General features: G+C 36.4%; 2 protein-coding genes across 2 annotated transcripts; one reads left to right on the forward strand and one right to left on the reverse strand.

The window, feature by feature from the left end:
• Positions 1-4,869: 4,869 nt before the first annotated feature.
• On the reverse strand, positions 4,870-68,348 carry LOC124644978. Its single transcript, XM_047184678.1, has 10 exons — positions 68,051-68,348; positions 21,142-21,314; positions 15,913-16,070; positions 14,673-14,860; positions 12,475-12,643; positions 9,918-10,149; positions 8,183-8,571; positions 6,923-7,964; positions 6,784-6,848; positions 4,870-5,502 (listed from the first exon to the last, which is right to left on the reverse strand). Exons 1-10 carry the CDS (start codon positions 68,272-68,274, stop codon positions 5,416-5,418), a joined length of 2,727 nt encoding a protein of 908 aa, XP_047040634.1. The 5' UTR covers positions 68,275-68,348; the 3' UTR covers positions 4,870-5,415.
• A 25,404-nt stretch (positions 68,349-93,752) lies between these two features.
• LOC124645478 lies at positions 93,753-95,916 on the forward strand. Its single transcript, XM_047185293.1, has 3 exons — positions 93,753-94,113; positions 94,591-94,714; positions 95,732-95,916. Exons 1-3 carry the CDS (start codon positions 93,753-93,755, stop codon positions 95,910-95,912), a joined length of 666 nt encoding a protein of 221 aa, XP_047041249.1. The 3' UTR covers positions 95,913-95,916.
• The last annotated feature ends 48,263 nt before the right edge of the window (positions 95,917-144,179 follow it).

The following is a 144,179-nucleotide window of genomic DNA, read 5'->3' on the forward strand; positions in this document are numbered from 1 at the left end:
TAGCATACCCCAGTATTGGTTTACCTAGGTATATTTTTTTTACTGGTAACAACTAGATTTCGGGGCTTCGTGTAGCTGGAGGTAAGAGGTTGCAGGAGAGGATAGTGGCATGATCTCGGTGTTACGCCGGCTGGTGATTGGAGTGCAAGTGCGTAAACGTCCGTGGGGTAGGTCACACCCCGCCACATAGTTCGCGTATTGTTTTCATATTTTGTATACGTATGTATTTTTCCATGTATACTTATATTTTTTATACCTTTTGAATAAAAAAGGGACTGGAGGCAGATGGAAAACGTATAAGAAGCATTATTGATGAAGTTTTAGCCGAATCTTTAGATGAATCAAGTTCTACCGAAGAATTTGATCATTGCAGTGAGCATGAGCTTGAATCTAACACGCAAGCAGTGTGTGATGACCTTGAAGCGATTAGCAGCGAGTGGGAATGGGATGACGAGGATGTGCGGATTGTCCTCGGAAAAAAGATCGGAAAACAAAACATGTCTGTGCAAGCTGCAGAAAATCACTGTGCCAAGAACATGCAATATTTTCTTGCAAAAATTGTGCTGACGGCGAGGCCTCCTACTAAGATATTCCATTTGATTCCATTAGTTTCTTTAATTTTTAATTGAAAAAAGATCTATTTTTTTTGTTAATTTAGAAGTTTTTATTTTGTTTTAATCATTATGGTTGATTATATGAATATTTTAATAGAGCAAATAATTTTTTGTCACCAAAAAGTTCTCAAATTTTTCAACTGCTAAGTAAGTAATAAAAGTTTAAAAAATATGTATTTAATTGGTTATTTTTTTATTATAGGGATTCCCATTCATAATATTTAGTAATAATTTTGTACAATTTTGGAGAAATACTTGGTTAAAAAACCTTTTGTTCCGTGGGGTATGTTACACCCCACCACATACTCTATGTAATCTTTGCGCACCACACTCCCGCCGGGTTAATGACTACTTACTACTGACGATACGACACCGTGAAGAAACATCGATATATTTCTATATGTTATATAATTAGTCCTTTTTACACCACTACTCACTGATCTCTATCAATCGTTTGAAGTTGATAGACGATAGACGGCAATATTTTTTCGTGGAAGTCGTGTATAGTGGGGAGTGGTGTAACCTGGCATTAAATCGCAACACTACGCAATTTATATTGTAACTTTGTATCACTTAAATATAACTAATTTTGTGTTATTCTATGGTGGAGAAATTCGAAAACCATTACAGATATGAAAATCCCTAGCGGAGTTCTTATAGGCTTCTGTACACTACATTACTTGATCAAGGCCTGATCATTATGTCTTTAGTTGCCGATGGTAGGTCTAGGTATGTCTTAGATTCACAATTACCTTAAATCAGCCAACCAGCGGGACAATTATCGGCCGACAGTTTATTCTGCAGTGTTTAAGTTGCAATATCTGAGTGTAAACAGAAACAGCTTGCATCGAAGTACTACAACTCAAAACAAATGACTACTTAAAATTAGTAGTCCAGCGAATTGAATACAATAGAAGCAATTGTGTTAATCGGTCACTCAATAAAAAAAACATTTACTTTATCCGACCAGGTACTTACTGTAGTGTGCAGAAGCCCGAATGTCAATTTATGGACGCGTGGAAATAAGCCGTCTTAATTATATTCAATATGGTAAATCTACCGATATTTAAAAATATCTAAAATTACCATTACGTATATATGTAGTAGAGATTATTTAAAATGTAAGTTTAGCTTATTCCGTTTATTTCTTGGATATGAAAAATGTATTAAATCCCGGGTAGTTTTTATGATTTTCACTAGGTAAATTATGCTTTGTACCTATAGATTAATCATCAAAAGTATACACAGATACAGAAATTGTTTATTTCAGTAAGAATCATTTGCGGAAAAGTACATACGTTTTGTAAGTAATATTTTATTATAAAAGGGTACATTGACTTCAAATACTTTTAACTACGGGACATTTGGCATACATACGTACTTAAATCCTAAAATACGCCACTTTTACACTAAGCAGCTCATTTTGAATTTTAAATAGCGACAAAAAAATTCAGGCCTTATTTTTAATATAAATATAACATCAAGTTTTATAGTGTAACTACAAGACTAGTTTCAATATTACTACCACTATAATAAGTAATGTAAAAAACGGTACAACGATTAATGAGTTCCTAAAAATGGATAAATAAGTATAATATGATATAATTTTGTGATATTTGGTCGGATGAATAGGTTTCTGAAATAACAAAATGATTGGCACTCAGAATTGAAGCAAACGTTATAGATTTCATAATATCAGAATATAAAGACCATGTGGGTAAGTTCCTCAATTGCATTATTTTAAATACTCCTACTAATAACGTAAACGTAGTCTAAACATCAATATTATAATCTAATGATATAAAAAACACGCTGTTGATAGACATAGCTCCTCAGTGCATATGTGTACTAACATGCGAGTATGAGATCTATTTCTGCGAAAACCAACATTTAACTACAAAGAAGAATTTAACTCTCCCAGAAAGTTTGCAAAATTGGTAGCATATCCATACTTTTTTTATATTAACTTTTTAAACCAGCATACTCATATGGGCCCTGAAATTCTTATGGGCAAAAAAAACAACAGGTTTTACAAGAATAACAAAATAATATATAACGCTCATGAAGTAACACTAAATTATACTTACGTATTGAGTGTACAGGCAAAATCGACAAAATATTAAAAATAAATGTCTTAATAGGCGTCACTGGATTTTTTGATTGATAATTTGTAACAATTAATTAATTTAAAGTACCCACACACGGCAGATTTTTTAATCTGCAGTATGCGGGAACCGTGACTGCTTCTGAAACTTTCAACATAGCGTAGCTTGATAAGTAAATATATAATCTATGGCAACACAATGTCACTGAGTCCAGTGATGCTTAAATAGACGTAGATAAACCTAACAAAATATGGCTCCCTAAATAAGGGTCATATTAATAAACTACAAAAATAAAAAAATCAACTACAAAATGCTGAAATGTAAATCTAAGTAAATCACTTAAACATATTTTGAAAAAAAAAAACAACAATTAAAAATACTCAGTCTTACGATACGTCAAAAATAATTACTCGCTTCTAAGTTTTGTTTTACGCAAAAGACATGGATTAGTTCAGGTTATTCTTTTATCATCGTATAAAAAAGTTACTGGTTGACGTGACTAGTTTTCATTTTTTAACCTCTTGTTTATACAAGAGGTTTATACAAGGCTTTGGCAATATAGGTCCCTTATTAAAGACAATTTTCTAAATGAAAATATGGTATTTAATGCATTGGGCCATTTGGGTGTACTATGCCAAATTGAATAACAAATAATCGAATATCAATTGATCGACCACTGAAATTCTAAATACTCGAACATTCATAATATCGAATGGTTATTAAATCGAACATTCAATACATCGCGCAGACTAAACATCGAGTGTTCAAAATATCGAATGTTCGTTTGATCGAGCGTTAAATGCAAAACATATTCATCCTATCGAAAAATCCTTATTTTTTTATGAATACAAGAAAAACTCAAAATTTACTAATAAATCACATTTTAATCTTTAATTCTTATCTTTTAAAGGTACATTTTAAAATTTTGTGTGAATTGAAAAGGCAAACGCGGAATTGGGAAGACCTACTTTACAAAAAAGAGGCAAAAGGGATGATAATGCGATAGAAAAAATGTTAAATAATAATAAAAACTACATTAAAATATGATTTATTCATAAATTTTGAGTTTTTCTTGTATTCATAAAAAATATCGATTTTTCGATAGGATGAATAGACGATGCATTTAACGCTCGATCAAACGAACATTCGATATTTTGAACACTCGATGTATTGACTGCGCGATGTATTGAATATTCGATTTAAAAACCATTCGATATTATGAATGTTCGAGTATTTAGAATTTCGATTTATAGTGGTCCATCAATTGGCATTCGATTATTTGTCATTCGATTTGGCATAGTACACCCATTAAATGTGTAGGTTTAAATTGTCCTAACAAGGGTGTCAACGTCAAATTATTGAAGGAGAAGACGTTATATTTTTAATGAATATTTAGTGATAATATGTAATAGTCCAGTCGCTGGAGGGAGCTGAGTAAGCAAAATCTAGTAAATGAACTGAACACGTGCTTTGTGTATCATAACGATAGATCAAGTAGGATTTAACAAGCATACAGTAAAAAAATAATAGAAAAATGAAAAAATCAAAGGAGCATGGGCACTTTTGTATGAACAATGTACATTGTTGATACAAAACATCAGAAGAAAGCTCTTGACGAGCACTTAATTTCATCACGATTTTAAACCATGAACTAAATGCCAATGATGAAAATTTGCTTAGTAACTACCTATTACAACATAACAGTGACTACAAGGACCCGTAATTTTAACGTCTACGTCAGGATCACTATCAACTTTAGATGCTGAATATTATTAAAACCTCGAGGGTATCAATTGGCAGCAACTAAAGGTAGCTGGTTGAACGGGTGTACTATGCCAAATCGAATGACAAATAATCGAATGCCAATTGATGGATTGATTTATAAATTTTAATGTAGTTTTTATTATTTAACATTTTTTCAATCGCGTTATCATCCCTTTTGCCTCTTTTTTGTAAAGTAGGTCTTCCTAATCCCGCGTTTGCCTTTTCAATCCACACAAAATTTTAAAATTTACCTTTAAAAGATAAGAATTAAAGATTAAAATGTGATTTATTAGTAATTTTTGAGTTTTTCTTGTATTCATAAAAAATATAGATTTTTCGATAGGATGAATATGCGATGCATTTAACGCTCGATCAAACGAACATTCGATATTTTGAACACTCGATGTATTGACTGCGCGATGTATTGAATGTTCCATTTAAAAACCATTCGATATTATGAATGTTCGAGTATTTAGAATTTCGATTTATAGTGGTCGATCATTCACACACACAGTGGTGGCATTCGATTATTTGTCATTCGATTTGGCATAGTACACCCGGTTCAGCGATCCTGACATTTGAACAGCTTGAAATTAAGGGTGAATGACACTAAATCCGATACTACACAAGTACCTATTAACTAAATATATCTTATCGTCTACCACGACACTGAATTAATAACAAAAACCGAGATCTTTTCGACTTGACTTTGACTCCAAGTACATTTTGATGACTATGCGTTACGCATAGGTCTCAGAAAATATCGTAGTGAACAGATGCATATGTTACAAAAATATAAACACAAAAGAAATATTTCTAAAAACACAGCTGCAGCTGCGCTTAAAAGTAGAAAGAGAAAAAAAAGTTTGATCGAACTACCATATTGGTAGTTTTGTTCCAAAAAAACTACCAGCATGTGAATAACGGGCTGCTTATTCTTCTCCCGGATTGTCGAGAATTCGTTGCATCCGTCGTAACGTATCTACCTGACTCAGCAAGTCCTCCACTTCGTCCGGTTCCTGGAAATATTTATGCACATTAAGTACCTATATTTTTGCAGGTGCATTTAGTGGCTAAAGTCTGTTGTACTATTTTATATCTCCATCAGACACTATAAAACTGTCAATCAAATAGATTAAATACTGTAAATTAAAAAAAATGCTTTAAAACAATATTGTATCTTATTCAATAATATTGTATTTGCAAGAAATTATTAAATAATGGCAACTATATTTTTTGTCACCAAAATTTATATTTGTCATCAAGTTGTATCAGCTAATAAATAGATCTATCGCCACGAAATATTTTCGTTCTCAGATAAACAAAGAGTGTTCCCAGGTATGAATTACCAAATTATTGTTAATATAATGTGTAAAATATGAGATGGATTACCAATAAAATTGTAGTGCATTACATGAATATAAACTTCGTTCTTATAATAATAGTTTTATTACTTAAATAATAGCTTGGTGCTCAAAATGGTAGATCTGTCACCAAATAAATCGATTAATCGATCCCTGACTGCGACTCCTTTTTATTTGTTATTTTGTCACCAATACAGTAGTTACATTTTATTTCGTTCAGTTATTAAAATAATGTATTCGTTACCAATTTAATATATCAGTTTATAATTTTAATGAAAATATGTTCAAAGGGAAGAGGAAGGGAAGGGGAAGGGAAGGATTATTCAGTGATTGTTATTTTTAGCAATAAATATTGATTATTTTGACTTTAATTAAGTGTTTTATTTACTATTCAGCTAGAAATTTAATTTAAATATATTTATACTACCTGTGGAAATTAAGACCCTTGGGGGAGGCACATGGCCAGTTAAGTAGTAGACTCTTTTGGTTGAAAGGATGATGACGACCACCCTACACTTTTAGACCATCATGAAATTTTTTAGTGATATAATTATATGATTTATTGGTGATCTCTTTAAATTAGTTTGCTTAAATACTATTAGGACAAACCTATTATAGTACATACAAAACCATGTATTTGGTACTTGACCCCATATTTCCATGATTTTCGGTAATTTATTATGGGTGATTTTATATTGTTTGGTGACTACATTTTGGTGACAAATCTACTATTTTGAGGGCAAACCCTATTATTTAAGAAACACAAAATGAATTAAATTGGTGACAGCTTAAATCATACCCTTAAATAATTGAACCTCTGCAATAACTTAAGGATATACATATTTAGGTTGATATGCCTTTTAAACTGTGAAAATTAAGCACAACATAAACGAATCTTTATTTATTGATTTAACGGTAAAACCATGAAGAACTCACCAAGTCGGGAAATTCGTCTGGCGTCAATGATGCGATTAGAGCATTAATTTCCTCTAAGTTGATAACTGCAAATTGAAGAACAGTTAGTCAAGTACATTTTGTTATAAGGAATGACTAGATTCCAAAGAGAAATACTAACGAGATAACAAATGGTCGAGCGTGGCAAGCGCATCTTCTGGTGTGCTTCCATCTTCTGGTATGCTTCCATCTTCTGTTATGCTTCCATCTTCTGGTATGCTTCCATCTTCTGGTATGCTTCCATCTTCTGTTGGTTCATGTTCCCTTACTAATTGTTCTTCAGTTGTCGTTTTCTTGTAAACCGGACCGAAGTCTTCAAACTCGTTTGAAGCCGGGCGCTTAGTTCCGCGTTTGACACAGCTAGAGGCCGGCTGCGGCACCATTGGCAAGGCGCTGGCTGCCTCCTCGAAACCAGCCATCGTTGCACTCATTGCCAGTTCTGTGGCACAATATGCATTCTCATCTGTGCTGTTGCATTGCTCCTTCAAAAACTCTTCCAGTAAAATATCCACATCAGGGTATGGGCTTGGCGTTTCATTATCATCTGTGCAGTTGAGTTGCTCATTCAAATAGTCTTCCCCACTTTTGTTATTGTTCGGGTACATAAACTCCAAATTAGAGAATGAGCTTGTCGAAGCCCCATAGTTCACATAGTCTGTTGGAGGCACGTGGTTTACCATGGACTTTCCAGAATCGTTCATGGGCTGAGCAGTAGGAATCTCTGGTATTGTAGAAGTCACGTTCTGAGCAGCTGGTGCTGGCTGTGCCACAGGCATACTGCTGACTACAGGTACGTTTATATTTGCAGTTTTAATTCGGTTGGAACGTTTATTACGGTTAGATTTATTTTGTTTACGCTTACGTACTCCATTACCATGGCGGGTTCTGTTCTCAAAAGTAACATTTTGTCGGCGTCTTGAACCTTTTTGGAAATATTTGACAACGCTGTAGATCTTCTCGATTGCACTTACAATCCTTTCTCTGTTAGGTGGAATTATAGTGAGTCGGTGTGGCGACATGCTCTTTTCGGATGAGGCACCTGAACAGCCATCATCATCGCTGTCATTTGAAGAAGGCGACGGCAAGTTGGTCACCAGATGTAAAATGACTTGTTCCAAACGCCGTGGATCCTCAACTGGTGCATCTTGGTCTTCATCAGTTTGCTGAAATAGAACACACAGTATTGATTAGGTACGTACATAAAATCACAGTAATCGATAAGAATTTTAAAACACATTAAACATCGAAATATTTTATTTAAGTTGTTTGTCACACTACAGATAACAGCGGGTCTTTTCTAATAGAATTTATTTACTGTAATAACGGGACTATCCAATTCAATGACTATTGCGAGTAAGAGAACTTTGTGCGGTATACTCACGTCTTCTTCATCGGAATCGTCTTCGTCATCATCATCGTCATCGTCATCCTCAGACTCATCCTCCTCCTCATCCTCTTCCTCTTCTTCTTCTTGTACTTCATCTTCTTTGTCATTTACTGCTGGAGGTGCTATTTCATTACTCACTGACTTTTCAGCTGGTGCAACATCTTCTTTGCTGATCACCATCATAGCAAACTTTTTCTTCATGAGTTTGATGAGCTGCTTCCCTTCTTCCTCGTTCACTACCGTGTTGGTGCAGACAAAGCTGGTGACGGCTCTTGTCTCTTTGTCTACCTCCAGGCAACCGCGGGTTCTCATGTAGATGGACTGGCCGTTCTTCGCGATTAAACGGTAGCATGACTCTCCAAATAGCCTATGCTGGTCATACACTGAAAAGAAAAACGAAGAGTTGTATTCGTCTTAATTTAAAAGGTGAGCAACGATCGCTATAGTCTTAAATAAGAATTTCGCATAGCAGCCAGGCAAGATTAGTACAAAATATAATCGCACACATAGCATTGCGTAGTTCACGTATATTTTGTTTGCTGGTAAATGGCGCTATCGTTATTTGGGACAGGTATAGAAAGAAAGAAAAGTTTGTGTTCTAAGATAGTTGAACCTACAAGTGGTATGTAATCAGGGTTTAAGTATAGATTGTCGTTGTACCGTGAGATGGAAAATTAGAAAGTGGTTATCTGAAGTAATAACAGTTTATACTATAAAATAGCGATAGATATAGCAGATGTTCAGGCGGTAAACAAGTACTACTAGATAATACAGCCGTCTGATTAGGTATATATTTCCTCGATCAAGTGACATTTTCAAATGCTGTTTACGACAAAGTATCAGTGACAAAGTATCAAAGTATCTGATACACCTTAGCAGTGTACCAGAGAATATTGCGTAATTATTTAGAATAGATTCTAAATAAACAGAATTATGTGTAAACCTAAAACAAATTGACGAAGCGCATAAAATACAAATATAAACAATAGTAAAATTTCAGAAAGTTGTTTTGCGCGCACGCAGTTCTCAAATCGATAATAAATCGTATTAGTAGCTGAACAGTCATTTTCAGTAAGCACATTTTATTCAAATGAAACACTCGATTGGTATCTAAAGATGGGTATTTCTGCCGGCTTCTTTCATTAATTTATTAAAATTATATTATTTCCGAAAATAAGCTGCACTAAGCGAATTGAAAAAAAAACCTATTTTATAACTACTCTAAGCTGTCGTAATTTTCCATCCTAACATTGAACAGTACTGAAGCTACATTATGTAAGTATAATAAGTATAGTCATTACGAGGAGTAGATAACATCTGCTCACATTGGTCACCTGCCGTCATGTAAACCGTGTCAATCTCGTGACCTAAGTTCAGAGGTCGATGTTAACATATTTCAACTAAGAAAAGAACTAACAATCACAAAACTTCTAAACAAATCTTTATCAACCTTTTATTTACATTTCGATACAGAATACATCATTTCAGATAACCTTCTTCATTTTTCAAAGTTATCTTTTATGAGGTTATTTGCTTGCAATTTTAGTTTAGTGTAGTACCTATGCGGGTGATTTCTTGTGTAACCTTTTCAAATAAATCGAATGCACTCGTGGAAAAGTGTGCACTGAAAAATTGAAAGATTGGGTGCAATAGGTATGTAGTGTTGGGCGCGCGTGCCGAAACCAACGTCGGCAGGCTTAGGGAACAATTGGTTCGCGGCAGCACTTACTCTCTCGGAGCGCGATGATGACCCAGCGGACATCGTCGCGGTGCATGAAGTTCATCGCGTTGACTCCGCTGACTTCGTGCGTCATGTAGCCCGTGACGAGAGCAATGCGCGCCTCGCACTGGATTATCTCGCCGTCGATCGAGTGCCGGGTGCGATACTCCATGCGGTATGACTCAAGAGCACTCTCGTTGATGAAAGTCTCGCTCGTGGGTCGCACAACACCTATAAACACCTACAAAAGATTTCAATTAGCTGTAGTAATTATTGATTAATCGACGAGGAAACAATTTGTCGTTGCATTTGTTAAACAATGGGCGAGAAAATTCTTAAAGTAGAGTCACGCTAGTAGTGTCCTTGAGATGTTACAGTGAGCTGTCAATGTTTTATTTAGAGTCTATGTATTATTAACGTGAGTCACAGATAGAAGACACACAGGCATCAGCCTGCTTTTGACGACTTACAATATACTCAATCAGGTATTTCAGCTTATATGAAATAAAGACACCTATTTCTTACAAGAAATGTAAAAACCATCGATGGGTAAGTCAAACTCGAGCTTGTTCGGTTTTTATAGACAACCAAGCTTGACAAAGACTTCATGACTTGTACTTCTTATGGCAAATTGCCAACTTAAGTGGTTAACTAATTTTCCTTATAAGGGGGTGCTATTTCTGTCCAAATTCTTATTTTACCTCTGATGATTAGGGTCATTTAGCTATTTTAAGTGTCAAGTTGTCAAGTTACCAAGTTTCCGAAGTGTTACCGTGGATAAGCTAATTCAGTAACATTTGGACACGGGCTGGAGTTATATTATTTTCAAAATCACGTTCCCATTTGCGGGAAAAGTATTTTTAGTTTTGTAATATTGTTGCGCAAACAAAGAAAGGGGGTTTAAGGAAAAGGAGTACAAAATATTAAGACTAATTACGGGAAACGACCAACGTTGCTTAATGTTATTTAATTAGTGGAATCGATTACGCAATTTTTGGATGAGATCGCCACGAAACATTTGTCGAAGTTTCCCGATAATATTTGAAACTATTTAGTTATTTTTTCGTGGTTTTACCCGCGTCCCGTGGGAAATACTGCCCGTACTGGAATAAAATATAGCCTACGTTACACGCAGATAATGTAGCTTTCCAATGGTAATTTTTTAAGATCGGTCAAGTAGTTTTTGAGTTGTAAAAATTGTATTTTTGTTTGTTTGTATTCATTACCTACAATATCATTACTTATAGATAAACCTTTGTGCGATTTTTATTAAAAAGGGTTCTTCTAAGGTCGTAAATAGCTACATATAAAAAAGATTTCAATTTTGCTTTAATTCAAATTACCAAGCCAAGTATTTTTAAAACCTTTCTCAATATAGTACTATTATTACCTACTTTCAAAATTGTAAGATCTTTAAATACTTTTATCTCTCTTTTAAACTCTGTGTTACAGCTTCATTGCAATTATGACTGTCTTATAAAAGTATCGACTACTACCAAAGAAGATTCACTCCTTCAAATCGATCTTGAAGCTTCGATTATATTAACCTTCAACTTAAACCTTTGAAGAATGACCGCGGAAAGACCCCAGTTCATAAAATCAGATCAGGTACCTTATAAGTGCCTTAAGCACATGACTTCACAGTATTTTCTGCTATATCGAGCAATAAGTGTCAACTCGGTGTCGATAGAATCGCCTCTCTATTACAAATTGTTGCTTATGAGAGCTGCAATCGATTTAAATGCTCGAAGTTGACACCTCACTACCTGTTGCGTCACTTCTCATGTCTTGTTTGTAAGGAGCCCTTTAAACTAATTAACGGAAAGTTACTATTTGACATATATGAGATGTAGTGAAGCCGACTACTATATACCTAGTTGGAAAGCGGCAAGGCAGATAAAGAGCTGTTTAACATGAACACAACAAAATATTACACATTAAGAAAACTTTTCAAAGATTAACTCATTGCAGTAATACTTTCAGCAGATTAACGGACTAATATTCTACTTATGGTAAATGAAAGTCGTCCTAATAGTTGTGCCAGGGGCCATTACAGATTTTTTCGAGCGACAAAATGAGTGCAAAATCCGCCAGTACGCAATGCAAAGGCTATAATGTTCTTTTCTGTGATCTAGCTGAATTCAAATTATGGCGTGTATTGAAAGATAACGTGACCTGATGTAATGACACATTGCATATTATGGCTCTGTTTTTAGGATGACAAAAGGTTCAACAATGTATTTGATAAAATGTTCACTCCATTGTCATCGGCAGTGGCAAATGGCAATACAATTAAATAAAGAAACTGAATTTAAGGTCCAGCAAGATTGAAAAACTGGATGCCGTTCTTTAGAAATAAATATGTTTCCCCGAAAGCTCTAAGAACCCTGAAAAGCTCCCAAAAAATGGCTAGAAATTAAATGGCCTGTATTTTGGTACACAGATAGACCCTGGAGGCAGAACAGGCCTTTTTTCAGAGTTTGGAAAGTATTTATAAGAGTTTGGGGAGTGTGAGAAGCTTTTGGGGTGCTGATAAAAGATAGCTAATAAAGAAACTGGTACTTACGATATCGTTTCCACTGGAGCAAGGGTTCTCAGAGCGCGCGCGAGCACGGCGCACGATCTGACAGCAGCGGTTGTAACCACGACACGCGCGGTCAGACTTCCTCAGCGAGCCCTCCACGTGGCACGTGATGTACTGGTTCGGCTCAGACCGCTGGCCTAGCTTCTTCAGCCTGCCAATTCGTAAACGATCCCATGAAAACGAATAGCGCAGCAACCACCAACATCAAAACACAATCTCATTAAAAACACTCCAATATAAAAATCTTGATCCTCGCGCGCCAGCAATTGAATAAATTCGCAAAGTGAAAAACTATTGAACCAGAGAATAAATAAATATAACGACAAAGTAAAAGTTTATAAAGCTATATAACTACTTTTAAACTGCGCCAGGAGACTGAGACTTAACAACCTTTATTACGACTTAAAAGTTTGAAACTGCGATACAAATCAATTGAAGTACATAGGTAAAGGGAAGTATAGCATTCTCTTTCATGAAATAAGTTAGTTTCCAATAAAAGATAAATATACTTCGCGTAGTCTGGATGAGCAATAAGTTCTTTACCTAATTGAAAGTTGATGCGCTTTCCTTTTTTCAATCAACTGTGAGCACTTAACTTTCATTTTGAAAGAACTCCTTAACTGAACTTAAATGACCTTGCACGGTGAAATTCCAAAGTATTATGAGAGTTATTAGCTTAACGGGCTTATGAGGTTGAAAATCACAGTCACGCGCAGTAACCGCAGATTCCAACATTCTTATATAAAAAAGTATGGCTTCAGGAAAACAACCAATCAGCGCTCAGCGATAGGAACAATTTGGGAACTGAAAAAAGAACGGAGGGCGAAGTTTTGCAACACCCTTTGTACAAGTTTCCGAAAGTGTTGAATGTTTTCGGTAAGTTTTGGTAATGGAAGGTGGACGATTGTTGATTGTAAATATTTTCATAGGTAAAATTATTATTAATTTGCTCTTCTGTCAAGTCGAGAAGAATACCTGAATTTTAGGTTAACACAACACAAACCTAAAAGGTTTACATATACAAACATATGACTTTACATATAGGTGTACATGTCAGGTTTACATAAACTATAAATTAACAGGCTGTTAAAATCAACATTATCCAGATATTATACTAATCTGAATTTGTCTAGTTGTAGCAAGTGCGGCTGCTGAGCACGAGGTCCCGGGTTCGATTCCCGAGTCGGGCCGAAATCGCTTTATGGGTTTTAGAAGACTTTCACAAAGCAGCCCGGAGCCTGGAAGTTGGTGATTGATTCACCCGTGCATCGGAGAGCACGTAAATGTCGGTCCTGCGCCTGATCTCTCTCCGGTCGTGTCGGATTGCCGTCCCATCGGGTTATCAGAGTGAAGGAATAGGGAGTGCACCTGTGTCTGCGCAAATGCTCTCCTTACATGAGAACAGCGTAGGCTAGGAGGACATCATCACCATTCAAAAGGCTTATAGTGTGCCCGAGATAAACAATCGTTATAACAGCTTTCTTAAGGATTTTAAAACCGACGATGTGACGACCAATGATAATGTGTAAACTATGTGTAATAATACAAAAATAGTAACAATAAAGAATACACTATAATAATAATACCTATACGGTGTTGCATCACTACAGTTATGAAATAAAACAAGCGAGCCCGATAAGCGTTGTCAAAAAGTTCATACTAATCGACTTTACTTCGAGAAGTCTAGAAAAAGTGAAAAATTTTCTACGTTCCTTAAGAAATGGTGATATGAAGTTACACGGTTGGTAAAGACAAGCAATGTGTATCATAAATATCAATTATTTTTTTAACGCCGGTAATAATTAACATGTTAATGTACTCATTGTGGATAAGGATAATTCTGCTCGCTACGTAGCATCTTGTAAATAAAATTCGCTTTTAAGGAAAAATGACAAATGCTAAGGCTTCATATACATTCGCAAATGTTGATAGATATCTATAAATATGTATGGTAAAACACAGCACACGTTAGCATTACGCATCAGAACCGGGGAGTACAGGCTATGGCACACCCACGTAGCTTGTTCGATGGCATTAAGCAAGCTTGACGTCTGGTAAATTATGCAAAAATAACAAAAGCTTTATTGAGGGATGAACAATTTTCTCAAAGGTTAGACTGAAAGTCTCTTAACTTTCGCCTTGCCCTGACTTACACTTACTTCTTGACGGGTTTTACCCACCTTATTATAAATTGCCTCTTCTCCTGGGCCAGAGCTTCTTCAGCTTTGCGAATGGCATCAGGTTCATCCATAATCATGAGTTCTCCATTGGGGCCAAGAGTTTGGCTCTTAGGCATCAATTGTTCTCTCAGCATAGCTCGATCATCTTCATGGGTTATGTTCATAAGGTTCTGGCCGAGCAAATCGAGCTGTTGAGAGTAAATAACATAGATTAGTTTTATTTTAAATCCTTGTGACCATTTTATACATGGGAATAATAAAGAAGACGATAACCAGGGCTATAAAACAATTACTAGGTATATACTAAGTTTGTCGTCCTATTTAATCATTAGGACTTAGAATGAGTAATTTAGATGGGTTTGGCAGGGTGTATGATGCGCAGATCAATTGGACGACCGTCGCTTTGACGGATCACATCTACGAGTTTGACATTATGACAGTTTACAAATTAGCAACACTACGCTATTTTCGGACACAAATGATAACGAGTTTTCATTCGGTGAATACAATACAAAAGCTTTTAGAAGAGGTACATAGTATTACATTGCTTGGAAAATACAATTTGTACTTTGCCCAATTAGAAGATTGGGGTACACTACAATTACAATATGCAAAATCTGTGTAAATAAAATTAGTTTGTTACCAAACAACAATATTTATTTTATCCTTAGCGATAACAGAATACGAATGACGTAGTGGAAATATTCGTTGAATATTATTAAGAACAGCTGTTGCTTCAAGACGTCACTTGCGGCTACTAGTTTTTAATAAATGTCGGGAGATACACGACACCGTTTAAAAAGATAATAATCATACACATGGAGCCTCAGTCTCAAGTAGCAGAATACAAAAGTGATTATTTCAATGCCCTCGACTTTTGCCGACAGTTTAACATTTTAGTCGGCTTATACTTGTCATTGGTCAGATAGGCAGTCGCTTCTTGTAAAGCACTGGTACTCAGCTGAATCCGGTTAGACTGGAAGCCGACCCCAACATGATTGGGAAAAAGGCTCGGAGGATGATGATACTTGTCATTGAAAGTTTAATTATGGTGATAAGTAATTGCCATTGATAAGTAAAAATAACTGAATAGTACCTAATCGTAATTGGTTTAGCTTGAGATGGCAACCAAATCTCTTGATGGTACGTTAGATAAAATAACATATGGAGACAACTTCGCCACACTGGATAAAATAGAGTGAAATAACCACAAAATATCTATGAAACAAAAGCAATTTACCTCAGTGTATCCAAGATACTGGTGCACATTTTGAGAGGCCACCACAATGATGCCCCGGTAGGTGGTGGTGATCAGGAAGCCGTTGAACATGCTCAGCACCTTCAACATGGAGTCCGGTTTGAACTCCTGAGGGGACTGACCGATGGAGTCACCGAACACTGTGGTAGAATAAAAGCTTGTCAATTTTATAGCTGCGTACCTACCTACTAGATACAATTAACTGAGTCAGTTAATAAATATGATTTTATTGAATATTAACAATTATTGATGTCGAAGTAAGTAGTAGCTTTGAAAAATTTCATCTCAAGGAAACCTGGACTATGTCGATTGACGTTCAATCCTTCTCTAAGTAAGGTAGGCCTGAGCCATTAATAAATGTAGTGTTATAACCTATTAAATAATATTTATACCTATATATAAATACTTCTTGTTGCCCTTGCTGGCTACAAACACTCTATCACAGTTTCCAGTTTTAAAATCACCTAGGTAGGTATAACGTTGCGCCAAGAATTAAAATATCGCACGAATATTATGAAGAATACCTACTCAAATAAAACCATTGTCATCGAAATGTAATAAAAACTTTAACTATTTGGTACGGTGAAAAATTTATTTTTCTAACACTGAAGCAGCAGCGACAATTTAATAGCCCGAGTTCGTATCGTACCAGCCTAACTATCAAACTAACAGCCAATTGCAAAAATAACAAATCTATCAGAATCATCCCGAAATGTCTTTCAAACCTCAACCACCGTGTTTCAATTATTTTTGTAAAAATAAACGTTGAGGCCGACAGTTCAATTTTCAACTGGAATTGAATATTGCTTTCACGGAACATGCCGATTTAAACAGACACGTGGTTAGTTATACTCTTTTTATTTTTTAATCTTTCAACAATGGAATGAACAGATTTGACAGGTTAGATAGAAATACGGGACAGAAATTGTTGCGCAAAAACCTTCGGCCATTGATATGCAACGTTTAATGAAAACAGTCTATTTGCTTATCTTAAACTACAAAAATGAATGCAGTTTTATAATCTGCCTATAAAAATGCTGAACAGGCGACAGCTTTAAATTTATGCAAGCGATTATATCAAGTGTACCTACGTCTATTAAATATCATCAAGTAGAACTATATCTATTAACAAATTAACTATAATAGCAAGACACATAACTTGCATCACAAAAAGTAAATTGTATGTCACATGTTTTCATATTCAATCATAGTTTAATAGGATCGTAAAACGATATTTCTAAATTGTGATTTAGTCATGTTGGATAAGGTTATGGCTTTATTACCGCACCGCGTAATGACTCCTTCACGCTGTCTGCGATGACATTGGAACTAAAATAACTGAATTCGCTATGCAGTGTGTTGGCGCCCTAAGCGCAGGAGCATGGCTGTGCACGTGCGTGCGCACACTCACGTTACTATACACGACCGGATTTTATATTGATAGACAAATATGTTACATTGCAACACTCCGCTAATTGTATTTAATCCTTTTAAGTGTAACAACAAAATTCTATTGGTTTTCAAAGCAATAAAAGCAAATATTTTACTGTCGGTTAAGCAGCACTAATAGTCCAACAATGGATGCTAATCGTTATCATAGCCAAAAAAATATGACGCACTTCCATACATATTGTTGTATAAGACATTTGTACCTACATATAAATGTACATTTCTTGTGATGTATAATTTATAATGCAGCACACAAATAAAATTATTGGATGCAGATAATGCAGACGTATTATTATGTAAAACGCGATTAATGAAATGCATGTTACATTTCTCGGGCAAACTAATAGTGACACGAATATGTGAGCGGGCACTATGAATAGATTTGCACTTTGCACCAGTTTATTGGCGGCGTCCAGTAACCGGCGGATCCTCAGCACGGTACATTGTAAGTCGGCAGTTCTCAAATCATCGGCTGATCGTCGTTTAATCGACAGCGATCATAAATTTATTGCGAGCCCAAATATCTGGGCGGGGGAGCTGTCACATTGTAGGCAACGACGTGCAACAATGTTGCTTAATACATATTGCAGTTTCGCGTCACAAAATCAATATACTACATGTTGGAGAAAGCATTGCTCATGTTTATACATTACATTCATCAGTATTAAGTCTTACCTTGAACCCACTTGTGAGAAGAATATACTTAAGTGACCGCAACTTTGTTGCACGATTCTTCATCATTAAACATAGCTTAGCCTATCCACTTCTGCCATTTATATGAAATTAATATTCTAATTTGGTGAGTCACAGTGTTTATACAATTCAAAAGGTATGTTTTGTACCGAGATAGGTCTTCTGCGCAATAATTGTAGGTAGATTGAAATCATAAGTATATCACAAATACACACCTACCTACATTCATTTTAACACTAAGATATATTTAGGTCAAGACTATAGAAACAACAAGGAAATGATTCAGTTTTGAGGAAAGGTTACGAAAGAAAAACTTTTGTCCTCTTTTAAAGTAGCCGTAATTCAGCCGACGTTAATGAAATTAACAAGTTATTCAAGACAATATAATACATTATCATTTATTATAACTACTCTCTAATAAGTAAGTGCTGTCTCCTTATTTCATCGAAGTTATACTCTTGTATGTGGAAAATGACATGCCATTAATAACATGATACAAAATGTGCGCACCTGCATAGTCCGTCTACTACCCTACTAAACGTAATTGGCCTTTGATGTAACGCAATCATAGTTCACACAAGCCCTCTTCAATTTGGTCGAGTATGCGTAGCGTAATTGGTATGGGTGGAGCTTGCATTCCAACATAGAACAATTACAGTGTGGAATGTGGTGAAACTAGAAAATATTTGCAAATTAAAGCGCAGTATATTGATCTAGAACTAGATCACTGTACTGCGTCACACAAGGTGAGCAATACAATCGAATTCTTACATTAGAACCGGTGGGAAACAACCACGACGCCTTGTTTCAGAAAATGAGGAAGAGGAAAAACCCTAAACAAAGCATTAAAAAAATTAAGAACTGTCCTTTACCTATAAATCATTTTAAATTAAAAGCACTTTTCAATTTATTTATTTACAAGGTACTACTATTTATTTATTTCAATTTTTTAAAATTAATGTAAAATTAATTCTTACTACAAAGTCTTGCAACTATTGTAATTGTCTTTATTTACTGAATACTCATTTATTTTCTTTCAAAGCAGCCGTACCTACCTCACTTTGCAAGCTTTTAGTACATAAAAATAATCATCTTAGGTTTATGGGAATAGATTAATTAATCATGTTTGTTTAATACAAGTGGGCATAATATTCATTGTATAAATATGCATCTAGAGTACCCTCTAGAAGCTTATATAATCGACGTTGGTACGTAGATAGAAGAATCATTTTGTTTGAATCAAGATAAACACGTGGTTGGCGAGCGATCGACACTATATTTTAATTTAACTAACAAAATAGGGGTTATATTAAAGGGGTTTCATGAATGCATGACGTCATATAAACAAATGATTTGGGCTTTCGAGTCCTTGTATCAGATGACACAGGTTATATAAAAAATATAATGACCTTTTTCTTCTGACTTCTATTTTTCACAGTCAGACGTCAAACTAACATGCACTTCCTTCTTAGTCATGTCATCTTTCATGCAATCAATCTCTCCATTCCTTTGTTAACCTCTAGATCGAACACAGAATATATTTAAACCGCATCTAATATGCCAATGACAGTAAAGAGAGGAAGTAGGTTATCTGCGGCCCAATCCACCATCAAAATTGCCTTCTATCACTTTTAGACTTATTTATTTGAACACTAGATTATTACTTATGGAAGTGGTTAGCTTTATTCTTCAATAAGTTGTTGCAAGAGGAAAGAATACCGGACGAATGGTGCAATAGTTACCTGGTGCCCATTTTTAAGAACAAGGGTGACGTGTTGGATTGCAACAACTATATGGGAATAAAGTTAATGTCACATAGTATGAAAGTCTGGGAGAAAATTATTGAAAGAAGGCTGAGAGAAGAGAGTGATATCTCACGAAACCAGTTTGGTTTTATGCCTGGTCGGGGTACAACGGACGCTACATTCTGTATTCGCCAACTGTGCGAAAAGTACAGGAGCGCACACAAAAACTTGCATATGGTGTTCGTTGACCTTGAAAAGGCATATGACCGGGTACCTCGTGAGGTTTTGTGGTGGGCCCTTAAGGAGAAAGGTATGCCAGGGAAGTATGTGCAGTTGATCCGAGCGATGTACGGCAGATGCAGTACACAAGTCCGGTCCACAGCCGGCACTACCGCCAGTTTCAGTGTAGGCGTTGGCTTACATCAGGGGTCGGCGCTCAGTCCTTACCTCTTCCTGTTGTTAATGGACGCCCTTACAGCGGACATACAGGAGGAGGTTCCCTGGTGTATGCTTTTCGCCGATGACATTGTTCTGGTGGGGGAGAGTGGACCAGAGGTCCAGAGCAGATTGGAAGCATGGCGGCTAAGACTGGAGACGGTAGGGTTAAAGGTCAGCAAGAGCAAAACTGAGTATCTGCATTGCGATTTTGGCGGTATATCAAGACCCATGGCCATAACCCTAGCCGGCATGCCCCTACCAGCCTGCTCCGACTTCCGGTACCTTGGTTCACTCGTCCAAAGTGACGGTGAGGTGGACAGGGACGTTACGCATCGGATCAATTCTGGATGGATGAAGTGGCGACAGGTAACTAGCACTATCTGTGACCCACGGATGCCTCTCAAACTGAAGGGCAAAATCTACAAAACCGTCATAAGACCTGTCGTCCTGTATGGATCAGAGTGTTGGGCATTGAAAAAGAAGGATGAGAAAAGAGTGCATGTAGCAGAGATGAGAATGTTGAGATGGATGTGTGGTGTTACCAGAATGGACAAAGTGAGGAATGAGTATATCAGAGGAAGCCTGAAAGTAGCGCCAGTGACAGAGAAAATGAGAGGTCAACGTTTGTCCTGGTATGGGCATGTGATGAGACGGTGTGAAACGCATGCTACAAAGAATGTGCTAAGTATGAATGTGGAGGGATGGAGAGGCAGAGGTAGACCGAGGAAAAGATGGATTGATTGCCTGAAAGAAGACATGAAGCAAAAAGGAGTGGATGTAAGTATGACGTCTGACAGAGAGGAATGGAAGAAAAAGACATGTTGCTCCGACCCCAAATGACTTGGGAACAGGGCAGGAAGATGATGATGACTAGATTATTACTTACCATACTGGTGGGCTCTCAAGTAATGTGCGGTGAGACGAAGCACAGTGGTCTTGTCAATCTTGCGCCTGGCAGCGACCACTGGTGGCACCATGGAGGCCAGCTCAGCGACGGATTGGTTCAGCCGGTCCCTTCTCATCTTCTCTGCACGATTCCGCATCTCACGGGGGTTTTCTCTGTGAAAGAATACCGAGATCGTCAGTTGTCTTAATATTTCACTGAAATAAACACTGTATGCTAATAAGAATATTCTGGAATATTGTAAAAAATCGTTAACTACTTCGAATATAGGTAAGGCATTCAGCACGTGTCATGAACACAGTCATATTAAAACGTGCGTCTTGGAAAAGTTCTGGTTGACCAAACTGGTCAATATCTAGTAATTATATTGACGGATATTAAAATAGGCAATTATATCACATATTATACCTACAAACTTGATATCTAATATTAAATAAACTTAAGAACGACAGTTACAACGTGGCGTCAAAATGGCGTGCTTAATTACCTTAGTATATAAAAACCAAACTGATTGAACTAATGAAACCGTTGAACTAATAATTGTATTTAAGCACTAGCTAGCTACAAATCTTAGTAAATACGTTATATTATTAGCAGCAGTATAATGTTAGGAACATGAACTAGCAACTAGAAATAACCTAATTGAAAGTTTACAAATTCATGACTTTTGTATAATCAAACATCCTGTTACGCGAACAAATTACATTGTATTATTGAGTTCGTATTAACAATTGAGTACACACTAACGGTTTCTGATGTAAAATAACTACAAAACGATACCTTTTTCAATAAATTGCACCGACGACCACGCGTTTACGGGAGGATTGAATGAGTGAGGATGAATGAGGGCTGCGAATGACTTAGTGAAGTTTTTCTGTTACAATTTTTACATTTTGTAAAATGTAGGGTAGGTACGGTAGACTGCACATCAGTGGTAACACTGGTAACTGTCATGCACCCTAACTCAATAGTAATAAGTACGATTCTCCTATAAAACTGTTACCACTGACCTGAAGTTGACTGTACAACACAGTGCACTAGCGACATATTTGCCAGAATGCTTCCATCACACAAATGTTGACGGTATGGTGACCATTGCTTCCACTAGGTCGTCGTTTACATGAGTAGGTATAATATTATTTCAAAGACTAATTTTACAGTCTGCTTCTATCCGCTTTCAAATAATTTCTAACACTGATGCACAAATTAGTGACAGCTGGATAGACTGCTGCACTTTAATTAAATAAATGCTATGTCCCTCGGCAAAACCGCAGTATGTTTGCATACTATTCATGTCTAAAGTAAGTTAGCCCACATCTTTGATTACAAGATTTGCTTCCGAAAAGCGAATGCTGTGTAATTTGATTTGCGGTATGGCATGAAATCCTTTCTAGTGTATTAATAAAGTAGGCAAGTAGGCAATGCTAACAACATAATTGCAAAATGAACTATTAATTTATGGCGGTGTTTCACATGTATGATAGTTATGAATGGATAGTATATACTAATACCTACTATATAGGATATCACTTACCTATAATAAGTAGGTACTTAATTAAATATTTGGTTGGCTTCCAATGAATCTTTTGGAGAAATACTATAGAATTGTAATTCAAAATACCTACCAAATCTTGATACATTTTATGATGATAAAATACTTCAATATCAACTTGGAACATCGTAACCTATTTTCTATAACATATATAAAAGTTAAATGAACCTTGGGTAATAAAATATACATGGGATATTCTATATTCAAGTTCTCAAATAGCAAGGGATTCATACAATATTGTGAGTTAGTTTATTTATGCAAGTGCTGGAGGAAATTTACTACTCTATATAATCAAGGTGGGATAGGATTGATTAGATACTTTTTATTTTGTTCGGATTTTTTTACGGTCTCGAACTTGGCCTGCAACGTTTTATGATGATTGATATTTTCAGGCTTCGAAGCTTGGTATTTAATGAAAAATTAAAGTTTTTTTTAGAAAATGAACATATTTGTGTGACACATTTTTGATATGTATTTTATAAATGCATATGCATATAGTTTTTTCGTTTTCTATCTGTGCTGCAAAATTTAAGTCAACCTACTATTTGCAATATAACCGATGAAAATATATTGAATTATTTATTAATGAGTTCATAGTATTAGGAACTTGGACTTTTCCGTTGCATTCATTAGTCCACCAGAGACTGATTATCATGCAAGCAGATTTATTGCTTGGCAACAAGTGGTTATCAACCGAATTGCAAGTGACTTTAATAGATAAGGTCGAATGGCACAAACTTTTTGTATTCTGAAGAGATTATAGTTCAACGTGGTTTGACTGAATAGTTAGTTTGAGTAATTTCAAGATCCTTGAAAATGGACAGTCAGCTCCAACAAAAGAACATTGATTAGACGCCTTGATAATGAACCTTTGACATTCTTAACAAAGATTTTGTGTACTTTACTGATACTTTTTTCATAATTATGTAACAAGAAAAAAAACACATGAATACAGAATGACTGTACGTTCAACATTCTATTATTACCTCTTCTGAGATTAACCTGTTCAAATGAGTACTATTTTCGACTGCAGCTACTTAAGTGTTTGAGCACTCATAGTTCCGGTGTTTAACGGCACTTAATATTGAAACGTCTGTAACACCCATACGACTAACTATTATTAATTTAGGAGCAGAAACATTAATCTGTTGTTATTGTTTTTTACGATTATAATTTTTACAACATATGCGTATGTTTATATTCTGAACAGTTTCGGAATGGAACCTTTTTGCTGAGAGGTCGTGTGAAGGCAGTTGATATATTTCATCATCAATATAAAAGAAAGTCGTGTACGTTACACTACTCAAATCTCAAGAACGGCTGAACCGTTTAAGCTGAAAATTAGAGGGGAGATAGCTTAGTCCCCGGAGGAGGACATAGAATGAAAGTTTTTGTCACTAACTGGTTACTGGAAGCCGTTATCATGGGACGCGGGAGAAACCGTGGGTGGAAGCTAGTGCATTATATAAGAAAGCATATAAACATTGAAACGCATTAATATTAAATATAACTTATGTTAAGACGTCAGAAAAGTCCTTTGGTAACGTGCCCAGAAGACTTGGTGCATTCAAATTCAAATTCAAATTCTTTAGATCACGCATATCCGAGCCACGCGAAGCAGCACCCGTGAAAAATAAAATAAAAGATGGTGTCCTCCTAGCCGATTATCAGCTACGGTAGCTGTTCTCATGTAAGGAGATTAGTCGATTGCGCAGGACATAATTATAGTGCACAAGCACTAGCGCAGACTCAGGTGCATTCACTATTCCTTCATTCTCATAGTCCGATGGGATGGCAATCAGACGCGACCGTAGATCAGGCTTAGGATCGACATTATGTGCTCTCGGAAGCACGGGTGTATCAAGTACTAACTTCCAGACACTGGGCTGCTTTGTGAAAGTTCCTAAACCCCACAAAGCGATTGAATCGAACCTGAGACCTCGTGTTCAGCAGACGCGCTAACTATAAAATAATAAAAACAATTTATTGACAAAAAAGTTTTTCAGACTTTACATTGTGCTTATATTGTAGTTCAGCCACAGTCTAAGCGCAGCTTGCAACTCTTCCAATGCAATACGTAGACTAAGTTTACAGAACTACTGAAGATTTTTTTTACTGAATTTTTCATTTTTTTTTTCATTATGTTGGAGGTTAGAAAGACTTTAAATTCCTTGGTGACTTTGGTAGTAATTTCAGAAAGAATACTTAAAAGATTTTAATTGTAGGCAAGGTATATCTCGAATACACCTTATAGTCCAAGCTGAACGAAAAGATATACGAAATATATAGAAGATTTTTCAGCACTTCTTGAGGAACACTATTGTCGTAACCAATTAATAGTAATATATAAAAAAAACATTTTTTTATATAAATTAATAAACTAAAATGTCATTAGAATCTAAATATGCAGATAGGAACTCGGTGCTCGCACTTCTTGTTGAGCATGCGCCGTAACTAAGTGTGACACCCCATCCTTCTGAATATAAACGATGCTCGCCTCGTGTATGTATCAAATGGCATTCACGTACAACCCTGATTGATATTTGTTCAAATTGTTTACTTCAAAAATAATAAAATGCTTTTAACAATGTTGCATGGAAACTGTGAAATGTGGCTCGTGGCTAAAGCAGCCGGTCCGTGGATGGGTGACCATTTTGCCATGAAGAGTCCGTTTTTTTAGAAGACACGAAGGTGGATCCCAATCGTCGATTGTAAATTTTTGGGAGTCGTTATACGATTGATAGAAGCCAAATAATCTGAGTCAAGGGATACAAGGGTACCCAAGTAAGTAATTGATTTATTTTTAGAAATGGTTCTGAAGTTATTTCCCAATGTACTTACAACATTATCCAAGTGTAATATTGGTTAACTTATCAAAGAAGTTCAAAGCGCTCATAAAGCCAAGCATCCAAGAAAGTTATTATAGTTCGGCCATTCAGAGAATGCGTTCCTGACACGTCGCGATTGAACTGACGACGTAACTTTGCAATGGCGTTGCAGTTACGATAAAAATATTTTTGCTGGTTGTTTACCGTTTTAACAATTGAGGAGCATTAAAACAACATTATTATATCAATAATCAATGAATGTAGTTACGTCGTCAGTTCAATCGCGACGTGTCAGGAACGCATTCTCTGAATGGCCGAACTATAATAACATGCATTGGTTTAGCTTATTACACGATCAATCTGAGTTTAATCGCTCATCTTTTCTTTTACAGAATTTGTTTTCAAAAAACTTGTTTCCTGAAGTTCCATTCGAGTCTAAAGCACACGGATAAATAACTAGCCTATAAAGATATCATCATCCTCCGAGCCTTTTTCCCAACTATGTTGGGGCCGGCTTCCAGTCTAACCAGATTCAGGTGAGTACCAGTGCTTTACAAGAAGCGACTGCCTATCTGACTTCCTCAACCCAGTTACCCGGGCAACCCGATACCCCTTGGTTAGACTGGTGTCAGACTTACTGACTTCTGACTACCCGTAACGACTGCCAAGGATATCCAATGACAGCCGGGATCTACAGTTTAACGTGCCATCCAAAACACAGTCATTGGTGTCTAAGATATACATACTTAGAAGGTACATACAAACTTAGAAAAGTTGCATTGGTACTTGCCTGACCTGGGGTCGAACCCGCGCCCTCATTCTTGAGAGGTTGGTCCTTTACCCACTAGGCCACCACGACTTTTTTTATAATAGCCTATAAAGATAATAAGCAAATAATTATTGCCAAGTTTCATCAAATTCATTTTGGTGCCAAAAAGTAGGAACAAACATACTCACAAACTTATTATGTAAATAAAAAATAATTTACGTAAATATCAATGTGACATTGCCCATAACTTTTTAAAGCCCCATGAATTATTAAAAAAAACCAGCCAAGTGCGTGTCGGACTCGCGCACTAAGGGTTCCGAACCATTATTTATAAAACGGACAAAAAAATCACGTTTGTTGTATGGAGGCCCCCCCAAAAATATTTATTAATTCTAGTTTTCAGTATTTGTTGTCATAGCGGTAACAAAAATACATCATCTGTGAAAATTTCAGCTCTCTAACTATCACGGCTCAAGAGATACTGCCAGGTGACATAGACGGACAGAGGAGCGAAACAATAGCGTCCCTTTGGGTACGGAACCCTAAAAACCCCCATCTACTATCTTCGAACGTCTTATTATAAAAACATTCACCTGTTCTTCAAGAAAACTTTGTTAAGTAGTCTTTGATAGCCTTTAAATACACTCCTTAGATAATTGTTTAGAAAAAGCGTCAGTTTCAGGATATTTCGCAACATTATGCTGAAGAAAACTGTGGAGTTTGTTCCTTGTTTTACGTTTTTCCATGAAGTACGGAAAGATGAGCGGAGATTTCATAATGCTGGTAGATCAGGCGCCTTCCTTTAAGGTACGGTGGTCATGACCAAAACGATCAGTAACGTTCCTCATAGCCGTATTTTGGCGCGATTTCTTTGATGTTTTGTTATGGCACCTCCATAGCAATTTTGTTCTCTAAGCTTATTTCACTAACAGTGGATAACTTTTTATGCTTGAGCACGCAATGTCAGAACAACTTATGTAAATATGGTTTAAGCAAGCAAGCAAGTGCCAATGTACTCAACTGTATTGATTTTTGTTCTATTTTAATCTACTTGTCACACTTTTAAAAAATGGTAAAAGAAGTTAAAAGTCTATTTTGGTTAATAACTTTGTAAACATTATAATGACTGATTTGGAGCCAGTAACGTGAAAAATAGAAAAAAATATATGTATATTTGATTTCTTGAAAAGATATTTTCGGTATCACATATACATTGTGTTAAGTTAAAATATCATAATATAAATATAATGTGTAATAGAACTATAAAGCAAATAAAACCTATCAGAATCATTGATATTAATTTATTTACATTGTAAGTGTAGCATAGAGATAAAACTTAGCCCACGCATGCTGAGATACCTACCTACACATAGGTAATCAAAATGAGAAAATCTATTTAATATCTACAGTAAATAAGAATTTACCATTAGAAAGAAACGAAAATAATTGTATCCAAATGGAAATTCCGAAAAATGGAATGGCAAATAATGGCAGTAATGTACTAAAACTATGTAAGTAGTAGAAACATTGGGAATCATTGGATCACGTTATGATTCTTTTAAATATAAATCTTCTTTGTATGCTCTAGGGTTTTTTTAGGGGAGCGAGAAGGAACGCAATTTATAAAAGCTCCTGATTTTTTTTTTAAATCATTTACATTGCATATATCACTGTGTATATGCACTAAAGCACAGATGTATATTACAAGATGCACTCACTTTTTTAGCAATAAAAATTTTCCTCTCAGAGTTTAACTTATAACACACAAAAATGGATCTGTAAGCGAAGCTGTCAAACTGCATGGAGGAATTGTCTGCCACCTTCACCTCGAGGATGAACACATATGAGGAAGAATGTCAGCAGCATTGAGGCAACGAATAAAAGCTTTGCGAGTGCATTCAGTGATGATACGATGCATCTACGTATCCTACGCTATGTAATTATAAAAGGTATCTGTTTCATTTATTAAGGTATTATACATATATATTTTTCTTATTAGTATATAGTTGCACATTTGCCCGACCCCATCAAATCACTCTTTCACTCTCAAGTTGGCTGTAAAAGAACCCAACACTGGCTTAAGCTCGTCATTGACCATAATTTTCTCTGTTTTCAGTGTGTCAAAATGAATGTATGTGTGCAATCAATATAAATAAAAATGAATTGTTGTTCGTTAGTCTGATTAAAACTCGAGAACGGCTGGGCCGATTGAGCTGATTTTGGTTTTAAAATGTTTGTAGAGGTCCAGGGAAGGTTTGAACGATACGAAGTTCGGATCAGCTAGTAAAGAAAAATAATGCTCTGTGCGAATTAATGAGAAACGCCAGTCTCGTAATAATTAAAAAGTCGCGTTACACACCTCAAACTCACATCGCATAATCTTAGGATGGTAAATCAGAACTTTACGAAAATAAAAGACAGCCCCAAAAACGCCCCCTTCCTGTGTTTTTGAAGAAGTGGCGCAACAAACTCCCCAGCAACAAGTGTTACCTACTATTACCTATCTACCTATTCGTACAAAATACGATGACCTAGAGCAAAGAACAATAATATAAGACATACAGTCTACGGCAACCGTTACTCACGAACCAAAACATTGTTAATAATTACATCACTTAGAAAACCTTGTACAAAACTAATCTTTAATATAATATCAATAGTCGTCGAGTATTTACATTCTCACCTGTTTGAGGCTTATCACAAAGGTTTGTCTGACAGGTGCACGGTATTGTTACAATTATAATGTACACAAGTATATAAATATATACATATAAAACTATATATATATATAATTACGTAACCGCGAAGTGCAGTCTAGTGGTGAACAGTTTATCTTGCATTTTGTACTGAAATGTGTTGCAGTCATTAGTGCAAAGTTAAAATTATATTTGTAGATAACATTATCTAGTGAAACTTTCTCAATCTTCTTCTAACGGGTATGTCTTAATCACGTTAAATTGAATACGTTAATATACTGGTTAATATACGTCGATTAGCACAAAGATAAAAATTAAATAAGCAAAAAAAAATCAAACAAAGTAAATAGAATAAAAATGTGCGGGAATTAAAGCACTATATAAGAGTCAGTGAGACAAACAACGGAGATTCTCCCTTGAAAACTGACAGCTGTCAACTGGTCAAAACATGCGATACTCCTAACTTTACATCTGCTTTACACATGATGTTGTAAGTTATGAAAACCAAAAATGACTCCTGTGGCCAAAATATCCAGGTTATTTTTTTTATAATTTGCCATAGAATATCATAAAATGTATGTGATAGGATTTAATGTGATTATGTACACACCCGACATATATAAAAGGAAGTCAAGTTAGTTACACGTTTTATAACTCTAGAATGGCTGAACGGTTTGAGTTGAAAACGAGTAACATAGGGTATACGGGTAGTAGTTTCCACGGGTGGCGGGTGAAACCGCGGGCAAATGGCTTGTTATTAAAAAACAGTTGCCTCATACAACTAATTCCGAAAAGGAATTCGTACAAAGTTCGGGAGTTGTAATACTATTTCGTCGGAAACTTGCCGTTGCGTAATATCCGAATGATTTAAATTACCTACCTACTTGTACACTTTCAGGAGGTGGTTCTGAACTTTTTTGTGTCATGAGTTTTTCATAACATTTTTACAAGAACGGAAAAGTTTTAGCACCTACATTAAAGAAAGAGATGTCGAAGTTCTTCAATCCAAAACAAATGATTAAAAACTTACTTTAGTTTCTCTCCTCCTATAACTTTTATCTCACAAATAACGTAATTCTCACGTATTTTTTTAAATAGTACTAAATAAATAGAGACCTATTTCATACCTAACTGTTAACTTTGTTTCACAGACTATCGATGTAAAACCGCAAATAAAATGATTCACCCAGCGGATGTACGGTGATCCTTCCGCCTAACAACTGCCAACTCGGTATTTATTATGTCGCACACCTACATACATCCAAAGAGGGTTAACTCGAAAAAACATATTTTTTCGGAAAATACGTAAATCTGATTTTTGATGCTACGCTAGACGAACCGAGCACGAGCGAAGCACAAGCGGAGCCTCCGGAGTTTGTCGTTCGCAGCGTCAAGTGAGGACCTACAACGAACCTACAACGATCACTGTCCTCGAATTCAGGGTGCATCTACGCGGTGCAAGTAGCTTGCGCATGTTGAGACACATGCGGGTTACATTTTAAAAACGTGCAGGTCCAGCGACTCGAGCATGTACCAAAACAAAATACCCACCATCGTGCTCTTGTCACTTGTCAGTTGCGCATGTTAACTTGCTCCAGTTACATGCACCGTTTAGACGCACCCTCAAAAAATCCCTTCATGTTCGTCAAAAAACCGACAACAGGTGGAACACAGCTGAGCACGAACGAGATGCTCGCCGCACGCTCATTCGGGGCTTGTATGTCGGTTCACGTTAGACGAATTGTGTTCGGTTCGAGCTCCCCTCTCCCAGCGTAGACGCAGTTTAACATCTGTGGGTGTAGGGTTCTGTATAGAAAATTGCTTTATGTACGCAGCTATAAAATCACTACACAGTATAAAAAAGTCGCTTTTTCTGTCCCTATATGCCTATGTCCCTCTGTGCGCTTAAATCTTCAAGACTACGCAACCGATTTTCATGCGGTTTTTGTAATAGATAAAGTGATTAAAGAGGAAGGTTTATATGTATAATAACATACATTAAATAGTGGGGAATACTGTTATCCCGTGTGAAGCCGGGGCGGGTCGCCAGTACTTTTTAAATCTGTTCGTATTTTAGGAATTCGATGGTATGAACTCATAAATATGCAATTTTAGCAATAGATTATTATGTACTAGCTTTTGCCCGCAACTTCGTTCGCGTGGAATAGTGACTACCAGCAGATTTTTGATTTGACCAATAGATGGCGCTATATGTCCGGAATAATTTTATTTTTATATTTTTTTGTAATAAAAACTATCCTATGTCCTTTCTCAAGTTTCAAACTATGTCTGTACCAAATTTCACACAAATCGGTTCAGTAGTTTAGGCGTGAAGAAAAGACAGACAGACAGACAGACAGACAGAAAGACAGACAGACAGACAGAGTTACTTTCGCATTTATAATATTAGTTTGGATTACTTCGACGCCTAATCGATGTTCTTTTATATATATTTTTTTATGTTTGAATATATTTTGTAAATAGTATTTATTTAGTTTTTTAGTTTTGTATAAAGATAAGTAATTTAAGGTTGTTTATATAGTGTGTATATTGTAAAAAAATAAATAATGTACTCAAAAACTGGATTTTTGGGTTAAACCTCTTTAGATCTAGGTGCTCGATATGTAAACTTTGAGCTTACGGCTTGTTTGATGAAAAATGTGGCGAGCAGGCTGCAACTTTCCGTACGAGGGCAAGTTCCAGTTGTCCGGGATTCTTTCTCATACATTTATTTACTTTTGCATGCATGTTTCTAGTTCATATTATTGTGTTACGGATTTTGTTGGAATTCTAGTTATTCATTTTGTTTTGTTTTGTTACACTTTTTTTAAGTGTACATACGTATTACATTTTTTTTAAGTGTACCACAATCAGTATCTGGTAGAATTAGATGGAACAGTACATATGATATCTTCAGATATATGGTTGTAACACGAAAGATGAGTATACAATGGTGAAACTCTTTTGTCACGCCAAAAAAAACAGTGTTCTTTGAAAATCCAACTTATTATCTTAACCCTTAACTATCCAGAATGCTTTTGTGACGTAACTGACCAGTAGTGTCCAACAGACACTTTATAAATGTAGGTAAGGTATGACAAAGCAACAGAAAGTTATTTTGAATTAAAAAGACAGTATAATTTATTTCAGTAATGTTTTGTTACACTTATTCATTTACAGATATTTCAATGATAATTTTTTCAGAAAGTTCAGAGCAGACATTGCGATTGCATTTATCACAACACTGTTTAGAAGCCCTTGATAATTTCGAAGGGCAAATATAACAACTCTTCTTTCTTTTCGCAGCAGGTTCAGATGATTGAGTAGCCTCCCGATTTTACCCTGCCACATCTTGCATGGCACTCGACACCATAAGATTATTATAAGTAAATGTAAATAAAAAAACAATCTACCTTCACACTCGAATCAAACAAAATATTACTGTGTCTGTTGGACACCTGTGGGTTGATGAAATACTATTTTCGTTTATTAACCAAAAATAATAAACTATTCATGTTACAAATATTTTCATTACACATTTAGATTCGTAAAACATTGGAGATAAATTAGATAAAAGGCCGATTCGTAAAAATAAATACTTTCGTTTTTATGAAAACAAACGCAAAAATGTGTCCGCGAGACACTTGTGGGTTGTTAAGGGCTAATGAGTTAAATCATCTTTATTTTATGCTCGAAAATCCTAATCCTCTTTCGTGCAAAGTCGGGTAACAGCTGTTTTATTCATATTAGACTGTGACAATATAATGGAAGTCATCCTTATCTAGTTACATAAGTGCTGCACTGCAATAAACGGTAACAGAATAATTGTCGAGTGGGTTTTTATTGTATTACGATATATTAATTTATTAAAAGGTCAATATTACTCATTTTCCTCTATGTATTTAATAAGGATTATTATATTATTGTGATTAGATTAAAGTATTATGATAAAATTAGGTCATTATAGGTACCTACTATCTCGTATAGTTATTTGTTTGCTTGAACATGCTTATCTGTCCGACAAATCATTAAGCGTTAGATAGTTCATTTATCGAGGAAGGCTGTAAGGTTTTATCCGAGTGCATAAAAGAGTTCCCATTTGACGCGGCTGAAAAGGGAACTATTTTATTCTGGGCACAAGGGTTTCCCTCAAGACGTTTAAGCAGTAGGTCACTCATAATCAAGTCATCATAGAATCTATTTCATCTTCATACAATCATACACTGGATTAGTGTGTACCGTCGGACACGTGTCTACAATCATCGGCATTGTGATCATATACCGACCAATGCAATTTAACCCAACAAACACCCATCTCATCACAGTTTGCTATTAATACTCTGGAGTGCAGCGATACCTGGATATTTGTACCATTTATACTGGTACAAATCTATGTAGGGAGCCCATTTTTTTGGTACATAAATTGGTGGTAAGTATGCTTTATGGAATCCTTGATGATTTTAAACGATTTCAAAAATGGGAGGTTCTCAGTTTTATGAAATACTAGCCGTTTTCCCGCGGTTTCACCCGCGTCCCGTGGGAGCTACTGCCTGCACCGGGATAAAATATAGCCTTGTTACTCGCAGATAATATAGCTTTCTAATGGTGAAAGAATATTTAAAATCGGTCCAGTAGTTTTTGAGTTTATCCATTACAACCAAACAAACAAAGTTTTCCTCTTTATAATATTATTATAGATTATAGATTGATATGTTATTAGGTACTAATGGGTACAAGTATATTGAGTAATTTATTGTTTTGTCAATGCACCTTTGCCACCTAATAAACTTTGTGACTCCGAAACTGTAGACTCGATTTGAAAAATATTTCACTGATGAGTGAATGATAGCCTATATTTTGTCCAGGTACGAGAGGACAATCCCCTGGTATGCGAGTGAAATTGCGTGGAAACAGTTAGTGATGTAGATATATGTACCTCTATAATCCATGTTGACACTATACATAGAAACCTAACCAAAATCAAACGCAACAGAAGCTATGCAAGCTAAAGTGCCTGCAAATTGTTGTAAATGGGTCCTTGAGTGGGATCCTAGCATGCATAGATAGATATGTAATCCCTTTGGAATATCTCGAATATCCGGTATATTAATGACCTGTGAGGGCCAAATATATGCCTATGTACTATATCAGTGTCATAACGCCACTATATGTATGTTACCTGGACTGCTTGGAATACATATTTCACTCGATTAGGAATACCGACCTTATGCCCATTTTCACCAACAATTACCTAAATTTAGGGATCCCCCAAGAGCATTAAGGGAACACTAAATTCGAATTTCCTTGTCACCAAAGTTTAAGTGTCCCTTATAACCTCTACTATTGGGGGAGCCCTTATTCTAAGGGACACGGTTAGGAAAATTTAAGACATTGTTGGTAAAAACAGGCATTAGAGTTTGGGCACAGATTACCTTAATAGTCACTTCGTTTGTTCTTCACTTCTTTATATGACAAGGCCGCTTTTCATGACAAGATTTCATAAAAATCACACACACATACACACCTACACATGGGCGTGCGAGTTCATACCACGTGGGCTTGCATAATATGTTCGCGGACAAAAGTTGGAATTGCTTGTACGCTTTGGTAATGTTCGCACTACGGAATGCAATCCCGATCCCGCGGTATCCCGATCTCGCGAGATCTCGTGTAATTTTTCGGGATCAATCCCGATGCATCATATGACGAGATCCCGTTCGAGATTGACGGGATTGGGCGGCAGTGGTCAGCGACGCAACACACACACAACCAAGTCCTTTTGCACGTATATCTACGTCCACGAGCTTAGACAAATTAGAATCTACCATTAAAAAAGAAATGGATTTGTTTGAGTGTGGAGGAACAAGGGGGCGATTTTTGCAGTTTGTATATAATTGCTTCGCCACGCTGTTGCCAACCAGCGTTGAGTCGGAGAGGGCATTCTCAGCAGCGGGGTACATTGCAACGGACATTAGATGCCGTTTAGCAGATTAAACTATTAATACCCTTTGTTTTTTAAGGAGTCGTTTTCAAAATCACTCTTTTTCCTAATTCCCTTGAAATAAGCTTATTGTTTTGATTACCTAATTTACCTACGTTAATTTCCTTACAACCTGATTATTATTTAGTTGGTTGGTTGGTTTCGAGTGATATGTTATTTTAATTAACCTCACAAACAAGCAGTTATTAGCTTTTTCAGTCATCTGAATTCAATTTTTTTTTTTAAATTAGACGTGATCCCGAATTTGCAATCTCGAGTCGGGATTGCATTCCCTAGTTCGCACCCAAATCGTTACTGTTTTCTAGAAGAAAGATAGATGTGTCAGAAGGTAGACACATTTGAGTGCGTCAGTGTTCCGCTTAGTGCCTGTAGAGAATAATTCATTTCATCATACATTTATAAAATTATGATTTTAAGTTGTTTTCAGATAAAAATATTCAATATAGTAAGGAAATGTACAACAGAGATTTTAAAACCTAATTTACTGAACATCTTTAAGTCATTAGTTATAAATAAAATGTAATTGACTATATAAATGATTTATAATGTTCTGCTGGCAAGCCGCGTAATATGTCATTAAATTCATATATTACTATACGTAGGTACTATTGTTTGTTTGTGTTTGTAGTATGTGTATATCTATGTGTATGTTTATTGTGTGTAAACATTCAATCACCGGCTGTATAATGTGCATTGGACTGGTGAATGGCTTCTAAGGATTGTCATACATTTTCAAAGATTCTCACACAAAATAAAGGTTAGTTTTACACTAAAACCTTGAATATGGCGTCAACCATTAAACTGTTCCTAAACAGTATAATCCCAGTCCAAACTTAATTATTCCAAAAAGTATTGCCCGTCTCGTTGGAAAATATCGAATTAATTTGTTTGCTATCTAACGTACAGTCAAAACAGCCCTAGGGCACAGCCCAAGCCTGCCTATTGGTGCAAAAACACAGGGCGTAACAAAATGCTCGTAAAAATGTTTGAAAGTTAGTATTTTACCACCGGGCAAAAGCCGACATGAAACTAATTTGAAAATAAACATGTATAGCTACACTACGATACCACTACTATAGTATATCAATGCCAAAATCCATACACGTATCAATAAAATGTGAAACATTGCCTAGACTAGCAGACAGCTCTATAACAAAGTATGTAAGTAGCTAGGTACTACATGACATGACGACTCACAAGGACGTTACATTTAATAGAGAAGTAATTAATAATCTTGGACTCTAAAACATGTGGGGAGAAGCTCTCGTAAATGAAGCTCGTATTAAATTATTTGCCGCTAAACATGTCTGTCTCAACAAGTATAATGATCGCGGAAATATTTCCACATTTTGGCAGACGAAGTAATAGCAACGCTGTCATCGCATGGACTGGGTGTTTCTTCAATTCTGTTCTATCCCTGTCTCTCGCGTGAACGGCATCGACTCATCGATAGTTGACACGGCTTGTCCCATTAGTGGGAATAGTAGAAACATTTGATAGTAAGAGTGCAAGTAGGTGATTACGTTAAAGCTTATGCAGAGTGCATCGCGTACGTAAGCGATGCCAAGATTTAAATATAGCGTCTTTCGCCAGTCCGTACACTGTAGCGAGACACGGCCAAGTCACATGGAAAAATAATAATCATTTTTTTTGTTTATATTTTGTAGAAACGTGCTCCGAGGTTTTGTAAGACTTCTTTTTCGGGGTTGCGCAGCCACAACGATTATTTTTTAAGTTTTTAGGACTGTCATCCACGGTTATCAGCTTTGTTAACTTAGCTACGAAAATGTAATCAGTACATCATGTGACTAGTGTAAAGTAAAACTTTGGTGTTCATTCTATTAAAAAAAGTGCTCATATTTTCAATTTCCTTGCAAACATGCAACACACAACAACAGGCTTTGGAAACGCTACAAAACCATTAATTTTAACACAAAAAATACGCGATTTCATTCAAAATATACAATTACAATTGAAGATACCTTGCAAATTATGCAACAACAATGAAATATTTCATAGTGTCCCCTTCTGTAGATACAGAAAGGTAATTATCAGATTACTTTCAATGGAAAATATTCACCCAGAATTTTGGCCGAGTAGGCAGTCAAGGCGCACTAAACATGAGTTACATGAAACAGATAAACGAACACTTCGAAGTCGTTACATTTCCGACCTAGTACAACTTAGTATTGACATTCCTACCAGGCCCTACCTACCGCTTACATTGAATTTTAATACTTTACAGACTAGATTTATACAAACCCATAATAAAGTGTCGGGAATGCTGAATAATTATAAATCGATGGAAACGTGATGCTTAGCTTGTAAAGTTAATATGATATGCACGTTAAGTCAAGTTGCAAATTCTATTGTCAAGTTGTAAATATAGCAGTTTTGGGATTTGGCTATGAAACTGTAGGAGATGAGGATTACAGAAGCGAAGAAGAAACATGTGGTTACCTATTTTAACAAATAATACTTCGGTATTATTTTGTAATATGACCTCTTAGTCAAACAGAGCCAAACGAGCAGATTCGATTATTAATTACTATGTAGTTGAGTGTGGTCGTACATGCACTGCCGTTTTTTTGTCAGGAGTAAGTTGTCTATGGTAAGCTATCATTCTACAGGCTCTCTTCCTGAAATTGGGGGATTAAGGAAATATTTTGACCTTTCAAGTATACAATGTCTAACCACGTCGAACTGTCGAGGGAGTAATAGACTAAAGTAGACTTACATTATATCATAGACACGGGCTTTGAAGATTAGCAACACTCAACTAAGGCATGTATGACGCCAACTTAGACTCGACTTTGACAACACCTGAACTTTACTGGGTTACGGATGCACAAGGATACAAAGTACTTTGAACTTTCGGTACATAATCGTAAGGTTTAATTTCGAAAAGTACGTTCGTTTAAGATACATCAGTCATGGTCATTGTCAAGAATCCCAAGTACTAACGCTAACGTCATTGGGTACCTACATTAGTTTGGTACCTGATTTGTATGCTTGATTAATTAAATAAAAAAAGTATAATATGATTTCTAAAAATACACTACCAAACACTGGATGTTTAAACTTAACAATGATATAAAGTTATTTTTAATATTATTAAAAGCAAATGAAATGCTACATAAACGGTTTGTATCTATAGTAAGTATGACTTACCTCCCCAATCAGAGACATTTAAGTCACTCCTTAGTGACGGAATGTCATACAAATCCTTCACTAAGGAATGGCTTAAGTAACCATTAAATGACTCTGAGTGGGGAGGTAAGTCATAAGTGCTTCAAAGTTTCTTTAAAAATATAACTGGACGGTTGGTAAGCAAAATAAAGCGGGATGATGCATTGAGATGGATCGGGACGGAAAAATACTAAACTATTGGAAGAACATGTGAGAATGGACGTCACTGGTAACTTGAAATAAACTTGAGGTAAACACGGAAAGGATTTTTTTAAATTTTATTTTTAAGTAAAAGAAGTTTGCTTATTTGCTTGTTTTTAGGGTTCCGTACCCAAAGGGTAAAGCGGCCCTATTGTTTTCGCTCCTCTGTCCGTCCGTCCGTCCGTCCGTCTGTCACCAGGCTGTATCTCATGAACCGTGATAGTAAGAGAGCTGACATTTTCACAGATGATATATTTTTGTATCGTTATAACAACAAATACTGAAAACTAGAATTGAATAAATATTTTGGGGGGCTCCCATACAACAAACGTGATTTTTTTGGTCCGTTTTATAAATAATGCTACGGAACCCTTCGTGCGCGAGTCCGACTCGCACTTGGCCGGCTTTTATTTTTTTGCATAAAGACCTTCAAATATTGAACAGACATGCATTTAAAACTCTTTGTATTGAATGCATATTCTTAAATGTCTATGGTATGATCATACGGTACAAAATGCACACCCTGTAAACTTCTATACAAGTTACGCTTGTCATTATTGTCATCAGAACTCAAAGCGTGTGCAAAATCTTAATCGAAGGAATTGGTTTCAATTAAGATTATTATTGATTAGCATCATCCTCCGAGCCTTCTTCCCAACTATTGTGGGGTCAGCATCCAGTCTTACCAACCAGATATAGCTGAGTACCAGCGCTTTACAAATAATATATAAGCTAGCTAATATAAGTACGTTAAAAAAATTTTGCCATCCATCAGCTTGACAATCGGCCGATTGTTTAGTCTGCAGTGAACAGGTAGTCTATATGGGAATAGGGGATATTCCATAGTCTGTGGGAAGCGATTCTGACAAAGGATCGATACGAGTACTCATTACTCAGACCACCTGACTCCGCAACCAATTTTTCTAACCACAGCAAACAGTCACTACCGTATCAAAGGACATCGTTATCAAAGTTATTTTAAACTTTAACTTGATTAATAATTTTGTAACTTAATACCTACCCAATATTTTTCAGTTTTTAGTACCTAATTAGCGTTTAGTATTTGTTTCATTTTATCTGTGGTCACAATTTTACGTATGGTAGGAAATTTTTATGTTTTATATCTTCAAATTATTTTGTTTTTTCTAGATCGAGATTAATTTAAGTACCTTAATTAGGTTCGATTTTAAATGAAATTTTTGATGAAAAATATCCTAAGATTGTAGAGAATATAATCTTATGTTTACAGGACCTAAAGTTCAATAACAACAACAATCTAAGCTCGGCTTATTTATGTATCAGCAGTGGGCAAAAACCTCCACTGTAGGTATATAAAGAGAGCACGAGTATTGATCACTACAACTAACTAAGAGGATTGAGCAATTCTCAATTATTTTTGTCCTTAAATAATTGAATAGGTACTAGCTAAGTATAAAATTGTTCTACAGCCATCCGTCTCCACATGTTATATAACTTTCTACGTTACGTGAAAAAAATATGATTGCAAAGCGTACTTTCGGCATTTACAGTCGAACTTTTGGCTACCACTTCAAATCCTTGAAAGTTAAAATATTAAAACACCAGGTTACACAGAACCACGTGTCCAACAAGGATCTTCAAGTAAACGTAAGCACCGGCTAAAGACACAATGGTGAACAAAGCCTAGGTTTATTTTGAAGCGGCGACAACGACACGACAGAACTAATTTCCACTCGTCGATCAACAACAAACGATGTCTATGACTTACTCTATACTTCTAATTAACATAGAATAGAAATAACTTTATACTATGTAAGTATTGTTATTACATTTTTTTCATAGAAATGGAAATGATCACGTTTTACAACGAGATTGTTTGTAAATGAACAAATTGCATAAATACCTCGGCGACATTTTTTTAATTATAATTATGTTTAATGGTGTACAGATATAATTGTTATTGCTGTCTGACTGTTGTTGTTAGTCGAAGTATGAGTAAGACTTGATATGATCCCAATGCGAACTAAGGCCTTTTTTACATGCATATGGTCACGACGGCATGGCAGCCCTGAAGAAATGTAGTGAAAGCCACGGCTCGGTTTCCGTCTTGTGTAAGTAGGTATATGTGAAAGGCCCTTCGATCTACCCACCTTAGCAGTAACCCATCCCTATTCTATTTATAATTAGGAACAAACTCACTCTATACTGCAGTCATTAAAGTGATTGGATGACTTCAGGTGCTTACCGTGAACTTTTCAAAGGTTCCAATTTAATTTGACATTTTTATATAATGCATTGGCTGAGTAATGTCTAAATGCCATATCATGTTGCCAGTGAAATTATGGCAAGTTGATGCCTTGATTTGCCGTCAATCCAATAACAAGTTAATTCTTAATATTTTTCCAATTTACTTATATACTTATTACTAGCCGTCTTCCCGCGGTTTAATTAGCATCCCGTGGGAACTACTGCCAGTATTGGATAAACTAGTTATGTTACTCGGGAAGAGTTTAGCTTTTCAAAAGTGAAAGAAGTCAAAAATCCAGAAGGGCTTTTGGTCTGTACCTCCTAGTAAAAGATAATTTTTATCACTAATTACCTTCCCAGGAAAATAAAAATAATGAATTACCTACTACTTGATGAAAGGGTTGCTCAGATATATTACACATACGGCTTATTTTGTTCATCGTATCCAATAACAGCAATCACATTAGCATTATCTGTTTTGTTACTATGTTGGTGAGTGGTAATCCTCATTCAACCATTAATTATTACACTATTCCGCATCAAATAATAATGAATTAGTTACATACATAGTTATTTACCTCTCTGTTGGTTAGACTTTTACTAAATTACTCATAATCTTATTGGAGGCTTTGATTTTTCCAGCTATCCTCTGTTAAATGTACCTCTGCCGGGAAACATACCAACAGTGGTGACATTACCACTTCAAGGTGACGTCTATGACTTCATGAACCCCGATTGCACTCAAAACAGATGTGGTCAAGGTAAGTAGACAATATCAAAAGATGGAACAAAGTACTTAAGTATATAGAGTCTTTAGTTAACCTTGATGCAAATCATTCTCATATTAATTATGTAAACTTTTCACAGACAGGTCGTCATACTTGGACATCCTGTATAATGAGACGCAGAAACTTCCTTATATTTGGGCAAAGGACAAACCTCTTCTATATGTGCAACAGATCATTATGAAAATTGGTAATTAATTAATAATATATTTTATATTTGATTGATGTTAATTAATTATAGCAATAAAAATCATAATAAAAAATGAGAATAATTGACACACCAATATTATAAAAGTGAAAGTTTCTATTTTTGTTATGTTGTAATGCATAAAGTAAAAAAATATTCTGATGATACCTTACTGGACATAATACGGTTTTACATAAGAATAAAAACATAAAATAATAATTCCATAATTCACTAGTTAAAAGCGTGAGAGGAAATATTTTGAAATTAATAGAATTTATAAACGCCACACCAATATGATGTACAAATATGGTGATAAAAAAAATGTTCAAATGATCATTCAGAACTTAATATTATTTGCTGTAATCTACAGTACATATTACCAGACTTAAAGTCAGATCTTGGACAGTGACTTGCCAAATATAATCTCTTTGACTAATACAAAGAAAAAAGACCAAAGAATAAGTTTATAATATGATTTAAATTCAATTGTTATGAAATATTGAAAAAAATATGATGATGATGATTTGTCATTTATGTGCCTTATTTTTCTTAAATTTCATTTATAAAACGTCCATTATTTATTTAGTAATTTTAATCCTAATTCTTACTTAACTATCCAAATCCATCCTCCTTATAAAATTGGCTTGGTGCAATTAACGGCTTACTTTAGACCACCAAAAGTCGATCACGTGTTCATTTCATATGGAAATAAATAAATTAAAAGCAAGCTTGACACTGCACCGGAATCTGTTCAGCGTATGCCGTTCAACCATAACGTGTACGGTGTACCTACCATATCGCGTATTGACTTTAAAATAATGAGGTAATAAATTCATTTGAGGAAAATCAGCGAAATGAGGAGTCAACAGAGGAAGGAAACATAGTGGAGATGCGATTAGGAAGGTAGGTCAGCGCCTTCTTGTAGGCCAAAGAAACTTAGGTGCTGTAGGCGTGATCAGTTACTAAAACTATATAACGAGACCAAAACTTGGTCTCGATTGATTGGTGATGTCATTTTGAAAATCAATGGGCGGGTTCCATAGAAGGCGTGTAAGGACGAAGCTAGTAACGTTACTCCAAACACCCGCATATTGTCCCGCTACTTTCTTAGGAGATTTTACGTTACATCTCCACTAGTCATTTTGTACCGAACGAACAATATTATTAAAGAACTTTCTGAAAAGCTGTATACTATTACGATGTGTAAAAAATGGTTACAGATTGCAGCGTAATGTTAATCAGTGTAATTTTTTGTTTGTAATTGTCTATAGATTCTTTATTTGTTTGACTTTTTAATTGTATTTTTTTTTATATTTCTTTTATTGTAATTTGGATAGGTATGTTTATTTGTGTAAATTCCGAAACAAAGATTTATTATTATTTACTTGTATGTCTCTACCAGACCTCGGGACTATAGAGTCCCGGATTTTTGGGAGGCAAACGTGGGGCCGAAGCCAACACGCTGAAGCCCTTTTGAGACAACTTTAATGAAATGGCGACACAAAACCGACGATTATCCCCGTATACACTATAGAAATGTACCCAGGGACAATCCCCGGTTCTGTGCTAAACTATTGCTAACTATGGAGGAAAACTACTTGGGCTATTGCGATGGGATGTTAGTGGACTAGGAATGGGAAGACTATGGGAACTATGGCACCTGCCGATAACAATGTTTGCACGCGTAAAAATGGCAGGTGGAGACTCGCCAACTCACTTACTGGGCCCCCGGGAATCAGTCACTGAATAGCAACAAGAGGGCAACAGGTACATGAGCGGCAGAAGGGTGAGGATACCTCGGCGGACTTTAAACGCAAATCACGCGCTCCCTGTGGGTCCAGCATCACCGGCCCACTCGCCACTTACCACGAGGCACCTACCCTCCGAGCGGGCTGCTAACCCTACTCTAGCGACTCCACTCTGACCGGCCGATGAAGGCAAGCCAAGAGGCGGGAGACCTATCCCCCGTCATGCTTCACTCCGGCAAGCCGGAGATGGGGGACAGTATCTTCTCCCTGGAGCACTCGGATATATAGCCCCGCGGGGTCGCTACTCCCCGTCATCCACCTCAGATGCCCTGCGGGGCTTATTATTATTATTATAAAACAGCTCAATGTGCCACTACATAACTCTGATTTTCATTAAAATTCTTCCGATGACACCAAGTTTTACCTTTTTGTGTTAACGAAGCTTCTTTGTTCTTGATCTGTCATGTAATTTGAGGCAATCAGCTAAATTGAGTCTTTCACGGCATTATTTCACACTATTAGTTGCAGTAAGCGTGCCTATTTATTATTTTTACTTTAATTGCTGTCTGAGACCCAATTCAAGAGATCAAGGGCCTAATAGTCCGGTGGGACATATTTTAAATTATAATTATGTTTAATTACTTATTAATTGTGTATAGTTATCATTAGTCAAAGTCAAAGAAAGGAAGATGAAGAAACTACATCAACACACAACAATAAATATTATAATATCTATACAATGTAAAGATACTGCATTAAAAACAGACCCTGTATGCCAATACAAACGAAATACAAATAAAGAGTTAACCTTTCTAAGACATTGAAATAAGAAAAATGCATACGACTGAGCTTTTAGTAAAGCAGGTAATAAGGGTACCACAAAGACGTAACAAGTTCAGTAGGATAATTCTCTATACGATATTTGTTTCAAAAAGCATTCAATAATATCTTTAGCTTTTAAATTCAAAAGCATTTTCTAGGCTTTGTAAAGTTGCTGGCTCAAAGACAGATGCAGATTACAAAATGTACCTATGTTTTTTCGAGTTAATTTCTCTCAGGTGTGTAAAGAATATAATATAAAAGGTAGAGTTATTAAAGCGTCTCATACAAACCAAATTGCATTAAAAGTCGTAGACATAATTTGCTTCAAAGAAACCTAAAAGATTTCAAGATTGATGTGCTTCAGAACTTTCCTAGTTGGCTGAAGAAGACTCCGAGTTATCTAGGAACTTAATTCTAAACTAAAGAAAGTTCATAATATGAGGTTTAAAAGTCAATCTTCATTTGTCTGTGATATTTTTAGAACTATTGTACACGACACGTTTTTACCATGAAGCCGTATGGTACGTTTACCGTATGAAGACACGGCGCGGCGCCCGCCGGTCAATTTTGTGTTACTATAAAAACGCGCATTTCCTGTGCCGTGAAAACTGGTTGACAAGAGTTCTAAAAAACTTATAGTGTATAAAAGGCCTTATTGCTTAAATTTTTAATATCAGCCTACTACTACCTTTCTATGTAGCTTTGGTTTCGTTTTGAGGCCGATTATTTTTTTTAAAGATTCAGCAATGACATAGGTAAAACTGCATTTTTCAAAAAAGGTTAGAGAATAATGTTCCCTAGAATCTATTCGGTTCATTACCTATACTTATTCACACGTGATTATCACCTACTAGTAAGTAACTCACGATGATTATAATAATTATTTGCATCCAAAGTCAATAAATTTCAAAGTAGTGCTATTTATTTTATTACCTATTAAGTTAATCGGATTGCAGCAATTAACCCCACGGCATTATTAATATATCATTAATTGGTATTGGATGACAACACTACTAAGTGCAAGTTATTTCTCCGGTAAAATACAAAGTAAAGTAAAGAAAAACATATGACCACGCCATTGAGATAGGCGTAGCTAGACTGAAAAGAAAAATATTGGCCGACTTAATTTTATTAAATGAAATGCTGTCTAATTAATATTTCATGATTCATTGTTACTCAATAGGTAATTGTTTTGTAAATTCTAGCAAACTGTGCTTTACACAAAGGAAATACCCAAAAGTCTGTTACATTTCTACACGGTCCGACGATTTCGGTAAATTCCTCAAAGTTAAAAGAACGGTATGCTTTGGAAAACTGTTTTGTACAGGGATTTAAACTAGATAGTTAAAACAATTACATTTTCACGTGTCTTTTCTGATAAAACATTGAGAAACTAAAGCATAATTATCTCGTAGTTTGAATGGTAAGTATTTCATAACAAGTTTGTTCTTGTTTCGGACAACACGTTAAATTCGTGTAATTCATGTTGTAATTTAAACAATTCTGGCACGTGTTTCAAAATTATTTTTTGTTTGTCGTAAACTGTTCTAAAGTGTATTCGATATGTTCTGATAGATTTCATCTCGAGTTCTCGTATTTTCAGCGTGAATAATCGATGTCAAATTCCATTGTTGATCGATTGTACTTACAACATTATTTAGGAAGCTTTGCTGTAGGGCAGCATGGTATGGTCAATCGTTATACGAGTACATACATCCTTAATGGACAATTATCACTTTTAATAATTCAAAGTTCAAAATTGCTTTGTCTACAAGTAACAAAGAACGACAAATAGTGACATGATTGAAAAGGACAGTCCACGTACAAAAAATGGTAATTAATTCCATTGTCCCTGAGATTGGAATGCAACGTAATAAATTTCAATTTTGAAAATTGGATTGCTAATACGTTTGTGTTTGTAGAAACATGCTTTGTGAAGGCTGATATTAGAGGGGCAATGATTGGACAAAGCGAGCGCAGGATCACCAACTAATTAGTGAATGGACGTGGATTATTAAGGATTCCTCGCAATATGTAATTATGTACTGTTGGACATAGTGCATTGTATTCTTTGTAAAACATCTTTAACGGCTGCATAAAGCAAGATATGGATGCATAAAATGAAATGGCTTTCCGTGAAGCTACGTGTAATTTATTTCAAAAAGATTGCTGTTTGCACAGGGAGAAAAGACTGCAGTTGGTAATTTAATTAATGAACTCATTTCATAAATGAATATTTTCATTTTTAAATAAAACTGTAGAAAAGTCCAACAAATCTTTAATCAACTTCAATAAACGCTAAAAAGCTGCTAAAATAAGTTTAGAACGCAAAAATGCTTTGTCGGTTACCTCGAGAAATAAATCCAGGTGCACACTGCATCTGACCTCAAAAACATTCAAATCACGGACATATTCGGAGCTCTCACGAAAATTCTCTGAACCTATCACTGTTAATGAAAAATTCTTTGAAAGCGAAATTCGATAACGTTTGTCCAAAAAGCTTACGATGCAAACAATATGTTTCTGCCCGCATAGTGTCACACATTGTCAGGAATGGTAACAAAATGTTACATGACAGTTTTCGTTACTTTTCATTGAGCTCATTGTTAACGTATTTTCGAATGTTGATTTAACTTTTGAGTAGGTATGCATAAATGTAACTGTTTTGGGACTCGCTCTTATGGTCATCATCATCATCATCATCAGCCTATGGCAGTCCACTGCTGGACATAGGCCTCTCCAAGTGCACGCCACTGAGATCGATTTTCGGCTGCTCGCATCCAGCTCCTGCCAGCCGTCTTGCGCAAGTCATCACTCCACCGTGCCTGAGGACGTCCTACACTACGTTTGCCGAGGCGTGGTCTCCACTCTAGAACTCGTTTACCTAAACGGTTATCGGTTCTTCGGCTAATATGGCCAGCCCACTGCCACTTCAGCTTGCTGATTCGGTGGGCTATGTCGATGACTTTGGTTCTCTGACAGATTACCTCATTTCTGATGCGATCCCTCAGAGAAATGCCAAGCATAGCTCTTTCCATAGCCCGCTGAGCGACTTTAAACTTGTGGACCAGCCGTACCGACAGTGTCCACGTTTCGGCTCCGTAAGTCATGTCAGGTAGGACGCACTGATTGAAGACTTTTGTCTTTAGGCACAGTGGGATCGACGATGTTAGGACTCGACGTAGCTTCCCAAATGCAGCCCATCCCAACTGAATTCTCCTATTCACCTCGTCCTCAAAGTTGTTTCTACCTAACTGCAATGTCTGCCCGAGGTATACATATTTCCGAAGAACTTCGAGAACGGCGCCGTGTATCGCAATCGGTTCCGGTAGAACATGTTCATTGAATATGACCTTGGTTTTGTCCAAGTTCATCCGTAGGCCGATGCGTAGAGAAGATTCAGCCAGGTCGTTCAGCATCTGTTGTAGGTCCTGCAGCGTTTCCGCCATGATGACGATATCGTCAGCAAATCGCAAGTGAGAGATGTGTTCGCCATTGATGTTGATGCCGCGTCCTTTCCAGTTCAGCGTCTTGAACATATCCTCCATTGCATTAGTGAACAGTTTCGGGGAAATATCATCCCCTTGTCTCACTCCTCGATGCAACGGTATGGGCCTTGTTTGCTGATTCTGTACTTGGACCGACATTGTAGCGGCTTCGTAGAGACATCTCATCACTTGGATGTATCGCCAATCTACTTGACAAAGCTGCAGGGACTCCAAAACAGACCAGATTTCAACCTAGTCAAAGGCCTTCTCATAGTCCACAAATGCTAGACACAGGGGCTGATTATACTCTTCGGTCTTCTGTATAATCTGCCGCACTGTGTGGATGTGGTCTATGGTGCCGTATCCGCTCCGAAACCCAGCCTGTTCCGGTGGTTGGAATTCGTCGAGTCTCCGCGCAAGTCGGTTCGTGATCACTCTTGAGAACAGCTTATATACGTGGCTTAGGAGGGAAATGGGTCGATAGTTCTTCAGCTGGGTTTTGTCTCCCTTTTTGAAGAACAGGACGACAACACTCCTACTCCACGCCTCTGGAGTTCTCCCTTCGAAAAGGACGGCATTAAAAAGCTTCTGGAGCTCCCCCAGTACGGGCTTACCTCCCGCTCTTATGGTGTATGTATAGTATGTTTGTAGGAGCTAGCAGTATCCATCAATACTTTAAGTTTCAATACGAAACCCTACCTAAACAAAAAAAAATATTGAACTTACTGTACTCTTCGAAAATCTATACAGTTTTTTATAACTCAGATGAGCCCTTAGAAGCAAAAAGAAAATAATTTTCAGTAAACAGCAACGGAAGAAAGTTTAATCCCAAGCTTGTTAATTTTAATCTTATACACAGCATAATGTTTATTTTCTTTAATTGGTACTTATGATAAGAAAGTAGGTGGACTTAGATACTTAGCTAAGAATACCTAATACTTGTTCAGTCTAGTCCACAATTATAAATACTACTGTTATGTAATATTCTGAAGTACAAAAGACTGATCATTGATATAAATCTATACATATTCCGATGTATACACAATTACATAATATGCTCACTAAATAACTGACAGCGGATGGTGTACCTAGGATGAAAACCAATGGTTCGACAGTCCGACATCCTAATTTCCGATGCAGTAAACATCGCATATAATTAAACGTATAGGTATTAAACAAATGTGGCATTTACTAATTAAATGTTTTCAAGTTAGAGCCGACGCATATAGCTGACTTAAGTTCCGGCAGGTTTGTCAGTTTTTAAGTTAATCACAAATACAATGGAACTTTTGTGACAGTCGTTACTGGCCGGATACTTAATCATTGTAATGTGCCCGATGAAACTATGGTTCGACAATGTATGCGGTATGTTTCCCTGACCAGAAATATTAACTTTGAATAGGTACTAATATTTTATTAAAGTGGAAATTCAAACCGAAAAGGTCCGAAAAAATATTTCACTGATGGAAATCTTCCTATGCTAGCTCAAAGGGCTTTGGACTACTTTTGTTTCTACGGATGCAGCGCATGATTGGGTTCCCAGAACCATAGAGGTAGTAATATGATACAGACGGACTGTAGATAATTAAATAAAACAACATCGAAAAACGCAAAGGTAATCCCTGCATATTTTTGGTTTCATGGCGGTCCGTAATTAAGCCTTTGGTGATATTTTTTTGAAAAATACCCGGAAAAATGTCATTCCAAAGCCATTTGCAATTTTGTCCCGTCTGTTGCATTTTGATGGATTTAAAAAATGAAAATCTGAAATCACGTTATACAGTCCGAAATCGGACGCTGAGAATAAATTCGGATATAAGTCAAATATGGTTAGTGTACTCCAAAGCTGTAATTGGAAACCGTTGGAAAAGGCTTTAACTCAGGGTAAACTGCAATACAGCTTTTAAGTAAGTAAATAATAATATAAAGTTAATGTGATAAATATTAACATAATTCACAATTTCCTGACGTACTTTCTGTTCAACGTTATATTATGTTACAAACGCAAGTTTCCTGTGGATGTTAAACCTGAACTTTAACTAACAGAGTTCAAGGTCACTCGTTATAAGCACCTATCATACTATCAACACTCTCTTTATACTACCAGGCCTCCTCCAGCCCTATGTTTAGGAATAAAAGGCTATTAAATTAAAATTAAATTATACTACCAGCAGTTCCCAAATCTTTCATACTGGATGGACTTTTTATCCGGTACCGAGAAGTAGCGCAGTAGTATGTGACGAGGGTGAAACCGCTGGCAGAAGCTAGTTAGCAATAAAAAAAACAAAATCCACAATATTACCAACTTGACCTCAGTTTTACATTCAATATCGTTTTAATAATAGTGCGATCGACAGAGAGAAATACAGCCTGAAAGGGATTAATAATACTGTTTTAGTAAAACAACTCGTGGCCGCGATCTTTTCAAGTTTCTCTTTTTATCAATACATGCAGAGAAGTTTTTGTATAAGCGGTATGTTTCATTTTTCCCGCTATTGCTACTGAATAACAGCATTAGCCGGTGATAAATTATTTCAACTTTATTTGTGGTATTTCAACAATGTGCGGTATTAAGTGAATAGATAGAATAAAGAATGAGTGCCTAAGTGTACAGATTTTAACCAATTTTAGGTAATAATTATACCTGTTCGCTCTACGAGCAGGGCATACTATATTAGGTACAAAACCTTTATAACTTATGAACACAGATTAAACACCTTGACTTTGACTTTCAAGTAAGAGAAAGTTTGAGAGCGGCACCGGCTAATGAAAAACTATGTGAAAACGGCCATCATGTGATGCAGAGGAATGAGGATTATTGTTAGGAGGGTACGTGAACGTGGAGATGTGTGGAAAGGGACTAGCATAGAAACTATAATATAGTGAGATAAGGTCAGGATTGTGATGATATCAGACGTTACTGGTAGGCCTACCTTAATCAAAGTAAAAACCTATATCACTTTTTCAGGCACTAGATAATCTGTTTACTCGGTGGTACTGGGTAAGTTTTAATTTGAATCACAATAGTACCTAGTTGATTTTTTTTAAGTTTCGCATTTTTAGGTATGGCGTAAAACCGCAAAAAACGGATAAAATGTAAAACAGATAAAAGGGACAGATATATTTTTAGTAAAAAACGAACTGTAAGTTAGAAATTTGCACCAAGGTACGTTCTTACTTCAAGAAATTATTTTTAATTGTATCCAGTCGAGAAGTGTACAATGTGTTGGTAATTGTTCAGTGGCCGGCCATAACGAACTTTAGTCTTTTATGTTAAACCTTATCACAGTTCACTACCTTTTTATAACTATGATATTTCATTTTGCCTGCTTAAGTTACAATTGAAATAATCTTATTTTCGATTTATTTCAGAAGAAAGCTAAGTTTTGCAGTCTGCTTTTCACAAAATATTTTTACCGAGATTTTTCTTAAGCTTCAGGCTTTAGTCTATTATGTAGCAATAACAAGAAACGCTATATTAACTGCATCTATAATTATGTGGTATATTAAAGATATTTTGCAGTATGTTACGCATGTCTTCCTAGCTATAACCTATGGGGCTACGGTAATGTGCATAAGAGTTACCGCGGCCCTGGTATACCCAGCGGGGCCCAATAGGGCCGAGGCCTGCCTGGGCTGCGGGTTGTTCGAAAGAGTTACCGTGGCCCTGGCACATAAAAAGGCCTACGAAGGAACACAACGGTTTTTAGTCAGTAAGAGTCTGACACTAGCTCGCCGCTGCTAACCCACAGCGGGAGGGGTAATTTGATGATTTTTGACGTCGTTAAAAAAAAGCCCTGGCATACAAATGACACGATACTTAGATGAAGGAACATGATACTTAGTAAGTTATTTAAAGTCGGATACTCATCCGCTGCACCCACAGTGATTCGGTCTTTCAGAAATGTACCTACAAACAGTTATGACAATGTATGACACGATGAAATCTAAGTAATGTTGTCATAGGACGCGCCCTAAAATGCAATGTAAGATTATGCGAAGTATTGTTTGGGTTTCGAATAACGAATTCTTCATCAAATATCAATTACTTAGCCAGATGTCAGCGGATGGCACACGATACTCGCCCATAATAGTCCTTACCATTTAAAAAATAAATAATAGCTAAAGATAATCCAAAGCCGGCTTACATCGAATATAAAAACATTTCAATTTCTGAACAAATACATTAACGTTTTAAAGGCTAAAAGCTACAATAAAATATTAAAAACTACGATTCATCTCTAAAAAACTATTGCGAATTTTTTACGGCAAATGTACATAAAAAATGTTGCGCCAATCAAAAACCTTTTAACCGTTGCAGCCTAAATGATCCTTTGGTAAATCTATAAAACGCGGATCTAAAACGATTGGAAAAGGTTCCTATTTCGAGCGGGGTGTGTCCGTGATCCTTGTTCAAACGGATGAGATGAGCTGCACGCACTTAGCGCGGTGCGGCACGGCAGTGCACGGCTCCACATTTTCGTTGTTACCGAACGCAACATTCGTTTTTTGTAACCCGACATTGGATTTTTCAACTTTTTTTTGCTGTCAAACATTGGAGCTTCTGTCCTTTTAAACGCAAAATAAAAACTCGGTCCTCGCAGTGTGATTACTTTTTAGCACCACACCCGTGTCTGGAGTTACTTACTGAGCTGCGGCAAAGTGCAGCATTTCGCTCTGAATGTCATCGCAACGAAAATTTTCAGTATTATTATATATTCATTTATTTATTTTAATTAAGTTTCATTTTAAATACGTGATCAATTGCATAGTAAAGAGCGCGCGCACATTACAAAGATTAAGGCGGCCGATAGTTGATTTGGGCTCATAAATCAGTATGAAGATGAATGGAAGTACACACGTAACAACGATTCGGTATTTTTTCAGTTCAGGTACTTAGGTCCGACTAAAAACTTTGACTGAATAGTCTGCGCTCAGGCTTTATTTGATATTTTCCTCAATTCTAGTTGCAAAACTAGTTCGTTTGGTCATAAGTCATACGCGTGTTCAACCTAAGTATATTAATAAAACTTTGCATATCTGAGGCGGATTTCATGAATCAACTTATAGCTTAAAGCGTGTAGAGACAGTAACTTTAACTAAGCGTCGGTTACACTTCGAAGTTCATGTGGCTGGACACTAAGCTCACTTACCACCAATAACTAAAGATTAACTTCAAAAAAAAAAAAACTATTTACCAACAAATAAATATTAATTGTTATGTTCATTTGTAATTAAAACACAAAAGTCCACACATACCTTTAATTACTTTATTAAAGTCTATGTACATAGCATTAAGGTATCGAATGAATCGATAAATGATTAATTGCAAATCATCAGAACAATATATTCATCGATATAGATAATCGAATCGTAAACATTGTATTGACAAGGATAATAAATAACATGGGTGGTTTTTCTCTGTCTGCACGGAGAGTGGGTATGCATGCATGCATATGTTGCATATGCAATTATGCATGGTCCGTCTGCGCGAGGTGTTTGCATGACGGACGGCGGCGCACGACGATTATCTTACGATAAAATACTTATATCGCAATTAATCTTACGGAACGTATTTGAAAGATCCTCAACTTTATCACTAGATCTATAAACTACTTAGGTACTTAACATATATATTTTTTTTAAGAAATGGGTAGTGAGCTAATTATTTTTAAAAGAACGCAACCTATCATTTTATTTTATATTGTTTTGTTTTTATTCGAAGTAACTTAATAATGCAATGAAATGGTGAAATATAACAACACGATTTCAACTGAAACATTTTCAACCTTTTAGTTTCTCTTAAAAGGATTTTCAAACTGCAGTGCTCTTACTTATAAATGAAATTATAATTCTAATTTTTATCCTTTTGGAATAAAACATTAACTTTTAAATTACATAACAGACTGCAAACTTTTAGTCGGCCAATAGTTTGTTTGGGCTTTTAAATCAAGAATATGGAGATGAATATTAGCAGGCACATAACAAAGATCAGGTATTTCTTCAGTGCGAAAACGACTGAAAACTTTGATTGGAATCACGATTTTCTTAAAAAAAATGCCAGCCACCGAGTTAACTGTCGACCAACTGTTAAGTCTGCAGAGACTCTAAAATGTATAAAAAAATAATCTGAATGATATCTACCACTAAATTCGAAACGAAAATCAAATGAGAATTATTTATTGAGTCTATTTTAGACGCGCTTTGCTTTTGCCTTCCTACTCAAATCCGTGAAGAGTCAGTCAGATTTGCCAAACGGCATCTATTAGGTAATTTTTTAGCATAGGTAACAACGGAAAAGGTAAAGGAAGGTAGGTATATCATTATCTTACTAGTTTGTACCAGATTATACTACATTATAGTATACTAGCGACCGCTCGCGGCCTCGCCCGCGTGGTATGTTGAAAAAAGTAGCCTATGTGTTATTCTAGGGTATCACCTATCTACGTTCCAAATTTTAACCAAATCGGTCTAGCCGTTTTTGCGAGAAAGAATAACAAACATACATTCTCATAAACTTTCACCTTTATAATATTATTAGGATTAGTAGGACTAGTAGGATAGTAGGATTTAGTTAAATCTTTTAACTTAATCCTTGTTTTATTCGTATTTTTTATTTTTGAGATGTATTTTTTCTTATTTATCATCTGACTAGCCTTTCTGCCTGTCTAGTCTTAACCGGTGATTAACAGTGTTTTACAAGGAGCGACAGCCTATCTGACCTCCTCACCCCAGTTACCCGGACAACCCGATACTCATTTCTAAGACAGGCTACCAAACGTTTTGGCTTCAGACAACATGGTGTTTTGTGGATAAAAACTCGAAGAGAAAAGATAATGTTTCGGGAATGCTGTGAAATTGTTATAGGTACTCACCACGGAGAACAAAATTATGAGCGGACGTGCCATAACGGAAAATCGCCTAAGAAAGTTGTGCGCCAAAATGCGAGTGAGGGGGGCCAGGAACGTTATTGTTTTGAACAAAAATCGTTGACAGAATTCTGATGTCTCTAGGAACTTGAACGTTCACTCTTCTATGAGTTCACTCTGAACTGATCGTTTTAGTCATGTCCACCGCAAGACTAGAAAAAGGCGCCTATCCTACCAGCATCTCCGCTCATTCCTTACTCCGTGGAACTTACCTATTGCAACTCTGGTGGGTGAGTGACAGGGAATGCGAGCCATCAATTGAGTCGCGGTACTCAACAGCACGGTTTATCAGTCTCCAGTTACCCATAACGAGGTGCTACAGAACCCAAGTCATTTATCTATTGGCATGTAGGTACTGGAATGTTCTATGCAAGTGACTACATTAGACTTGTGTCTGATTTTACCAAACGAAAAACACCGGCAATCACTCCCAGATGTATGTATGTATGTGAATTCGTAATTAGGTGTCATATTGAAATCATTTATCCATAGAATTGTCTCTAGAGTTGCTCCGTCGAATCCGTGGTTGTATCATTATTGTTATTAGTCTGTATTTAATTAGAGAGCTTTGTCAAATAGAGATTAAATTTTTATTTAAGTCAGACTGCTCTATTTGACTTAATTCTTTAAAACAATTTCTACGTAATCGCGCTGTATTTGAATGTATCGGCATACTTAGATCATTTTAACGTCAATGAACCGAACGTACATATTCCGTTTTCGAAGTAAGCAAATATCCCAGCTAGGCGTCAAAGGCGAACACCATTTCGCTATTTACACACACAGAACACACTTCTAAAGGTCTCCATAATTAAAATGGAAGATCCAACCTTTGGTAAACGTGCAGTGGACACGAATTCCAGTACGCTTCGTTGATAGCACGAATACTTCATCACATATGAATGACTTCATGGAATCCGCATAACAACTATATACCCACTCGTATTCTCCAAATATATTACAGTATAAAATATGAATTATAGGTACTCCATTAATGCATTTTTGGGGATTAAAATCTGACGAGTTAATGCATTAATCTGTTAGTGCATTACATTAAGCCGGCCCTCACACTACAGACTAAAAAGTCGCCCCGGTGGCTATTTTTAGGATTCCGTACCCAAACGGTAAAACGGGACCCTATTGTTTTCGCTCCTCTGCCCGTCCGTCCGTCCGTCCATCCGTCCGTCTGTCACCAGGCAGGTATCTCATGAACCGTGACAGTTAGAGAGTTGAAATTTTCACAGATGATAAATATTTCTGTTGCCGCTATAACTACAAATAATGAAAACTAGAATCAAAACAATATTTTGGGGGGCTCCCATACAACAAACGTGATTTTTTTGCTCATTTTCTAAATAGTGGTACAGAACCTTCCGTGTGCGATTTAAACTCGCACTTGGACGATTTTTTTAATGAAATCGTGAATTCAGTCAAACTTCAAACTTTTAAGTCGGTCTGATATCATTACTGATTTGTCCGGTACAAATTAAGGTGTACCTACGTTCCTCGATGTTGTGAGAAATAAATGGTATATTGTATGTATATATGTAATATTGTCGTACAAATAAATGGTCGTTGTTACGTGGGCTACTATCATTAGTTTCCATACTAATCAAGCGTAAGCTCAAACAGTCCGTCGGTCGACAAAACTAGAATCTTTATTTATATTTTTGACGTTCATAAGTGATTGTAAATGATTTGACTTTGACTTTAAAAGTCTGTAGTATACAGGCACTCTAAAAGTACTTTAAAAACCGCATCAGAGAATTTTAGCATTTATTGTAAAAGTGCATACCTATACGAAAACTAATTACAGACGGACATTTTCCGCACCAAAAAACTTCAGTACCTATAAAGTATTTTTGTTTCCAGTCAAAATAAAGGCCTTTGTTCTCGCTAATTGGTTATCAATACCCGGCACCACACTAATTAGTGAATTTTAAAATGTTTCCGTTTTTCCATGCGAATATTTCGTCATTACAATGAAATAAAATAACAAAATGTAGGCACTACTCGTATAACACGTTAACAAGATCATTAAATCATACAGTTTTCTTTCTTACGTTACAAATTAATGTAATAGTTTATGTAGGTGACTATTAATACATATCTACAGTTACTATAAAAAGGAAGAATATTTGTTTGTTTATTTGTATGAAGTAGGCTCCGCAATTACAGAACTGATTTAAAAAATTGTTTAGGAAACTGTACTATCGCCACGTAGGACATATAATTTATTTTTTTACTCAGGTACAGGAAGAAGTTGCTAGGTGCGTAGGAAACCGCAAGAAACGGCTTGTTCACAATAATGCAAAACCGTCTAGTGTTGTGTGTAATGTCGCAATTCAAATGAAAAGAAAACCAACGCAGTTCCTTTGACGGTGTTTTACACTATTTCAATAAAAAAGGCACTTTGAAACGGTATTCGAACGACTTGCAACAAGTTTTCTTTCAAAACGCGGTGTAAGGGAAAATAACAACCTAGTGGGTGCTATATTAATTTGTTCGATATTCAAAACTCAGGATAAATAGTGATCGTAAACTTCAATGGGTTTGTATATGTTACCGTAAGATTACAAACATCGTTAGATTACAATCTATCTCGAGAGATTGTAAACTGTCGAATTATTGTGAACCGTAACATCTGATTGCAATTTAACGCATTATTTTTCGCTATATTATAATCTATCGATGAGAAATTGTCAAATTGTCAACTGTCCGAAAGCTCTCTCTGATTGGTCAGTCTTTTTGTAAGATCGACCAATCACGACCAGCCGTTCTGTTCCCATGGAGTTCCCGTAGAGTTAGGAATGAAATAGAGGTGTCAGTTAAATAAAATAAATGCTCTTCAAAAATTCTTCAAGTATTAAATTTATATAAAAATAACTCTTATAAAAATACAGTTAGGTATTTTGTCTTCAAATACAAACTAATATTTAAAAATAAAATAAAAGGGGTGCTAATTAAACAGGCTTCTTTTTAATATCATTATTCGCCCCCAAAAATGTATGTTGCCTTCTAAATTACTAAGTCAGCCACAATTAATAGAGCTTCCACTCTAAATACAACTCAGCATGATGGTTATTTTTTTGCATCTAAATTTGTAGCAGAATGCATATTTCTAACAGTAAACTTCTTAAATACTATTAAATGACATCATAAAAATATTTATTTACCTTCTAATTTTTTAACTCGTACCTACTGAGTTTTTTGTTTAAAATATAACACATCCCATATTAATTGACCCAGCATGGAAGTAAGCATGCAACATGCAGCAAGCATAACTTCTGTCACGGCTCCGGCGCTGCGGGGCTCCGGCGGTCCCATGCGAGCTTATCGTCGCAGATGGTTTTCACGCTCACCACCGCAGCTTCGGCTTGCTGGCCGGCGGTGCCGGCCAGCCTCAGCCGCGGCGGCGAGCGCTGAAACTACCTGCGCCTCAGCTCGCAGGCCGCCTCGCCCCTCCGCGCCTACGCGGTTTTGAATTGCACTCTAGGGGTAGGGCAGACAAGACTACGTGGAGTCGGTTTTGCAGCGATTCGTTTTCGTCACTAACTTCATTTTTTAATACAATTTTTAATTGTGTGTAATTTGAGTCTTAAAAATTAAGTACAATTTTTGATTTTATAAAAAATTAAACCGTCACTTATTTTTGCACGTCAAAGAGCTGTGACACCGGGAGTTGCAAAGAACATTGTCTTTTTTGACGTTCTACCAATGAGCGCGCAAGATGCATTCCGTTCTACGCCAGTTGACAATTTGACCGCTCTACATCGCTCTCGATCTTACAAAAAGACTGACCAATCAGGGAGAGCTTTCGGACAGTCGACAATTTGACAATTTCTCATCGATAGATTATAATATAGCGAAAAATAATGCGTTAAATTGCAATCAGGTGTTACGGTTTACAATAATTCGACAGTTTACAATCTCTCGAGATAGATTGTAATCTAACGATGTTTGTAATCTTACGGTGACATATATACTACTACTCTTCATCAAAAGTAAAAGCCAAAGTAATGTCATAAAGTAAAAGTAACGGTGAAATTCGTTTTTTCAAGGCTAAACTAATAGATAAAACAAAGACCGTTACTTTTATTTTATGACATTACTTTGGCTTTTACTTCTGATGAAGAAATTGGCTGTAAGTATATCTTAGACACCATTGACTGTGTTTCGGATGGCACGTTAAACTGTAGGTCCCGGCTATCATTGAACATCCTTGGCAGTCGTCACGGGTAGTCAGAAGCCAGTAAGTCTGACACTAGTCTAACCAAAGGGTATCGGGTTGCCCTAACTGGGTTGAGGATTTCAGATAGGCAGTAGCTCCTTGTAAAGCACTGGTACTCAGCTGAATCCGGTTAGTATGGAAGCCGACCCCAATATAGTTGGGAAAAAGGCTCGGAGGATGATGGAACCTTCAATAGTCAACCTTTTATAAGTGATCTTTTAGTGATCGTTGCTTTCGGTGCGCTTGATGAATGCGAATCTTACTACATATATTATGGTGTTTTCGGCTTTCAAAGCATAACTAGGTGATCAGATCTTACTTGAATTCAGCTAATTTGAATTCTCGGAAATCATGTAGAGATGTTTGCTTGATCTGTCGTTTGTACCTCTATCTCTTTACAAGCTTTAGCAGTATAAACGTTAATATGTATGCAGCAATGCGCTTTCCAATATTACATAGATTATGGTCGTAACGTTTCTTGGTACCTTCATCTTAGTTGGAAATTCTCTATTGAAATTATATAGACATAGAAACTGGAACACGTTAATATTATGTAGCACACATTCAATAATGTTTTATGTACTAAACATCTTAAGTTAGTACCTATGTAGAACCTATCAAAGGCAGTTCCTCTTGTTCGTCTATTTACTTTGGAACGTAGATTTATATATAAACTTTTTTATCGGAACCAAAAATATATTCATCATGATGTCTGGCCTGTTCCCAATTATGTTTGGAGTCGGCTTCCAGTATAACCGGATGCAGCTGAGTACCTGTGTTCTACAAAGAGCGACTGCCTATCTCACCTCCTCAACCCATTACGTGCAAAAATATATTCATAAAGTAATATATAATATTGATTACAAATACATCAGAGATTACAGAGAATAACCGCGAAAACTTGAATAACATTAAGGCTCCATAAAAAGCCACACGCTTTTTGCAAAATACTCGGACTACGTACGAGTAAATTGGTTTTTCAGTATTAATTATTGTGAAAGAGCATTACCATCACAGCTAATATTACATACACCGAAACCCTACTTCACTACTAATATTACAAACGCGAAAGTAACTCTGTCTGTCTGTTACGCTTTCAAGTCTAAAACACTGAAGTGATTTTAACATAATTTTAATAAAATTTTATATATTGATAAGTTGACCATGAGGAAGACCATAGGATAGTTTTTTTTATTCCGGACTTTTGAAGAGTTCTCTTAGAAACGCGATATAACCGAAATCGACGCACGCGAAGCCGCGGGCGGAAGCTGGTAAAAAGTAAAAAAAAAACAAGGGGTTGGACTACCGGAGTGCTAGCTTATATTACATATTATTTTTTACCTATCACAAAAAGTCACTACTAAAGAAGTTCTCAGTACAAAAACATTGTTTTAAAAATTACACGAACAAAGTTCATGGGTTTTATGTGAAAGACTAATGGACATGCACTGCACTGAAATTCAGTTGAAATTTTACATTGGATTAGCTGAGGTTTCAGCATATTTACCGGCTTCCATTTCATGAGTTACAGTACAGGACACTGTCACATCGAATTTCATTGGTTAATTTTGTAGATAACGAAAATCGGATTTTTGAAAAAAAAGGATTAAGGATTGCCTAATTCTTGACTCTGTGGTCTCTTACCTAAGAGATTTGGTCACCCCACTCTAATATAAAATCCGATTTACACCTTAGTTACAACATGATACACATTATTTTTTGTTTATTATAAGCTGTTATTGACAGCGTAGCTACCCAACAGTGAAAGAATTTTACAAATGGGCTTCTATTAGAACATTTGGAACCTTCAGAGAAAAAGACAAAAAATCCTTTTTATTATTTAAGCATAGAAGTAAAGGTAAAAGGCTTCGAATAAGTTAACATATTTGTTTGTTATTGTAAACTATATCGTGTGGCTTGCCCAAGCTTCATTTGAACAGACTAAGCCTTATCCAACAGAAAAGTGGATCAGTAAAATAAATTCATGTGTGTAGGTTTTGTTTACGTGATACATTTGTTTTACTAGAATTTCCCTAACGACGAATATCTTTACAGTGATATGTTTGCAGCATTGACGCATCAAATAGCTGATCATCATCATCTGGCTAGCCTTTTTCCACCTATGTTGGGGTCGGCTTCCAGTCTAACCAGATGCAGCTGATTACCAGCGTTTTATATTGAGCGACTGCTTCACTGACCTCAGCCCAGTTACCCATTGGTTAGACTGACTGAAAGACCTTCTGGCATTACCTCTACATAAGCCGTAAAGACTGTCGAGGATTTTCAAGTGACAACCGAGACCGAACAGTTTATCGTGCCTTCCGAATTTCTTCAAATTATAAGTTATATATTTTAAAAATGTTTATACCATTCAGTTTATTCAGTGTATTAATCGTTGTAAGAAGTCAACAAAATAATGAAGGTTGTATGTACTACATATTATTCAGACGGTGACTGTTGCGAACTATCGGATTATCCAATAGCTCCATTAAATATTATTACGATCTAAAAATATCAAGACCCAGGTAATGACAGACCAAATTTAAGATGGACTTGTCTAGACGATCCGTCTAGACAACTAGAATATCTTAATTCGGCAAAATAATCAGTGATTATTTTTCATGTTTGGCAGTTAAGTGAGCTATTTGAAGACGCTAGTTAAGTTTAGTGTTGCTAGGACATGTAGATCGGGTTTTCAGCAAGTTCGATAGATTATGATATACACTTAAAATGTATACAGAGGTCTGAAGTAGATAAAGTATCTATAAAAATATACTTCTTTAATTGATCATAATACTGAAGGTTGCAGGAATGACACAGTAAGAAAGCAATAATTTTATATGTAATACTTTAACAACGTTCAACTTTAAAGCCTAGCTTACATTGTCACATTGTCCCGACACTTAGGTCTCGAGCCCTTTTCTTTGAAAGACTGGGTCATAACCTTAATCCAGCACGCGCTGCCCAGATTGATGTAAGTCACAATCGATGTTTACACACTATTTTTCTTTATAAAATTCTTATTACTGTATATTTTAGAGCTGTTGGGAAAAAACAATTGAATTGAAAGTTTGTTCGACATTGCGCATTGAAGTTATAGCATCAAGATGCTACTGCTTTATTGCAAATTATACCTACATAATGAATGTTTTATTCGATATACCTATTAAAAGAGTTTCAATAATTGATCGGTGAGCGTCAAGCGTTCGATATTCAAACAGAAATTGCAACGATTTGAAGGATAGAATCAACACAGATATTTGTGTCTATGGTGGCGATGTTTCTGAACGCATACATACCTACTTAATAATTGCAAAATAGAACGTGGTGCTGGAGCAATATTCTGCACCCACGCGCTGTGGATCTGTGTTTATAATACAATACAAGCACGGACATAATACTATTAACCACGGGATGCGAAACACGGTTGAGCTCGACTGTACTGCGTTTGCTACAAACTGCGGTCACGATATACAACCTTTGATATAGCCCAGCCTGTGCAAATCAACGTGCAGTCGATCAGAATATCGGCAGGATTTAATTTGATGCCATATTTTTTCAGTTTACTTATATTAATCCCAATAACGTTGTCCATTTCTATAGGTAGAGAAGGACGTGCAAAATAATCTTGTCAGCGATAAACAAGTGTTGCTAGTTATTTACGTCGCATACCTTTGGTCATTCACTTGTTTTTATGACCAATAAAATTCTAAATACTTTAGCGAAGTAATTAAAATACTACAAACACATATTATTTTAGAAACTTTTGAATATTCAGGTCGAGTAAGGCTTGTTATTTAAATACAGGTTGATATCCTATTTTTTATTATAAATCGTGGATTTCTGTAAACAGTGACGGACAATAAACTCGTTTGTCAGTTTTCTACGGTAAAAGCAATATAATTACATTTTGCAAATATTGCGAGAAATCAGTATCAATCCGCGGGTATCAATTTCTTGAACCTAGCTCACCGTAGAAACGAATGAGTGAGTGTAACATTTATTATAAAACATATTCGTCATATGATGCGGTTTAGTTTCGTAACTTTTGCAATAGCTAGACTCAACTATTGTGTACCTTACTCCCTACGGTGTAAGAGTTCCGAACAGATTATGAACCGGTGTTTTGAATTATGGTATTACAAGTTTTCAGTGTATACTGGCTAAATAAAATCTTCATACAGTTGTAATCAACAAAAAAATAATATGCAAGGAAAGATAATTATATCTACTTAAAACAAGTGATGGAATTTCATTATATCTCAAATTGATGTATTCTATGAACAAAACTTTGTTAATATAAACACGGTGTCAAATAAAACACATCAAATTACTGATTGCAAAGCAAAATAACAGGCCTCCCGTATATCTTTCAGTTTCACTCAATTTCTAGAGGATGTTGCTTGGTGTATCAGGACAGAAAATATCTGTAGTTTCGTGGTATTTTCCTGCATACAATTTCCCTTAGTACCCGATTTCATAATAACCTATTTCTTTGCTTAAAGCGTAAACAAACTTAGGTATCGGGAGCAGAGATGAGTTCCCCAGAGTCAGGCACCTCCTCAGAAGTTTAGAGAAGTACCGCCTTCTGAACCTGTCGCTTGACCCAGCCGCCTAAGAAGACGTGACGATTAGACCATTGGCCGTCAGTCACGGCAAAAGCTGAATCGCACCTGGCGACAACCTCGAGAACCTTCATTTATTTTTCTACTTCACATTATTGCTATGTTTATGAATTGGCTGAGAAGAGCAAATATGATAGAAATGACGGCGACAGGCGAACGTGAGATCATATGAGATACTCTTGGAATCAATTCGAAGGGCAGAGTTCGAAAACAGGCATTACAATAATGGAAGAAAACCACAACGTTGCGGGCACATAGGACAGAAAGAACATAATAAGCCTAGCTTTTATCTTTTCAACTTTAACATTAGGGTGTCTTTCAGATTATCACATGCAGCTGCCTACCTGCAAAGACTGTCTAAGTTGTACAAATGACAGCCAGGACCCGTCATTATAATATGCCCTTTGAAACACGGCTTCCATAAAGAACATTATTGGATATTAGGATAAGACCGTATACATATTTCTAGGTGTTCATACTACACGTTTAAAAACTTAAACTGTAGGAAGACCTGATGGTTTTTATAACTAATTTTCAGTATTTTTTGAAGTAAAAAAACAATCTAAATAATCAAATCCATGTTTTTTAAGTGAAAATAAATTTTTACTTAAAAAAGTACGACTGTTTGAAGTGAAAAGTTATTTTCAGGTTGAAAGTTAGTTAAGAGGATAAAGCAAAATAATCTGCAATTATCATTATACCTCTAAAGTTCGTGTTGTGTTGGCTTGATACTCTAGAATATAACTTTATTTAAATAGTTTTAACCTTACCTTTTTACTCTTTTTTAAGAAGCCTTTAAAGAGTTTTTCCTCAATGAAAATAAAAGGTACATCACAAATGGTAAATTTTAACAAACTAGCTGGTCGAGTTAGTCTGAACAAGAAAATCGAGTAAGGTATTTTAATATAGGTGTGAAAATACCTCTTTAATAAAATGTTTTTATTATAATCTTGTAAATCGATCTGTAATTGTTTTTTTTTTACAAATAAACTTAAGGTTTACAAAAAAAAGCTATTTTATTATAGGTAAAGTCAATCAATAAAATTTACGTATTTCATGTTTATAAACAAAACTAGTTTTTCGCGTGACAAATTGTCAATGAACTCGAGTGTTTGATAACGCATGAGGTTTTGTGATGACGGAGCAATAAGGATTTTTAATTCATAAAAATAATAAGTAACGTGTTTATTTAATAATAAGTTCATGTGTTTCACATTTACGCTTACCGATGCAGTTTAATGTCTTTCAATGATTCTCGATTTTATCAGTTGCTTTGATTTATGGTATAGATTCTTTTTAATCGAGGATTTTTAGTAAAAGTAGGTTGTAACTGTTCTAGAGTACTGTTCTGACGATTTGGAATTGTAATCTTAAAAAGCATAGATTTCTTCATTTAAACAAAATATTTTTTAATTGCATCAAATACTAAGAAGGAAGCTAAAGATGGCTGTAAGACGTATTTGATTACAAAGTATATAATTGAATTTTTGCACAAGTCTGACTGTACTGTAACTTGCTTGAAAAGCTTAGGGCTAAGGGCCATCGTAACATGAACTTGGAGTGAACAGTACCAAGAAAAGTAGCATTGTAAACTAAAACGAAACTCTTTCTTTGATTAAAAAGGATGTGAAATTTGCTCCTTTACTTGACGCCATTAGTTAATTAAAACTTGGTCCTTTTCATTAAATAAACTTAATAGTCTTATTTTTTTGCTTAAAGAAACTACCTGCTTCCTTAGTAAAAGGAATTCTTGTCAAAAGGAATACTGTTGGTTGTAACAGTAGGACTCAGAGACAAAACTTGCGAGCACTATGAATATCATGTTGCAGCTTAAAACATTCTTTGTCTGTATTTTAATTAAGAATGGTGTATTTCATTAGAGAAAGAGATTTTTATGTAATTAAGCAGAATAATGTCGAAGTAGTAGAAAATAATGTAATGGTGCTTTCTGACTTAAAAAACAATGCACGACTTAAGTTTTTCTTTAAAGTTCATGCTCTATCCCTCAGATCAAACAAACTCTATCCAAAATAATCCTAATAAGTTCTTCCACATTTTTAAAAGTGGTTAAAAATATATTATAATAGTTAAAAAATGGCTTGATACTTATAGTTAAGTACGAAACAAACTATTCAATGGCAGTTTATTTATCATTACCAAAATTCAACACTAATTTGCAATGAGTTTCCAATAGTTTGGGAAAAAATACACTTCATTAACCTCACAAGCCCTGTATTATGTTGTAAAAATAAAAATCTTAGAGGGAATGAAATGATCAAGTGATTAAAAAAGATATTGTAACTCTGTTATTTGTAGAGCGGAACTCGTATACTTTTGAGTAGGTTTTGGTCAACCCTTCCCGTTCGATCTCATCCGGATGAGTTGTCTTAATGCAATTTTTGAATCGGACATTTCATACCGCTGATATATTTTATTAGTTCTTGTACCGACACGAAGAAAAGTGATAAAGCCATACTGCATTGCTCATTAACTAATTATTATTTACTGCCTACCATGTACCGTGGCAGCATAACTTAGATGATTTCTGATTGTTATTATCCTTTACAGTTTCATAATATTACTCAAGGGCAACTTTAATAGCAATTTTTTTTAATCGACTGTGAGTTTGGTGAGTGAGGTACATACCAGTGATATCAGTCTAACCATATTTTTTTCGCCAAAAACTTATGTTTACAAACGTACGAATATTTCAAATTGTAAATACATTTTACCTTTTTTAGAAACGGGAAGAGTTGACCAAATAAAAATATTAATGTGGACAATTTATTCCGCGTTTGAGTTGACCAAAAATTCCTTTTGAGCCAACAAATGTTTTTTAAATGGTAAATATTTAGTGCATTAACAAAATTGGCTAATTAAGAAAAACCCATCTTTCTTAATAATATAATGAACAGGATGATTGTTTTGCTTGTAGCATAACGGCTCCGAAACTACTGAATCGATTAAAAAAACTTTTGGAAGCTAGACTAACCCCAATTTATCAGAGGCTATATTTTTTCCGGGTACAGGAAGAAGTTCCCGCAAAATACGGGTGACACAGGGGGAAACAACTTTATTGAGAATGTGATAGGTATCCCAGGTGTCATAACAGAGTCATATTGCAATCACATTCCTCAAGCTAAGACTACTCCCGCGGGGCACCCTAGTAGGACCCACCAGGCCTGCCGGGGCTGCGGGATTGTTCGAAAGCGTTACCGCGGACCTGGTACATAAAGAACTTAAGAAGGAAAATGATGGGTTTTAGTTAGTAAGAGTCTGACTCTTCCTTATGCTGCTAGCAGTCGGAGGTTATTTGATAATTTGCCACCAAAAAAAGGAGCTCTCTATATTATGGTACTTAAACGCTAATGAAGGTTTCCCAACATGATTGGGAAAAGGCTCGGAGGATGATGAAATGATAATGAAGGTATATGCTCAAAATTGGTGTTTTGAGAAGGCCGTTAATTTTAAAAGGATAAGCAACGGGGCTTCCAGATAACTTTATCAAGAACCTAATAAGTAAGTACTAGGCTAACATTATTTTTATTAGGATCATATGACGGTTCATGACGAATTCTATTGCTCCTGCTGAATGCCTGCATTTTGATAAGTACTTCGTTGAACAATACAAATAAGTAACTAAGTATAAGTTATGTATTGTTTAAGATTTTTCGCGTTTTCGAAAAATCGAGCCTAATCGTATTTCTTTCCTTCCTAACATTCTGGTTTGCGTACAAGGTGTGTAAATTCTGGACAAGATATTAATAATGCTGGTAGCGCTACTGTATTAACTTATTAAGTAAATAAAGTTAATTATAAAAAATAAATAAAACATTAACTGGAAAGCTCATGAAATTCTCTCCTTTGGGTATTCAAAAAACAGATAAATTACTAATTAACTTCATAACAATAAGGATTTAATAATTCGATATCCTGCTTACTCGATCTCAGTAGTTCAGGGCTCAATCAATTAGGAATCATTTTATACTTGTATGATTATCAATTGTGTTATCATTCTACTAGGTCAACAACGTGTTTATGTTTATATCAAGAATAATCGCGAAGAAATGCCTCTACCTGCTAATTCAGCATCAATAGAAGTTTTGGCAGAATTAACTGAACGATTCTACATTGTATGAACGTGCCTAATAATATAAGTCACAATCATTTCGTGACACAACAGTAGCTATTATTATTTGAATTCAAAAAACTACACAAACAAAACCCACATTACTGTTAAACTTTTCAGAAGTTTTCTCAACAACACTTGACCTCCTTGTACGGAATGGTCAAACTTTTCACGAAACTTGTGAAAATTCCATAGCGGATAAGCCATCACAGACAAGCGATCTTAAGTCCTAAGCACATATATTTTTTAATTATACTATCACGGAATGTGAACATGTAGATAAATAAACGCTCTGATGACGATCATTCAATTAACTATAAATAAACTTATCTGCTTTGGCTATTAATTTAATTAAGTACCGCAAGATTCACTGCACTATCGGGAAAAAGTTTGTGAAAACTTGTCTAAACTTTTCCGGAGAGCACCTTTTCATCATTTTCACTGACACTAAGCCCAAGGAAAAAACTTCATTCACTGTGCCTTACCCCCTGGGGACCGGAGCTGGTGCGCTGGCATAGTGCATTTGAGGAGCAAAATGCATGGCCATGGTGGCTGACGAAGCTGCAGGCTGGCTAGGTTGCGCTTGCGGCGGGCAGTAAGACACTCGCGGCACGGGTTCTCGCTGACGATACGAGGGGTAGGTCGCGTAGTGATAAGAATCAAATCGGTTTATCGGACAGTCGAGGTCGGGTAGAGACCATTCAGCCATGGTCTACTCATCGACATGGACGACTAACTACTGCGCACAGCCGAGGACACGCGTGCATCGGGCGAGGCAACGCGCGCGCACTGACGCCCCGCCTCGCGCCTCCCGCCGCCGATGCAACGCATAAACAAACTGCAAATCCTTTATCTGGCCGCTTCACGGCACTCGGCGATGTACGTCGTTACCCGACTACTGATAAAGGGCGGTCTTGAGAAGCGTTCACACTGAACTAATTTATCACTATGCAACTGCCACTATCCCTTAGATCCGATTACGAAGTCGACGTCCAATTTACAAAGCGTTAACGAGTTTCTTTTTTCACGTCTTGTTTACATTATTACGCAGTTTTCGCAAATACGATAATAGTTTCCGTCACAGTTTTACGCTCATTGTGGTAATCATGTTAAGTATGGTTTATCTACAAGTATATTATTACACTAGTCACATTTTGCCGTACCTATTCACGTAACGTGAAAAGGTGCACTATAAAAATATTGTGAAGACTGAGACGGGACTTGCAATTGGTTGCATTATGCGCCCGAATTAGGAATTAGGATGACCTTGCGGGCGCGCGTCATTGGGGAATACGAAGTTACGTACAGACACACTTACTTACCTTTAGTCGATCTAAGGTAGAGAGACATGGTAGCGATTATAACAAAGTAAGTGAAACGAAAACACGCCTTGTTTACTTATAAATGTGCTGTTGCAGTGTTTTAGGTAGGTATGTGGTGCTGATATCAGCCTGTAAACGTTTACTGCTGAACATTGGCCTACAGACACGGCTGCGTTTATGACAACTGAGAATGTCACTAATTGCCAGTACAACCACACTTAAACAATATTAACAATAACATTCAGGTACATGTTGGCAATTTTTTTACTGCTATCAGTGGCTAGTGAAATGATACTCGGGTGGTCTATTTGTACCGTGATAATTAGATAAGGATAATAATATGAATTATTAACGACTTTGCAATAATTGCAGCGATAATCAGAGTACCTAGTGTATGTCTAGGGGGGGGAAGCCAGGGTATGGTCTTGGTGGGAATCGCTGGATGTGAGACCAGCATTACCTATAAAATGCCAAGAAACCATCTGCTGTGTTAGTGGTGGAACACCGAATTTGAGCAGAGCCCTGGCCAGTCCGAGTCACCAACGTCCCCGCCGTCCCTCCTGGGAACTGCTGCACCGCGCAATCGCGTGGCCACCACCACGAGGTGCAGCTGAGCTGAAGGTGCAGGGCGCAAGGCGAGTCTTCTGCGCCTCAAAACAGAACCAACTCATTAGGGAGGAAACCCGAGAAAAAACCCGAGCACGCCCACAGGCTCCAAGGTGGCAGCCCCACCAGTGGGCTAGGGTATAGTGGGCTAATCACTCGCTTACCTAAAACCAAAAGATTAAAGAAACTGAAACAGTGCAAAACCGGACCGATCAAACTACGACGACCTTTGGCATGAAAATACGGACACGAATTGCTTGTTGGAACGTGCGAACACTGAGCGAAGATAGCCGACTAGCCCAAGCAGAAACAGAAATGTTGCGATACAAACTGCAGATACTCGGTCTCAGCGAAGTGCGCAGAAACGGATTCGGTGAACTGAGAACGTCCAGGGGCCTTACATTTCTTTACTCCGGGAAGGAAGATGAAGAGGACGTACGTGAAAACGGCGTGGGATTCCTCCTTTCTGACGCTGCAAAGAAGAGCCTACTGGACTGGAAACCCATCTCAGAGAGAATCATCACAGCCCGGTTTAACAGCAAAGCCCGCAAGATAACCGTCGTTCAGTGCTATGCGCCTACAAACCCGGCATCAGAGGAAGACAAAGACGATTTCTATAGTGCACTCAACCTGACCTTGAAAAACATCCGCAAACAGGACATAGTAATCGTCATGGGAGACCTGAATGCCAAGGTTGGCACAGACAACGACGGCTGTCAAAGACACATGGGTACACACGGGATGGGAGTACGGAACGGGAACGGGGAGAGATTCTTGGAGTTCTGCCAGGACAACGACCTGACCATCGGAGGCACGCTTTTTATACATGGAGACCACCATAAGTATACATGGAACTCACCCGATGGAATCACTAAGAACCAAATCGACCACCTTGCCATCAGCTCCAAATGGCGCTCATCACTGCTCGACGTCCGCAACCGTCGTGGCGCGGATATCGACAGCGACCACCATCTAGTCGTAGCCGAGGTGCGGCTCAAAGTAGCGGTAGCTCGTGCTGCCAGCTCGACGTCCAGGGTAGGAAAAAGATTTGAGGTCAACAAGCTGCGGGACCCAGACATAACCGAAGCCTTTCGGTTAGAGCTGCGAAATCGCTTCTCCGTTCTCGAACCAGACTCCACTACTTCTGTCAACGCGGAGTGGAACCACATCAAAATGGCCTATACAGAGACCAGCTCCGTCGTTCTTGGACACAAAACATACGCTCGTGAGGACTGGATGTCACAACGAACCTGGAACCTCATTGAAGAAAGGCGCCAGCTCCACCTTCAACTTCTGACAACCAGCGACGTAGCAGTGCGCCAAGACCTGAAGCTGCAATACTCCCTGATACGCAGGAAAATCTACCGCAGTACTCGTCATGATCGACGAGTATGGGCTGACTCTATTGCGGATTGTGCACAACGCGCTGCTAACTCCGGCAATCTCAGGGAGATGTACAAGGCGACGAAGACCTTGGCCGGGAATCGGAACCAGAGGAAGAAGAAGCCCTTAAAAGATAAAGGAGGCCAGCTGATTGTGACATCGGAGGGACAGCTTCAACGCTGGCGGGAGCACTTCGAGGAAATCTTCCGAGTCCCAAGTGACCCCGTAACCACGGCCGTACCTGCTGCCAGCTTGCCCACATCAAACCTGGATATCGATGTGTCTCCTCCTACAGGGGAGGAGGTAATGAAGGCTATCCGTAGGCTAAAAAATGGGAAAGCCCCAGGAGTCGACCTCATCACAGCGGAAATGCTCAAAGCCGACATTACCACCGCAGCAAACGCACTGACTCCCCTTTTGCAGAACATCTGGTCAGCAGAAGAGTTACCTGATGACTGGAACAAAGGCCTTCTCATCACCGTACCCAAGAAAGGAGACCTCAGTGAATGTGGCAATTGGAGAGGCATCACTTTGCTCTCGACTCCTTCCAAGGTGCTCTGCCAGATCATCCTGGACAGGCTGTCGGGGGCCGTCGAGCCTCTTCTGCGTAAAGAGCAGGCTGGCTTCCGTCCCAACCGATCGTGCACGGACCAGATCAACACCTTGCGCATAATCCTCGAACAGGCATCAGAATGGCAGAGGGACATGTACTTGACCTTTGTGGACTTCGAAAAAGCCTTCGACACGCTGCGATGGAATTGCATCTGGGACCGGCTTCGTGAAATTGGAGTCCCCGAGAAGATCACGACCATAATTAAGGCCATCTACGGGAAATATTCTTGTAGGGTAACTCACGACGGCCTCGTCTCGGAGGACATACCGGTTCATGCGGGTGTACGCCAGGGGTGTCTCCTTTCGCCTCTCCTCTTCCTTGTTGTCCTTGATGGCATCATGCACCATACCACCAAGAACAAGCGCCGCGGCATAGAGTGGGGACTATCCAACGTCTTAGAAGATTTGGACTATGCCGACGACCTATGTCTATTGAGCCACACGCGAACCGACATGCAAGCCAAACTGGACGACCTGCAACGAGAGGCCATGGAGACGGGATTAAAAATTAACACCCGGAAGACCCAGGAAATGAGGTGCGGAGTGACGTGCTCATTACCGTTGCTTATCGGCACAGAGGGAGTGGAGAGGGTCCACAAGTTCACCTACCTCGGGAGTGTTGTGTCGGAAACAGGAGGGACCGAGGAGGACATCACGTCGAGGATCGCCAAAGGGAGAGCAACCTTCGCACAGCTCCGTCCTGTGTGGCAATCACGGAAGTTGACCAGGAGAGTTAAGCTCAAAATATTCCGGTCCAATGTCAAAACCGTATTGCTGTACGGATGCGAAACATGGAAGGCCACAAAAGACATCTCGCGTAAGCTCCAGGTCTTCGTCAATCGCTGCCTTCGTCGTATTCTCGGTATATACTGGCCCGAGAAAATCTCCAACATAGAACTGTGGGAACGCTGCGGGGAGACACCGATCGACCAGCAGATCAAACGCCGCAAGTGGAACTGGATCGGCCACACGCTCCGAAGGGACCCCGATCACATCCCGAGGCAAGCCCTAGACTGGAATCCCCAAGGGAAGCGGAAACGTGGCCGCCCTAAACAATCCTGGCGGCGGACGATCATTGCAGAGGCGGCGGCTATAGGCAGAACGTGGAGCGAAATAAAGCGCGAAGCTCAAGACCGAACGCGATGGCGGAGCACTGTGGATGCCCTCTGCCCCATCTAGGGGACATAGGACTCTAAGTCAAGTAAGTCAAGTGTATGTCTACATATATAGACAGACAAGACAATCAAGACATTAACAACTATATTTTCGACTCTATTTACTTTAATTAAAGTTCAATTTTCGTCTATTCTTACTTTAATAGGATTTATCTACTTCATCATTAGCGGGATAAATTTTATTAATCCTTTTCGCAAAATAAAACTTTCAAGAGCCGATAAGAAGGTAACAAACAATGATAATCCGGAAAATTGTAGATGCAAGATTTTTGGCGGCTTACGTGGAAAAAGACTTTATTTGATTTTGTAAACAATTATTTTCGGTTGATTTATAATAATAATTTTTGATTTCTAATTTATTGCTGAAAACTTAAAATGGCTCGTGTATATTGGATCACTGAACTGTACAAGTCAAGATATTTTTGTAATTTTTTTTCAGTGTCATGCCAGTGTACTCGCAACCTTGTCCTTGTATTTTGTAATACAAATACAAAAACATTAACTTTTCACAAAGCTGCTTTAAATGCTTAAATACTGTACAACGTAAGTTGAACTTGTTGCATACAATTGTATTGTTCGCGGCTACAATTTGTCTGGTAACTTTTACCACCATTTTGAACTATAAAGCCTGTTTAGGCAACGCTGATACTTAACGTGCTACGCCAGGGGACATACACTATTGGCACATGTGGATTTTGTAGGTCGAGTATTTAAATAAAACTAGTTTTACGGATTTTATCGCGGTTATCTATACTAATATTATAAAGAGGAAAACCTTGTTTGTTTGTTTGGTTGTACTAGATAAACTCAAAACCTACTGGACTGATTTTAAATATTCTTTCACCATTAGAAAGCTACATCATCTGCGAGTAACAGAGGCTATATTTTATCCTGGTGCAGGCACTAGCTCCCACGGGACGCGGGTGAAACCGCGGGAAAACGTCTAGTATTAATATATGTTGTTAGTCTGCGTATGGATTCTGTAAAGGATCCGGATCCGATTAAATAGTATTAATTTAAGATTAAAAGTAGTTTTATTTAAATGTCCAATATTCGCTTAAGTGTCAGAAATCCATTTGGTAGTCTTTTGTTTCGCGCGACGTTCGAAAAGTGTTCATTTGTATATGTCACCGTAAGATTACAAACATCGTTAGATTACAATCTATCTCGAGAGATTGTAAACTGTCGAATTATTGTAAACCGTAACACCTGATTGCAATTTAACGCATTATTTTTCGCTATATTATAATCTATCGATGAGAAATTGTCAAATTGTCAACTGTCCGAAAGCTCTCCCTGATTGGTCAGTCTTTTTGTAAGATCGAGAGCGATGTAGAGCGGTCAAATTGTCAACTGGCGTAGAACGGAATGCATCTTGCGCGCTGATTGGTAGAACGTCAAAAAACACAATGTTCTTTGCAACTCCCGGTGTCACAGCTCTTTGACGTGCAAAAATAAGTGACGGTTTAATTTTTTATAAAATCAAAAATTGTACTTAATTTTTAAGACTCAAATTACACACAATTAAAAATTGTATTAAAAATTGAAGTTAGTGACGAAAACGAATCGCTGCAAAACCGACTCCACGTAGTCTTGTCTGCCCTACCCCTAGAGTGCAATTCAAAACCGCGTAGGCGCGGAGGGGCGAGGCGGCCTGCGAGCTGAGGCGCAGGTAGTTTCAGCGCTCGCCGCCGCGGCTGAGGCTGGCCGGCTCCGCCGGCCAGCAAGCCGAAGCTGCGGTGGTGAGCGTGAAAACCATCTGCGACGATAAGCTCGCATGGGACCGCCGGAGCCCCGCAGCGCCGGAGCCGTGACAGAAGTTATGCTTGCTGCATGTTGCATGCTTACTTCCATGCTGGGTGAATTAATATGGGATGTGTTATATTTTAAACAAAAAACTCAGTAGGTACGAGTTAAAAAATTAGAAGGTAAATAAATATTTTTATGATGTCATTTAATAGTATTTAAGAAGTTTACTGTTAGAATGCATGCTACAAATTTAGATGCAAAAAAATAACCATCATGCTGAGTTGTATTTAGAGTGGAAGATAACTCGTGGCTAAGATAGTATTATTAAGATGCTCGACGCTTTATTAATTGTGGCTGACTTAGTAATTTAGAAGGCAACATACATTTTTGGGGGCGAATAATGATATTAAAAAGAAGCCTGTTTAATTAGCACCCCTTTTATTTTATTTTTAAATATTAGTTTGTATTTGAAGACAAAATACCTAACTGTATTTTTATAAGAGTTATTTTTATATAAAGAAGATGGATCAAAATTGCCCCACGTCCTATAACAATGTGACGTATCTCAAAAAAAAGATAAAAATGTTAAAAAAATTATGGCATACTCTCTAATTTATTTTTTTCACACCTTCATACGAAAAAACTGCTTTAAAAATTGTTCAGGCGCTGTTATGAAAACGTCGTTCGTAGGACTATTTATGGACCATTTTATTAAATATGTTTTTTGTTTGATAGGGTATACCACACAGGTGGTCCCATTATCATCAGGTCAGGATCTGATGTTGGAAACCCTGAGAAACCCAGGGCAACTTTTAAAAGTTGTAGGCATGCACAGGATAAAAACTTGACTATGAGGTGTATGTCTGGTAAAACTATGCAACAATGAAGGTTTGGAGCTGACCTAATGATGGAGACGAAAAAAGGTCGAGGGAACTCAACAACTGAATATGTAAACTACCTTGTGTTAGGGCTTATATTATTTGTATTGAATAGACCTTTGCAACAGTGAAGGTTTGGAGCTGACCTAATGATGGAGACCAGAGAAGGTCGAGGGAACTCAACAACTGAATATGCAAACTACCTTGTGTTAGGGCTTATATTATTTGTATTGAATAGACCTTTGCAACAGTGAAGGTTTGGAGCTAACCTAATGATGGAGACCAGAGAAGGTCGAGGGAACTCGACAACTGAATATGTAAACTACTTCGTATTTGGTCTTTTATTATTCGTATTGATGAGAACTTTCTACAAATCCGGATAGTGACAACTATGCTTGTCACAGAAAAGCCAAAAAAAAACTTTTTACACTAAAATAAAACCGACTCCCAAAAACACTTAAAATCAAGATAAAACTATTCTTAGGTGCATCGGCCTAGAAGTCGCTGGGGACTTAGACACTGACTTCTAGGCCGATGCACCTAAGAATAGTATTTTTTTCGTTTTAGTAGAAGGTTCTCATCAATTCGAATAATATAAGCCCAAACACGAGGTAGTTTACCTACATATTCAGTTGTTGAGTTCCCTCGATCTTTTTTCGTCTCCATCATCAGGTCAGTTCCAAACCTTCACTGTTGCATAGTGTTACCAGACATACACCTCATAGTCAAGTTTTTATCCTGCGCATGCCTACAACTTTTAAAAGTTGCCCTGGGTTTCTCAGGGTTTCCATCATCAGATCCTGACCTGATGATTATGGGACCACCTGTGTGGTATACCCTATCAAACAAATAAAATATTTAATAAGATGGTCCATAAATAGTCCTACGAACGATGTTTTCATAACAGCGCCTGAACAATTTTTAAAGCAGTATTTTCGTCTGAAGGTGTGAAAAAAATAAATTAGAGAGTATGCCATATTTTTTTTTACATTTTTATCTTTTTTTTGAGATATGTCACATTGTTATAGGACGTGGGGCAATTTTGTATGGATTGTGATCCGTCTTCTTTAATACTTGAAGAATTTTTGAAGAGCATTTATTTTATTTAACTGACACCTCTATTTCATTCCTAACTCTACGGGAACTCCATGGGAACAGAACGGCTGGTCGTGATTGGTCGATCTTACAAAAAGACTGACCAATCAGAGAGAGCTTTCGGACAGTTGACAATTTGACAATTTCTCATCGATAGATTATAATATAGCGAAAAATAATGCGTTAAATTGCAATCAGATGTTACGGTTCACAATAATTCGACAGTTTACAATCTCTCGAGATAGATTGTAATCTAACGATGTTTGTAATCTTACGGTAACATATACATGGTTATGATACGAGTTAGAGTCTGCAGGTTAATAATTTGAAATTGCCTCTATCTTTTATGTAAAACAAATGCTCTAATAAATACCTTTTTTTAAGTTTGAAAACTTTAAAAGCGTTTGATCCTGATCTTATTCATAAAATGGGGCACAACATGGTGCTGGTAGGACACAGCTTAAAGTTAATAAAGAAAGAAATAAAGTTGCATATAATAATAATATGCAACTTCATTTATTTCTATTAGCAATAAACATAAAATTATTACAAACTTAAAATTATTACTTACCTACAAATGTCAATAATACCAATTAATATATTATATCAAACATGCTTTTGACAAAAAAAAATATCCACGTAACAATTTGTTTACTTACACTAAGAATGCACGTGACTTATTTACGTGAATGAAAGCACGCCTTATCATTGCATTTTTATTGAATTTGGTTTTTATAGTGTAGATAAAGGTTCGGCATCCCTGATCTTCGTTATAGGTTCGTCTGTTGATAGTAGCAAATACTTATGCCTCAAATAATAGGTTTAGTTGGAAACTAGCGGAGTAAGCTTCATTCTATTGTCTGTTTTCATAAACAACTGTTTCAAATGTTCTATCAAATAATTGCGATAACAAAGGAGAATGCTCGGGTGCAGATAGTACTTATTATTTACAAGTCACTTTATTATTTCCCGTCTACCGCGTTTTGAGTGCTACATTTTAGTTGTAATGTAACTTTTTGGAGACAGCTTATGCAAAAATTTTCGCTGGCTGGAACTAGATTTTCTGAACTTTCTTTTTGTTATTTTTCGTTGTTGTTTGAAATGATTTCATTTTTGAAATGAAAAATGTTCATATTGAACAAAGTAAGATATATCTATTTTAAATGCGGCATGTTTCTTCAGTTTCTATTGGAACTCTACTGTCCAGTGGTGTGATTCTGTAAGACTTCATTCTTAACTTCGCATCTGAATCCGTCCGCTACTCTTGCGAGCGTGTTTGCGAGTTGAACTAAATTAAACTCGAGATTTTGACAGATAAAGTATGAGATGTCTTTTAGAACGTTTTGAACCGAATGTGAAGTGAGAGCGAATAGCGAAGTGAAATGCGAGTTGTTGTCTGAATTTTATGGAATCGACGTACTGGGTGTAAATTCAAGTCAGCATGAGATACTTTCAATTTTCTGCAAGCATAAACTGAATATTTTTTTACAAATTCCACGATATTTTTGCAATATATTGGCGAGAAGGCATTTGGCTTCGACAGTCTTTTACCAGAACTTTACATCAAAGATAGTTTTTTTACAAAGTGGAATACAGAATGTTCAAACTCATAATCTCACAATAAAATCTCATAGATATTCCCATCATCTTGCTAGGAACCCGTATTCACAAGACTAATTCAAACGCTGTGCTTTAATTGGGTTCATGGTCTAGCTGCGTGCAAGTCATTCAAATGCGTTTAGCCGACAAGGCGTGATTAATTAACAAACATGCAGGTACGACATCTGACACCAGCTCATGGAGAACAAAATAGATGACTAGCAGAGATACCATAACGGAAAATCTTCTAAGAACGTAGCTCGTCAAAATGCGGGTGAGCGGGGGACGAGGAACATTAATATCTGCGCCCTTATATGCCTTCTTTGGACCCGACAACTTTTTGTAAAGCCTCGTTAGTTCACTCGTAACTAATCGTTTTGGTCATACCCCACGGTACTTGTTTGACCTAGAAGAAGGAGCATGACCTACCTGCATTGTAGCATCTCCGCTCATCTTTCCTTATTCCGTGCCTTAGCTGACTTTGGAATACTGCTAGGAAAAACAAAAGACGTCAGTGTTCGATCCGCTATGTATTTGTTTTGATACTAAAGAGATCCAAAATTTCGGGTATCGAAGACTTTCAGACTAAAATCTTTGTTCCAAGATATGATTATTTGGATGGATGTCACGAAAGGATCAGTCCATTAGTCGGTCGGCGCAATTCAGCTGAAACGTCGGGAAAAGAAAAAGGTATCGTACTTCTTGTACAGTATCGCGTTTAAGTCCCGATTATTTACAAATATATTATAATTTCCTTAACAGGAAATTGTTTTCAAATATTTTGATACACTTCTATATAAAATGACTACCAAAACTAATACTACTGTAAACCAGGGCTTCAAAATTAATTGACTTTTCACAAAAATCGCAAGTTAATTAAAATATTATCAAACTAATTTTTAGAGGAAAAATTTTGACTCGTGCCGTTTCAAAACTTGCCTGCGGCGTAACAATTAACATGTGTATCTAACAGACACAAAACAAAACAGAACTTAACAAAAAATCTCTGTGTAACTAAATTCAATATTTATTTGTAAAATATTGCTTGTAAATCCTTCCTATTTCGTTTTAGTTTTATAATTCATCTATACTACCCGATCCTCGTGGCTCCGCCTGAGAACTAATTTTTGAACCCGGGTTATAAAGTAGTATATGTCCGTCCTGAGGCTCTAAGCTAAAACAGGTAAAGGGTTCAATAGTTCTGCCGTAAAAGCCGGCGACCAGCTGGTAAAAGATAATTCAGTAAGAGAGAAATGTCGACGGATTGTCGAACGTGCCACTACCCCTGAAGTGACGACCAGTCACTCTGTCAAGGGTGAGGCGAATATCACATGACACTAGTTCCATCTATATCATATCTAGTTCAATCTCTAATCACAAAACAACGGATCGGTTATAAAAATCCAGAGTTACTGATAGTGCACCTCTATTGACTTTAAATAGAGTACAAAATAAACAAGCAAACACAGAATTTTCCTTTGAGCTGCGAATTCGCAACTTCATTAGACTCTCTCAATATGCCACATACGGCGAATAAATATGATTAATCTGCTGCATTTTCCGATATTCCGCTGTCCATTATAAATTCACAAAATCAACAGCCAATTAAAGGCTGCAGTCATTGCATTAATAATAATTATTGTGTCCATATTTTATTCGAGTGTCCGTTTTATTGATAAAAATCGAATAGAAACTTGTTCTGTACCTGTAACTAAAGTTTATGTTAACATATTATTGTACATGCGTGGTAAAGGACCCTGTTTTTTATATGTAGGGACATCATTTATCGATTCAATAACAAAAAGTCCTCATGACTTAAATAAGTGGCTAGTTAAGAACAGAAGTGATCCAAGTAACATTTTTGACAAAATGGAGCTAAGTCGATTTTTGGAACTTTTGAGTATGAAGTGAGGTTGTGCAAAAGTAATCCAAGTGCTATTCAGTACTTTTTCAAACAAACTCTTTTATGTTACGTTTCTGTATTTCAACAAATATTGCTATTTTCTACAATTAAATCAATATTTTTATCAAAATTGCATTTACTAAAGAAAAACAGCTATGAAAGTTTGAGTTATGTTTATATCTATCAAATAACAAACATATTTTAAATCATGTGCTCAACATAATTATGATATTCATAAAAACGCATTTCTATGAATATCTCAACTTTTAAAAAATGCTACTTGGATTACTTCTGTTCTTACCTAGCCAAGTAGTGCTCAAATTATATTCGATTTTCCTAAAGATAACAAAAACTCAAGACACTCGTGTGGGTAAATGTTGAAAGATTTATTTAGTATTTTTGCAGAAGAGGGGCAACGTACAAAACGTGAAGTGCCGTCTATTTACAGATCCTACTAATTAAGCGTTAATGAATCGTTGGTTAATGTTTCACTTACTTAGAAATCTTTCAGAGAAACCATTTGGAAAGTTTTATTTGCCTACTATTTCTGTAAAATAGACTTGAAAGAGTACAGTTTTGTAAGATTGTTAAAATACTTGTAGGTATATAATATTGGTATAGTTTTGAAGTTTTCGCAAAAGCCAATGGCAGTTCAGTGAAATTCCGAGCGCTTATTACCTATATCTACCCATGCCCCCATCGGTAATCCAAGTCATGTCATCCGCTTATACCTAAAAAGTTTCAGATCAAAGATCGGCGTACTGTTCTGTGTGACAAAAAGTTTGTCTAGAACTACTTTTTTTGCAATAGACATAGACAATACTAAGGGATAACCTCCGTAGAAGAAGTAAGAGATAGCGAGACTCTGGGAAGACGAATGAGATTTTTTTATACAAATACACTTCACACCCTTTCGATAATCAAAAACCAGCCACCAGTGGGGTGTTAGCGTCTTGGTAACCTGTACGTTTCATGCTCCGAGCACTGCAAAACTCTCCCGTGAGATTGCTGAGTTAAAAAAGTGGTCTGTATTGATATAATCTTTAATATAAAAAAAATAATATTTTGTTAGGCAAAGTATTTTTTTTTACATTTTCCAAAGCAACCGTCAGTATCTTCGTAGTAGTCTATCGTTCATACCCACTGTAAGGTAGATGCACACACAAAGTTTTAGCCTTTGTAAAATAACGTAAGTCTGGCGGTCGCTGGCTCTGGACCTATCAGCCGATTTTCCATGCAAGTGTAACTTACCGTGACGTAGATATAGTGGAGGAGTCATCGTCCCCCGAAAGAGTGGAGATCGGTGAGGCCAGCCGATCCTCGGAGCCGTCAGGGGACGTCGGCTCAGGGGACTCGGCTGGCTGGATGTAGTCCCGGGTACTTCGGATCACGCCCGGCGTGTGGTTTTGCGTGTCCGCCATGCTGTTTTTAAATCTGAAAAGGGGAGAAGGACGAATTAGTAATATGGAGGGAATCAGATGTAGGCAAATTGTAAAAGAATTTGTTTCTTCGGGATTATTTGAAGGAGTTACAGCTTCTTTGGTACACAAAAGTTTATGAAGAGACTTTAGCCGGAAAAACTTTTCTAAAAATGTTTTGTTGAACACTATATATTTTTTTTAATTCGTATTTCCACGATCAGTCATTTTCCACATAGTTTCGCATTTTTCCGGTCAATAAACAACCAAATCTGCTCAGAGTTTCAGGTGATGCGATGCGATGTAATTAGACTAGCTTCTGCCCGCGGCTGTTGTCTGCGTAATACACGGGGCTAAGCGCCCTCCGTTGTTATGTAGTTTTGCACTAATTAGAGAGCCTTTAGCAATACAATACAACTTTGAATAAATAATGTATTACTTACTTCATTTGGAACAACCTGTGTTTCAGGCGTAAATATGCTTAATTTTAATATTTCTAGCAGTTCAAAAGTTAATAATTAAAAACTAGGCTAACTGAAAGACTAACTGTTATGAAAAAGAGAGCAGTCAAAATTAATAACAAAATTAAATCATATGCATTTTTTTAAAACTGTTTTTTTTTTACTTCTATATTCAACTTTTTCATTAAAACAAAACAGTTTTGAAAACGCTTATCTAAAAGAAGTACCAAAACTGAATGAGTCATACTTTAACATGTTTAATTGTTTATCCTGAAACAAACGCTACGCACATTAAGTACTTTATTGTGACATTTAAGATCTATCATTTGGCAGTCCACACTATCAGTCGATAAAAGATTTGCGGTGGACCATGCTTCTTTAAAAGTCACATGAAAGCAATTAAATTACGTCACAACATTAGTCAATCATTCGATTTACTATTCAGTTCTTGTTATGCAGTTGCTCCAAATTCAGTTCATTTCAATTCATCGTCAGCCTTTTTTAAGATCCCATTGTTCCACGCGCTCCTCAAAGAGATGTCAGCAACCCCAGCGGGGCCCAGCAAGGCCAAGGCCTGCCGGGGCTGCGGGTTGTTCAAAAGAGATACCGTGGCCCTAGTACATAAAAGGCCTATGACGGAACACGACGGTTTTTAGTCAGTAAGAGTCTGACACTCCCTCACCGCTGCTAACCCACAGCGGGAGGGGTCTTGATGATTTTTGACGTCGGAAAAAAAAGGGCACAGGCCTCCTCTCTCTTTTACCTACAGAGAAGCATTGAGCATAACATAAAACTTCGGTTGCATGTCTAGTAATTAAGACATTTCAAAATCTTCTTATAAATAAAAATTAATTGCTGTTCGTTAGTCGCACTAAAACTCGAGAATGGCTGGACCAATAGCTTATTTTGGTTTGTAGAGGTCCAAGGGAGGTTTAAACGATACAAAGTTCGAGGGATCAGCTAGTTAAAAATATTATATTTAGATACAATATTAATTCCCAGCTAACTCTACTATGGCGACAGTTTTGCTCTATTCAATCTGCTAACAAAATAAATAATTTAAAAAGTCTACGCAAATTAAAATGTTCAGTTGCTATGCCATCTGCATCATGCTAACACGTGCGTGTCACAAGTGACAACACGACAATGGACTTAATATCACAAAAGCTAAGCATTACCCTACGCACTACCGACCATTTTCACCGACAAAACAAACGTGTGACAAAACATAATGGGAGTATACAACGTTATTTTTTGTTTGTGCGAAACCTGAATATAGTTTGTTCAGAATCAGTAACTGAATCGATTCCAATAGTTTTTACACCATGTTATATTTTTTCCCAAAATTATCTAAAAAACTTTGAATGTTGGACACCATAAATAGGTATTTATTCTCGCACAACAAAGGTCACGGCGAGTTCATAGCGGGCGCGAGCGCTCAGTGCTATCGCGTTGCGCGGCATGTGTGCGATTTGTGGTGATTATGTATTTTTACGGACAGTCCCGTAACTTAACAAGCTTATAACTTTGTGATTTTTCATGATACGGTTTTGAAATTTCGTACATAGATTCTTTACATAAAAATACTAGATAGGTGTATCAGGTTTCGCATAAACAAAAAATAACGTTGTATAAGTACATAAAGGGAGTACATAAGGTGAGTATATAATAAAGTTCATAAGAGGAGTACTTAAAGTAGTACATAAGGTGAGTAGGTACATAATAAAGTATATAAGGAAGTATATAAAAAAGTTCATAAGGTAAGTACATAAAAGGAGTGCCTACATAAGGGGTGTACATAATGGGAGTATATAAGGGGAGTACGTAATGCGAGTATACAAGGGGAGTACATAATAAAGTAGGTATATAAAAATGTTAAGGTGAGGACATAAGGGGTGTACATAATGGGAGTATATAAGGGGAGCGTACGTAAAGGGAGTACATAAGGTGAGTACATAATATTGTATATCGGGTGTGTCGTTCACAATCACATTAAATTCTATCGCATATACTTTATGATATTCTATGGCGAATTGTAAAATAATCCATTCAGTGGTTTAGCCACAGGAGTCATTTTTCGTTTTTATAATTTACAACATCATGTGTAAAGCAGAGATAAAGTTAGGAGTATCGAATGTTTTGATCAGTTGACAGCTGTCAGTTTTCAAGGGAGAATTACAGTTGTTTGTAATGACTGACTTTTATATGGTGTTCTAATTTTCGCACATTTTTATTCTATTTACTTTGTTTGAAAAATTCATTTTCTTATTTTTACGTATTTTTCTTTTTTCTTTGTGTTAATGGACATATATTAACCAGTATATTAACGCATTTCATTTAATGTGATTATGAACGACACACCCGATATAAGGGAGTACATACGTGGAGAAACAGTGTTTGAACAAAACATTATTACTTCTTAACGTACAAGTCTAGATGTTCATGACGCCATACATTTAGCTATGAACATTCGCGTAATTTTATTATGACACCAATCTGAATACCTTTAAGGCTTTGTCATAGATATTGATAGAAATTACCTACGAATACTTCTACATAATATTTCGAGGTACTTCCATTACTCTGGATCTTATTTCAAGACGAATATGGCTGTAAGAATTTGGTATTTGGAAAGTGACTCTGACCACCCGACTCTATGAACACAGATCACTTAACTATAACTAACTTCTGCCTATTGATTTCTGACACGTTCGCGAATATTAGACACTAGCTTCTGCCCGCGGTTTCACCCGCGCCGAGGCGCCATGGTGACAAGAACTGTCATATGTCCTTCTCCTAGGTCTAAACTAACTCCCCTATAATTTTGATGTAATAAATTATAAAAATGAAAAATGACCCCTGTGGTTAAACCACTAAATGGATTAGCTTATTTTTTTACAATTCGCCATAGAATATAATCAAGTATATGCGATAGGATTTAATGTGATTGTGAACGTGGCCCCGTGCTACGTGCGCGATTTCAACATTGTAACGTAACTAAGTTTTAATTTTCAGATCGAAGAAAGAAGACCAACGCACTTTAATGATTACTTATGTATCTCTTTAGTGACGAATTGTCAAATAAATCCTTCACTAAGGGATGGCTTAAGTAACCATTAAGGCGACGAATTGGTCAACAATAATTCCATAACCGGCACGCGCATCTAAGGCGCCAAAAGGGGTCGGAGCTTCTGAGCGGGGCGAGGATAACAATACGCGCGCTAGCTTATAACTAAAAGTCGTAAGCGACAAAATGGTTTTGTAATTTTATTATTTAGAAATGATAATTTGATAAAAATTCCTTCTACAATTTTAAAGAGTATGTATACATTCAACTACTAAAAAAGTTAAGAGGCTTAAATCGGTCCCGTTTGCCCATAATATGTGAATCTCTTTTTAAAAAGAGGTATGTTTGATATATTTTTCTCTGTTATAAAAGTTACCTAATCATGTTTCTACGTCTAACAGAATAAGGTTTATATCATGAACTTTCAGGTAACCAAGTTGTATTTTGATCCGTTTTGTATTTACTGAGAAAAATTGAGATCCTTGGCGCCAAAAATTCCAATTCGTCCTCTTAAATGTCTCTGAGTGCGTTGGCCTTCTGTCTTTGATCTGAAATTAAACCTTAGGTACGTTACATTGTTGAAATCGCGCACGTAGGATGCAAAGACGAGGCCACCACAAGCATACAAAATGCATGTTTACTATTAAGCACTTTGGATAATTATATTCACTATTTGTACGTAAAGTGCAAATGACGTATTAGGATGATAGTGACGAGACACATTACGAGTATCATGGGGCTAAATCCTTTTCACACACGGTCGGTTAGCCCCATTGTAAGTTATTAATTAACTTGTGTTATGGTACACGACTGATAAACTACATATATCTACATATATACATATTTATAAATACACGTTACAACAACTAGACCACGTCTAACGAGCATGCTCATCACACAAATATCGACCGAACCGGGAATCGAACCCGGTCCTCAGGTTCGGCAGTCTGGCATGGTGACCATTGCGCCATCAAGATTGTCAAACATATATAGATATACACATACATAGACAGTCCAATAACATCCTGAACTAAGTTTTGCTGCGCAATATAACGACATCGAAATTGATCTAATTGCATTGCTAGATTTTATCATTTGCGCTACAGGATCGAGAGATTTAAGTGATTGCTTTGTTAATCTATTGGATACATTTCAGGGTTCGAGTGGGTATCAAAGGTACTATTCGTAAGCGGATTATTTTTTATGATGCTCTGTTTATACTTTCCTGGTATTCGTTTTTATATAATGGCGAGTAAAACAAAGGAACAATTTAATTTCTTATTGAAATCCGAAAGAATAAGAAGCTTGGAAAAAATAAAACTAGAAACGTGGTTTAGCAACCTATTGCCACCAAGTTTGTGGCTATTTTGAAAAGACAGTAGAATATACAAAAAACAATCATAAGTACATATCGTCTTATATCACTAATAGACAATTAGCTACAAGACTCAAAATCATCATCAATCAAAGAACAAAAACTCAAAATAAGTAACATGTAGTTGTGAATTAATCTCAAAAAAACCCTATTTTTTTATTAAGTATAATTTATCATCATCCTCCGAGCCCTTTTCCCAACTACATATGTCGGGGTCGGCTTCCAGTCTAACCGGATGTAGCTGAGTACCAGTGCTTTACAAGGAGCGACTGCCCTATCTGACCCCCTAACCCCAGTTACCCAGGCAACCCAATACCAATTGGTTAGACTGGTGTCAGACTTACTGGCTTCTGATACCTGTAACGACTGCTAAGGATGTTCAATGACAGCCGCGACCTATACTTTAACGTGCCATCCGAAACACAATCATTGGTGTCTAAGATATACTTAGAAAGTACATATAAAACTTAGAAAAGTTGCATTGGTACATGCCTGACCTGGAATCGAACTAGCGCCCTCATACTCGAGAGGATTGGTTCTTTGCCCACTAGGCCACCACGACCTATTAAGTATATTTTATAAGGGGTCGAAATTGTAAATGGAAGATATTTACTAGTTCAAGTGCAACATCACATTTACATAGGTATAAATGAATAAATTTTAGGCAATAATTTTTTCAATGATTACTTACAACTTCGATTTGTGAACTGTTTATAACAATCCTAAGTACGGTACCCTCAGGTGGCGAATCCGAAACGGACTTGTTCCTTTATAATTGAGAACAATAGCTAAGTAATCCGTGGAATCTATTTTCATCGCTGTCACTCCACCTACGTGGTGACCGACTGAAATACTTAACTATTTAAACTTGCACTGTTGTTTATAATGCATCTATTCTGAAAGCTTAGGGTCCGTTCAAACAGACCGGCTCGGAGAGCATCGGCGCGCATTTTTCTTTTCACACAGACCGGAGCCGATCGGCTGCGCGAGCATTTTAGAGCATGCAAACGGAGCCAAACGTCAAGAAAAAGTACACGATCGGAGCCGGTCGGCTCCTCTTATTATTTCACAAAGAGCGCCTTCGAGCATTCTTAATGACAAAAGCAGTGCACATCCAAAAATAAACCTTACTACAAAAACTAAGTACTCGATTTTCAACGTGTTAAGAAGGTGCTCTTCTCTCCGAGCCGGTCTGTCTGAACGGACCCTTAGAGTACTTGCATACTGCTGATTTAACAGTCAGCCACCATTTAAAAAATCTTTATTCCAATCACAGTTTTCAGTCGGTCTGATACCGGCTTTATACTTGATCTTTGTAAGTAATGTGTGTACCACTAATAAAAAAAAAATGTTACCGTATGTGTACAACACATGCGCCGAGTTTAAATACTGCTAGGTGTCATTGGCGGATTTGTGAAAAAAAATATATACGTACCAATTTTTTTGTTGATTTGGGTTGAGAATAATAAGCATAATTTCATCCTTGAATATTGCACGGATGCAAATCAACAGCTTGTATATAAAAGCTTTACCTATTCATGCAAAAAATCAAAGGTCTACGACTTCATTTTCATGTGGCGCATTGAGAAAATGGTTTCAGAATAACGAAACATAAGCTATTGGTTCATTTTCGATTTTCATTTGTGATTTTTTGAAGTTGATGATAAGTTTGGTATTTGTGATATTAATTTCTAATCTCGCTATGCAGCATGCTGTGCCTACTCAGAGTATCTAACATAGGTACATATATTGCAACTGTAGGCTCGATTCAGATAGAAAGTGAAGCTAAATAAGATTTGGCAATTCTCAATTTTTTATTCAATTGATTGTTATGATAAGACAACGATGTTCAAAACTAGATAAATTCCTTTTATATAAGTAACTATAATCTTGCTATTAAGTATATCAAAACAGCTTTGTCGAGTTATAGGAGAATGCAGCAATTACCTACATTATTTTTTTTATTCAGATAATATCTATACTAATATTATAAAGCTGAAGAGTTTGTTTGTTTGTTTGAACGCGCTAATCTCAGGAACTACTAGTCCGATTTGAAAAATTCTTTCAGTGTTAGATAGCCCATTTATCGAGGAAGGCTATAGGCTACTTTTTATCCGGGTTCGTGCAGAGGTTCCTACGGGATGCGGGTGAAACCGCTGGCAGAAGCTATCTCTAGCTATAAAAAATATTGAAATCCTTCCCGACGTGAAACATCATATTCATTCTAAACTGCATTAAGCAAGATACTGCTTCACAGCATTTTCAGTTTTATAAGGCCTTTAAAACAAGGCCTTTTCAAAAATTTGATATTAGGTATTTCTTCGCTTATTGCAAACGTCCAATCAAGTACTTACCCGTACCTGTGAGGCATTCGACATTCAGAGCTTTAGACTAAGTCAACTCTGGTAACGAAACCATACCGCGATGTAGAAAACGCTAGTGATTGTACAACGCCATCTAGTGGACATGGACTAAATAAGTGATTCGTAGAGATGCTAGTTCGTGAATAAAATTAAATTGCCAAATTAGCTATTGTTTGAGAGTTTTTGTCTTGTGAGATGGCTGATGACATTATTCAAAAATATTCTTTCTTATACTATTTGCAACTCCACACACACAAAATTCTTAACATTACAGTCAAGGGTGGTTTTTGTGACAGTCTAGCTAGTCTGCTGATCCCGCGAACTTCGTATCGTTTAAACTTTCTTTGGACCTCTACAAAGAGTCCGAATTATTTTGTAATCTTATATTTTATTCAATTAATTGTTATAAGATAACGATATGCAAAACGAGATAGATTTCTTTAATATAAGTAACTACAACCTTTCTCTGTATTAAGTATATCTATAGCTTTGTCGAGTAGTAGGAAAATGGAGCAAATACATTTATTTTTTATTCAGATATAGTCTATAAAAAATATTGAAATCCTTCTCAACATGTAAAATCTTATTCATTCTAAACTGCATTAAGCAAGGGATACTGCTTCACAGCATTTTCAGTTTTATAAGGCCTTTAAAACAAGGCCTTTTCAAAAATTTGATATTAGGTATTTCTTCGCTTATTGCAAACGTCCAATCAAGTACTTACCCGTACCTGTGAGGCATTCGACATTCAGAGCATTAGACTAAGTCAACTCTGGTAACGAAACCATACCGCGATGTAGAAAACGCTAGTGATTGTACAACGCCATCTAGTGGACATGGACTAAATAAGTGATTCGTAGAGATGCAAGTTCGTGAATAAAATTAAATTGCCAAATTAGCTATTGTTTGAGAGTTTTTGTCTTGTGAGATGGCTGATGATATTATTTAGATATATTCTTTTTTTTTTATTATTTGCAACTCCACACACAATAAAAAAAATCTTCAGTATACCTGGGTAACACAAATATTCAAAATGATCTCCAACAGATTGGCTGTGTGATCTTTAATCTATGCTGGATTTTAATTTAGCGAAATACAATGTGATTAATTTTGCTCTTCCATTTACCTGGTACTTATGGAAATGGTCATCCTAGCTATTTTCCCGCGGCTTCCCCGCGTCCCGAGGGAACTTCTTCCAGTAACGAGAAAAAATATAGCCAAGTTGCTCGGGAATAGCAGGTATACGTTTCCAATCATGAAAGAATTTTGAAATCGTTGCAGTAGTTTGGGAGCCTTTAGGGTAAGTACAAACAAAGAAACAAAAAACCATTGTTTTAAAGCAGTTACAGTAGGTACCTATGAAACGTGATACTCACCTACTAGGTATAATATTAATATACCTTCAAAAGATACGTAAGTATATCTTACACCTATAATGCTTGCAGTGCCGACGATTAATTAGGTAACAAAACAATGGGGCATGAATTTATTCACCTACCAATAATACTCACTTAGCACAAAACCTTATTAGCATCTGCATAGGTACCTTTCAAGTTACTAGGTGCGGTCTAGGTACCTAGTAGGTATCTCCTAAATAGGTACCTACCTATATTCCATTTGACTTGTCACACAAATAAACTTCTGTTTCTAACTGTTGTTAAATTGATTAAGTTATTGTTCTTATTGCATTTACATTGATTTTTAGACTCGATTTATTTTAAAACTTTCTTTAGTTAGGTATAATGTGCCTACTCAGTGGAATATAGAGATATAGTCATTCTAGGAGACAGTTTATTTATAAAAAAGTAAGTGCACTGTAGTATGGAATACCTATAGATAATATGGAAATTTTCGAAATACTATTTTTTTTTTTTAATGACTGATATAGGTACCTACTTTCAGCTACATTTAGGTGATAGTAACTTTATGTTTACCCGTTTATTTAACGCTAAAAGCTTGAAGCAATAAAATAGGCGGGGGTTCGTTGCCGTGACAACGAGTGCACCGCGCTCGAGACCTACAGTCCGATATAGAGTAGAGGTCATTAACCCCGCGCTGCACCCAAATAAACACAAAATACTTATCCTTGAATAACTAAGAAACATTATGATGAATGGACAACTACGTAGCTGCATCAATAAGAGACATATTGCATGAGTAAATAATGCAAGTTGTTATAGTACACATACCTTTAAATGTCTTTGAAATTTTGTCATTATGTTGTTCACGGGATTAGGTCAACTAATCTTCAATTCACCTTTCAAGTATAACTTTTTATTACAATTTCAATTTCACACACGTAACACCCATTATGTCACTGATCTAAAATGTTTTTGTATTTTTTAAGGCCTCTTTGCCTGAACTTTTACATTATTTATCAATTTAAATGTTTTGAAGTGTAACATGGTAAACTAACAATAACAATGAAGGCGACATCTAGTGAATCTTTTTATCACTATAACAATTTCTAAAGCAAGTGGTACTACAAATTGACACCAGATGTCACTATTGCATTGTTGAATAAGGGAGTAAAGTAATGCAGTAGTAAAGAAAAACCTATAAAAAGTTGAGTTACGAGTTATCAAAATCAAAATCAAATCAAAAAACATTTATTCGCGTTCGTGACGCACACAGTTATGATATGAGTTAATGTGTACAAAAATACCTATAAAACCCGATAGTTTTATTTGACACTATAACCTCAGCGTTTGTTAGTATGTATTAATTTCGACAGATGGCACAATACTAAGAACTCCTAGTAGTAAGCAAATGAAAAAGATGGCGCTAACGTCTAAATTAACAGAAATATTTTATGCTAGCTTCTGCCAGCGGTTTCACCCGCATCCCGTGGGAACTACTTCCCGTACCGGGATAAAAAGTAGCCTATAGCCTTCCCCGATAAATGGGCTATCTAACACTGAAATAAATTTTCAAATCGGAAGAGTAGTTCCTGAGATTAGCGCGTTCAAACAAACAAACAAACAAACTCTTCAGCTTTATAATATTAGTATAGATTAGTATATATTAGTATAGATTCTGTTTAATTTCTGTCTCAATGAAAATATAGAACTTATCAGTATTTTTGTATTTATGACTTGACTTTTTTTGTTAAATTAAACCGATTAAGAGAAGTAGGTCCTTACCTACCTAGGTAACTCTGTTAGGTACTTACTTCTTTGTAGATACTTAATGTAAATACCTAATCTTGTCTAGCTTGGAGTAAGTTTACCTAATTAACTTCATTGAAACCTCGAGAACTATTGATACACGAATGACAATTTGTTATCGTCTACGCTTTCATTGCTCATAAGGGTAAATAATGAATCCGGAATCCTCATGTTTAACTTATGTTTATCAATCTCACAAAATAATCCGAAAATAGTTATCTGTTATACTTTAGTGTCAAGTTGTTTTTCAACCACTTGCTCAATTTTGATGACTGAGCAATCGATTGAAATAAATCCTCGATAGCGAGGGAATCTAAAGACCATGAGCATTTGTACTGTAGTTTCAAAGCCTCTAGGGTATAAGCAAATAAACAAAGGAATGTTTACTCTTCTTTTTACGTTACTATAGATGTATTATTGAACATCCTTGGCAGTCGTTACGGGTAGTCAGAAGCCAGTAAGTCTGACACCAGTAACCAGTATAACCAAGGGGTATCGGGTTGCCTGGGTAACTGGGTTGAGGAGGTCAGATAGGCAGTCGCTTCTTGTAAAGCACTGGTACTCAGCTGAATCCGGTTAGACTGGAAGCCGACCCCAACATGATTGGGAAAAAGGCTCGGAGGATGATGACTATAGATGTATTTATCTGTATGCCACCAGCAGTGGACGTTTTTTAGGCGGTGTATATCGGGCGTGTCGTACCTAATCACATTAAATTAAATACGTTAATATACTGGTTAATGTCGATTAGCACAAAGAAAAAATAAAATACGTAAAAATAAAATTTCAAACAAAGTAAATAGAATAAAAGTGTGTAAGATTTAAAACACCATGTAAGAGTCAGTCAATACAAACAACTGAAATTCTCCCTTGTATACTGTCAGCTTCTGTCAACTGGTCAAAACATTCAATATGTACTCCTAACTTTATCTCTGCTCTGTAAATTATGAAAACGAAAATGACTCCCGTAGCTAAACCACTGAATGGATTAGGTTTTTTTTTTTCTATTCGCCCTCAAATCAAAGAAATTATTCGCCATAGAATATCATAAACTATATGTGATAGGGTTAAATGTGATTAGGTACGACACACCCGATATATGATGTGTATGATGACGACGCCTCCACGAAATGCAAACTCCTCGACGGTATTTTACATACAACTACCGCATTCAGGCTTACCTATTTCATTTATATTGACGAGATCTTATAGAGAGAGAGATAGAGATTACACTTACTAAACAAAACATAAGTTTATTTTCCTATCAGTGTTTTTTTCAGTGTGTTTTATTTAATTATGTTGGATGGCTACAAATTATCAGTTACCTTGGATATGTTTCAGTAATCGATCTAATTATCTAGCATGTTTTTTTTTATTTTAGCCCGAACCACCGCTGGGCAAAGGCCTCCCCACTTTGGACTGTCTGGATGCATTCGGCTGACGTGTCCAGCCCTGTCCAGGTTTTATTTTTCTGTTTATGGCCCAACAGCGTGTCTCTTTAGAAATTACCTACATAAAAACTTAGAAAAGTTGCATTGGTACTTGCCTGACCTGGAATCCACGCCCTGATACTTCTTTACCCACTAGGCCACCACGACTTTTTTCAAAATTAAGTTTTTTACCAATTCGTAACCTAATTTCCCAAGGGATGTCGCTGTACATTGGATAAAGTTTTTTATTCGATTGATACATTAAATTGATAAAGTCAGGGTAGGTATGGGCCATACTCTGGAAACTAAGGAACCCTACACTCAGTGTTCAGACACGCTTTTAGCCGCTTTTTCTTATTTTGTTAATTTCAGAGATTTTATACACCTTGTTAATTACAAAGAACAAATTCAACATTAATTGGAAATCAGTCCGACTAATTAAAACAAGCACGAATAGGTCACCAGCATACAGAATTAAAATTCTATACATTGGAATCTGAATCAAATAGTTTTTGTATTCAAAACCACCACGGCTTTACAAATACAGTTCTATTAAAACGTTGTTCGGTCTCGGGACATGCAGAATGTTCGCAGTAACAGTTTATTTTAGCTTTGTTTTAAACTTTCATACTGCGCTATCGTGCTGGAGTGAGGGCAGTTACTACAAGTGGGAACTACCATTAGCGACGCAGTTCCCTCATGCAGCTCAATATGCCGGAGGACACCGTCTAGACGTCTCCAAAGAGAAAGATCATTTGAAAAGACAAATAATGGTTGCCTGGGATGGTTGGACCCCTTCGCCAGAAGTTCAAGCGAAGTGGAAGGCATGGAGGGATGCGTTTCTTAAAAGGCCTAATCACGACGCTCCCAATAAACACAATAAAGAAAGGTTAAAGAGAGAGCACGTTCCTGAAAAAGGCTGGCCTGACTTACCTAGCTGGAGAGGTATAATTTATAAAATAATAATTGTAGTTTTTACTAGACCAGGTACGAAAACAACTTGATAAGCTATAACATACTAATGGGTACATGCGTACTAATGGGTACATAATACTAATGGGTAGGTAAGGTGGCTATTTCTCCCAGGACTTTGTTGTTATCAGAAGTCTTGTCATCATCAACATGATGTAAATCATAATCATGAGACCATTCGGTGGAAGTATCCAACAATAGAAAGTAAAACAGTTCATGCAAGTTGTAAAAATATGATTATTTTGACAAAACCTCTGCTGTCGGTAACTTAGTAATTTTGTAGGAAATTCAGTATTCTATGCCAGGTTTAGTTTTGTTATTGGAAGATCCATTTTTTTAAAGAAAACGTTATTAATATTTATTGTTAAATTGGTTTATTTTTTTCCACACAACCACAGCTTGATGAAATGCTTGATTAACGATGTAACTATTTCATTTCTCGCATAACAGGTATGGGCGAGGGTAATGAGGGAGTTCCGGTTCCACCATGGGCTTACGTGCCCAAGCATGACGGCCAGGAAACTCTCTGCCAATATGCACCTAGAAAAGGCACATGCAAGGAATGGATTAGAACGTGAGTAAAGTATACATTGCGTTTCAGAAGTGCAAACAGGCAAATCATGTGATTACGATTATCAGTAGGGCCCGGATTAATATGTAAACACATATTTTAAACTAGCTTTTGCCCGCAACTTCGTTCGCGTGGAATAGTGACTACCAGCAGATTTTTGATTTGACCAATAGATGGCGCTATAAATATGTCCGGAATAATAATAATTTTTTTTTTGTAATAAAAACTATCCTATGTCCTTTCTCAAGTTTCAAACTATGTCTGTACCAAATTTCACACAAATCGGTTCAGTAGTTTAGGCGTGAAGAAAAGACAGACAGACAGACAGAAAGACAGACAGACAGACAGACAGACAGACAGACAGAGTTACTTTCGCATTTATAATATTAGTTTGAATTTACGCGATTTTCGGTGTAGAATGTGTTTTCTACATCGATTATCATATTTAGACTGTGAAAAACCTAGTTTCATTTTCCATATTTCAAGGTTAAGACCATATTTTGCAAGAAAATGTCACAATTATCCAAATATTCTCAAAAATATATAGAATTTACCTTCTGTATTTTAATCATTGCGATTTTTTGATACCTTAAAAATATATCTAAATTATGTGCGGAAGTTTTGAGGGCAATATAGATTAACTTACAAAATTACCGAATTATGCATGTTTATGTATGCGTCCGTCACGTCATGTAACGTAGAGAGATCATTCAGACAATATAAGACTGTATTCAGACCAAAAGAGTTTTAATTTTGATAAGAGAAGTACGTCGTTGTGCATTGCAACCAATTTCACAAGGGTAAAGCAATTGAATAAAACTATTCATAGTAATTATTTTTCACAAGATTATATATGCTTCATTGTGAAAGTTATTGTTACTTTACACCCCATATTTTTTCCATATTTTAGATTTTTTGGTACATATTTTATATACATATTTTAGGTTTTTTAATACATATTTATCCGGGCCCTAATTATCAGAAAGATCCATATGTTACGGTCGTTGCCTTCATCCACAGGTGGGGTTACAACAAATTCATTGGAGATTGCGAGATCTACTATTATACAGGCTGCGGTGGCAATAGGAACGCTTTCAAGTATTATGTGCATTGTGCAGCGAAGTGTATGGTCGCACCGACCGGCAGTTGTGAAGATGACTCTGGTATTCCAAAAGACTACTCACCAATTTACGACGCCTAAAAAATGTTTTCAACCTTTTATTTACTATCAGCATAAAGGTTACAATCATTTGAGTTTATTTTTTATTTATTCAAACTTTAATATGAACAAAACTCAAAAGCGTTTATTCAAATTAGGCTGATATATCAGCAGATAAAATTCAACCAACTTACAACTTGGATTCTTTAACATTTCTATTGTTTGGATGAAATGTGAGAAAAAAATCATTATCCGTACCTAGTCGAGTTAGAAAATGACTTGAACTCAATAAGCAATTTTTGCAGTTTAATAATATCAATAACATACCTATGGGTTTTGCTCCGCGGCTTTTGTCAATTTTTTTTTTTCTTAAAATTCGTACAAACTAAAAATCTTACCCCCTTACTTATAAAATCACTAATCACCTTCTAAGCAACATTTTAACTAATCACTACTTAAAGTCTTAAGTAGTGATTAAATGTTAGTTAAGACATGCTTAAGCAACGTTTATAAGTAAGAATTTTCTTAAACAGCCCTTAAGTATTACTTATATTTAATTCACGTTTATAAGTAAGGCTGTTAATCTTTTTAATGATGATAAAGGACCAGAGATAGTTGATGTAGGTATCAACAAAAGCATACCCGATTCAGATGAAAAAGAACCTAGTAGGTGCTGCCTACCTACTCTAGTTTTTGTCAACGCCTGCATACCAATCTACTCGATTAATGATTAATTATAAAGTCCAGCATGAAATTGAAATCACACTCCTAGTAATTGAAATACACACAACGAACGTAGAGCGGTAGACCTCTGAGGCAGTAAAGCAAAATAGGTAAATGTTACAGCCAAAGTTATAAATCTGGAATTATACAGGGTTACTTTTAAGTAGACCGCATCCTTTCATGAGGTGATAGTATAGGTCAATACGGACAAATTTGACCATGGGATACACTGGGCAAAAGTTAACCCGTTTCAAGATAATCGAATTTCAAAATAATTTCTTAAAAAGTCGTCTAGGTACACGTATAAATTTTTGTTGTTAGTTAAAAGTCTACAGTTAACACATTCCCTCAAGCTGCTAACCCACAGGGGGAGGAGTCATTTGATAATTTATCATAAAAAAGTCGGTAATAACTTTAGCCGTTTGTAAGAATTAGTCAGTAGGAAGTGTGTTATACTATATTTATTACCATTGGGTAGCTTTGACCAGCTATTATGAGTAATATCCAGAAAAGTGATTAATTTATCACATTGTCTAGTCAATTTGGGTATTGTATATAAACCAGTCATTATTTATAGTATCTATTTAATCACTATGGCTGTAACATATATAAGTAGCTTCTCTTCTATATGTAAAGCCGCCCCACACTCAACATGATGGATGTGTCAGCCGGACCTAGAAACGCACTTAAGTCTGTACCTACGTACCTTTATTTATATTCAACTTTAATACATTTATGTATTTAAGTAACGCAAGCCTTAGGGAACTCTGAATATATCAACTAATCAAGATGCTCTAAGGCCACAGACAAACAAAATTCATAAAAAAATATTTTGATACAATAAATAATGCATGTCTCTATTCTGTAGCGAAAGAGAATGTTCGAATGCTTACTAACTAATTTTTGTGAAGTTTTAGCAACAAAGAAACTATTTCAACGCTTGCCACGACGACAACAAAATAAAACTAAAACCAGATCAAACCAATCAACGTACTAAATAAAAAAAAGGCAAAAAGACTACTTTAAAGAGTAATATAATGTACCTAATCATTTTAATTTAATTAAAACACTTGGAGAGGCCTATGTCCAGCAGTGGACTGCGATAGGCTGATGATGATGATGATGATGATGAAAACACTTTAATGTTGTGAAAAATCTTTTAGTAGAATTGTGATTTCAGCACATATGTATCTTTATTTATATACCGGACATAGTAAAATTACTCCACTTACCTTACACGATATTTACTTTTTAATAAACTCGTATGGCCACGCTCGACTACGCAGCCAGTGCAGAACCTTATCTCATTTCCTCTTTTCTGAAGGTTCAACGTGCAGATTAACATCTACCGACAAATAATGAGTTCACCCACGTTAATAGACTTCTAATATTTTTTAATTAAGTTTATTTTCTACCAGTACTTATACAGGGTCACAACTTTTTAATTTAGCCGTGTGTCTTTTATGACTACTTAAAGAGGGTAATCTGTTGAATTTTCATTTCATTCAATACTTTGTGTTTGAGTAGTTTCAGTAGAACTAATGTAGAACTTTGTATCCTACATCTGTGGACGTTTTGTTTTAAATCATCATCTCCCGAGCCTTTTCACAACTACGTTGGGGTCGGCTTCCAGTCCAACCAGATGTGGCGGAGTACCAGAGTTTTATAAGAAGCGACTGCCTATCTGACCTCCTCAACCCAGTTACCCGAGCAACCCGATACCCCTTGGTTAGGCGAATATCAAGGATGTTCAATGATAGCCGGGACCTACAGTTTAACGTGCCATCCGAAACACAGTCATTGGTGTCTAAGATATACTTAGAAAGTACATACAAAGTTAGAAAAGTTGCATTGGTACTTGCGCCTGTCCTGGATTCGAGCCCATGCGCTCATACTTGAGAGGTCGATTCTTTATCTACTATCTGGACTTTTTGTTTTAAATATATTACGTACGTACATATATATTTGCTTCAGCTTTCGCTTGATTGAAGGTTATTTCTGTATTAGCCGAGTAACAGTACTCAGCACTCATAGATGAGTCTGAGAGTTAACTATAAATATAATGAAGAGGTTTAAAACTTCTTTGTTTGTAAACTGAAGAATTCGAAACCACTGGACTATTTTGAATATTTTTTACCTGTACGAAAGCTACACTTTTTCCGAGTAATACCTATATATTTCGATGCATTATTTCTCGGTACGGGCATTAGTTCCCTCGGAACGCGGGTGAAACTGTGGGTAAAACCAATACCTTTTTAAAATAAATAACTTGTTTTAAGCTACATATTTCCCTATTGATTTTTGCTGTCTGTAAAATCACTATTGTGTACTTTTTCAGAGCCATGTTTTTGTAATATCATTAAACACGGATGCCAATTGCATCACCCTTATATTTCCTAATTCCTCAAATACGTTCAATAAGCAAGGACGAATGATTATTTTACATTAGATATCTATAGCTCTCCCTGATCAAGATCAGTATCAGGCGAGTACGAGCCAAAAGTAACCTTTGTGTCGAAGAATAGAGTCGTATTTCATGCTTTTCGCAACTACTATCGTGGTCTTAAATACATGGTTCTCGTAGTGTGAATGACAGAAATAGGCAAAGGCTACGGGTAGGCACTTTTTCCTGTCACATAGGTATAGATTTGGGTATCTGATAAGAAGCATCTTATTGCATTCAGAAATCTTTATAATTGCAAATTCATGAAGGTGATGATCATTCAAGAAGATGTACCTGCAAAAGTAACTGGGACAGTCCTATTTCTGTTTTTATAATTTAGCATCCATGCTGCATTATCAAGTACTATGAACTGTAGGCACACCTAGCACTTGATATATTGCAAGACCCTGTAATTGCCAATTTCAAACACTAATAGTCAGAGGAAAAATTTGAACGTGATAATTATTTTATGGATTTCTAGTGGCCGGTGCTTCAATGCAGTACGTGGTTCGCTACGTATAAAGTGAACCATTTTTTTTCAAACTCAAAATCAATATGTTTATTTGCATGTTGAAGTTGTAAAGCTGTTGAATGCATATAATGTTGGAGTTCAGCTTAACGGCCTTTTTCAGGCGTTGCCAAAATTATAAGGGCTTATACTTACTTATTAAAATTATTTTGTTAAAAAATGTGATAAATGAATAACCGCAGTCCGACCAAAGCATAAACATTAGGTTTGAATAGTTGAGACAGTTCTTGAGTTATAAAATTACAATGAAAGGTGGCATTGTTTTTTAAATGCATAGATTCTGAAATAGTGTGGTACGTATTTGATCACTATGCCTTGCCTGTAAGTCTGTCGAAGCTGGCTACGTTCCTTCGACTAATATTATGAGTAATATAGCTGCAGGCGACATCAGCCGTGTAATTGACGAAGTCATTATGCAGATTTGTAGCAGGTGACCTAAAACTGGCAGCATTGTTCTTGTTTAATAGACTGGAATTGATCTGTGGAATGTTTTATACAGGTAAAATTTAAGACCTTTGAAAAGGAAAATTGTATTAATCATTCATTTACTATCAGCCTTTTTTGGGGTTGGCTTTAAGTCTAAACGATTGCAGCTGAGTGTGAGAGTTTTCAGTTTTCATGACGCGAATGATGTCCTCAACCCAGTTATCCAACCAACCCGAGACCCCTTGATACCTACTGGTTGTGAAATTTCCTGGCTTCTGAGTACATAAGGAGTGTACATAATGGGAGTATATAAGGGAAAAACGTAAGGGGAGTACATTATAAAGTATATAAGGAAGTACATAAGGGGAGTACACAAGGAGTGTACATAATGGGAGTAGGTACATAAGGAAGTGCATAAGGGGAGTACATAAGGGGAGTATATAACGCGGTGTCCTGCGTGAGCGACGAACGCGACGCGACGCGACGCTGCGAACGCGACGAACGCGATCAACTCAAAGGAATTCCCTACATGCGGCCTATGTGACAGTCTGCGGCGAGACGCGACGTAACGCGTACTTGTTTTGAGGGCGACCAGACGCGACACCGCGAACTATTCAGAAGCGTTGATTGTTGTGGGACAAAAAAAACATAAATATTAAAGAAATCGTTTATTAGTACAAACAAGTTGGAAGATTGTTGCTGTCTGTACTTTAAATATGAACTTTCAAGCAAAATTGTAACACAACTTCTCCATGATTTGAGAAGTAATGACCAAAATCACGTAGGACATCTGTCGCGTATAGCATCGCGTCGCATTACGTCGCGTCGTGTTGCGTCGCGTCGCGTCGCGTTCGTCGCTCACGCAGGACACCGCGTAAGGGGTATACATAAGGGGAGAACATATCGTGCGTACATAATAAAGCCTATAAGGAAGTACATAACGGGTATACATTTTAAAGTAGGTATATACAAAAAAGGAGGAAGTACAAAAGGGGAGTACATAAGGAGTGTATAGTATAAACTATCGACAATTCGCCTTAGGTAGGCTAAAATACTAAGAATCGAAAATTGTTGGTGCTATGACATTTAGGGATACTCAAATTTTCTGTAGCCCACTACTACTCTTGTACTAAAGAAAATGTCAAATCATCGTAATTCTTAATCCAAACCCTGTGTTGGCAACTTGATCAAAGAAAATAAATAGGTCACTATCGTTATCATTGGCCATAAACCAGAAACAATAAGTATGTAGGTATCTACGTGATCACAATACGATACCTAACAATATCATTGTTGTAGCATAGAGCGTTGAGGTCAAACTTAGGTTCATAGTTCTGATAGAAAATACAGTTGAAGTATGAACAATTTACTATGGAAATCTGTGAGGCTGTCCGCGTGATCCGGTGGACTTCGCGAGTGTTTGAAGAGGGGTTAGAAACAAGAACAACAAGAGATCTGCTTCAACACTAACGGCAGTGGAACCCGGCGCCGTGACTTCATCGAACCTCTTTGTCTACTTACCTAGTTTTTTTAAGAAATTACTTGCGTCTGTAGTACTTAAACCTACAATCGAATGATATTATTAAACAATAACAGCACATTTAACCTGGTAAATCGTGATTCTATAGACCATATTATTGGCATCGATACTATATAATTAGGTCGCAAATCCGTGTTACCGAGAGAAACTGGTCAATGCTCATTATCTGTTGCTAGAGATCGAATATTTGCATCTTCTTGCTAATCTATTTCCGTCAACTTAAAATGACCTCATTCGGTTGGTAGTCGAACTCGCATATAATTGCTACAAAACTAAATTCGCCTTGCAAACTTTTTTCTTTGAAGGTTACATTTAAATGTTTCCTGATCTGTCGACACCAATGCCAAGTATTGCGCCAGAAAGCATACTCTGGAACCGCCAGATCTTCGGCTCGAAGGTCAGAGCAGCAGTGTGGTTCCTGGAAACCTGTGGCCAATCACGTAGGCACCGCACTATCGTAAATATAAACTCTGATTGACATAATATCCTGACAAATGTAAACGGTATCGCTTACGTCGTCAGCTCCGCGGATCGTAGATAATTTTTGAAGTTATAGCGTAATAATCCCTGTGGGCAAATTGCTCGGTACAGCGCAGAAGACTTGCCAAGTTCGAGCCTTGACATTATAACAACATAATTATTATGTATACGAGAATAATTATGAAACAACAAAAGCTTTATTTAATTTGTTTTGTAAATGCATGCGTTTCGCTGTTAAATTGATTTTTTGCAAGTGCGACCATTTGAACCGGGCAAAAAACCTAATTAATATGTGACGGTTTATGAGTCAGTGTTATCATGAAGTTCCGGCTGTCACAAGTAGATAATCGTGATCCGTATCCATGTCCTATACGTTGTCTCGCAATGATTTATTATTGACTGTATCAAGAAATGGATCACAGAAAAACCGAGTCGTGGGTGTGTTCTGGCAAATGGGTCTTGTTTGCATGATACATGTCATGTAGGCCAATATCGTAAGTTATGCATAGTGCACATGTCTACATCGTAGGTTTTGTAGTCCTATGGCGTGAATGTTGGCTTCTATTCAGCCTGGTATCAGGTCGAAACGAAAAGCGTCGCCTGCTAGTCATATGTGGAAATAAGAGTCTGTAAGTTAGTGTTTCGAACATCGGATTAACAACATGTAAATGACGATTGTGTCGGAAAGCTCAACCTTTTCTACCTCGAATAATTTGATTTTTACCATAAAAAAAACAACAAAACAAATCTACAAGAGCTAATAATAAGTTCATTGCTCCGATCGATCACAAAAACAAAAATATGAAGTTTTTTTTATTCGACCCGGAATCAAAGCTACTTATTTACGTACTGAGCAAAGGCGGTTCAATCAAAGAAATACACATTTAAACCTACTAATAGGAGCGTAATAATAGTAATAAAACAGCCGTGATTGATTATAAACTAGTTTGTCATACTTTTATATAGTTTCATTTATTTGCCGATGAATTATTGGTAGAGCAAACCGGACATAGTATGCTTGATCATACTCTAAATTCAGCTAGTGATCCGGAAAAAATAATAATTGCACACTTACAAGGTCTTATATTCGTGAAACTCTTCAAAACTAGTTAGTTGGCTAGTCAAGGCGCTTTTACTCGTTTATTTGTTTTAGTTAGTCATAGTCTCAAATCTATACTAATATTATAAAGCTGAAGAGTTTGTTTGTTTGTTTAAACGCGCTAATCTCAGGAACTACTGGTCCGATTTGAAAAATTCTTTCAGTGTTAGATAGACCATTTATCGAGGAAGGCTAAAGGCTACTTTTAAAATTAAGGTACGGGAAGTAGTTCCCACGGGATACGGGTGAAACCGCTGGCAGAAGCTAGAATGATATAAACAGCAGGTTGCTGTGCTGTGTTGCGCCTTAAGATGTGGTTTTCCCACAGAAATTAAGATTTATTAAGATGTTGTCTCCTGATGGATGTTGTGTCAGTGATTAATTTTGTTACTAGATTTTTATAGGTATACCTGCATATCGTAACCTCCTCATAAGAATTCGTGGGAAAGATGGACGTCTCGTGATGAAAACCAGTGTCATAGTGTAAAGAAGAACAGTATATAACAATATTTCATTATATACTTGTCTTGATGTTTTTTTTTTTTTATAATTCAACTAATCCTACTAATATTATCCTACTTATATTATAAATGTGAAAGTTTGTGAGAATGTATGGATGTATGTTTGTTATTCAATCACGCAAAAACGGCTGGACCGATTTGATTGAAATTTGGTATGTAGATAGGTGATACCCTGGATTAACACATAGGCTACTTTTTATCAACACACCACGCGGGCGAAGCCGCTGGCGGAAGCTAGTATTATTATAAATTATAAATTCGAAGGTTTGTGAGAATGTATGGATGTATGTTTGTTATTCTATCACACAAAAACGGCTGGACCAATTTGGTTATAATTTGGTGTGTAGATTGGTGATACCCTGGATTTACACATAGGCTACCTTTTAACAACACACCTTGCGTGCGAAGCCGCGAGTGGAAGCTAGTATGTTTATATTATCAGGCATCTAAATTATGAAACAGAGAAAGCATACTTCAAAATGGCAGGTCGTTATCCTGGGAAAATTCTATTTTTGGAAACATTTGTTTTCAAGCTTTATCTTTTATTTTGAGAGATTACTAAAAGGATAAGTTTATTTTTAGTGTCGAGACGACCGTTATTGTATAAAATTGGTGTGAATAAAAAACCGGGTGTAAAATCAAATTCAAATTCCGCCAATTCAAATTCACTGAGTTTTAGGTACAGTCAACTTCAGGTCAGTGGTAACAGTTTTATAGGAAAATCGTCCTTATTACTAGGTGCATGACAGTTACCACTTATGTGCGGTCTACCGTACATATAGAATTATGTACTAATCCAGCTAAGTGCCAGTTAATAGACCAACGGTTATTTGTGAAGATTCGTAGCTTATTCAAAGTGGCGAGGATCGATTGATCATATGTACCTAGGCAAGCTAAAGCAACGCTTGGCGCGGTCGGCCCGTGGATGTGTGACAAAAGGCTCGAATAATTGCCCGGGCCCAGCTGTGATTGAATCTTCTTTTACAGATGTTACGGGTATTTAGAAGCCAGAACGTCGCCAACCAGTCATACCAAGGAGGTATCGGGTTGCTCGGGTAACAGGTTAAGGAGGTCAGATAGGCAGTCGCTCCATATAAAACACTGGTACTCAGCTGCAACCGGTTTAATTGCAAGCCGAACCCAGCATAATTGGGAATAGCTGGGTAGATGATGATGGTTACAAGGAAAATGTAGTTTATACATGGTCTTTTTGTAATACAACTCTTCAAAAAAATATAAAATATTGCCTTAACTCGAACATAAAAACCAAACTTCACATACCTAGTCCAAAACAAAACAAGAACAAAACACAATCCTTTTAATTTATGTAAATATACAAAGCCCCGATTCAAAAAACCAGTTACTAGTATATTTAATGATATAGGACTAATCTTGTTTTGTGTAAAAAACAAACAAGACATCAAAAAAATTGGTACATCCGAAAAAACTCAACATGGTTACAAACTCGGGCCAGTGGCAACTACAAGTCGTTTATCATACCTAGTTCTAAAAAATATTTATTTCGTTTCAATTGTAGCTACATCATCAGAAACGAAATTCAGTCTAGTACTTTCTAGTTATCACGAACCCTTTTACGGATTTTTATTCTAACGTACAACAGAACGCTCTATGTTAGGCAATACCTAAGTATCATGCTCTATCGATATGTACTATGAACTGCACGTATTGTTAGATATTATGGTTATTATCAAAGAGTTGTGGCAGTAGACAATGATCTAGTTTATACGTAGTCACCTTGACAGGTCCGTAAGTGATACGGGTCAAATCTGTATTAACTAGCTAGTTCCTGCTTCACAATGCGTCAACGTTTAATATTTAACGTTAATTTCCCTTTAATTTTGAACATTAATCAAGCTTGAACCAGTAATGAAGCGTGAAGTGTAACTCTGTGACATTGACACTGCAGGAACACCTAGTTACGCCAAATTTAAATGTTCTAATTTTAATTACAACAGAGTAATTTTGTTGGCAAACATTGTTCAGCCAATCATGACTCGATTAAAAAGCTTGAGTTTTATTCTGCCGGTTAAAAATAACTCCCCACTTCACGTGTAGGGGGGAGGGGAGTCTCCTAATAAAGCATTTTTTTCACCTTCTTATTTTTGTACTTTAGTGGCGTGATTGATATACACACAGGTACCAAGCAGCTCTCTAGTGCTAATGATTACGGACAGATAGACCTGGCGAAACTATAAGGATTCCTAGTTTGCTACGGAACCTCAAAAAGTTGATCTTTCAAATCGCACCTCCGCGACTCACACACTACCTATATTTACCATCATTTAACTGCCTCGTTGGTCTAGCTGTCGCAAGTGCGGCTGCTGAGCGCGAGGTCTCAGGTTCGATTCCCGAGTCGGGCCGAAATTGCTTTGTGGGTTTTAGAAGACTTTCACAAAGCAGCCCGGAGCCTGGAAGTTGGTGATTGATACACCCGGGCATCGGAGAGCACGTAAATGTCGGTCCTGCGCCTGATCTCTTTCCGGTCGTGTCGGATTGCCGTCCCATCGGGCTATGAGAGTGAAGGAATAGGGAGTGCACTTGTGTCTGCGCAAATGCTCGTGCACTATAATATGTCCCGCGCAGTTGGCTAATCTCCTTAAATGAGTACAGCCGCCGTAGCCGATAATCGGCTGGGAGGACATCATCATCATCATATTTACCATCTTAGCAAGAATGCTCAAAAATATACAATAAGCAGGTAATAGATCAAGCAAATATCCGTAATACGAAAAGCATTTACAAAACAGTTAAACATTATTATTAATTGGAAACTATTACGAAAACGATAAGTGTGATTAAACTAGCATTAAGTATTTTTAAATCTGCCTAATTATAATTTTGATATTTCCCAAACTTTAGTGGGCAGCACGTGGCTTTAAATCAACGGTAATTATTCATATTATTGATAATGGTTAACTCATTAATACTGTTATAACGTTTCTTTAGTGTTACAATATAGGACGTGTGTATTCTTTATGATTACTTTTTAATTGGATTAGTTGCCGACTACCGTGCACTGAAACGTTTGATCACGTGTTTATTAGTTACAAGTACTCGATTTGTGGAAAATATAATTGAGAATGCTTAATTACAGGAGGTACTTACTTTAGCTCCTAACTTTACTTGTGTGTTCTTAGAATAACGACTAGATACTTGAAGAATGTTTTAGCTTTTATTCATTACTAGCCGTTTTCCCGCGGTTTCACCCGCGTCCCGTGGTAACTACTGCCCGTACCGGGATAAAATATAGCCTATGTTACTCGTGGATAATGTAGCTTTCGAATGGTGAAAGAATTTTTAAAAACTGTCCAATCGTTTTTGAGCCTATTCATTACAACCAAACAAACAAACAAAGTTTTCCTCTTTATAATATTAGTATAGAATACTGGTTGATATATTATGAGTTTAAATATTCTGTATTTTTGTTATTGGATAAGCAAAGCAAGTATTTTATCTATCCAGCGGTTATTTAAGGATTACTAATTGTACAGAACGTTGTTAGTTGTCACTATCTGCATTAGTGGAAAGTTCTCATAAATACGAATAATATAAGCCCAAACACGAGGTAGTTAATACGTACCGTTGCCGAGTTCCCTCGACCTTCTCTCGTCTCCATAATCAGGTCAGCTCCCAACCTTCACTGTTACAAAGGTCTATTCAATACAAATAATATAAGCCCAAACATGAGATAGTTTACGTATTTAGTTGTCGAGTTCCCTTCACTTTCTTTCGTCTCCATCATCAGGTCAGCTCCAAACCTTCACTATTGCATAGTATTATCATACGTACACCTCATTTTTAAGTTTTTATCCAGCGCATACCTACAACTTTCAAAAGTTGCCCTGGGTTTCTCAGGGTTTCCATCATCAGATCCTGACCTGATGATTATGGAACCACCTGTAAGGAACCCTGTCAAACAAAAAAATAATTTAAAAAAATGGTCCATAAATAGTCTTATGAACGATGTTTTTATAACTTCGAGCGCCTGAAAAACTTTTGAAGCATTTTTTTCGTATGAAGGTGTAAAAAAAATGTTCTCAGTGGACACCGGTGTTTTATTTACATAAAGTGACTGCTTGTCTGATCTCCTCAATCAACCCAATACTCGCTAAGACAGGTTGTCAGATGTTCTGGCTTCTGTCTGCTGTCTGCCTAAGCTGACGGGACCCAACAATTTATCGTGCCTTCCGTAACACGGAAGAACTCGTCAGGACTAGATGGTCATCCATGAGCCTTGGGCCTTACGGCCTTGGGGCCTTTGAGGCCTTGAGGCCATGAGGCCATGAGGCCTTGAGGCCTTGGTTCTGAATTCGACTATTTTTTCGGTCTTTGTCACTCGATATCTCGAAGACTTCTGGTCCGATTTGAAAAATCTTTTCTTCACATGTAAGACACACTTGAATACCGTTTTTAACAGGTCATAGTCGAATGATGAAAACCCTAAGAAATGGACATCTGTTGAAAGTTGTAGGCACACATCGGTTGAAAACTTGATTTTCATGTGTATATCAGCTTTAAAAAGTTTTATTTTGATGTTAACCATTTATTTTGGAAGTTAACCAATTATTATAGAGTTATGTCAAAGAATACACGAATGCCAAATGCAAGTTCAGTATTTTTGATACTCATACGCACACGCGGACGACGTCGCCGGCATCAGCTGGTTTGTTATATATTGAGTAATTACAAATTTACTTAATTTACTACAAAGCTCGATGGATTAAAATAATACTTACATAATTTAAAAAAATCACGCAAACTATACAATAACAATGAAAACCGCGTTGAGAGTAAGTAATGAAATAATTATTTTTATAGTAATTAATAATTAACAATAACAATAGCTTCTTTAATTAGTGATTTTATTATATGGCACGTGGAAATTGATCTATTGTCACACGACATTCGTTTTCGCGGAACTGAAGAAAAAACTTGTGTGAAGGGATTGTTTTAATCAAAGAAAATTTGAAGAGACGTTTGACACGTGTTAAAGCTAAAAAAAACTTTCGTAATATGAAGGCCAAACCGAAAAGAAAAATGTAAACAACTGTGGTGGATATAAGCACACGCTCGTCAGGTCTTTCACGCATTGAAAAATCTATTTCTCTATAGTCTGTACTATTATTTGATTAATGCTGAAAAAATAGTCTGTTTGCTTGAACGACCTGATCACACGAACTACTGTTTCGATATGAAAACATTTTCAGCGATAAATAACCCGTTCCCTGAGGAAGGATATTGGCTACCTTTTATTCGGGTGCGTAGAAAAGTTCTTACGAGACCCTGATGAAAGGGAAATGGAAGCTAGATAATGAGAAGTCGGTTAAAAATGAAGCTTACTCATCGTAATGTAAATATAACTATTTGCATAATTAATTTTTTAGCATTCAGCTGTCAGTACCCGAGTATGTCATAATATTTTAAGGCATATATTTTAATACAGATTATTTTAATAATTAGTACAAAAATAGTATGTTTCGGCCTTGGTTTCAGGTGGTGGAACATAGACCGACACTTAAGCACCCAATCGAGACGGTGTTTTATTTAAATTCATGATGTATTTTCGTCAACCTGCGTAGTAAATTAATTAATACGGTTTTTTAACATTAAAACTTTTTGTTGGAATAAACTTTATTATACATTCATCACGTCTGTATTTACAAGTACAGTTAATGGATTTAATCGACTTTAAGACAATAAAGATACAGTTTGCGTAAATTCTAATTACACAGGTAGTATTTTTACATAAGGATATTATAATTATAAGAGGCACCGATTTAATAGAGCAATTAAAATCTTAATTTAATAATTTTGTGACGCATCGATTTCCATATTTTAACAAATTGCATTTTTTTATCATCGTGCTTCACAAAAACCCTTTTTTAAGACAATGACGATTGTTGTGGGCATAAATATTATGTGAATAATTTGAATTCAAGATTGTGTATCAGAGAATAGAGAGTCACTTCCTTCAATCTTCCAGAATTTAAGTGCAAAACACACTTACATGACATAACTGCTGCGTGGAAGGTACGTCCACTGGAATCCTCGAAACCAAAATGTAAAATGTGGAGTACAAAAATAATATTTAGGTACGCTAATAATAAGGTCGAAATGAAGAGATTCGTAGACCAACTAAAGTCACCGATGTAGCCCACCGGATTAGCGAGTTGAAGTGGCAATGGGCTGGCCATATTGCTCGCAGAGCAGATGGCCGATGGGGTCGAAAAGTGCTGGAGTGGAGACCACGGACTAGCAAGCGCAGCGTAGGACGTCCACCAACAAGGTGGACAGATGATCTTATAAAGGTCGCCGGAAGACGCTGGATGCAGGTCGCCTCCAACAGGTATCTGTGGAGATCTAAGGGAGGCCTATGTTTCGCAGTGGACGTCCTATGGCTGAGATGATGATGATGATGATGATGACGCTAATAAACATTTACCTACGTACCTACGTGCCTATTGCCTATCTTCAACAGTCGTATTTCGCCACAGTCAAATACCCTATTAGTCTTCCTTGTAATTTATGCTTCATAACAAATAGTTTGTGAATGGTCCTAAGAAACACGGTCGGGCTTTTCCGACTCAGATGGGCACAGTTTGAGGTAAATATTATATTGTGTCTCAGTTTTTTAAGAGGAAAACCGCAAAATTTACGCAATTTATTTGCCTCATTGTTAATGGAGAGGGTTTATCGGTTATTTCCGCTGTTTCATTTCCAACCACAAAATGATCATTTGAATCTTAAACTACCTGCGAATCATAATTTGTATTATCTGTGGAAACTTACCACGTACTTTACCTGTCTGGGAAAACTTTGACTGTCATATGTCTTGCCTTTTCCCAACAATTTTGGGACCGAATTTCAGTCTAACCAAAAGCAGCTGAGTGCCAGAGTATTGCCTATATGAAGCGACTACCCGTCTGATACCCCTTGGTAAGACTGATTGTCACTCTTTCTGGCTTTTGACTACCCGTAACGGCAACCAAAGATGTTCAAATGACACCACCAATTTTATCATTCCGAAACACAGAATTGTTATGTAGGTGCGCGGTAGTGATTTTCATATACATGATAATTAATGAAAAAGCAAAACAAGGCTGTCAATAGTCGAATGCGTATAAAAAGACCATAAATACGTCGGCTCTTTGACAATCTACCGAAGAGCTACCGAATAATACGGTAGCTCCAGTAGTATATAAAGTTAAATTAAAAACTGATTAAAGATTATAAATTTTCACTACTGGGCACTAACCTGTTCGAAAACGAGAAGGAATGAGAATACCTAACTAATCTATACTTTATTAATATTATAAAGAGGAAAACTTTGTTTGTTTGGTTGTAATAAATAGGCTCAAAAACTACTGGACAGTTTTTAAAAATTCTTTCACCATTCGAAAGCTCAGGCCCGCCGCTAGCTGTTTGTTCGCCCGCGTGCAAAACTGATTATGCCGCCCTACGACTACATACGTTATATTTACTTGAAATGTTCAGAGTAACCTAAGCAGTCCTGGGTTAGCCCATAAGCAAACTAAGCAATTAATTAGGGCATTATTATTATTAGCAAGCAATTGCTTAGGGCATCAATGCAGTGCAATCATTACCCAAGTGGCCCCTATGTATTGAAAGATTGTGATTAACTTAAACTAGCGCACTTAAATATCTATAACAATGGTTAAAGTCAGTAAAATATGTTATTTGGTGGGTTTCCCGTTGAAAAGTCAACTTATAAGATACATTTTATATGTAAGGAAGCGCGAGCGGAGCGAGCGCGAAAATTTTTTAGTCTAAGGACACAAAACAAATAAAAACCACTGTAAATTAACAAAGCAAAGTCAAAAAGTAAAATGTGCACAGAAGTGAAGTGCAAAAGCCGCGAGCGAAGCGAGCGCGATTTTTTCCTTAGAGTTTTCATGAAGTAAACATATCATAAAAAACCATAATGGACGTGCGCGAAAAATGTTTTTTCGGAATTGAATGCCTCAACAATTAAACAAAGATAAAATGCGATATCTGACATGGAGCCGCGAGCGCAGCGAGCGCGAATTTTTTTGGGTATGCAAAGGGTGAAACAGTCAAAATTAATAGGAGACGACCAAAGCTAGGGCGGCTGTTTCTGAAATTTTATTGGTTTAATTTTGCCGCCCCCTAAATAGCATTTGCTCCACGCTACGCCACTGGTTGATCTTAAATCGTTTTTAAGAATCTTTAATTTTGAAAATGTAGTTTCAACAGATGTAGGTACCTAACTGAAACCGACAGTGTACCTAAGTAATATTCTTAGCGCTATTGCTGTGTTCGGATATATTGAAATCAAATCATTGGTAAAAAGATATTTTATTTTTTAAATATTACGTGATAACTCGCTAGATTTGCCGCCCCCTAGGACGTGCCGCCCGCGTGCACGCCCGCTTACGTTGGGCCTGCGAATGCTACATTATCCACGAGTAACATAGACTATATTTTATCCCGGTACGAGCAGTACTTACCACGGGACGCGGGTGAAACCGCGGGAAAACGGCTAGTCTATTATAAGTTTTCAGACTTAAGAGTCCTGGTTACCCAAAACTGCTTTCTCCATATTTTCTCAGTCAGTGTATCATTACTTATATTTAGAAAGAACATAGGTTAACAAACATAGGTATTCTTGAAAGGTTCTTCTTACCGACAGACAGACATGTGTTGCTGGTGAGTTTGTTGCGCCACTTCTTCTTTCCAGCTAAACACATAGGTAGAAGGAAGTGGTGAAGGGTGGTCGTTTTGGGGGCTGTCTTTTGTAAATTGTTGACGTTCGAAAAGTGCTCATTTGCAGCCAAGTTTGAATAAACGAGTTTTGATTTTTGTACAGTAGCATTCATACTAGCCAGGTCAATTCAAGCTCATTCAGTAACCAAACTTATTAATAAAAAAAAATATACAAATCACTTTCCTGTTAAGTCGTGATATTGCGTATGTGCCATTTTCCTCACAATGTCAGTTTTGCCATGACCTTCCTGATTACCACGTTAACCGTTCATCTTAAACAGTAATTACTTCAGGTAGACTATAATTCTGATTCTCAGAACCACTCTCTTGGGGTTTTTAATATCAGTATGCAAAAGAAGGAAGGAAGGTAATCTTACTCATCCGGGGCTGCGGGTTGTTCGAAAGAGTTACCGCGGCCCTGGCACATAAAAGGCCTACGACGAAACACGACGGTTTTAGTCAGTAAGAGTCTGACACTCCCTCACCGCTGCTAACCCACAGCGGGTCATTTGATGATTTTTGACGTCGTTAAAAAAAAAGGTAATCTTACTCATGATCTACTCTCACCTTCATCATGTGGCATGGTGGTGACCACAAACGCTGCGGGTGCCTTAATCAATCCATTTCCACTATATCAGGCTTGTTGGCCATAACAGTCAGATCAGTAATAAATACACCGATCCCAGTACAATGTGATCTAACTATTTTCGAGAACTGGGTCGGGCACGTGCCTTTAGTATGGCACCTCCGATTCCATACCAACTTATATTTCAGAGCTTCCAGCTCCAGTGTATATTTCCAGTTATCCAGACAGGTGGGCCAATATTGTCACTCAGTGGATACCACAGGATGGCCACCGCAGGCGGGATAGGCCCCGGAAGAGATGGCGTGACGATCTGGACGCCTACAACCCTGACTGGTGGGAGCACTCTAAGGATCGAGAGGTGTAGAGACGAGATGGGGAGGCCTTTGCCCAGCAGTAGGACAAAAAGGCTAAGAAAAAAAAATTCTAAGTTACTATATATGTCGTTCCTATAGATTCACTGGGATACTGTTATTATTAGTACAATTAAGTGGTGTTACAAAAATAATTAAAGAAGTTATGTTTAATCATTAATCGAAATATTACAAGTTCTTGTAATTTATTCATTGGCAGCGATTTCGAACAAATGGCAATTATTTTGCTCAAATTGTTCTATCATTGTTCTCGATGTTTCAAACAAAGCGGTTCTTAAATAACGGGTAATGGGTCCATTATTATTTTAATACGTCATCCAATTTATAAATAGAATATAATGATCGCCATTTCGTGATGTTCGACAAAAAAAACTCATTCGTTCGTCTATACTTATAATAAATCTGTAGAGAGGTCAATTCTGTACATTGAATATATTTCCAAAATAACTATTAGGGGGTGATTAGTGATCGATACTGATGCCAAAAATGCAATCAGTAAAATTTTTGTCTGTCTGTCTGTCTGTCTGTCTGTCTGTCTGTCTGTATGTTCGTTATGGAAACAAAAACTACTGGACGGATTTTAATGAAACTTGGCACAAATATTCTTCATACTCCTGGGCAGGTTATAGGATACTTTTCATCACGCTACGATCAATAGGAGCAGAGCAGTGAAGGTAAATGTTGGGAAAACGGGAGAAGTTACTCCATTTTTTAAGCTTCCGTCGCGTGTGCAGCCTTAATGGTTACAGCTACACAGAAACCATGTACGACGGAAATATTCTTCATAAAATTATGTAAAAAATATCCCATGGGAGCATATGTCTATCTTTTATGGTTGACTCACAATAACACGTAAAACTCTCGGTAACTTAGCAGCTCGGAGCTTTCTGATTATATTTGTCTACTATTTCGTTTATAACACTCTCACTCACACTAATTAAACATAGTTAACAGTATTATCTATTAATTAAAAAAAGAATGATTTAAATCGGTAAAGAAACACCAAAGTTATACATGAAAAACGGTAATAAGCCACCGCGCGTGAATACTGAATCACGCACGCTATAAGGATCATTTTTGTGCAACGGTCGCCGCGCTCGACGCGACTCGCGGCGCGGTGGCTGCGCGAGCTTCATACAATATTTGGCTGTTGGTGCGATTGATGCGAATAGACGTTCAGAGCGTTCAACCTTATTGCGCGATTTTTAGGTTTTAAATAATTTATTTTTAACTTTCTTTTGTTGTTATTTTATAAAATAGGTTGGTATCTATTAGTTATTTTTGTGTTTAAATATTCGTTCAAATTACAAATTATTAATAGTTTACATTTTATTACTTAAAGAAGCAGTAAGTACGCATAGATTTAGATAATTGGAGGGGCTGGTGTTTATTATTTCTTACTCTCTTTGCACAAAGTCCGACTCTAACGCGGACGAAGTCGCTGGCAGAAGCTAGTTGTTAATATTATGCGTCCAGTCAAATCGTTGGAAGACTTTATCATGTTACATGGATATGGACAATTATTATTTTATAATCGGATTACAATTAAAATGAGCGGACATCCTCTGTAACAAAATCGAAAGGAGGCCGAATAACCACGCTCTGGCGCATCTAGGTAGATTGCTGAATCATCGCAACTAATAAGTACACTAATTTTAATGTTTATTTAATCTGCGTGTATTTAATCCGTATAGTTAAACAGACTGTAATTTATACAAATCTTGTAAATCTACCTATACCTTCATGGCGTCACATAGTTAAATACATTAAGGGTCAATTCACACTGAAAGAGCAGCGGCCGGCAGCGGCCGGCAGCGGCCGTAATTGCAAGGGATTGAGCGTGAGCCGCGCGGATCGCGCCGCGCTCTTACATTTTCCGTGCTCTTACGGCCGCTGCCGGCCGCTGCTCTTTCAGTGTGAATTGACCCTAAGAGCTGATTTTTCAATCACCAGATAACTTTTACTTAAAGAATAAGTTTGATGTTTTGTAATTAAAATATGTCAAACCGCCATGTCTATTCCTGAGATATAGGTTAACTGATGATTGAACAATCAGCCCTAAAAGAAATAACAGTCAACGATCAAATAAAAAATGAAACCTCTTTTTCTGGGCTCTCATTTCCCATTTATATTTTTCTAGAATCATAAAGTCAGACGCCGCAAAGCGTTGACTTTTCAAAAATTGTGTCTCTTCATCATTCGTTTCTAGTTGCGTCTATTTGCGTCTCAAATGTTCCGGGGACTTAGTGAGCTTCGGTAACGAAACCATAGCGCGATGCAAAATTCACCCCTCTTGGATGAACGCCATCTATCGAGCTCGCAGTCAGACTCAATACCGACTGTTTGCGCTAGGTATCTATAGGTATTTAATCCGTATAGTTAAACAGACTGTAATTTATAAAAATATTATAAATCTACCTATCCCTTCATGGCGTCACATAGTTAAATACATTAAAAGAAATACAAGTAAAATAACAGCCAAAGATCAAATAAAAAATTAAACCTCTTTTTCTGGGCTCTCATTTCCCATTTAGGTATCTATATTTTTCTAGAATCATAAAGTCAGACGCCGCAAAGCGTCGACTTTTCAAAAATTATGTCATCTTCATTATTCGTTTCCAGTCGCGTCTACTTGCGTCTCAAATGTTCCGGGGACTTAGTGAGCCTCGGTAACGAAACCATAGCGCGATGCAAAATTCACCCCTCTTGGATGAACGCCATCTATCGAGCTCGCAGTCAGACTCAATACCGACTGTTTGCGCTAGGGCTAAGGGATAAAATAACAGGTTCAAAGATAGATTTAATATGCAAGTCTTCATTCATTCGAGATATTTTCTTTGTTTTAACAATAAATTACATTTTATGAAAATGAAAAATAATAAGTACCTACCTACTTAAAATGAGAATCCCTTTGTCGTATGTTTTCAAAATTACTTGCCTATGATTTATCGGTCAACTACTATATTTTCCACGCACATTTGTCCATAGATTCATTCGCACGTTAGGTTCAAAAATATATTAACACATTTATAATACCTACTAAATGACGGAGGATAAAAATTGGAAAATATCTTTATTAAAAAGATAGATTTTTACGTAAGGATTTTTTTTTTTTTAAATAATAAGAGTTCCCATCATTTTACGTCGGATTACCATTTAGTCTAACATACTTAGTAAGTTCGACGATTTGTACTATATTCGTGTTTAATTTTTTAAACGTTAGCTCTTTGCGATGTTTTTTTTTATTTTATTTTTTAACCAGTAGAATGTTAATGTTATAATGGTAAAAAAGTGACTTAAGATAATGTAGGTGTCCATAAAATTATGAGACGTTGGCACTGGCACTGAAATTATGTTACAGTAATGCAAATATACGGCACTTTGACGCATATTGAATTACAATTAGATCAAAATCGATAACATGAGTAAACTAATCCTCTCATTTCATTCAATTCCGTCGTATTTTTCCTCTTTGTTTTTTGACGTAAAAGCAGTTTCATTCCTGACTTTAATTATTAAAAACATTTACAAATGATCTGTTTTTCAATGTTAAAGACATAATTAAATACTTTTTTTGAATACTCCAATAAGCTGTCATTGATGACCTAGAATTATATTAACCTTTTGGATAGTGTTTACACTTTAAAATTATTTCAGTTTCTACGTCATAGGAAGCTTCCTCGTAATTTATTTTACAACTTTGAAGGTAAAAGCGACTTAAAAATATTATATTAATGCAATATATTAAACCAGGGAGGAGAAAAACGAAGATCTACAAGGCTACGGTCAAACCTGCTGGCCTTTATGGATGTGAGTCCTGGTCCACAAAAGCGATGATTGAAAGACAACTGCGTGCAGCAGAGATGAGAATGTTACGAAGAATATGTGGTGTTACAAGTATAGATAGAGTGAAACAGAAGTATAGAAGAGGAAGTTTGAAGTTGCCATCGGTAACAGAAAAGCCATGAGGTAACCGACCGTCTTGACATGAGCAAGTGATGCGGAGGAATGAGGATCATGTTGAGAGGAAGGTGGTGAAATTTAATGTGGATGCATGTAGTGGAAGGGGAAGACCAAACAAACGACGGATGCATTGTGTGAAAGCCGACACGGCTAGACAGAATGTTACTCGTGAGATAACGGCAGATAGGAGAGTATGGAAGAAGGAAACATGCTGCGCTGATTTCAAACATTTCTTAAGTGCAGGAAAATGATGATGAGGAGAGAGAAAAACAAGGTTAAATAACAGCAATGTAAAGGAAAAGGTCCCTGGATGGGCGACCATATATTACCTATCCTATAACGAGTTGTTTCAGAGGCACGTTGTCGAAGAAAAAACTGCGTAAAGATATTTTATATCGAGTGTGTTTGGTGTCACACCTAATCACATTAAATCCTATCACACATACCTACTTTATGATAGTCTATGGCGAATTGTAACCTAATCCCTTCAATGGTTTAGCCAGAGGAGTCATTTTTCGTTTTCATTATTTTCAACATCATGTGTAAAGCAGAGATAAAGTTAGGAGTATTGAATGTTTTGTCCAGTTGACAGCTCGACGGCTCCTAAGTATACTGAGTCAACTAACAAATTTTGCGAATTGCACTTTTTTGTGTATTAACACAAATAACAATAACAATATTGTAAATACACAAAAAAGTGCAATTCGCAAAATTTGTTAGTTGACTCAGTATACTTAGGAGCCGTCGAGCTGTCAGTTTTAAAGGGAGAATTTCCATTGTTTGTAATGACTGACTCTTCTATGGGGTTCTAATTCTCGCACATTTTAATTTATTTACTTTCTTTTTGCTAATCGACTTAAATTAACCAGTATATAAACTACGACATACCCGATATAAGTAGGTGATTAAACAATCATCCCAAATAACAAAGCGATTATGATTGTTCAAAGAACCTTGTTATACAATATTAACATTTGTTTGCAATTAATCATAAAGTGTTAGGTATCTACGGAACTTTATTATTTATAAACTTAATTGATAAAAGACATTTTCCTTGGGACTTACATAAAACATAAATAAAAGATAAGCCATAAATACAAATACATTATTTTTTTTTATAAATTATATTATAGAATTCCTAAGAATGGACATGCACACTTTTGCATGAAACTGTAATGATTCATTTAACACAATTTTAACGAGGCTAATAACCTTTGGGGTGTGAAAGAAGGTATCTTAGGTATATACACGATTTCCAAACATACCTAAAGACCACCTCCCCATCATTAATCTATCCTTCTGTTAATAGCCTATGCTAATGTTCTTTAAGGTCGTGTTCAGACCACACTGACTGTCAACCGCCGAAAATTAGCGAACACATACCTTAAGCTTCTGCCAGCGGTTTCACCCGCAAACAAACAAACTCTTCAGCTTTATAATATTAGTATAGATGCGTAGACGCTGACATTCGGCAGCGGACTAATGTAGTGTGTCACACTACGGTCCACGTCTGCGTATTGTCTTCAGCTCGGCCGGCGGACTCTTGAATCAAGAATTACTCAATTCTCAAATATTAGCATTCCATATGTTATAAAGGTGGTACATTTTTATAGTTTAGAAACAATATGGACCCTAAAGGTCGCACTTTAAAGAAGTTGGAAAGTTTAACAGTAGCTTATTACTAAATTGTAATTATACTTAACAACATATTCAGTAATGTACATGAGATTGTGTTTTGTATTGTGTATTGTATGTGTGTAGGTACTTATTCATATAAATTTTGCCCTTTTATGTGAAAAATAGTCGACCGCTCAGCGTGAACTTATACAAGCCGATAGTTTTGTTCACACCATTGGCGTATTGTAAGCTACAGTGTGTTGTCAGCATACTGTAAACGAAAAATACCGTCCATTTTCACGTTTACACTGGGGCTCACAGTAAGCCTACTTACATTCGGCTGATAGTCAGTTTAGCTTGAACACAGACTAAGTACTCATTAACCGACTTCAAAAAAAGGAGGTTCGCAGTTTGACCTTTGTGTAGGTGTGCATGTTTGTAAGTTTCTGCGCCATTTTCTCACGTATTATTATTCATTAATGTTTTGGTATATTATTTTATTTCAAGTAGGCAAAAAACTCGTTCAAAAATCTCGTGCCGTATCAAACAATGTACGCGCTAAGTGACGTCAGAAACCCTTTCACTTTCAATATGCGCAGCTTGCACTATTGATCTGTCGTCAAACATCTCTTCTATTTATACGCTCCTAGTACTTATTGATTAACCGTTCATAGTTTGGACCCCGCTTTTAGAATTGAGCTACTAGGAAAGCACGGCGGTAGAGGAGGTCGCTTTTACTGTTTCCATTGTTGATTTTATTGATATACTATAGTTCGGCCATTCAGAGAATGCGTTCCTGACACGTCGCGATTGAACTGACGACGTAATAACATTCATTGATTATTGATATAATAATGTTGTTTTAATGCTCCTCAATTGTTAAAACGGTAAACAACCAGCAAAAATATTTTTATCGTAACTGCAACGCCATTGCAAAGTTACGTCGTCAGTTCAATCGCGACGTGTCAGGAACGCATTCTCTGAATGGCCGAACTATAGCGACCCGCCCCGGCTTCGCACGGGATAACAGTATTTCCCCACTATTTAATGGATGTTATTATACATACAAACCTTCCTCTTGAAACACTCTATCTGATGAAAAAAAACCGCATGAAAATCGGTTGCGTAGTTTTGAAGATTTAAGCGTACAAAGGGACATAGGGACAGAAAAAGCGACTTTGTTTTATACTATGTATTGATGTATATGCAAGTGGCTTTGTTTGCCTTTTGAGATTACACATGAAAAGGTAGATTTCTAGAACATTCATAATATTTGAATGATGTACCTACGAGTAAAAGATTATACATAGTTACCTTTATTACTTAAGTAAAGCGCAAAAATAAGCGCATATTGACATGATTGATTTTGCAAACTTTATAATTTAGGGTTTATTAATGTCAACAAAAATGGGAATATACCATCATTAAATCAAATGCCTAGTTTAATGCCTGAACAAGTTTATCAAGACGAGCAGCCAACGCCTGATTAGCATGGTCCCTTTATCCGCGGGTGATTAGCTACCTACTTAGAGGTGCTGTGATCGTTCGATGCTTAATAACAATACTAATGATCTAATGATATTAATTAGTTAGTTATCAGCAAGGATAGCGCGGCACAGAAACTCAGCACCGATGTAATTGCAGTCATTGTTCACGTTGCTACTGATTTGTCTACTTGCAACAATTGACCTCTTTAGTTTCGTAATGTTTGCTTAGGAAAGGAAAAAGGACCAATTAATGCTGTTATCAGACATATGTTCCGTTCAGGCAGTGCTATCTCGATGGAAAAATTCAGAAGCATTTCAATAATCAATTAACACAAAAGAGGAAAAGACATAAGCTGATTTCTCAATGGTTTTGCAACATCGATAACATGTTTAAGAAATAAGCAGGATTTCGTTGAACTGAACATAAAATAATGTATGTACGTGACCGAACTGTGCGCAGAACAACAACCAGTAGAATGTAGATCAGCGCCAAGCGCGGGCGCCGGTGTCGCGAGATGCCGCGTACTTGACCGACGTACTCGAGACCTTAGCCTGAATGTGCATGACTCGATTTTTTATGCGAAGAAACCTCGCCCCAGTAAGCATTGGACACGACTCGTCCTCCGAGTGACTCCATGCCCTGCACGACACCACGCCACCTCTCTCACGCACTTGACACTGAACTTATTCAGAAGATTACAAAGTTGATGCAATGAGTGAGACACTAGAAGTTGATGTAGTCCTTGACAAACGTTGCCAGTATACGAGTCTCTCGGGACGCGTAAGCATTACGCGCTCGTTAGTGTTACCTCAGCTACATGACCGAAGTAGCATTGATGTTGGAGGCAAACCGATTACGTAGTTAGGCTTGTTTTGTTACCTATTGTTTGCTGATAATGTATAAATTGCTGAAACGGTCTGCGTGACGGAGGGTCCGTGTCACAAGTAAACTGCACATATTCGCCTTGATCCGTTTGCCCTGACTACAGCCAAAGAGAACAAGGCTATACTTTTCAGTTCGAGCCACGATCACTGTTTGAATCATTTGTGGCAGCCGTGTAATTATTACAAGTTTTGCAATTATAAATATTTTTTATGGATCCGTGATAAATAGTTGGTTTGAGTGTAAGATAGTCTTCACGGCAATAGATTGCTAGAAAATGTATCTGGCCACTATATTATTATAGCTTAGTTAGTACCATTATCTGTATGACAATATAATATGAGTGCTGACTAACATGTGCAGCCTCGACATTGCCCCGGATGACAGTCGAAGTGCGAAGCCGGAACAAACATGTTCTTGAAAGGGTCACAACGCCGCCAGACACGATAATCAAACTCACAATACTTACATAGGCATACCTACATATTATATAAACACATGAAGTAATTACCTCAAGAACACCAACAAAGCTTGGCTGTGATATATCGCAAACACGCATTATAATTTCCGTACAAAATGCATTTAATGTTCTTTTATTCCTTAATTATAATATTATTATTATTTTTTTTTTATTTTTTTTATTTTTTTATTTTTTTTGGATTTTTTATTTTATAATATTTTTTATTCCTTAATTATCAATCTATTATTATTAGCCATAGGTTTAAAGCCAATATCATATGTTCTAAACGAGCCTTTTGTATATACATATAGGTACACCTACCTACATATGATTGTACATATAGATACATATACTTGAAGCTTAGTTTAACAGCCAATTATAATCCTGAATCCTAAAACAAATTGCTTTGTTGACCGAAGCTTCTAGAACGAACTGACGTCACCTACACGCAACTGACGTCGTTTAACAGATAGTTGGCAAAAACTCATGACGATGATGATGATGATGCTGATGATGTTTAGAGGCCCATTTATCCAAGTTGTAGTAAATAACATAATATAAATCTATATTAATATTATAGAGTTTGTTTGTTTGTTTGAACGCGCTAATCCCAGGAACTGCTGGTCCAATTTTAAAAATAACCCATTTATCGAGGAAGGCTGTAGGCTACTTTTTACCTGGGTTTGTGCATAATATCCCACGGGATGCGAGTGAAACCGCTGGGAGAAGCTAGTCTGTAAAAAATCAAGAGGTAGGTATGTGAGTTAGATTCCAGGTCAAGCATGTACCAATGCAACTTATCAAATCAATCAATCAATACTCTTTATTTTTCAGGCTGCATAGGCCCATAGACATATACCTTAAAGACTAACATACATAATAATTATATTATACAACTTATGTATTTCATATCATGGACTGACTTTTAAGTTAAGTAAGTAAACATCTCGAGGAAACCTGTATTTATAAAGTCTGAAATCACCAACCCTCATTGAGCAAGCGTGGTTATTAACGCTCAATCCTTCTCTGTGTGGGAGGAGGCCTGTGCGCAGCAGTAGGACAATAAAAAGGCTGATAATGAATTATCCAAGGAAGCGTACATAAAGTTTTTTATTGCATCATTACATAAATTCAATTAGGTATGTTAATACAGTTTTCAACTCCGGCTTACTATATGGTATCACGAAATTCTTACATACAATTCTTGCACAGATTACTCAGTGGCTTAGAAAAAATAAGGTCTAATAGCATTGTCTTTTTACGTGTTACAAAAATAATTTGCACAAAAACTGTCATTAAGCTATAAGATATGGGCACGTCTTCAACTAAGTTTTTTGTAAGCATCGATTTATATGGTTGGACTAGGTTTCGTCAGTGGTTTCACTCGTCTCCTTCCGGCCCTACTTTCATAAATACGCTATTTCAAAGTACGCTATATGTTATTCCGATGTGTAAGCTATGTCATTGTCAAGTTCCATCGCTATCCATTCAGCCGTTACCGCGTGGAGAAGTAACAAACATACCCACTCGCAAACTTTCGCCTTTATAATATTAGTGTGATTTTTGTAAGCTTAGCCATTTTTTGTTCATATTTAGATGTCGCTGAACCTAATGGGGTTATGCACAAATGAGTGCATTAACTCCGTAGACAATGTACTTGTCCATTAGTGGTCATTGACCTTTAGATCTACTTGTTTACTATTCAGCATCTAAAGATACACGGATCGCGGATGACACGGTTCATTATTGTAAAAAATAGTTAATGTTCAGGGTGTTTTCTGTTTCGAATAATATTGAAAATTGATGAAAATTAGACCAACTTCATTCAGGAAAATGTCAATTTTATTGAACACCACACCACTACAAGATTTGTAAAAATAGGAGTTTGAAAATGACCTCACAACTTTAAAACTGCCTCTTCCTAATATAAAGCTATTTATATCAACAAACGTTAAGTTTATCTTCTTTGATGCCCACATGAAAATCCCTTCAAAGGATTAGGGGACATAAAGCATATCATAATTAATAGACTTACCGAATTATCTTGGGTAACGTAAAGTGTATGTTTGTACATAATTTTACGAATTTGGAAGGACCTCGTCTTAGAATTCCCATATTTCCTAAGAAAGTCAAATACGGAACATAGTATTGTATTTATTGCCTCTTCAAAATAATTCGTCGTGAAACAAAGTTGGCATAAGTAAATAAATGGAATTAAAAATTAAACATTCAAGAATACATAAAAGCTCACATTTGAGTTCATATTTTGTTTGACATTTATCAAATAAAATATCAACGAGTTGCGTAACCTAATAGGTTCTATCTTGAAAAACAAAAAACAAACAAAAAAATCACGACTGGCCACAATTGCCGTAAAACTCGAAGCTTTTATTGAAAATTGATTGATTACTGGTTACATAACGTATGGTGTCCATTAGATCATGTTACGTGTGACCTTGACTTTCACCTTCGACATTGGGTGGGTGCGCGCGCGCTGCAGCGCCGACGACGTGATTCGGGACGTTACGTGGCAGCCTTGACTTCAGCCAAGGTTGTATAGTTTAGTGTTAAACAAGACTGGCCAACAACAACCGACGCATGGTTGCTACATACGCTCGAGGCGGCGCGAGAAACAATAACGTGTCTTCGCTTTAATTGTGGTCATTAAGACCGTTTGAATTGTTAGAGGAAACTTCTAGTAAATGCAGATGAGGGACACATAATATTTTGTTATTTTAGCAAGAAATATCTACATAAATTAAAAATTAATCCGGTCCCTGAAGATGCTTTATTACTTGTCACACCAATCGTATTTTCATTGAGCAATAAAAATAGAACAAGGAAAGGACATTGTTCCGGCTCCATACATGTTCTGCCTAAGAACCGTTCGAATGGAAAGTGACTTCTATAAACTCTTAAAATTATATGGAATCCCATGAAATAAGTTTTCACGAACGGACACTTCAGGAAATTAAAATAATTACGAAAAAAGTTAATATTTTGAGGTTATAAATAAAAAATAACCAAGCTTGCGTGAAATATCAGAGTAGTATTATCAAACTACACTATACAAAATATCAACAATACTATATGTTCTCTTCTAGATCTAGGAAAAGACTACTCTACTTGATACTAGGAAAAGAGAAAGTACCTAGTCAAGTGTAAGATAATTCTTTAACAATTATCATTTTATAAAGTTGCATTTTCTGTCTGTCCCTATGAATGCTTAGACCTTTAAAACTACGCAATGGATTTGGGTGTGATTGGAGAGTAGGTCAAGAGGAAGGTTTACACCAAGGTTTTACATTGCCACCGTGCGAAGACGGGGCGTGTGGCTAGTTTTCATAAATGCTTAGAATTTGTATGAAAAACAACTACCTAAACGCTTTTGCTTTCAACGTTACGTTTCTTAATATATGTATAGTGAATCCACTTTGGATTTGTGATAAAACGCATAAGTATCCAAAATGGAAGAGTTCCATTCACCACAATTCATAAAATATCGATATTATTACGATAGAGAATTATTTATTTAAATGATTGTTAACTACTTTTATATTAGACAGTTACCTAGCTATCTACATGCCGTAAGGCGGGAATCGAACCCGCGGTCTATTACCAAGAAGGCACAGACCATACTAAAATGTCATTACTACACAAAATAATTTAACAGTTAAAGTAAGGTTTACCAATAACAATGAAAGAGGTTTTCGAGGATGTGCAATAAAAACAATATTTATATTCAATTAAAGGTTTTTAATCATCAATATTTCTCAATAGTATATTATCTAAGAACTGAGCAGGGGGTTCAATTGAATTTTGGTATCTCGCCCAGCTTAAGTACCAGATAATAGTCATTATGTGGGCACAACAGCCCACTGTTCTACGCCCAACGATACAATTGCAACAGTAATGCCTGATGGTAGGAGCTTCTTACAAAGTACACAATTGCGTCCAACAGTGCATTGCATCTCATTATGCTCGACTGCTTCAGACCAACACGTCGTACATACATATAAGGTCATGAGCTTCAACCTGTAATAAATAAATACAATAAAACATTAGTAAATGTCAAGTAACTTGCAATTGTGGCAATTGATTTGAAAACCGAGAAATTGTGTGCTTATGAAAACATAAGTAGGTAGTACATTCTTATCAAAATTAGAAAAACACTTTCGTAGACCACTTACCATACGGGGAACAGTCCATTGTTGTATGCAACGAAGTATATCTTCGTTTTCTAATACCAAAGAACCTCCAGCAGATCCACAATTTACACAATATAAACTATATTCTGCATCCATTGTTGTAATTATAATACAACTAAATTCGATCACAGACAGAGCAATATCCGAAAATTCCAGGAAAATCCAGTCCTTTACACACAGCCGAGTCTACCAAGTACGCAATATAATCGGAGTCCGTAATCAAGCCAAAGTTGTTAGAATAAAACCATGAAACGCATAGAAAATCACAAAAGAAACGATAGTCGCGAAGCAATCAAACTGACTTCTAGCAAACTGACTGAAGTACACCAATGTTGCCAATTACGAAAACTATAATACTCGAATGCCAAGCATATGCCAAGCTAGAAATTCGCGATTTCGCTTAAAAAATATAGAATACTAGTTTTTTTCTAGCTAGTCAGTTTAGGTATTTAAATGAATAAAATAATGTTACCAACTAGTTTTAATAACCGACTTCGGAAAGGAGGTTGTCAGTTCGATCCGTATTTACCGAAATCGCAAAAACTTCCGAAACTGGCAGCACTGGCTGACGGAAACATTTTATAAGGCATCAATAATTGTGACCCAACTTTTTATTTGGAATTTATTTATTTGAAGTGTCCGTGGAAAACTAAAATATGTTTCAAACAATATAAAAATAAATGAAAATTATAGTATAATTTATATTCACATCGGTTCTTAGGCCAAAATTGAACAATGTCCTTTAATGCACAGCCGCTATGGAATTCTTGCACTATATAGAGGTACAGTGTTGTATAAGATCATGATATTGATTCGTCACGATATTGCCAATACAGTTCCGCGCAACATAACTCTAACTATGATTTCTTACGTGAAAATCGATATACTGACTACACTTAGGTATTAACAACTTTATACTTTTGTTATTAGAATGAAGAATTATTTTTAATGTACCCTGTACAGAAGAAAAAAACTTTGTGCAATAAGACTGTTGTGGAAACTTGTAGCCACAGTTCATAATAGAATAGCTTAATACTCTACTGATCCATATTATCTAATCTTTACATTATGTTTGACCTTATCACACTGAAGCAAGACAGCAACTAATTGAAGTAGTCATCCTAAAAAGACTGCATGTTAAAAATACTTAAGTCCCTACCCTAAATAAACCGACAAAAAATCTACCAAAAATAATAATAATAAGTACCACTCGTTTGAGTGGCAATGATCTAATAGCCAAGAGCCTCGACCAACACCTCAGGAGGCTCTCGTTGGGCGGCTGGATCAAGGGACTGATTCAGAAGGCAGTACTCCTTGATACGGCGCGTTTTGTGAGGAGGTTTCTGTCTCTGGGACCCTAACCACCGGTACCTTGGACCCTGTGCCCGATATCGGTCGCCATCTATTTTTTATATTTTTAAATGTTTTTTTTTTTTATTTTTATAATCGAATATTTAAAAATATAAATAATATGTTGTAAGATAAATAAATGAAAAAAAGTATAAGTACCACTCGTTTGTTTTGTACCACCTAATTAAATCGTGGTCCAATAAATTCCAATTTTACATCCCGTTATATAATATATTTCCGTCAACAAAAAAATGCCGGATATCATTGAATGTGTTACGTTAACATGACACGGAATTCGGTATAAATAGGTACTCATAGGACAAACAAATTGATCTTATGGAAATAATGAATGTACAAAGTCCGTGTATTTTGAAACAACAGTAAGTATCTAGGTTTCTAAAAGCAATATAACTCCTAATTTCTGGTCCTTCACTTCCACTGCTAAGATTTGGACCTTTTGTGTTACAAATCAATCTAAGAGTCATAAGATTCCAGTGGGTTCCACCAGCCAAGGCCTGCCGGGGCTGCGGGTTCGAAAGAGTTATCGCGGCGCTGGTACATAAACAGCCTATGGAGGAAAATGACTGGTTTTAGTCAGTAAGACACTCACTCATGAAATATCAGGATTCCATGGTGAGTATGCTGGACGAAGGGACACTCCTGCTAACCCACAGCGGGAGGAGTCTGATTTCCTTATAAAAAAAAAATATTGAATGAATTGAAATAAAAAGTGTTTACAGTACAAAGTTGAGTACCTACCTATATATGTAGTAGGTAGGTCTCGTTCAAATCTCGTCAAAAGCATAATAATCTGATAGAAATGTATAAATAACTGTCGCAATAACTATCGCTATATTTTGATAATATTAATGAGGTCAATAAATTGCAATCATTAAGATCTATAATTAAGCCGAAGTTGTCTTTATCTTTCACCTGTTGAACTAAGGTTACGCGCAAGGTACCTTTAACTTGAATTTGGCACAATTCACTTATGTTCCGGATCTACAAATATAACAGTATAGAACAATCTTAAGTACTTACACATAAAGTTTTTATATTACCCGATGTGATATGACTACTCACAGGTAGCCACAATGTCCACATTTATTAAGCTAACAAGATAATTCGCTTTAATCATTGTAAAAAATGATGATTGGAACTTTGTTGAGACAACTAATGGCCGATCTAGGAACCGATGGATATTATGAAGTTATCAGAAGTCATTACGTGATCATTACAGAGGCATCTTATTCGTGTTTAACCTTCTAGCTTGACGTCACTGGTGGGATGTACCAAAACCAACCTTGATATACTTCCAAGTGTATAAGAATATTTAATAGTTTCAAGTAATTTTGCTAGACGCATTTCTAAGGTCAAACTAGAGAAATAGCTTAAAATTATTCGTGAGGCGACAGAGTGTAAATCTGCACAAGACATAGTATAATGACCGCTATGGACCATTCCAAAAAGCTTTTATAAAATTAGCCAAAAAAATATATCATTTTCAATATTTCTTTCACCAAAAAAATATTATATTTGTGTACTTCATAATTGGCGTAATGTGAGCTGTGAAGCTACCTCTCATAAATAAATGAATAAATTGTATTAATATTTTTTACAGGCGACTTAAAATGTATTTTGCTAAATTCTGTTTTGATAAAACCAACATAATTACCTAGATATTACCAGCAGCGTGTGAACCGACACTTAATTCTGAAGATAACAGTTAAAAGCTCATAGATTAGTTAGTTGACACTCAACTATTTTGTGATTTCCTAATGTAGTTAACGGTTGTACTATTTACTGGCTCGTAATCATATTACTTATATATTTTACTAGCCGTTTTTTGCGGTTACATCCGCGTCCCGTGGGAGCTACAGCCCGCACCGGGATAAAATATAGCCTATGTTACTTGCAGATAATATAGCTTTCTAATGGTGAAAGATTATTTATAATCGGTTCAGTAGTTTTTGAGTTTATCCATTACAACCAAACAAACAAAGTTTTCCTCTTTATAATATTAGTAAAGATATCATATTATCCAGCCTTAAAGAGTTCCTTAAATATTATCATCTGCCTAGCTTTTTCCCAACTATGTTGGAGCGGCTTCCAGTCTAGCCGGATGCAGCTGAGTCCTACCAATATCTTGGGTACATAAAGCTTCTATGACCTCCTCAACCCAGTTATCGGGTCTACCCGATACTCCTTGTTAAGACAAGTTGTTGGACTTTCTAAATTCTGACTACCCATAACGACTGCTGAAGATGTTCATATGGCAACTGCATAACGAGTCCCTAATACTACGAACTCCTCATAAAGAGAACAAACTTTTTGAATAAGACTTGTTTTTTTGATAACGTCAAAATGAACCCTGAAATATTAAGACGTAATATCAAAATTTTAAAACAAAAACAGACAAAAACCTCGTTTTCATAAAAATGTATGCGGGTTTATATCACGGTTTGAAGCTTATTCGTCTCCAAGCGTAACTGAACACTCAAAGCAATATCTTACTCAATCAGCCTTCAATTAAAGATATTTAAAATTAAACCTAAACTGTGTCAATAAATTATTTGTCAAGTCTATTATTAAGAGTAATCATCAATTGTACAATAAAACAAAGTAACCTGTACCGAGAAATACACAGCGTTGTAGCCTTTGTCCTTTGTCGATAAGGCATGGCGTGCACTATCATTTTTAATCGGACGATAATTTAATCGCAATAATGCAATGCTGGGTTAGTGCGTCAACTGTGATAAGTGATTATTACACAGCACAATTCTAAAAAATCGTGTCGAGCTACAAAATATCGTAGTGCGCGCCAAGCCTAAATCCGTGCACTTGATGAACGTAGGCAGATTAAATGACCTTAATATTTATAGTCGCTTTTCTCAATACATTAATTTTATAGATCACACGATATCCTTACTGGGTAATATTATAAATGCGAAAGTTACCTTGTTTGTTAAGCTTTGATCGTGAAACGGGGAATGGATGTTTAATATTTGATTAAAGAATAAATGACGGCTGTGTAGTAGAAATAAATGATTTTATATAGATATAGCCGATCTAAATTTCAATGTAATTATGGTGTCGCAATCAGGCACTATAATAATGAAAATGACTAAACTATAAGATATGTATAACAAAAACATTCAATTAAGTTTAGTAAATAAATGATAAATATAAAAGGTATACCTGTTAAAAATCGATCGAGACAATTAAAATTACCAATTGCGTCAATTCATTTCGAAGAAAAGGCTCTCAATCAATTGAAAATGTAGTTTTTCAATGTTGAACATAAAACAAAAACAAACGAAGAATCGTTACCCCTTAAAATCTTTTTCTATCACAGTTTTTAGTATCGCAGAAGCGTTTATGCCAGTGACAAATTCCCACAAAAAGTTTCGATTAAAACCTTTTTGTTCGTGCCACCTTCAAACGTTTATTGTCCTATAATTAGCCTAGATTGAAACAAGAAAAAAAACGCTCTGGATCTTAAAAAAGGTTGTATTACCTTTAGTATTTATTCTGTGTTACATAGTTAGTAAAGAGTTAATTGATGTCTGATTAACAGGAATGCGTATTAAATAACTATGCCTTATTCAGGTAGAATATATTGTTAATTTGCGTTTAGTAGTCGGTGTGGCAATTGTTATAATATAAATTGTATGGCACCTCTTTGTCTGGCTGAACTATTCGCGCTTTAGGTCAATTTAGATATGTATCTTTATTTATAATTATAGATACAATGCACCAAATTAGTAAAATAATATATCTACCTGTACTAATTTAACATGCCCGAATAATTTGTCTTCTGTCCAAAGTTGTGTCTGAGTACGAGAAGAAGTACCTCTGGGACGCGGGTACCTACTTCGGGTTAAGTGTAGTATTCCATATTACCTAAGTTTATATTAGTGAAAAGAAGTAAAAAATATCCCACCCAAAACAAAAATGTGAAAGGCTGCCAAGTTCGATAATATGGGAATGCTTCGCCTATAAAAGAAGTGAGATCTGAATAAGTACCAAGTTCCATACACATACCTCAGTTAAAAATAGTTACTTTATAATGATGGTTCTTGGCAAGTTTTCACATAACTTGTTATAAACCTACTAAACGCAATGAATCAAGTATTTAATTTTCTATTAAAACTTGCCAAGTAACATCATTAAAAAGTAACTATTTTTAACTGAGGTATGTGTATGGAACTTGGTACTTATTCAGATCTCACTTCTTTTATAGGCGAAGCATTCCCATATTATCGAACTTGGCAGCCTTTCACATTTTTGTTTTGGGTGGGATTTCATTTATTTTTGTAAGGTTGTTTATTTTATTTTTTTCTTATGATTAAGTTAGTTAAGGAAATGAGTCATTTATACTATCTTTCAGATTTTTGATTAGCACTATGCTTCTTACAAAGAAATGAACTAGATTAACTAAATGGACTAGATTTACCAACTGACTAACATGACATGTTATCATATATTATGTTCGTGGATCAAAGTTACACATTCGTTATTTTCGAAAGTGACTCACACTTGGCTGTTTTCACATTTTTACTTTACTTTGACTAAATACAAACCTTTGTATCGAATTTCCGATCGGTACGACCATTCGAAGATATATTATATAAATATAGATAAATTTAGTTCGTTTTAGTTCCTTAGGGGTATAAATTTACACCGGGTATAAATGTACACCTTCATTATTTTGAAACTGACTCACACTTGGCCATTTTCAGATTTTTCCCTTTACCTTGACATAAAGACCTACCTCCATGCCAAATTTCAAGTCAATACGACCATTGGAAGTGGTCTAGGTTTTTGATGAGTGAGTCAGTCAGTGAGTGTATAGTAAAAATAGCGATTTTCTGACGTCAATATCTCAAGACCTACAATAGGTATGATAATGAAATTTTGTATTTTAGATAAGTGAGAGGGTCTCAACAGATACTAGAAATTTGATATGCGTAAATAAAATAGATTTTGAGTTATAGGGGGGTCGAATTTGGCCCGAAATGGTTCGTGTAATATAACCCACGGCCGGTGTGTCGCTTTTTTTTGCTCGAACTTGGCGGACACACTGCCGTGTGTCTAGATATTAGTATACCTAAATAATAAGACTTTTCACATTACGACGTTAAACTGTAGGTCTCGGCTGTCGTGTAACATCCTTGGCAGTCGTTACGGGTAGTCAGATCCGAAACCAGTATGTCTGACACCAGGCTAACCAAGGGATACAGGGTTGCCCGGGTAACTGGGTTGAGGAGGTTAGATAGGCAGCCGCTCCTTGTAAAACACTGTTACTCAGAAGGATCTGGTTGGACTGGAAGCCGACCCCAACAAAGAAAAAGACTCGGGGGATGATGACTTTTCCATTAAAACCTGAGCAAAGGTCGGTCCTTCGATCCAAAAAAAATCTATACTAATATTATAAAGAGGAAAACTTTATTTGTTTGTTTGTTTGGTTGTAATGGATAAACTCAAAAACTACTGGACCGATTTTAAATATTCTTTCACCATTAGAAAGCTATATTATCCGCGAGTAACATAGGGTATATTTTATCCCGCTGGGGGCAGTAGCTTCCACGGGACGCGAGTGAAACCGCGGAAAAACGGCTCGTATAATATAAACAAGCAACAATTTTACTCAACAGAGTCGAAAATAATTGAGCATCCGCTAAGTACCATTAATCCCATTGCCACTGTAAAAATAACATGCCATCATAATGGAAGCAATTATCTATGCTAAAGCTGAACAGTCTTTGTTTGAATTAACTTTATTTACCATTCAAGTTATAACCGTACATATATATTTAAAGAATCAAAACAATGTGAAATAACACAATCATAATTATTATCTACTAGCTTCCGCCCGCGGTTTCGCCCGCGTAGAGTTCGGCTATATCGCGTTTCCAAGAGAATTCTTCAAGTCCGGGATAAAAACTATCCTATGTTCTTTTTCAAGGCCAACTCAATGTCTGTACCAAATTTTATTAAAATCAGTTCAATGGTTTAGACGTGAAAGCGTAACAGACAGACAGAGCTACTTTCGCATTTATAACATTAGTAGGGATTCTAATGTTATAAAGAGAAAAACTTTATTTGTTTGTAATGGATAAACTCAAAAACTATGGAACCTATAATAAACATTCTGTCACCATTAGAAAGCTATATTATCTGCGAGTAACATAGGCTATATTTTAACCCGGCACGGGCAGTAGTTCCCACGGGACGCGGGTTAAACCGCGTGAAAACGACTAGTGATTTTATATTTCAAAAACGTTTACGTAGGTACATGCCTTTTGTTTCGACAGTTAGTTGAAAGTGATCATGGCCGTAGTAGTAGAAGTAGAGAAGAATTTCAGTTTTAACAGTTTCAACCATCAACGATTTGAGACATTGTTTATATCTACGACCGTCGCTTGTGAATTTAAGGTGCGTGTTTAAAATATTACGACTAATTTTTATATAAAAATCTTACGTGTCTCGTTTGATGCATAATCAACCTGTTGGTAATTTGACTGAAACAGTGTACGAATGCAGTGTATTTGGCATAATTCGAGATACTGATGGCTGTCAGACGACGTATGAATGCGAACAACAAGCATAATTATACATCTGTCTATCTGTCTGTCTGTTATTTTCTCACGCTGTTATACAAAAGGGTCAGTGTTGATTTTAATGAAGACATCGTTTCTTATCTCAAGGAGCTCTGAAGACATTAAACTGCATTTGGTCTTTCGGTCTTAATTTTAGTAGCCTAAATGCCGTCTCACAAAATCGTTTTTTGTTTTTTTTTTTCTCTAGTTTCCAATTAACATTAATACAAGGCAGAATACGATAAAAATCATGCCAAAATCCTTAAATTCAGCGATTGCTTCTCTGACATAGTGATTGCTACAAGACATTCTATGACACACACGGCAAATTATTCTTTGTTTAATAAAAATGTATCTTGTCCATAATCAGATATATTGTAACCACTTGCAATTTCCTGATTATAAACAGGTTTATAGTGTGGCTAAAGTTATTCGGAAGTGCAATAGACTCTATAATAACGTACATTACCACCAACAACCAACAACATTTACCTTTCGAATTGATGTTTCTAGGTGTGCTGATATTACGCTCGATCAAGGTCAGCAGCATTATTTTTATGTTTCGCTTCAGATTAGCAATTAATTACGTATGATATATTTGTTCTTGTTCCTCGGCTGTCGTCGCTCTAGTTACCACATGTATCATCAATTCAGTTACATTCCTTGATATTCTTTCCCTGGAGGCTTTTGCGCAACTCATTATCTATCGCTAGTTATATATTCCTACGTTGCAAGAAACTATAATTTGGATGCGCACTTGATTCAAAAAGACTAACTTATCATTTTACTACGATAAAGATTCGAGGTTGTACAGAACTTTCTAGTGATTTTTCGTGTTAACCACAAAATGTGTTGTCCTGTTTTTAGTTATGAAAGGAACAAACGAGTAGTGCGCGCGCTGTATGTTTCCTGGCAGCCATTCACGCCTGCTGGCAGACCATTGCTTGGGTCAAGGCAACTGCCACGTTCAACTTTATTGTTAAATTGCTGCAATTTATATTATTTGCTTTTTTAGAATCGCGATTACGTTACTATGATAAGGTTAAACGTAATTGTTGTTACCTAGACATTGGAGCATCTAAATGAGGTTTGAGACCACCTCCATAAGGCAACCAGTTACAACTCCAACCGTGCAGGTCGCATTCCTTGTCACTGAATAGTTCTAAAGGCAGGCCCGCCGTAAGCGGGCGTGCAAGGCGTGCACCGCACGCGGGCGGCACGTCCTAGGGGGCGGCAAATCGAGCAACTTATCACGTAATATTAAAAAAATACAATATCTTTTTACCAATTATTTGATTTCAATATTTCCGAACACAGCAATAGCGCTAAGAATATTACTTACACTGCCGGTTTCAGTTACATCTGTTGAACATTTTCAAAATTAAAAATTATTAAAAACGATTTAAGATCAACCATTAGCGTAGCGTGGGGGGAGAGAGCAGGGGGGGCAAATGCCCTGGGCGGCACTATTTACGGGGCGGCAAAATTAACCCATACAGCAAAATTAAACCATAATTACGTAATAAAAATATTTTTACTCAAAATAGATGAGTACATTAGCAATAAAATTTCAGAAAAAGCCGCCCTCGCTTTGGTCTCGCCCTATCAATTTTGACGGGTTCACCCTTTGCATCCCCAAAAAAATTCGCGCTCGCTGCGCTCGCGCCTCCATGTCAGATATCGCAATCAGTAGCGGTTTTAGGGTAGGGCGCGGTTGGGCGACGGCCCAGGGCGCCGGATATAAAGGGCGCCGCAGGCGCCCCCAACCAATCCTTGATCAGAATGTTACTCCTATTTTTGTTTTAAAGAACAATGGGCGAAATGTTTGGTTGTTGGTCTACTCCCCCTCTAGTAATGAGTCATACATCATTTGAAAGGTCTTTTCAAGCGTTACATTTTGTACTAACATACTAATTACCAATTCTTAGTACTTTAGAAGTTAGAGCTTATTTTAGATTATATTATCGATAGGTGTTTTCAGTTTATAAATCACTTCTCTACAAATAAATTATATTTTACTGGAAAGGCCTTACTAAAATACCTCTAACAAATAATCAGTACTTTAGAAGCTACATCAGATTTTAGAAATAGCCGAAGCGAATTAGTGTTTAATTACGCGTTAAATTTGAGAAATTCTCGAACAAACACTACTTTTATGTCCCAAAACTCAAAAATTTTCGCGCTCGCTTCGCTCGCGGTTTCCTTGCTTTACGCTTCAACTTTTTATCACAAGCTACTTTTAATGTCCCAATACTCAAAAAAAATCGCGCTCCCTTCGCTCGCGGCTTCTTCACTTCACAGTCGCTTTTTATTATATATGTTTAGGACTTTTAGTGATCCAAAACTCAAACATTTTCGGGCTTGCTTCACTTCACAGTTGTTTTTATTTTTCAACAATTTTTTAGTCTACCCTAGCAAAAAGGTAGCGTCGTTTTTAAGTTATTTTATTAATAAGAAAGTAACTTCTAGTTTCCATATGAACTTTCTTATTTACGGTACTACTTTAAGTCCCAAAATTTTAATACAAAGGCGCCATCACCAACAAAGAATTATGTACGTTTGGGCAAAATGTTAAGTAATTTTGGTTATGAGTTCTAAAATATAACAAAAAATTTCGCGCTCGCGTCGCTCGCGCAATCAGAAGACATGTTCCAGTGTTTTTGCATTCATCAACCAGCTTATGTACGATTGGGCTACATTTTACGTAATTTTTTCTTCGACTTGTTAACTATAAAAAAAATATTCGCGCTCGCTTCGCTCGCGCAATCGGTAACTACATACGTCTCTGTTTTTCGTATGGGTTTGAATTGCAGTTGGAGAGCGCCGTAGAAATCTCGCTCAGGGCGCTGGTTGAGTTAAAACCGGCACTGATCGCTATTTATCTTTGTTTAATTGTTGAGGCATTCAATTCCGAAAAATCATCATGTTTACTTCATGAAAACTCTAAGGAAAAAAATAAATTGAGGTAAAAAAATCTTTAAAAACAAGCTTTTATTTAAATGCGCTAAAAATAAAAAAAATAAGCTTTTACTGTAACTTTACTGATTTATGTTTTAAAAGCTTGTCGCGACATTTAAGTACTCGTATTTACTTTCTTAGTAAAATCGCAACAAGCTTTTAAAACATAAATCAGTAAAGTTACAGTAAAAGCTTATTTTTTTTATTTTTAGCGCATTTAAATAAAAGCTTGTTTTTAAAGATTTTTTTACCTCAATTTATTTTATACTTTTTAGTTTTGATTTGGTAAAGTGCACTTTATTTTACTTGCCTGTCATTGGATACCTATATGGATGGGATTGAAAAAAATAGGTTATTCACCATTTTGTAGAGGCGGCCATCTTGGATTTTTATTTCGTAAAGTGCAATGTGTTCTACTAGTCAATCCCTTTCATTTGATACCCATATTGTATAGGTACTTTAAAAATAACTAGTCCGCCATCTTGTATATTTAGCCATGTTGGATTTAGGATGACGTCACATAGCTTAACATGCATTGTCATCCAAACTAAACATGTATGCAAAATTGCAGCTCAATCGGTTGAGGGCAAGTGCCTTAAAATTGAGTTGTAAAATTCCACCCGAACACACATAGTTACATACATACATACATACATACATACATACATTGCAAGTTAAATAAAAGCTTGTAATAAAAAAGCTTGTAAAAATCGCGCTCGCTTCGCTCGCGGCTTCATGTACATTTGCACTTTATTTCTGTGCATATCTTACTTTTTGACTTTGCTTTGTTAATTTACAGTGGTTTTTATTTGTTTTGTGTCCTTAGACTAAAAAAATTTCGCGCTCGCTTCGCTCGCGCTTCCTTACATATGAAATGTGTCTCATGCGTTGACTTTTTCAACGGGAAACCCACCAAAAACCATTAATAACATATTCTACCGAAATTAAACATTGCTATAGATATTTAAGTTCGTTAGTTTAAGTTACCCATAATCTGTTCTAAGCACTTTGATATACATTATGTTGGTACCTACCCATTAATCACAATCTTTCAATACATAGGGGCCACTTGGGTAATGATTGCACTGCATTGATGCCCTAAGCAATTGCTTAGTCTGCTTATGGGCTAACCCAGGACTTCTTAGGTTACTCTAACACTTAGAGCATTTCAAGTAAATAAAAAGTTATGTGTAATATATGTATGTACATATTGCAATATTTATGCATCCAAAAGTAGGTGGGTTTTCTGCAATCAGAGCGGTGCATGTACATATTTTTTTCTGTTGGACAAGTAAAATGGATATGAAAGGGCGGGGGGGTCCGGACCCCCTGGACCCCTTATATATTTTTTGACAAAACCCAGTATAATATGTAGTCGTAGGGCGGCATAATCGGTTTTGCACGCGGGCGAACAAACAGCTAGCGGCGGGCCTGTCTAAAGGTGTGATAATGTTTCACTCCAGTCATATTTTCCCTATAAGCTAAGGCTAAAATGATCGTAATTGAGATTAATATCCTAGCAACTAATTCAATTACATGTAAGTATACATTAATAACATTAAATAAATTGCTTATTAAACTTTTGGCGGGCACGAATTACGAAACAAACTAAGCGTTGGTACGAACTGTATTATCTTTGAACAAAGCGGGCGAGTGCAATTGATCTATAAATTGTAAGGCGATATGCAATAAATCGTTGGTGGTTTGTGTCGGAAATAAGTTCGCAATATAGCTTCGTGACCGGAAGGTGGAGGGTCCTTGTTGTGACCACGACCGGCCATCGGCTTTAAGCTCCCAATGGCACGGTAATGTCATTTCCTTCATTCATACTCCTCTCTCCCGTCTCTCATATTGCACGAAGCTTCTTCACCAACAAGCAGACACTTAGCAAATTTTTGTTGATACACAAAACCGAAAGCATTCCTCGCCAAACATTAGCCATAGCTCGCCCTTGACCTGCAGACTCGTCGAACTATACCAGGTTGATGACATTGCGATCTATAAACACGAGGGTCACAATTTTAAACATCACATATTTTTCATACTTGTGCGTCACAATTTTTTTTCGTATCTTCGACCTTCGAAACAGGTAAATGAATATTACAGTTAATTAATAACTTAAACGTTAATTATCCGGCCTCATCTATTTCGTCTCGAGCAAAGAATTAATAACACATGTACGTAATGAAAATAATACGAACTTCATATTAGTAACGCAGCCTGTTATAAATATCAACTTCCGCGGTTTTTCAATCGTCGACAAAGGCACGAGACAGACTAGTATATTTTGCAATATGCCTTTAATGGTTTGCACTTATTTAACGTAAGAATGTACGTTATGTTTTGCTTGTCCAGGTGTCTTGATCTGATTCAATGTTGCCGACATGACTCGGGATACTATTATTAAGAGCCAGTCGCATTCCTTAAAAACTTTGCTTTAGTTGTGACTGAGTGAAGGAGACTTGGATACCTTACTACTTACTTAGGTATGTAACATCTACTATGAATACAATTACATGAGGCATATAAGCAGAAGGATGATGACGAATGACACCCTATACTGCAATACATTGATTCAGAACGGACTTCAGTCAAAAAACAAGCACAGAGTTGTCTAAACGAGGCTAGAATTAAATAAGCCCATTGTCTTTATTGACTTGTAGACTTGTTTTAAGAGCAATGATTCACGTAGGTTGAGTGCAGATCTTAGAATCTCATATGTATCAGAATTTTCCGACTAGGTCTTACTTCAAATCAAAATGCTAAAGATGTTTTTAATTACCACATGTAATACCTTAAACATTGAAATGTACTAATTATTCGTTTTTAATGTAAAGGAATTGTTATTGTAACGAGAGGCCTTCGCAAATATCTAACAATATCGATGCGTTTTGCCCAACAATTTAATCAAACTAAATAAATAAAACACATCGATATCAGCCGTGTATTCTATCAGTAATTTTATAATTATAATCTAACGTTGTTACTAGTTGATTATTCACGACCAAGAACCGGGTTATAACGAAACACATAGTTATTATATTGTTATTTAATAGATGACGTGTTTGTGCTAACTTTGTGCACATATTGATAAGCGGCAAATAACTTGTTCACCTCGTCATTGTGACCATATACTCTGATAGTTAGATTAATTAGTTATTTCACTGTTTACATAATTCTTCTACCGTTCTTTCTATGTTAAGAGCGTATAAACAACATTAATAGACTCCATGTCTCATAAAATTCAATCTTTATACAATACAAAACATTATTGAAATACCAATTAGTATGTATACTGTAGTCATTTTAATAGGCAATTAATTAACTTTATATAAATAAATATTGTATGTTAAATTGAATTTATTAAAGAGGTTTATTTGAATCAAATAAAAATAGTGCTAATTTGTCCGCCACCTCGTATATAATGACCAGATCAATGATGCCGGTGTAAATGGACGTCAAAATCATGTAGTAGGTATATAAATAGACTAGCTTCTGGCAGCGGTTTCACCCGCATCCCGTGGGGACTTATGCTCGAATCCGGATAAAAAGTAAGCCTTTAGCCTTCATCGATAAATGGACTATCTAACACTGATTTTTTTTTTTCAAATCGGGCCTGCTGTTTCTGATATTCTCAAACAAACAGACTCTTCAGCTTTGTAATATTAGTGTAGATAAACAGATATTGTGAATATTACACCCCCGGATTTTGATCGGGCCTATAATCAGCTACTACAAGACCTAAGCACGGTAGGATGTAAACAACATTGAAATACGGATGCCAGTATAGGAAGGTCATATACCAGCATCCGTAAGGTATGTGTAGGAAGGGCTCGTGACTTCGGAAGTCAAATTAGGATGATTGATCATAAGGTTAAGCAATGCTTTGCGCCGTCCGTCGGTTGATGGGTGATCATCTTGTCATAAAGAGCTCTTCCGTGTTTCAGAAGCCAGAAAGTCCGACCACCAGTCTTACCAAAGGTTTGCTAAGGAGGTCTAATAGACAGTCGCAGTGCCCATGGAATCTTCAAATCCAAATCTGATCATGTTATCGTTAAACCCTCAGTTTAAAGTAACTAGACCCAGTAGGGCGTGACTGCAGCACACATTACCACAAACTGCTGAATTAATAACTGTTTATAAATGCATCCTGTATGGTTAACTCAATAATAAATAGTTCCGTATCCGTCTAAACAATCATGTTAATAAGATTATTTTTTTTTTTCATTGATTGTTCTAAGAAAACTTCCTCCTATCATATAGGTAGAATGTAAGAAAAAATGTCCATGTCAATCGTCAATTCTATAGTGTATTTTTATTACTTTACTCGGATCCGTAATGACGTACGACACAGTTACGGTTCAATCAATCAACCCTGTTTGACACACTTACGAAATTAAATCAAATGGAATAAATTATTCTCAAGTATATAGGTATTTTACTGATTTCTAAGTTTTGTTCAAATATCATGCAATATTTACCGGATTCTTGCGAAATATTGAGCGATGTTACACCATACTATATTATTATTCTGATACTTAAAAAATCTAAGTTATTGCCCAAAAAAATATAATTGGCCGTAGTACCTGTACGTATGGCGTAGGAATTGTGGTTATCACCTCTTCATGCAGATATATCTATAATGAACTCAGTAATGACGCTAAAATACATATCAAGCTTCATAAATCTATTTTACATAGATTAATTATGTATATAGGTATCGATGAAAAGAATACGACAGACAAACATCAAGAGACGTGGTCATCTAATGTGCACTTGGAATAGGTAATATGCAATACTTATATAATAATATATCATATACAGAAGTAATATTCCGATCCGTCACATATCAACAAACAATGTAAGCAGGGTTTTCAGATATCGCAAAATTTCCACGCCAGCCATTTACATAAATAACACGCCTATTAGATTAAGTTCAAGTGCGTATCTAAGAATTCATTGTTAAAATCTACGTCATATCGGATCTCCATAATTAAACTGCTACATATTATAATAATGTTACAATTTAGTTACTTCCTCCTAATTGATTGGCCTTGCTTCATCAGTCCAGGGACTTAGGAAATACGAAAATTCTATGCTATTGCGCAATGTGGACGCAACGTACTTTCTTAGCACGACGCCGACGCAAGACGCGCCTAGTCGAATATCTACGCACGTACTCTTGCAATGTTGAGGAAACAGAAAAGTAAACATTCCAAGGAAATCACATGACTATCATATTTTAGTTCCAAGAAGTACTCTTTTTTTGTTACTCCTTAAAATATCATAACACCAGACTAACATTAAGTCTGAGTCCTCTATTATAAATGTGATTACTACAATTGAAAGCATAAATATTGATTATCTTAATTTAGCTAAAGACACTGCGCCATAACGTGCAAATCGGGGTCGCAAGATTTGTCCTCTGTTAGATTTAGTTCTACGAAACGCAGAATAATTAAATACGGCACAAATTGTCCTGGTGACAACAGTCTTCGTGAGTCATTTAGTTGGAAAAATGGTACAGGCCCGGGGAATTCACCTTTAGCTGAACAGGTGACCACTCTGAATTATAATAGTTTGAGTAATTCTGAGTAAGAAGCAAGTTTGTTTTTGTTTTTGTTTTTCCCAGTCAGGCTCCGCCAGTTATTCGGCAGATACTTACTGCCTCGGCACGAGTCGCTTTCTCGTCTTATCAGACAGTAATACGACTGTAATGGATAAATTAATTCGTTTAATATTAAAACTCATTTGTGTCCAATTTCTGATTGTGCAATACAAAAGTTGAACTCGAAGGTTATTATGTTTATACTTCGTTTTTTTATGCAGTTGGTCAAATCTTACAGATTTTATTAATGGCTTCCAGTTTGATGTAGGTCTAGGTTCAAGTGAATTGATGATTACCACTGTTAACACTTAATTTATGTACGTTTATTCTGCACGTACATTACTAGATTTACGCGTAATTTAGTCCAGTTTTTTTAAACATTTCAACAAATTAATATTTTTAACTAATTTATTACTGCGCATTAAAACTACAGAAATTATAAACTGTAATTAGTTAGTTATTTAACCAAATTTATTTTTAATTATAATATAAATTGTGTTAGGATACGTACGGAATCACCCATGAATGCGTAAAATATTCAATGTGTAGCTAAAAATAATGAAAAATATATAATTAATGATTAGGAAGGAAACGTGAATAGTAGACTCACGTGAACAGTTCATTCAATGAGGTAAAGCAGTAAATAACAACTTCTCTTGACAGTTATATAAATGCTGATTTACAAGAGTGTAAATAAAATTTTCCTTCCTTAATGAAAAGCGACGGTTAGGATAGGTTATGTACCGTAATATAAGTATCTTTATCCTCTTTGACTCATTTATAAAAGTAAGTTTTTATACGAAGCAGGATCGTAATAATCATCTGAATTAGTGTTATCATGATTGGTAGCGCATTTATAAATATTAGATTATAAAAATAAAATATAAAAAAAAAACATTTAAACGTATAAAAAACGACGGCCACCGATATCGGGCACAGGGTCCAAGGTACCGGCGGTTAGGGTCCCAGAGACAGAAACCTCCTCACAATACGTGTCGTATCAAGGAGTACTGCCTTCTGAATCAGTTCCTTGATCCAGCCGCCCAACGAGAGCCTCCTGAGGTGTTGGTCGAGGCTCTTGGCTATTAGACATCATGATTATTATAAATAGAAATAAAACAAAAGAAAGGAGACCTTGCAGGTCAGTTATCAATTGAAGTATAATTCTGTCTACTATAACACAGCGAGTACCTAGGTACCAACTTGACATAATAAAGCACTTATTTATTTATATACTTTTTGCACAAACAGTACAATGGCGGACTTAACGCCTTAGGCGTTTTCTCCCAGTCTACCTTTGGGTGGTGGGGAAATAGCAGTGGTAGGTGCAGTTACTTACGTGTATTTCACGAAAAACAACACTTTGCATTAATTTTACTTACATAAAAAAGGGTTCATTCTCTCATGTCATCGGGAAAATGAATCATTAAAATCACTTACTGCGATAGTGCCACTTCATACAGTTATTAGTTAGATAAAAATCAGTATTTTCATGGTTAAGCTTCGAATAACAACTGACAAATTAATTGTAGGCTAATTTGTCTAACATAAATATTCCAGTTTCATTTTGTTTTATGTACGCTATATCCGATATGCTGAAATTCTTGTAAACCGAATACCTTATTCTAAGTTCCGCATGCGATTGATTTCTCAGGGGACAAGAATTGCGTATTTCTCTTGTACTAGAAT

This window comes from Helicoverpa zea, chromosome 31, assembly GCF_022581195.2.
Source record: "Helicoverpa zea isolate HzStark_Cry1AcR chromosome 31, ilHelZeax1.1, whole genome shotgun sequence".
In the NCBI taxonomy this organism is placed as follows: Eukaryota; Metazoa; Arthropoda; class Insecta; order Lepidoptera; family Noctuidae; genus Helicoverpa; species Helicoverpa zea.

Coding starts and splice junctions, on each gene's coding strand:
- LOC124645478 (XM_047185293.1), top strand. CDS start 93,753: ATGTTCGCAGTAACAGTTTATTTTAGCTTTGTTTTAAACTTTCATACT. Junction 94,114..94,590: donor TGACTTACCTAGCTGGAGAG/GTATAATTTATA, acceptor CTCGCATAACAG/GTATGGGCGAGGGTAATGAG. Junction 94,715..95,731: donor TGCAAGGAATGGATTAGAAC/GTGAGTAAAGTA, acceptor CTTCATCCACAG/GTGGGGTTACAACAAATTCA.
- LOC124644978 (XM_047184678.1), bottom strand. CDS start 68,274: ATGGCTGAATGGTCTCTACCCGACCTCGACTGTCCGATAAACCGATTT. Junction 16,071..21,141: donor CTTGAGAGCCCACCAGTATG/GTAAGTAATAAT, acceptor ATTCTACCACAG/TGTTCGGTGACTCCATCGGT. Junction 8,572..9,917: donor CATCATCGCGCTCCGAGAGA/GTAAGTGCTGCC, acceptor TTTTCTTTTCAG/TGTATGACCAGCATAGGCTA.